Source organism: Phoenix dactylifera, chromosome 17, assembly GCF_009389715.1.
Source record: "Phoenix dactylifera cultivar Barhee BC4 chromosome 17, palm_55x_up_171113_PBpolish2nd_filt_p, whole genome shotgun sequence".
Classification (NCBI taxonomy): Eukaryota; Viridiplantae; Streptophyta; class Magnoliopsida; order Arecales; family Arecaceae; genus Phoenix; species Phoenix dactylifera.
In genome coordinates, this window is record NC_052408.1 from 5,856,742 (window position 1) to 5,994,405 (window position 137,664).

The 137,664-nt window shown below is 37.0% G+C and overlaps 9 protein-coding genes across 16 annotated transcripts; 3 read left to right on the top strand and 6 right to left on the bottom strand.

Annotated features, from left to right (window-relative positions):
* Window positions 1–9,665: 9,665 nt before the first annotated feature.
* LOC103721812 (membrane protein of ER body-like protein) lies at window positions 9,666–31,542 on the top strand. The gene is made up of 9 exons (XM_008812158.3): window positions 9,666–9,864; window positions 13,863–14,012; window positions 14,679–15,251; window positions 18,434–18,580; window positions 21,443–21,592; window positions 25,531–25,704; window positions 26,174–26,425; window positions 28,899–28,960; window positions 30,663–31,542. Exons 1-9 carry the CDS (start codon window positions 9,666–9,668, stop codon window positions 31,134–31,136), a joined length of 2,181 nt encoding a protein of 726 aa, XP_008810380.2. The 3' UTR covers window positions 31,137–31,542.
* A 6,730-nt stretch (window positions 31,543–38,272) lies between these two features.
* Window positions 38,273–40,154, bottom strand: LOC103721800 (salt tolerance receptor-like cytoplasmic kinase 1). Its single transcript, XM_039114807.1, has 2 exons — window positions 39,394–40,154; window positions 38,273–39,304 (listed from the first exon to the last, which is right to left on the bottom strand). The coding sequence occupies exons 1-2, from the start codon at window positions 39,779–39,781 to the stop codon at window positions 38,601–38,603; spliced, it is 1,092 nt and encodes a 363-aa protein (XP_038970735.1). The 5' UTR covers window positions 39,782–40,154; the 3' UTR covers window positions 38,273–38,600.
* An 8,196-nt stretch (window positions 40,155–48,350) lies between these two features.
* Window positions 48,351–59,520, top strand: LOC103721801 (50S ribosomal protein L9). Its single transcript, XM_008812143.3, has 7 exons — window positions 48,351–48,563; window positions 50,107–50,318; window positions 50,425–50,559; window positions 51,881–51,952; window positions 53,526–53,582; window positions 56,864–56,935; window positions 58,841–59,520. Exons 2-7 carry the CDS (start codon window positions 50,175–50,177, stop codon window positions 59,003–59,005), a joined length of 645 nt encoding a protein of 214 aa, XP_008810365.1. The 5' UTR covers window positions 48,351–48,563; window positions 50,107–50,174; the 3' UTR covers window positions 59,006–59,520.
* A 2,057-nt stretch (window positions 59,521–61,577) lies between these two features.
* Window positions 61,578–76,376, top strand: LOC103721803 (dihydrolipoyllysine-residue acetyltransferase component 2 of pyruvate dehydrogenase complex, mitochondrial-like). 2 transcript variants are annotated; one of them, XM_008812146.4, is made up of 20 exons: window positions 61,578–61,737; window positions 61,834–61,885; window positions 63,380–63,473; window positions 65,914–66,047; window positions 66,133–66,230; window positions 66,310–66,350; window positions 69,151–69,206; window positions 69,300–69,374; window positions 69,476–69,568; window positions 70,901–71,140; window positions 71,313–71,385; window positions 72,389–72,465; window positions 72,558–72,643; window positions 72,745–72,820; window positions 74,655–74,722; window positions 74,835–74,901; window positions 74,978–75,073; window positions 75,151–75,253; window positions 75,658–75,753; window positions 75,916–76,376. In XM_008812146.4, exons 2-20 carry the CDS (start codon window positions 61,847–61,849, stop codon window positions 75,984–75,986), a joined length of 1,683 nt encoding a protein of 560 aa, XP_008810368.2. In that variant the 5' UTR covers window positions 61,578–61,737; window positions 61,834–61,846; the 3' UTR covers window positions 75,987–76,376. The 2 variants fall into 2 exon arrangements, with proteins under 2 accessions (XP_008810368.2, XP_008810367.2); XM_008812145.4 differs by having other exon boundaries at window positions 61,579–61,737; window positions 61,819–61,885.
* A 2,553-nt stretch (window positions 76,377–78,929) lies between these two features.
* LOC103721802 lies at window positions 78,930–84,597 on the bottom strand. Its single transcript, XM_008812144.4, has 5 exons — window positions 84,253–84,597; window positions 84,008–84,120; window positions 82,648–82,817; window positions 79,358–79,833; window positions 78,930–79,104 (listed from the first exon to the last, which is right to left on the bottom strand). Exons 1-5 carry the CDS (start codon window positions 84,287–84,289, stop codon window positions 79,094–79,096), a joined length of 807 nt encoding a protein of 268 aa, XP_008810366.2. The 5' UTR covers window positions 84,290–84,597; the 3' UTR covers window positions 78,930–79,093.
* Window positions 84,598–85,729: 1,132 nt separating this feature from the next.
* LOC103721804 (protein ENHANCED DISEASE RESISTANCE 2-like) lies at window positions 85,730–97,188 on the bottom strand. Its single transcript, XM_008812147.4, has 3 exons — window positions 96,980–97,188; window positions 87,565–88,544; window positions 85,730–86,068 (listed from the first exon to the last, which is right to left on the bottom strand). Coding segments are annotated over exons 2-3 (954 nt in total). The 5' UTR covers window positions 88,518–88,544; window positions 96,980–97,188; the 3' UTR covers window positions 85,730–86,067.
* Window positions 97,189–99,957: 2,769 nt separating this feature from the next.
* Window positions 99,958–103,288, bottom strand: LOC103721805 (trihelix transcription factor GTL1-like). 2 transcript variants are annotated; one of them, XM_008812149.4, is made up of 3 exons: window positions 102,505–103,288; window positions 100,516–101,800; window positions 99,958–100,435 (listed from the first exon to the last, which is right to left on the bottom strand). In XM_008812149.4, the coding sequence occupies exons 1-3, from the start codon at window positions 102,888–102,890 to the stop codon at window positions 100,280–100,282; spliced, it is 1,827 nt and encodes a 608-aa protein (XP_008810371.2). In that variant the 5' UTR covers window positions 102,891–103,288; the 3' UTR covers window positions 99,958–100,279. The 2 variants fall into 2 exon arrangements, with proteins under 2 accessions (XP_008810371.2, XP_008810373.2); XM_008812151.4 differs by having other exon boundaries at window positions 99,958–100,429; window positions 102,505–103,287.
* A 2,709-nt stretch (window positions 103,289–105,997) lies between these two features.
* LOC103721806 (transmembrane protein 120 homolog) lies at window positions 105,998–115,917 on the bottom strand. 3 transcript variants are annotated; one of them, XM_026810296.2, is made up of 13 exons: window positions 115,582–115,912; window positions 115,347–115,425; window positions 115,124–115,218; window positions 111,648–111,713; window positions 111,254–111,358; window positions 111,088–111,167; window positions 110,070–110,160; window positions 109,893–110,000; window positions 107,560–107,646; window positions 106,991–107,059; window positions 106,523–106,843; window positions 106,374–106,408; window positions 105,998–106,247 (listed from the first exon to the last, which is right to left on the bottom strand). In XM_026810296.2, the coding sequence occupies exons 1-11, from the start codon at window positions 115,804–115,806 to the stop codon at window positions 106,667–106,669; spliced, it is 1,182 nt and encodes a 393-aa protein (XP_026666097.2). In that variant the 5' UTR covers window positions 115,807–115,912; the 3' UTR covers window positions 105,998–106,247; window positions 106,374–106,408; window positions 106,523–106,666. The 3 variants fall into 3 exon arrangements, with proteins under 3 accessions (XP_026666097.2, XP_038970736.1, XP_038970737.1); XM_039114808.1 differs by lacking the exon at window positions 111,648–111,713 and having other exon boundaries at window positions 115,582–115,911; XM_039114809.1 differs by lacking the exons at window positions 105,998–106,247; window positions 106,374–106,408 and adding an exon at window positions 107,211–107,295 and having other exon boundaries at window positions 106,766–106,843; window positions 115,582–115,917.
* A 5,621-nt stretch (window positions 115,918–121,538) lies between these two features.
* Window positions 121,539–132,073, bottom strand: LOC103724152 (probable methyltransferase PMT17). Of its 4 annotated transcripts, XR_606771.4 has the most exons (7): window positions 126,724–127,064; window positions 124,867–125,543; window positions 124,559–124,769; window positions 123,982–124,279; window positions 123,160–123,627; window positions 121,896–122,394; window positions 121,539–121,724 (listed from the first exon to the last, which is right to left on the bottom strand). XR_606771.4 is itself a non-coding variant. In XM_039114810.1 (6 exons), exons 2-6 carry the CDS (start codon window positions 125,536–125,538, stop codon window positions 122,169–122,171), a joined length of 1,875 nt encoding a protein of 624 aa, XP_038970738.1. In that variant the 5' UTR covers window positions 125,539–125,543; window positions 132,054–132,073; the 3' UTR covers window positions 121,748–122,168. The 4 variants fall into 4 exon arrangements, 3 of the variants coding, with proteins under 3 accessions (XP_038970738.1, XP_008813543.2, XP_008813541.2); XM_039114810.1 differs by lacking the exons at window positions 121,539–121,724; window positions 126,724–127,064 and adding an exon at window positions 132,054–132,073 and having other exon boundaries at window positions 121,748–122,394; XM_008815321.3 differs by lacking the exon at window positions 121,539–121,724 and having other exon boundaries at window positions 121,748–122,394; window positions 126,839–127,097.
* Window positions 132,074–137,664: the final 5,591 nt, after the last annotated feature.

Sequence of the window (137,664 nt, forward strand, 5' to 3'; positions counted from 1 at the left end):
ATTTCATCCATATAAAAAAAAAATAATTTTATATTATATTTCATGCCTAAATTCTAAAATAATTAGCATCATATCCCAACAATCAAAACAATAATCCAAGCAGCTATAATCACCAATATTTGATATGTCTATATATTAAAGAAATATATATGTTTATCTATCATAAAGCAATCATATAGGAAACGATGCAAGCCTCAAAATCGTCAACACATGTTATAAAATATATATTATCCATAAAGATGATTGTGTATAGGATTTCTTACCTCTATCGATGACAGACTCAAAACACTAGATACACAATCCTCTCCTCGATCAACGAACTTAAAAACAAAGTGGTTTGCTCAACACTTTCTTACCCAGACGGTTATCCCACTACAAGATCAAATCTAATCATCATGGTGACTACAACAACCACAATCAATAGTAGAAAATTATGGAACGGTATTAAACTTTAACATAGCAGAGCTTGCCGGAGTTCAACATGCCTTCGAATCTCAGTTTTCTTGCCGGGGTTGGGGAGGAAGAAGACCCCGTCCCTCGACTCACATGCCGGGAGCACCCTAAGTGGCCCAAATAGCCAGCCTAGGCCCACTGTGAAACGGGCCTTGCAATATCCACGCCCTCCCCTGACCCCCTGGGCGAAGTTAATTCTTATATTTAAGTATTGACTATGATTTATTAATTTACCAATTTATATATTGTAATTCTTATCTAAACTAAATAATGCACAGCCGCACAGGGGCATTACTTCAAAAAGCTAGATACAAATTCTATGAATATTGACTTCTTTAAGTAGCGTCGTTGTCTACGAATTACATTTTATGTTGCTAACCCTTGTGGATCACGTCTAGTTGCATCAATAACATCTTCCATCATCAAGATTAAGGCATAATTATATTTAAAAGAGAGAGAGAAAGAGGCTGAATTGGCCATATATATATGATGGCGATTATATAATGACCCATCTTCGTGGAAAGTGTCATTTATTTTTGTCCACTAGCAATGACTTTGAAGAAAAGTCTTGCAGTTTATCGGTATTCCTTGTTCTGCTTGCCCGGTGACCACGGCGACAGATATTGCCAAAGTTTGGCACCTTGGCCATCAAGCAACATACATCAAAGGGTGAACCGAGACTGATCTGAGCACATGTTTGGTACACAAAATTTTTTTATTAAAATATTAAAGAAATGGTGCTTGAATATATAGTATTTAAAAGAATATTTTTACATATTTGTTGATCATAAAAGAATAACATATTCTAAATGACTTATATTTATTTGAAATTCATATTTCTAAAAAAGTTGTATAAAATATCTATTATACTTATAATAAAGAAAAAATCATATCCCATTCTATCTAAAAGAAAAAAAATTCTAATTTTCAGGTAATAAAAATTAGACTTTTTAATATTTCAAATGATTTTTTTATAAAATATAAAAATTTTATTTATATAGAAAAGCTATTTTTTATCTCTCTTATTTAAAAACTCTAATCAAACATAAAGTATATTTTTATTTTTTTATTAACCTTTTTTTTTTGTTTCTTTCTAGAAATAAATCCGATTTTATTCATCCTACGGAGGATAAGTCATTTCTGAGCATTACTTCTCTCAAAGAGATGGAGAGAAATCATGCAACCTCTAATTTTTACATATGCACCATCTAAAACTTGAAGCTTAGACATCAAAGCTTAAAAAAAAGGGACGTAACTATTCGGAAAAAAAAAAAACGATTAATTCACAACTTTAAATCTATAATTTTTTGCATGGATACCCTTCTAAATATAGAATTTTGCATGAATACCCTTCCAAAATTGATATTTGCATGTATACCCTCGTCAAATATTTATTTTACTATCCTACTATTTTTTATTCTTATTTTTGCATATGTACCTATGTCATCTAACACCGTTAAAAAATTAACGGTTTTAAATTAAAATAACTAAAATATCCTTAATGAGTAGGTGTGCAAATAAAATTTTTTATAGGGATATATAAGTAAATAGAAATTCTACCATGCTTTTGGATAAGAATTTGGACAAATCTAATTAGTCATATCATAATTATGAGGTGTTGGGCGACCCATGACTTAATATAAACATGATTTTTTTAAATACCATTAGAACAACCGTTATATTAGGGGTATTTGTATAATAACAGAGTTTTACGAGGGTATACATGCAAATATCAATTTTGAAAGAGTATTCACGCAAAATTCGATATTTAGAAGGGTATCATGCAAAAATTCTTAACTCTATGTCTCCTGTGAAGCCCATCAAAAGCCCAGTATGGATGTATATCTCTAATGTTATGAATTATGTCAACTCTGAATTTGTACTCTGCCTCGCATCTCGAGTACTCTTTATAAATTTTCAAAAGAAGCAATCGACTCCCTTCTCTCTTTTCTCTTTCCCAAAAACCTTAGCCATCCATCCATTTATTTTTTCGACAATCACTCCGACTCCACTTTTTTAACCTTTTTCTATCCTTTTAAATCCACACCCTGTTCTTAAAAGTTATTTTTATTCTTATTTTATCTTTTAGATTGCAAGGATAGTTTTAGTGTTAGATTGCACTGTCCCTTATTTTGCCTCAAACTTTATCCCATCTTTGTTCTCCAAAAAAAGTAAAAAATAAAAAAATAAAGATAAGAAAAAATGTATAGGCCTCTGTGTATGAGGTATTGAGGATCAAATGTGGGGTTTAGTATCACAATGAAAAAGGTGATAGATGGATTGATATAGATAATCAGGCCAAAAACTTAACATTATAGACTTTTAGGTTAAATTGGGTTCAAATTTGCGTATCAAAGCTTTAATCCTAGTTAAACTCAAAATCTTGGTTTTTTTTCCAACAAGTGGTATTAAGGCTCCATTTCTCCTCAATGAGTGAAATCAAAGAGTAGTAGATTGGACATAGGTGGAGTTGAAATCGACTCTTGAATGAAGGGAGAGATTGTTGAATAATAAATTGGACTCGAGGGGAGAGTTGATTTCATAAGGGAGAAAATGTTGGAGGTCACGTGTGGGGTTTCGTCCCATATGAAATAATTACTAGGAGGTAGATGGGTTCATATACACTAGACCTAGAATTAGTGGCTAAAGCTTTTAGGCTGAATTATATTCCAATTTACATCAATACCCTCTAGATTGGACTCAAATTTTCTAATTCCTCCTAATAGTGAGGATCTATGCAGGTATGTGTTTAGTCTCATTTATGTTGGAGAGATCTTAGTTTCTAACGTAGGCCAAGGCTATGTCAACTAAAACTATCATACATGTTGCTCTGGTACACTGCTTTTCATGATCATATCAAAAGAATGTGCCTATTCAGGCAAGCAAATATAATCCATATTTGCTCATCTACATACTAATATCCAAAATACCCACACAAAAAAATATCGTATCTTAAGTCAGTCAATTAATAATGTATATTTTCTAGATAATTTGCTGTGTTGTAGAATCATGAAGTTTGTTATATGATCGATGAGTGAGTAATGGCTTACTATTATTGATCAGCCAACAATGATTTTAATTTAGGTATTCTATCATTTCTTTCAAAATTTTGTAATATGTGGCATAGAAGCCATCCTTTGCTTCCCAGCATTTAAATACTATAAAAACAAAGTGTGCCTTCTTGTGTTTTTCATTAAGTTTTAAGTTCAAATGTATATTAACTCTAAAATCCATTTTTTTTGACAAACATGATTCAAAGCACCAACAACTCATTAAGTCAATGAAATTGATACAAGAGAGGGAGAGGTGAGGAAAATTAACTCTAAAGTCCTAGCTTGCCTCCTCCTCTTACTTTGCTGTCATGTTCTCAAATTCATGGCAACCAGTCTTTTTTAATCTATTATTTCTGCTCTTCTACTATCACTATTCTACGTGCTCCTTTCTATCAATTTCAGTACCTAGATGCTAGATTGGAGAGGAGTACTTTCACTCTCCAGACTCTCTAATGAAAACCTAATTTATTGATAATAGAACGATTGAAACCTTTCAAATCTTAATCAATGTTCTCTCTTTATCCTTATCCAACTTATTAAGTAAATCAAGCGACATGCTATCTACATCCAAGAAACTAATCTCCAATAAACTGGCAATGGAGATTCCTACATGATTTCACACCTTACTCTCCTTGGAAATAGCTAGACATTAGTTTTATAGTGAATAAGGGACAAGATGTTATTAAGAGGTTGAGGGACAAGATTATGTTTTTCTAATATGTTTCATAGTATCTTAAAAAGGCATGCATATGGATGCCCAATATGTTCATAGTTTTGGACAAAAATAACTTTTTATAATAAGAGTTAAGATGGAAATAATATTTTCCCTTTTCCTCTTTATTTGCTTCTTGTTATTCTATCTTCAAACTAGTTCTTTTTTTTTTTGGGTAGCAGTTTACACAACCTTGTAATAAATACAACCAACAGAACCTGAAAATAAGAAATCATGGAACTATGTAGGAATGGATGCATTGGAGTCCCAAATCATAGAGCTTGCATGGTTAGCAACATATGAAACCATCCAATCTATAGCGCTATTGGCCTCTTTATATCTTCAAAGTAATCCACTATTTTATTATTCGTTCCATTCTAAAGGACTTGCATTGGTAGATACTTATAGAACCTCTTCAAGATGGGTCACTCTTCCACTCTTTTTGATTTGTTGGTACAATAGTTTGGAAAAAGAGAATTAACATGCCTTGTATATAGAGTAGGATATGCAAATGTATTGTTAGAAGATCAAGTTTCTACACATCTAAAGATCCATGACTCATTTTGTTGTTTCAAGTCAAATTATCTCATTGTTGCATTTGATTACTTGAGTTTTTTGTGCAAATGTAATTTCTAATATGGTTACTAGTCCACATGAAGGAAGTTGATGAGACTAATAAGGGGATACAAGATTTATGTTGCGCTCTAAGATTACATAATTTATCCAACTTCTCATTTTTTTCATGTCTTTATTTTCAGTATATTCATACCTTTTGTCTGTTGGCATTGCATGCCCATTAAAATGTGAGGTCAAATTTGAATTCAAATTATTGGGTTTGCATCCCCTTTTTTAATGTTTATAATTTATTTAAAATTCTTGCTTTTTTAATTTTATTATTTGAGAATTGAAATTGTAATAATCAATATTCCACGTAGGCTACAAAATGAGAAATGGAAAAAAACTGAAAAAGTAAAGGATGAATAAATCCAACTAAGATATTTAGAAAACCATATAAAAATTTCAAGATGATAAATATGAAAATCTATTTCAGACACACATATAAAATCTAAAGGTGTTTGATTAAGAAAAAAAAGATATGGTCGTCAATTCTAGGAAAATATTTTTATTTTTTTGTAATACAAGAATAGGTTAGTTATTGTAAACATGACTAAGAATTGATTAATTTTATACTCAATAAAAATTATCTCATAATTTGTTTTATCCCTTTTTAAAATCTTAAGTATTGATTACATTTTCTAATTTTCTTTAAGTTATGAATGACAACACAATGTTGGAAATGCATGCATGTCATTTGCCACAATTTTTATGAACAAATTTAGGTAGCTAGAGGTCAAATTTATTGGTTATTAACATGACATGATAAAAAAAAGTTTGGTATTTGGTATGCTTCCCAATTAAGTTTATAATTTATTACAAATTATATTTTGATATATCGAGGCATGACATGCTGTGATGATGCATTAGATAATCAAATACTCCACCTAGCATTAATGGAGCTGCCCAATATTCAGACTAAATTCACAGGGATCACAGGACACAGGAGAGAGGAGCATAATTAAAACTCACCAACCAAATTCAAACCATCTCGGCAGCCAAGGATATTTAAACCAGAGACCAACCAAAATGGCAGCTGATCCCACTGTCCGGCTCTCCGTGAATCCATTAGAAAAAGAGAATCCAAGCCTCCCGTCTCTCATGTCCAATAAAATAGGCACTTCTTTCTCTTGTGTTGCATGTTGCAGGGGATTCTCTGAGATTTTTCTGTCATAATTAGATGTTTATAAGAACTAGGAGGAGCTTCCACCGTGACCAAGGGAGATGGTGGGGAAGTGCACATAGGAGATGAGCTGGTTGATGATGCCCACAATTAATTGATATATACCAAAGTCGAGCCGCTGACTACTGTTTCTCAACTTTGAAGGACATTTTTTTATCTCCATTTCTCTTTTCCTTCTTGCCATGATGAATCCATTCCAGAGCTAGTGGTGTCAAAATATCCTCAAACCATGGCATGAGAGGATGATGGATTAATTTATTCCAGAGCTGAATAAATTAATCCTCATATGCTTCAACTGATTGGGTCGTGCTAACTTGTGCGAATATGGGTTATGGCTCATCGAACCATGGAATACCATCTGCAAGATTAAGAACCACAATACAATTGGGAAGCTTTGGAAGATTTATCATGCTAGGATTCATCATCATGCGCATCCTGTTAATGTAATTAGTTCACTTGCATTCGACTTGTAATAGTGCCTTATTCCAGTTGTTGTTATCGAAAAAGAAACAAAAAAGAAAGGGAGAAAAGGGAAAGCAAACTTAATTCAACTAAGGAACAGTGATTTTGATGATGATCGCAAAAGAAATGTGAAGTATAACTTAGGCATAAGTCATCTTTTTCTTCTTTACTTGAAACTTTTCGTATCTAATGGTTGCAGATAACCGTCATAGTGACTCGTTAAGAAGGCATAATACATGCTTCTTCTTTTTTGAGATAATATGTAGTATATTGATCACCAAAGATATGATTGATGTGGTAAATCTAGAGTTTGTATTATAAAAGTCAAATGTTATATGTTATAGTACCATTGATCAATTCTAATGTTAGTATGTTACTATGCATATTATTAGCATTTGTATGGATGTGTATGAATTAAGTGGAGTGCCAGATGGATAAGATTCCATCAAATAGTAAAATATTATAATTTTCTTCTTTTGCCATTGTTTTAATGAAAGCAAATCTGCTGATGTGCAATGAGAATGGTGGAATCAATGGGGAGCAGTTAATGACCACTGTGGAACTGCTTAGAAGGTGGGGTACATTTAATGGCTGGGTTTGATGGTTGTCATTTACACTGTTCATCAATATTTTAAACAGAATATAAATAATGGTTGGTTGTGACCCCTTGACCCTGCAAATGGAGAAAAACTTGGAGTTACAATGTAGCTTGTCATTAGATAATTTTTTTGAAATGTCGATTATTTAGTTCATGCAATCCCTGCAAGAAGATAAACGGATACTTTTGACTGTATCAACTTATTGATATTTCTCTCTAGGATAATGAAATATTTTTGTATTGTCTTTTTGTTTATTTATCTCTCCATGACCTTATAATGCCCACATCTACGTCTTCCACCCCTGATGCAAAGCTCCAAAACCAAATCCAAAAACCTCACCTCCTGAATGGGAATCGGTTAAAACAATATTGCCTACCAATACTACATATAAAACAAACTCTAGGCAATCAATCTTCATTTACACTCTAGGAAATTCAGCATATGATTATGCATGAGCTAGAATAAAATAAATAGAGTATAAAAAATAGGGATGCAAATAGGTCGGATCGAATTAAGTCATTAGTGACTCAACTCAACTCGATTTTTTATTCGGATCCTAATTTTAGAATGAGACTCAATTCAATAAAAAATCGAATCAGATCGGGCTGAATCCATATATAATTCAGACTCAATTCAAAAAATTCGGACCTGATTCGGATCTGGGTAAGAAGTGCTACAAGATAACTTTCAAATAGCTACAATGCTTAAAAAATTCAAGTACAATCAAAACAAACACGCAAGCAACTGTTGTTGGCAAGACTTTATCTCTCTGCCCAAAGTATAGTGATATCCGCCAACCTTCGGTCCTTGCAACTGTTGCCTCCATGATTAGCCAGTCAGTCACAGCCAAATGGTCCTCTCTAGAAATGAAAATTAATCTTCATTTGTTAGTTCGGATAGGCAAAGTTAATAGGGCTAGAGACAAAATGTTGAACATGCAACTTATTTCCAAAGATATATGCAGCCTCAAAGAAGACAAACACATTAAGAGATGCGGTTAAAATGATAAAATTTCTCTTCTAAAACTAGGAGGTAGATATGTATATCATTGAAGGGAAAAGTCATTGTGCCCCTATTGTGCCCCTACAATCTGAGACGAGAGTCTCAAAATGGATAATACCCTACGACCTATGGGCTGAAGGCCTACAAACCCAAAATAGATAATCTAAATTTGAATCGAGTTAGATCCAGTCATTGGGTAAATGATCTAAAATTGATCCAAAAAATAACTGATCGGACTTGGTCGGATTGGTTCAGGTTGAGATTTAGTAAACTCAAACTGGAATCGAAAAATAGAACATGTCCAATTTGAGACTTTAACCCAGCTATCCTTAAAAACAAGTTGGATCGGATCTAATGGATTAGGTCGGATCGGGGATGAACTCGACCCATGTGCAGCCTTAGGTAAAAAATAGCCATGCAGGATAATGAATTGAAACTTCTCAAAATACAAAAATTTTGACAAGAAATCAATTTCTTAAAAACTATTTATAAAGATTATTTAAACATGGTATCTGATTCTCTTGAATCAATCACGTATAAGTATGCCGAGTGCTTGCAATGACTGTTATACAGCTTTCTTCGAGATCATGGATCATGCATTAGCCTGTTGTGGATTAATTAAGTTGGTCTTAATAAATTATGAGTATTGCTTTGCATATCCCTGGAATACGATCGGTGATTAATGAATACTGCATGGATAGGCTCTGGAGCACGTATGAATAATAACTGGCATTGAAGGATATCATCCACCATCGGTACTTGCATTTAAACTGACTATCGGCATTAAATAATCGGAGCGTCGCCGGTTCCCGGGGCCATATCATACTTTCCAAGGGAAAAAAGCAGAAGCTTTCACCGATAACGTTCGCGTCATTCTTTCCCATGCTTAAGACAAATAATAAATTTGTCCATATATAAATATTTTACACATAATAAATATCATGACCTATGACTCGTAAGCTGTAAATCGGGCAGTCAGCTTCTCACCAGTCTTTTTTAAATTAATGTGAGTGCATCACCACCAAATAAGTACCGAAGCTTCCGCAACAAAACTGTAATGATTGTAAGAACTTGTTTAGTCTCATATTAATTATTCACTAAATAAATTTTAAAAATTTATAAAAAATTAAAAAATTTAAATAATATTTTTTAGCAGCAATTTATTAGAGCTGATCATAAATCGATTGTGATGTTTATAATTAGATTTGAATGCATTTGAATTCTAACCTAACAAATAGTCAGATTTGAACAAAAAAAATATAAGAGAATCCGTGCGAGTATGTATTTAGGCCCACATTGATTATTCGTTAGATAAATCTTGAGTACTTATACATGACTAAAAAAAATTAAATAATATTTTTGGGCTGGTCATTTTGGGTGAGCCTAGTTTTGTTACAAAAATCTTGCACAAAGTTTGATCCATCAACATCAAAGAGCAAAAACCAGAGATATATTTTAGAAAGAAAAAAAAACAAAAGAGATATAGTATAATATTGGGCTCATGAAAAAGGTTGGTTGGACATTTGGATATAAAGGACCCAAGGGTGTGTTTGGGTGGTGACTTGGTTTCTTGTGGGAAGGGAGGGATGGAGAGAGAGAGGAAGTGGGAGGAGGCGGCTTTGGAGGAGGAGGAGGAGGAGGAGGGGAGTGGTGCCCTTGAAATAAGGCAACGGAGGAGGAGGGATACAAACGCAAGGGAGAACGACGGCGACGAGGAAAAGAGAGAGGTGGTGCAAGTTGGCGGACAGGGAGAACGAAGAAGCGTACACTACGACAAAGGACAAGGTAAAGCAGTTCTAGTTTTTTTGGGCCCCTTTCTCCTGAAATTTCTCAGTTCCGATTAAAGGATATGTGAAATGACCATAATACCCATAAATGCGTGGAATTCTTGCGGCGGGCCCGGCGGAAATTTCGTTCGTTACCGTGTCTTTTCCTCCTCCTTCGTACCCAAATTATTCTTTAATTTTTTTTAATTAAAACAAAAGATTTTATTTGGTAAACACTCATCTACATAGACAAAACTACTCCGAAGTGCGAACACTCTGCGAAAAAATTCATTTTTTTCACCATAGTTGAGGTCTAATTTGTTGTGGCGATTGGGTTGTTGTTCTCCTCTTTTCATATATGGATGTGATATTGTCTCATGGCATCATCTTTCCCTTAACTTCTTTGAGTTAGGGATGGATCATTAGGGGGAAATTCCGGACTCTGGAGTTTTAGAATACAAGGGATCTTGGTAGGTGTATGGTGTCATCCATGCCACTATGAGTTTTTGTTGGACATACAATTTCATTTGCTTGGAGCTTTGGTTGCTGCAGCCACGGTTAGGTGCAGGTTTTGGGGCATCCACACACTGCGTCATATTGCCATCAGTTTGGTGGGTGGGAGTTCAATCTTTGCGTTCGAAATACGGTTAATTCGCATTGGTTTTCTGGATGTCAACTTATGGCAGGATGGCAAGTTATTTCTTGGTTTTCTGCTAAGTTTTGGACCAAGTCTGCTTTTTATTTGTTTAATGCATTTACTTGCTGTTTCAACAACAACGACTGGAATGTTTCATCTACAATCGTCACTGATTCTAGCACTTGAGAGCCTTCTAGTTGCACATCTATGTTCATATCATTCTTACTAATATGGGATAAATTTCTGAGTGGGAAGATGTTGCGGGCTTATCAAGGACATTTCTTGGTATTTTTCCTTCCTTTTCTTTTCTCATGTTATTCAGTTATCCGTATGTTTGTCGGGATACTTTGATAACTTATGCTTGATGCAGCAATAAGTAAGAATTCTGCAGCATTTCTGTTGAGGGTAATGAGATTCTATCTCTTAATTGGGATTGAATTAGACTAATGATCTGTTTGGAAAATTTCCTGATTTTCTTTGAATGATCACCCTCTTTACCACACCCCTTAGATTCCCCTGCAGTATGGAATTGCTGATATGTTTTAGTACATCACCCATTAAATCTTTTTTTTTGAAGTTCTTTTTTTTTTATATTTTAATTAAATGTTTGTTAAATCTATTGCTGATATTTCTTTTAATGCTAGTCACTTGGCATGTTTAGTACATCACCTAATTTTGGAAGTTCTTTTTCTTTTCCTTTTGTTTTGGCACAGAAATGGCACACACGTTTGGCATGTCATGGGGCATGCCAGGTGACTAGCATTGGTACTGGCATTGATGCATAAATCTTTGGCCTGTGCACTATGTCTTTTTTCCATTTTGTAAACTGTATTTTTTTTAAAAAAAAAAAACCTCGTCAATTGTCATCAATCTGCCTGGCACTTCTTGATCATGGAAAACTAGGGAATTGAAGAAGCAAGTATGTGTTTGTAACAGAATGTTGTGCAATGATATATGCAGATCTTCTGTTTTTATGGATGAAATCATCTTAGACTGAAAATGATTTTAGAACAGAAGCATCAAACATATATGTGTTTTATTGATGTGGAAACAACAAAACTAGCTGTGGCAGTATCACCAGTCTCTGCATATATATCTTACTGTATACTGTTTACTGTCTATGGTTGATAGAGACGCAACCAATGATAGAGACGCAACCAGCCCATCTAAAGATCCTTTGCATGGAATTGAAGGTCCTATGACTAGGGCCAAGACTAAGAGGATGAAACAAGCTTTGGAAAGCCTGATCATAAAAATCAAAGGAAAAGAAGACCAACGTGAGATAGAGGCTGCACCTAATTGGGTCACTTTCATACAATTGGGTGAAGATGCTTTGAGTCCAACCTGAAGACAACACTTTGGAAAGTCCAAATCACATGACAAGAAGCATTCATGGGAAGGCCAACTTTCCTATTATATTTGGATTTTCGTGCATACTTTTGGGGTGATATTTCAGATGATGTTTTGTATTCCCCAAGTCACATTCAGACTTTCTTGTAGTTCCCAAAGTCACTATAATTACTTTGGAATCTTTTTCCTAAGTTCTGGTTACTTTTCTAGGAGTAGGTGTAACATGCATCTTTTCCAAGCCTTGGTAAATGCAGCCTTGGAAAATGCATGACAAGTAGTGCTATGTAATTTCCTAGGAGTTGCTTCTCTTTGAAGCCATTTCAGCCTTAAAATAGCACCTGATTGTACTTGAGAGGGGGAGAACGCATGAATGAAATTTGAGGGTTTCTCTTATGTGAGAGCTTCACCTTTGTTCTTGGATTAGAACTTGATAGTGTTGGTTCTACCGGCAGGTCGCGGTTAGGGTCACGCTTCTTTTGATAACTTTGGTTCTACCGGCAGGTCGCGGTTAGGGTCAAGTTCCTCATTCTCTACCTGTTTCCAGGACGGTCCGAAGTGTGCTCTTATCATTCTTCTTCTCCATTCCCTCCAACTCCTGTGCCTCTTTTCCTTGCCCTCTCTCCTTTTCTCTTCCTCATTTGCTTCCATGTCTATCTCAACATGCTGTGGCATCAGTTGACTTGAGACACCTCTGCATACTGTAAGCCTGCCTCCGACACCACTCAGCCCCCATCCCTCTCATGGCCAGCTTGCCCGAGTGCAACCTAACCCTAATACCAGCCTCTTCTTTCTCACCTTTATCCACTATAGCCCCAGCCAAAAACGTTAGCACTGTCACCCATGGCCCCAACCAAAATCTGCTGCCTTGCTTTTGCCCATATAAGCCCTGAAAGGATCTTGGCTCTCTGCACTACTACTTACCTTTCAGCATGAATAAGATGTCATTTCTCCACCTAGTTCATCAACTTAGTACCTTTGATTGACTTCTCCAGTTTCTCTCTAATATGGGTCTAAATTGTCTCATATTTACCCTATATAATGACCATCAAAGTGTGAATTTATGTTGCTAATAATCTTTCTTTTCAGAAGTGGAAGAAGCATATTGAGAGTGATTGTCAATTAGTCTGGAAGTTTAATCTCCGAACTCCTACTTCCCAATATTCTGTCTATCAAGCATGTTCCTAATACTTAATTTCTGCCAGGAAATCTTTTCGTAGTTGACTTACTGAGTCAGATGTTTTTATTCTACCATATGCATGCATTTTCTAAGTATAATCCTCACATATTATTCTTTATACATGTATTATGCAGCATTGTCACCTACAAGTGAATCATGTCATGTCATGCCAGCATGTTGCATTGCAACTCAACCTATGGTCTCAAAATTTCTAGCTTCATAAATAAAAACTTTGGATAACTCAACTAAGAGAAACCTCGAGTAATTAGTAACACAACCTTCTATCAAGTGGAAGAAATGCATAAACTGCTGCGTTATTATGCTGGCAAGCATCAGAAATAGGACCCCTTTTAATGAGAGGAAAATCTAAGAGAAAAATTAAGACAAAAGCATGCAATACTACTCCAAGCCAACAACTTGAGAATGGTGTATTTTGAATAACCAGCTTTTGTTCACACTCAAACTTTAAAACTCGGTTTCAGTTTTGGTCTCCCATGTAGAGTTTTGGTGCTTCTGATGATTTCAACAGTTTCACTTCAAGTTTAGGAAGCGCAGATACTTCAAATTACATGTTGTATCAATATATATATTTTGGAATATCCTTACTTAAAAGTTAGATACCTAGCAGTATCTGTATGAGTTAGCAGTGTATTGTGCTAGAAGTCTTATTAATTAAATAGTTTTTCATGTATTTATTTGAACAATTCAGAAAGTTGGCTTCACAAGGGATGATTTACTGTAGGCATCATTTAGCATGAAAACTTTATTTTAAAAAATTAAAGATATGTGGTCCGATTATTGTATTCTGTTGCACAGTGAATATACAGTTACTTTTATATTTCTATGTCTGAAGGGGTGTGGAAGTGTCGGCACTGCACTTGGACCTACCAATCGAATGGTCACAGCAGACTTCATATTCAGAATCATGAAGTCTATTGCCAAGTGATGATTGATATCAAACCATTATTTCAGGTTAAATCACTTTTTGAGTCACCAATTAAAGGTTAGTTATTAGATTTCTGAGGACTGAACGTATTGGACAAAAAAATATGATTAAGCATGTGGCTGTATATACTTGTTTCTACGTGTTTTGACTTTGAAACAATGAAGTGAAGACACAGATATAGGATGCTGATATTACATGATATGGCTACTCCAATATGGCATATCTTAAAAAGTCAGGATATTGCAGCTAGGATTTGACAATAATTAACAGATATTTTTACATAAGTGCAATAAAACATCCACAAAGCATAAAAGTTATCTCATAGCATAGTCGATACTATATCCAATAATATCAACATCCGCAAACTTAATCATCAGTGTAACACAAAATAAAATCAACATCACAGACACTAAAATTAAGCATCCATCATGTCAATCATTAAATGATCAACATGCATGTGGAAGGAGAAAAAAAAAAGGTTTTTCCGCTCATCTTGGAACTATCCGGGAAGTACCCCAACACAAATCCTAGCTGCATTTGACAAATATTGGTATTAGAGACATATCGGACACAAACACATATGTATATTAGTATAAAGAGATTATTCATCAATATTTTTCTTAATATTGTCTTTCTATATCCACATTTAGCTTAAAGAGTAAACTACTTTACCGGTTATTTCAGGTGCAAGTTAACAAATGTAAATATGCTGTGTGGCTGCAGGTGTTGAAGCCACTGCTGAGACAGCTCTGATGAAATTGTACACTGAGGACGAATTTGCTGCGGAGAAGGACATAGCAAATGGAAAAGTAGATTTTAGAACCAAAGAATTTGATGGCCAAGAGGATATTCCTGTTCAAAATGCAAATAATATTTTAAAGGATATGAAGGCGGAAAATGGATCAAAATCACAGCATTATTCTGAAGGATACAATGAAAATAAAATAACACAAAGTCAACAGGAAATTGACAGATACAAAGAGATTAAAATAGTAAAGAAAAGTGAACTAAAAGTATCAGGCATTGATCTTGAGAGAGTATTGGAAGAACAAGATACTCATGATTTGTTCTGTCCTAATTGTCACTCGTGTATAACTAGAAGGGTGATTTTACGTAAAAGGAAAAGGTCAGAAAGGATGGCTAAAGACACTGAATCTGATGCACCAGCAAAGAAAGTTCATGAAATACAGCATGATGTGGACTCCAGACATGTTGCAGCTGAAATGACAGATCCAGGTGATAGGGAACCTGATGTATTCAGATGTTTATCATGCTTCAGCTTTTTCATTCCAACAGGTTTGACCTTGTTATCTTCATCATCACTTATGTGTCATAGCAGGTCTTCTCTGCATCCTCATGCATGCATAGATTAAAGACTCCACATTTCCATAGTTTCTTTAATGGTCTCACTCAAAATGTTGGTTGGGTATTGCACAACATGGGTAGTGTTGGGCAAGGTATTTAGTTGTTTTTTTTTAATCTTTGATTGCATAATTTGAGATCTAGTGGGACGGGACTGTCCTGGTTTGCTCATGGAATGGGACGTGCCGCCTTCCCACCCCATCCCGACATATGGGAGAGTGGATGTCTCAAGACGTGCCAATCGGGATGTTGGGACAATGGCGGGATGATCCTATCCCAGCACTCAGGAGGATGCCCCATTTTGGTGTCCCGCAGGATGTCCCATTGGGATTTGAGACCAAGTTTGATTGTGCTCAGTACTAGTAGTCTTCTCTGCATTATCTTATGTATTTTGGGTGCCTATGTTTTCTTTCTTTCTTTTGAATATGATACATCTTTCCAGGACTATTTTATTCAAACGCTTCTTTTTCTGATGTTATGTTTCTATATCTTTATTCTCAATTACAAGAGTTTTGTCTTTATTTATCTTTTTTAGCAAAACGGTGTAACTTATGTGTTCACTTTGCCTATATAACTGTTTTGATGATACTTCCTACCTGAAATCATGTCAATAAGATTCCTATATAGGAATGAGATCATTTTCTTGCTTCACCTCATATATATATATATATATATATTATTTAATTTAGGTTAAAAATATCAATGATAAAACAATAACTAAGATATTTTTGGACTGATGGAGTCTAGTATATCCAAAATCTTTGAGTAATATAAATGAAATTATCATACTAAATATCAAACAAGCCAGAGAAATGGCTTTAGAATTGGTAAGCAATGTTATTGGCAAACTAATAGTACAAAATATTTTGAGGTTATGGAAGGTTTAACAAGTTGAAACAGTTTATCTTTGACACTTACAATTCTTGAACACAATTCAAACATTATGATCCACATAATTCATCTGCACTCAAAGACTTAACTTCAATTATGCCTCTTTTATATTTCAAAATAAATTTTGTTGAGCTTGAGGAGAAACCTTAAATAGGTTAATGCGCTCAGAAAGGAAATAAGGAACCTGCACAATAAGATGCTTCATGTTCTTGTATTGACATTTGGTATTTAGAATATTTAAAAGTTTTCTGAAAACTGTCTATATGCGCTTGGGTCAGTGTTTCACAAGCAGCAAGTAGCAGAAAGATCAATGGAGTATTGAGCTCCCTACTCCCTAGTACAGTTTGGGTCAGGAATGGCAACTCTATTAGAAGAAGAAGAATACTTGTCGTAAGATCCCTTTATGGGATAAAACTGTAACCATAACTGTCAAGCCTTCTCCCAGCTGTTTTGGTTTGACTTTCTTCACCCTTATTGAGCAAGAATTCCTTTATGGGATAAACTAGGATCAAAAATATAAAAAAAGGAGAGAGGAAGACAAAGAAAAGGAAAATAAAGGGAAAGTTGCTACATTGGATTAATCAGGTCCTTGCAGCAGTATATCTTCAAGAACTCCAACCAATTTCTCCACATATGGGCTATAAATGATTTATATCAAAGCCAAGTTCCCATGTACATGTGGTCACCAGTGGCCAACCAACTAAGAGTATTTTGATTATTTAACCACCTCATACTGGTTTCTCTAACAATTTGAGAAGATAGATGGGCCTCAAATTTCTGTCTGTCACTTTTCTTTCTCTAGTCCTTCTATTCCTCCTATGCCTTTTATGATTTATTTATATCTAGTAACTTTAATTGGATTTCTCCATGGAAAAAATAAACAGAATAAATTGTAAAATAATATTAAAATCATGATAACATTTGATATATTTTGACATGAACTGAAATTTTTTTTGATTATTTTTGTGAAATATTCAAAAATGTCATAAGTTACTTGTAAATTTGCTAAATATTCCAAAAAAGCATGATTTTTATTGAGTGGAGACAGTTCCTTGAAGAATGGTTTGATGAAAGTTCAAGAAGAACTTCATTATAACTTATCATTAGTTTGGAGAAATTCGTCTCTAGGTCATTGTGAGTGAATAGTAAGAGACTCAGTGATGTCCTTAGGCCCTGCTAATGATGTCAAGTGAGGTGGACCCTCCCTGTTATAACCAAAGGAACATCAGTATATAATAATAAATAAAAAAAGAGACAACAAACTAGGCAAATCACAACAAATCTTAAGTGGTTTAGGGAAATTATCTGTCTATGGGGCACGACATTTACTCTTTTCGATTAATTCAGAAAGAGATTCAAAGTATAGGAAGCTATGTGTAATGTGTGATTCAACAAAAAGCCTAAAGGTAGCATGATAAACACCCCAAAACCCTGCTTTCATTCAGTCCCCGGATCTGCTATAGCACTTCTCTTCAAAATCACCAGGCCCTAAAACTTTGTTTGTAAACCCTCCTATCTTGTGCGTATTCACCTCTTCAAACAGCTGCTCTATTTATAATCAGATTTTGGGGTGCCTATCCTCTATAAGCTGTCAAGATGAATTTAACCCAACAATACTTATTACTTCCTAGACTGGAGATCAAAATGTGAGTCAGTGCGCAAAACTAGCAAGTGAAAGGTATAGGGTGTACATGAGAGCAGGAAGGAAGGAGGGATTGGGTTAGTGGAGTGGATCATGACTGAGTGTGGCTGGGCTTCACCTGTAGTGCCTTCACCACATCCAGCGCCTTTCAGGAATGCTGATCACATGAGAATTAATTGCATCACATGAAACAACCATGAAATTTGAATTACTTATAATATAATCTTAAGTAACTTATATCACTGGTTTTACTTACTAGATTATTATATCTATGTACAGCACACGAAGAACTATATGATGACTGAAAACAGCATGCTTATCACCACATGCTATAAAAGAGATGTTTTAAAGGAAGGACCTGCTTTATTCTTTGTATGTTCAAGAATTTCTATAGTTTTTCATTTTTTGCATCTGTTGTGGGAAATATTTTCCTTAGTAAGTTAAAGGGCTTAATCAATTGATATTTCAAGAACTAAAGTTACTCATACTATCAAATTTGATTTTGAAATGCATAGGTAGGTGAGTCCCATTATGAGAATCTTCCCAAGGTAAATATCATGATTGTACTTTATATTGTGAGCAGAGGGTGGTTTTAATATATTTCGGATTTTCGCGAAAGGAGAGGAAAACCAGGGTCTGCAAAGTTCACAACAGATGCCCGAGAAAAGCATGAATTGGATTTCGTCTATTTTTAAGTCAGGGACAAGCAAAAGAAAAGAAAGTGAACTGGGTAAGTTTCTGCTTGACATTTGTAATGCTCACAGTGCAAGGAGCATTCACATGGAGTATCTTATAACAGTCTGTTATTCTGCTGTTAATGCTTGTAATTTAGACGTGCATGATAACAGAATAGCTCCTTTTTTTTGTTAAAAATTCTTTCCTAGTATGGCGTACTGATCAAATGATTATCAATTGAAGGATTTTTTGCCATTAACATGTAAACTAAGATGGATGAGATAAACAATTTGGGTAAGTTTGTTCTCATATACTAGGAGACTTGCATGGTGTACAGTTGTGAATTTGTGGCACTTGTAATGCTAGGCCTGCTCGTTGTGTTTTTTGGATTATCAAGTGGTTTCATTGTTCTGAAATATACTGTTGACTAACTATAAAATGATGTCAATGCCTGCAAGATTAGAGCTCTATGCTGAAATTGCTTTTATCCAATCTACAAAACCTTTTTCTATGATATTTGATAATGTTGTGATATACTAGCACATGGTTAAATGATGTTGATTTTATCTACCTAGTGAGATGGTGGGTGCTTCTCAGCCAAGGATTCAAGTGCTGTCTGTGCGCAGCCGGGCCAGTGCCCCTGTGCCTGTGTGTCACATTTCTCAAGGTATCAACATTGCTGGTTTGCACAGATATATGTGACTTGGTACTTTTTGGTATTGAGCCAAAATATCCCTTTGTTCTTTTTCCTTTTTTTTTTCTTTTTTTTTTTTTGGCATGACACAACATGTCATGATCTGCCAGCCACTGGCTTGCATGCCCACTAGCACTGGGATCCCTGCTAGCACTAGCACTGTCACTTGAGTTCTTGGATGTGAATGAAAATTGATTTGTTATTTGGATGAATAACAATTGGGGAGCTCAGACCTGCCTTAAGATTTCTAATATTTATTTCCTGTTCCCACTTATAGTCTCCATCATCTTGTTATTTGATCTTACATGTTAACTTTATCAGTGTTTGTTTAGTTGCTTTTCAGATGGACATTGATATATTATCTTGCCGTCACTTGACTGTCATGTTGTTAAGAAAGAAAGATGAGCCAAACAAAATGAATAAAACGAGGGTCAGCTTAGTACTTGTTGATAACAGAATATAGTATGACTTTTCTATTAACTAACCACTAGAAATCAAAAGCTTAAGCAGTTTGGAAGGGTCAACAATGTATATTAGCCTTTAACATCCCCCCTTGCATTCGGCCTGGAACCAAGATAAGAACGAGGCAATAATGACTCGACTGGGAACAAATCAAGAGAAGAAAAGACTCAAGAGGGAACAAATCAAGAGAAGAAAAGCCTCAACAAAATAAACAGGTAAAATCCATGAATATGCCTCTAGTACCATGTTAGCTAACCAATAGTTCCTAAAAGCGTAAGCTGTTAAGAAAGGGGTCAACAATGTATATTAGGCCTTAACAGTTAATATATGAAGTCCTGCTCCTTATTAACTATATTGTGATGTGGAAAACCATGCAATACGATACATCAATATTAGTAATCATTTCCTCACTTATGCTTCCATGCCGAAGCTTTAAGACATTAGCTGTGTTGATTGTTCTTAGGATCCCACTTGTCAACTTTCCACCAAAAAGATTTGTATCATTTCAGAGGTTCTCATTTCTTCTAAGAGCAATGGGCAAAATATATTCTCCCACTTTGAGTATTGTGGTTGGGTATCAACTGATGGCTCATATTGCTCAAAAAATTGCTTGACTTCAGCACCTACTCTCTTATTTTACCATAGCATCTCCACTTTACTACCACGACTAAAAAACTGTTAAATGCTAGCCATTTTAGTATTTTAAAAAAAGGACAAAGCACCATGAGAATGACCATTATCTTTCATATCACAAAAATTTATGAACTTGGTTACATCTATAATTACTAGGGGACCTCTCTATATTTAATCAACTATGTTATTGGAGAAAATGTTATTTGCAAGGTCCTATGTAGAATTAATATGTACATACATTGTTTGTAGTCATGTACTACATAGACATGGTTTGCCATAGAAAAGTGTACCACCCCCTATTGGGTGTACCATACTATACTGGTAGTGAACCAATACTTGGTGCAGTGGCGTACCAAGTGTCTATACTACGAACCGACCCATATCGACACTATACCAGAATGGCAATTATACGGGTATCAAAACCATTACAATAAACCATGATAGACATATTTATATGCAAGGAATTGTGGTCTATTGCAATTATATATATGAACATTTCAAATAGCTCCGAAATGGGATAGTACAATTGGTACCACACCATTCCAATAGGATTTTGGTATGCACACGCAGAGTGTCGATACAGGATGTAGTTTCATACCATTTGTCGGTACTTTGTACCATTGCTGTTCTGGAAAAAACAAAAAAAAAAAAGAACTGATACATATCAGGTCTGATAGCGATATTTGAAGCCTTGATGTAGATCATACCATTGCTCTCTTACTATTATATAACTTCACCTTTGCAACTGCTCTAACACTTGCTTCTCAGTTTGAGATTGTAAACTAGGATTGGTCATTATCTTATAAACTCTGTGATTATGACATTTCCACTTGTAGTTTCAGAGACTTGTTTGTAACTGCATAGAAAACTTTATATGAAACAATCCTCTGACATTTCTTGGTTACATTTTTAATGGGTATTTCAGTCTATATCATTCAACAAAATGCCATATATTTTTAAATTTTGTATTCAAAGCATAAAGCATATGAAATTCATCAAATATGTCCTAGTAATGTTCTGATTTTCTGTAATTAGTTAAAATGAAAATGAGGAAGAACCTAGCATGTTGTTATACATAATACCTACTTTACTGATAAAGGATCAGCAATGCTGCTATATTGATGTCAGAAACTCCAAAGCCTGGTGATTCTAATATCATGAGTGGAGAAGGAATGAGTGATTCAGTCCATAAAGAGAATCAAAGCTATCAGACTATGTCTATGTCGGGCTTTATGAAGCCTGCTGAGTGTCAGATCATTGCTCAGAAGAATGATGCAGGTTTGTACGAGATGCTCGAGATAACTATATCAGAATAACATAATATGGCATCTAATAAACTTATTTTCTTTTTTAGTTATAAAGTTATTGCAAATTTAGCATTTCCAATTCCTGTAGTTGCTACATTAAACAAACCTGTATTATTGGCTAAAGCCATAATATGGCATCTAATATACTTATTTGCCTTTTTACTTATAAAGTTATTGCAATTTAGCGTTTCAAATTCCTGTAGTTACTGCATTAAACAAACTTGTATTGTTGGCTAAGGCCATTATATTCTTAACCATACCACTAATCTTTATTTTCAGATGCATAAATATGCAAGTTCGTCTCTAGATTCAAGCTTGTTATCTTTGCTATCTTTTATATCTACAAATCCCGCCAATTGTACAAGTAGTGAATTAGAGCATCAAACATTCATGTATTGAAGGAAATTCTGTGATATTCATACTTATATATGTACTGCAAGAGAAGTATCTTTTTTTTCCTCATCTGTTATATGAAGTCATATTATTACCTTCACTAATAAGAGTTAAATTAAGGTTTTCCATCTTGGTACGGGACCTCATACCGGTACCATCCTATTACAGTATCAGTATGCGATATGGTATGAGACAACAAGGTGTACCAAGTGTCGGTATGGTATGAGACTGCATACCGGTTCGGTACCGGTATAGTATAGTACCGACTGATGTGACAAACCTTGGTTAAATATTTCTTTCAGCATATCAAAGATAATACTGTACTAAAGCTGTCTAGAATAGGATTACCAGGATTGGGGCACAAACTCCAAGATATTTTAGAAAATGGAATTAATATCAGAGTATGAGTGGTTGAAGATATGAAGGAAATTAGGCATGGAATGATTAGTTGCCTAGCTTTCAAAGGAAGTGCATAATTCTTTTCTTACTGTTTAATGGCAAGGGAGCATCCGGAATTGATGGGAGTGATCAACTTTTTCAACTAATTGTGATGGCACAATTGGCCTTTCTTGCAGTTTTGATCAACATGTAGTCTAAACATAAATAAGAAATCTGACCATGAAATTATTTCTAAACATCCTTTGTTTTTATATCCAAAATAATTTTCAAGAGCTTGAAGAGGCATGATGATGCAGACTGGAATAATGATTGGCTCGGAGGCACAATATGTTCTAAATATCCTACAAATTAAACTTATCCAATACCAAGATAAATACCGAGTAACTGGACAATTTAGACTGTTCCATGGATCAAATTTTTAGAAAAAAAACACCGTGTTGATGCAGGAAGCCCATTTGCTTCTAGAAAGACTATTTTTTGACAATTCAATCAAAGGAAAAAATGTGCTCTTTCCATCAATTCCAGCGCAAGAGCTTTTTGAAATCTAAAAGTAATTTTGTTATTTCAGTTCTTATTATGGGTTGTCTTCTACTCTTTCAAATGGGTAAATTGTGCAGCTTATGGTCCTCAAAGAGAGCCATATGAACTAAGCAAAAGGCAGGAAAGAACATGCAACTAAATTTATCAAAGCCAGTATCTTTTCATTGCTGTTGTTAACTAATGAAGGTATGAATCAACTTCCCCAAAATTTTATTTTTATCATGATGGACAAAGTAGATATTCATGTGCACAAAGAAAAGATGGAAAAGAAACCATTTTTAGGGTTTTGGAAAAAGCCTTGGTCATTGGCAAAGTTTAGAGGGATCAATACTGGATTAGATGGTGCATGGATAGGACAGGTGTTACTTGTTAGTATAAGAAGCAGGTTGATGTTCTGCAAAGAAGTTCCTCTTCTAGAAATTTTGATAGTCGAAAATTGTTTGAAACGTTTCATGTGACTTTCGAGAGTTTTGAATGTGTATCATATAAAACCTACTATTCCTTATACCATCCGAAGGAATAAAATTTAATTTGTCTTGTTATTGGAGAAGAAAGAAAAGACTTAAACTACAGCCAAATTATTAAAATGTTTATGGACTAATAAGAAGACTAAAGAAGCGAGACTTCTAAAACTGAAATGGGAAGAAAAAAGATTAACCTTTCTTATAGTGAAAAAAGGTTTTTAATGCAAAAGATGCAACGGAAGCTGTTTTCTGCACAGGAGAGTGCCCCCAGAGCTGATTTTCACGTGCTGCTTTTGTTCTCTTGATTGTGATAAGGTATGAAGAATCTAAAGAGACAAGGAAGATGAATTTTTCAAAGAAAGAAATAAGCAGCATTTTCGGAGTATCACCTAAATTTTATTTTATGTGATATGCACTTTTTGTTCGAATACATAACATAAGAAAAAGCAAAGCCATCTTAGAATTCTATCTTGTTGTTAACTTGTTATATGATCTTGAGGCAGTGTAGAACTTCTTAAAACAATTGTTGTCTTATTGATAGTATAATCTCGCTTGCATCATTTAGCTTACCCATGTTTCTAGCTTTCCCTATTTTTTTTTTTTTTTTTTTTTTTGCCATTTTTCAATATGTTGAGTTATATCTAGTACTTTTTAAAACTGTAATGGCTTTCAAGGCTTGGTGCATTTGTTTGATCATGGTGATTAGCCAATCAAGTCACAGCATGTTTGATTGTAATTTGAAAATTAATCATATAGTTATATGAATATTTAGGAGTTCAATTGCCTGTAGAATCTTCGATAATATGCGAAGAACGAATAGGGAATTTGTAGCTTTGAAGAGCATACATATAGTTGGCAGAAATTTAATGACTTTGCAAAATTGCAAATCATGGTTATAGTTGTTATGAGGAAATATATTGATCTGTCATATCAAATATTGATAGGTTCCTTGTTTGAAGAGCCTTATATTATCCATAAAGAACAATTGATGGATCCATCCTAGAACGACAAGCAAAATCTTGTTGCGACTATATCGGGGAGCGTATGCGTTGGGGGGGGGGGGGGGGGGACAAACCATTGTTACAAGTGTGAGAACCCGTATGGGTGTGTGCTTAATCCCACATCAGTTACGTACTAGATAAATCTTGGATATTTATATAGGGCCAAGGAATCTAAATAATACCTTCTGGCTAGTTTTTTTTGGGCAAGGTCCTAGGTTGTTATAAATGGTATTAAAACATATCCGGTTCATGGCCTTTGTTGGCTGGGGGATACTGCAGTACGGGCCCATGGCAGTTGACCACGGGTTAATCGTGGTGTTTGTGATAGAATTTGACTGAATTTGGACCCTTAGCCTGGCGAGAAAATTAGGGCTTAAACATGGAGAGTATGTGAGGACCCATGTAAGCGTGTCTTTAGTCCCACATCGGTTATACATTGGATAAATCTTGAGTACTTATACAGGGCCAAGGAACCTAAATAATACTTTCTAGCTAGTTTTTGGGTGAGGTTCTGGGTTGTTACAACAAGGAGTGATACAGGTGTTCTATGAGATTCTCGGCAAACTCTAAACAAGCTTATCGATGTTATTTTATGTATTTGTGGATTCGATAATTCTGAAAGTATTGCAACATTCAACTTCTGTATCCCTTATCAGTTCTGACGCCAAACAAAAGAACCTACGCTATGAACTAAACCATTTCACTTATTTTGAATGCATTTCAATTATCCAACTGAAAATCAAGAATAGCATCCTATGAAGTATTGCTACTGAGCTGGTATTCTTTTACTGGGTTTTGAAACTTATAAATGCAATCATGTTTCTTTATATTTTAGCAAACCTATTTTTCTGCATAATTATTGTTGCAGTGGCTTCATTATTAAAGGGCCTTCAAGATGAAAAGATGTCATTATATTAAGTTCAGATATTTAAGCTCTGCCTTCTTAATTTTCCTGGTTAAATATACAAGTAACCTTCCATGTTCATATCATTTCAAAGTATGTCATATAACTGTTCTATGTTTGTCTATTGTCTGCATGTTTTACGAAGCATGCCACTTGGATACTAACTGTACCATTGTGATGAAAATAATGAGTGTTATGTCATTAACAGGAAGTACTCTGCCTGAAGAATCTTATGTTAGCAGTAGCAGACCAATGGAGGATCAATCTCAGAGAGACAAGCAAAGCACTGTGGCTCAACCTGTAGTTGAAGTTACATTACATGGCAATTTTCAGACCAATAATGACGAGAAGCTTAGTAACGCCATACTAAATAATGATAGAGGTCTGTTATCACATTCTCAGAGATAAAATTGTGAACTTAAGCTAGGTGTGGAGGTTTTCATGTTCCTTTCTGCTTCTACTATTTCCTGTAGTTCTCGTCCTTGATATCACCCACTACCCACTAGAATTTGAGCCCAGGATTATTAGATGTGCCTTATTCTGTAAACACTCTTCTTATTGAAGACAAACAATTTAAATTTTATTCAAATTTATCAGATTGGCTAAGCAATTGATAATCAAGTAAAGAACTACACAAATGCTTAAATATAGTAGAAGGGGTCTTGTGAACAGAAGCTCCTTTTAGTGATCCCCAAAATATAATTCGGTAGAAGGGATCTTGTGAACATCTTGGCTACATGATGCTGATTGCTCCCTATTCCTGAAATACACTTGCATGCATCTTTGAACAGAGGAAAGGATGGTACGACTTGTCTGTTATTTTGCTTACATTCTCTCATATGATAATACAGGAGATGATATTTTTCAAGTTGCTGAGAAAGGAATCTCTTTAAGAGATGAAAGTTTTTGTGATTCGGTAGTACCTGCTGTTGTGGTTTTACCACATTCTGAGATTGAGATTCATGAGCCTGAGCAAAGTACTGGAGAAGCTCGAAGAAAAAATGACTGGGATGTGCTGAAAAGCATTGTCTATGGGGGTTTAATTGAATCTATTACAAGCCTTTCTGTTGTGTCATCTGCAGCAGGAACTGATGCTTCAACATGTAAGTACCAATATTCTTATTGCACAAATAGAAAGTTAACCACTTTTAGTTTAATTTTGTATGAGCATTCAGTGTCATCTAAATGCTAAGCAGTAGTGATTATCAGTTACCTTAAATTTGTTGCAGAGTAACATTTATTACATATTTGGAATGCTATATCAATCCTTTTTTCTGACATATGTTTATTGGTTTGTACTTATCATTAAATTATTATTTTTTATCATATAAATTGATTGTGGATTATCAACTAAAATAAGAAAATATAAAGTACTTTCATGATCATGTTGTTTTGTTTCAAAAAAGTTGAAACTAAGGCTAAATGGCATTGACAGGAAGGATTCCGGCGAACAAAAGATAACCTTATCCCAATATATAGAAGTTTGGTCAAGCTTATTTGTTATTCTAAGATTTGAAAGAGCAAATGTTCTTCTTTGCTGCTCATAAACATGCCACTCATACTGCTCAAATACAGTAGTTCAGCACCAACCTTCGTTCTGATGCAAAAATTATTGCAAGAAAGAGCCACTAGTAGATCTTAACACTTAAGGATAGTCTGAAGGTAGGATTTTTCAGCTTGTATAAGCTAGTCATAGAGCTTGCAGAATTAATAGGTTCATGAGTTTAATTTTTGTTCAAAGCTAAGTTGTTGATGCCATAACTTTCCAGGCTTTAGCCTGAAAAGTTTCTTATCAATGCGAAAAGAAGGATGTAAGTTTGATCTCATTTGTTCCAGGAATTATTAGGAGGGAAGTTATCAGTCATTTCCAAATCCAATTTCCACTAATGAATCTACAAAGGAGTTTCCACATTCCGCTTGTTAACATTTGGCATGCAAGTTCAAAAACCCTGCAGTTTCTTTGGCATGTAACCTGTGAAGGGAGTAGTCTTATATAAAGAGAGATGCCCACTGAAGGGGTAGATGATTTGTTCTACTCGTCTCTGAGTTACATCCAGTCAAAGAAAATTCAATCTCTTCTTTTTTATAATCATGGTATAATCTCATGTTATCAATTTGGTTGATGGCTGACAACGTCCAGTTCATTTAGTAAAACATGCTCACTGATTTTCGGACATCCTTCTATGTGGATAATTTTAAAATGCCCTACAATTTTTAAAACAGGATAGTGGAACGGCTGCAACCCTTGACCATACATTTCCAGTGGATAAAATGAGACAACCTCCAAAACAGATTTGATATAAATCAGTAAATCATTTTCATTTCTGGCCCTAAGCAACCCTCAACAGCAAAGTTTTGACATTTTGCAGCAATCCTATCCAGTTCAACCCTGAGGATCCAAACTGCTCACTCTTAGGTCCATTTAACCTGCTCGGGCCAATGGAAATAACATAGACCACTAGAAAGGATCATGTAAAGATTTGTTCGCCCGGGATAAACACTATTATATGTTCCATTTTTCCAAAGCAACTTATTTCCACAGAACAGGGAATCGGTAATTTGTCTATAATTAATTTATCCAAATGTCACATATTGTGATATAAATATGTAATAGCCTTTCTTGTTCATTAAGTTCCAGATTTACAAGCTTCCCAAATTGGCCCGCACATTCGTGCTATTTGAGCTTCTGAATATAGCACCCAATTCTTCCCCACATCATTGTCCCACTGTTGGATCATTTCCTAAGACCCTTCTTCAATGTGGGCTTGACGCCTAATTGCACTTCATGTAACATTTGGTAATAAAATAAGCTTCAAGCCTATTGGAAGAAGTAGAGGATTGGCCTTAGGCATATGCTGAGTTGGAAAAGAAGGCCAGGCTATGAAATAAAACCTAATTCATATAAATAAATGAACTTTATTTCAATAAGAGAAGGATCAACATTTTTTGTTGTAACTAAAGTTGTTTTTCTTTTTCTTATTGCTTTGGAATATAAGCCTGTTTCCCTCCACACCCACCCCCCCCCCCCACCCCCATTATAATACCAAAATGAATTTACCAACTTTTTTTTAAAAAAAGGAATTAATTGAAGTTACCAATCTCTCTGTACCATCTCATTGCTGCTATAAGAAAATTCATTTCACCATAGTGAGTGATTTTCATCTCCTTCTCTCTCTCTCTCTTTCTCTCTCTCTCTCTCTCAATATCTTTGCATAATCAACCACTGTTAAGTGTTATCTAAATATTCCATGCTATCGAAGTTTTAAAATAATAATAGAAAGAAAGACCACTCCCATCGTAAAGTATTTCAGAATGAAGGCCAATTCCCATATCTAAGTATTTTACCTTGATTATAAAGAATTAGGTGTTCACTTTATAAAACTGAATATTTCTACATCAATATATCCAGTCTTATGGTTGTGTGAAGTCTTAGCTATTTAGTGAAAGATCAAGATGATTGGAATATACTCCTTTATAGAAAAATAAGCACATGATTTACCTTATTCCTTTGGCTTGTATTTTTAACTCTACTTTCTATAAAGCTGAAGGTCATATGATCCTTTCATTTTCTTGCAGTGAAAATTTTTGCTTTGGGATTGGCAAACCTGATTGGCGGATTGTTTGTAATTGTCCATGATGTAAGTAGTTTCTCTAGTCATTTCTTTTTTTAATCTTTTGTGTGAAGATTGAATACTTGTGCTTGCAGTAACTCAAATTTTGTTCTTTAAATCTTACTCTTACACGGTGAGATTGATTAAACTAATAGTCAACTTCTATGGATAGTAAAAGCATATAGCAAGAATCATTTTCTATTAAAGAATATTTTTTTCTGTTCAACGTTCTATGATAAAGTTCTTTATCTCCAAGTGATTGCTAGAGACAGTGATCCAGTTATCCAAAGCACTCTCTCAAGTGGAACCCTGTATATCCGTTTAATATTCTTATATCACAATACGAGGTTATATTGCTAATAGGAAATCACTGGTTTATGAAATAGACCAAAAAAGCATGCAGAACCGTATCTACAATGATAAATGAATCTTTAGAGAATTTCTGATAATTGCCGGATATAAATGGAGCATGTATATGGAGAGCATTAGATTAGGATCAATTAGGGATGGGATGGAACTAGTTGAGATGGTATGAACATGGTTGGAAGAGTTGCTTGAGTCTATGTAAGCATATAACAAGAGGAGGAGAAGACCTAGCATAACATGGTTGGAAATCGTGAGAAAATATATATAGAAACTTTAATAACACTAGTGATCTGGTTCATTGTACTGGTATATCGGACAACAACATTCTGTACCTGTATGTATCAGGCCATACCATACTGTGCTAGTACCAAACTTGTATATGGTGTGGGGAGCGTACCGAGTATCGGTACGTCGAACTGACCCCATACTTGGCGTAGCGATAATGTACCAAGATGGTACTAGCACAAGGTCCGATACGGAGATTATGAACCCTACTGGAGAATTTTTTAACAAAAATCATTAATAAAAATGACCATAAAGCTAACCCTAGATAGATAGGACAATGCAATGGTTAGGATTATGTTTATGGAATTGTCATATATGAACATGTAGAAAAACCATAAAAGAAATAATATTACCTTTGATACCCTTCTGAGAGTCCCAACTGCTGACATGCTAGCTTTACCCAATCAGCCAATCTCCATGGAGTTGACTTTATGGATCAACGTATGATTTCTCAATCGCATGAAATCTATTTAAGTAGAGGTTTCTATGGGTTTCTACGTAAACACATGTAAATACTATATCTGTGTATAAAATATATATGCATGTATATATGTATGGATGTATACATCGGCTCTTTTTGCTACTAAAAAAATGTTTTTTGTAAAAATGACATTTTATATTCCAAAGAGAAGAAGTTGACTTCCTGAATAATCCACATCCATGGCATAAAATGATGAAACTTGTTATCCAATAAAAGACAGTTGTAAGCTGACGTGACAAATAAATGAAGTAAAAGTATTTAGGATTAGAATGTCACCAATTAGAAATATATAGAGAATGCATGCAAAATTTGTGCATTAAGTCGATTCACAGAACAAATTGAAATTTCATGAGATTATTGAAAACTGTTGCTTCTTTAGTTCCATTCTCTTCCAGTTCAACCGCTAGAGTTTGAGCCAGCCGATCGCCATGGATAAAGTCTTCTTAAAATATCTGAATATGATTCTCAAATTTAAAAGGCAGTACTTAGATGAACATCTTTCAGTGCTTATGAACTCAGTCTAACATATTTTTCTAACACATTTTCAAACTGAGTGCATGAAAATTTCTCTTTTACATGTTGATTTTTGCCTAGCAGCTTTTTGAACTAAGAAGTGCTCAAGATGAAGCTACTGATCAAAAGGGTGAACCAGCTGGTCGTTACTGGGATGTTCTTGGGAGAAGAGCAAATTTCAAGATGCATGCTGCTGTAGCCATATTATCATACTTATTAGTTGGGATCTTGCCTCCTCTTACATATGGCTTTTCATTCCAAGAAAGCGACAACAAGGAATACAAGCTCATAGCTGTTGCTGCAGCAGGTCTCCTATGCATTTCATTACTGGCCATAGGGAAGGCCCATGTTAAGCCTCAGAAGGCATATATCAAATATCTATTTTTATACCTTGGTCTGGGCGTGTCAGCATCTGGCCTTTCTTATGTAGTTGGGTTGATGATCAGCAGACTCCTGGAGAAGCTTGGTTTGTTTGACAGTAATACATCTGCTTCTGCACCTCCTTCCATTATTTATAGGGATATAAGCTCAACATTTCCGGCATGGTCATCCTACTGAATGAAATCAGAAGCATGTTACCTTATGAAGTCATCTATTTATTGGCGAATCCGATAATAAGTTCACTCCCATCTTTCACTGTGGATGGTAGGAAATGCTGTGGTTTTCACCTGGCATGTATTTTCTGATAGTTTGTGTACCGTGGCTGAACATTTCAGTAATAAGCTGGAACATGAGATAGTCATGTTGATCGAAAATTGTGGAACATGATGACTGCTATTTTTAATGATAACTAAGCATATGAGATCCCAACATATGATGAATCTATCAGTTTTGTCTTGAGGAAACGGACAAAATGAAACTTCTACGTTGCTGTCGTGCCCTGGTTGTTCATGCAATAATTGAAGAGCAATTTTGTATTGTTGAAAGAGTTTGAATGGTATTTCAATATCTTATAATATTTCAATTTTGCATTGTCGGCGTACTTCATGTTGATCCACACAGGTTCGAGTTGTTGCAGGACTAAATCCAATTTTTTCTAATAGTGGCCGGAATCAAGTTATTGTTACTCCTCCCGTTCTGCAATTTTCCTTTTTCTTTGATCATTTAGGATGTCTGGGAGCAGGGTTATTTGGCTTTAATCTCTGATTTGGAAGATCACTGTTGAGCATTTGCTGCTCATGAACAGGAATGTAGCTTAAGAGATTTTCTTTGGCGATGTGTTGTTTACTGAGAAGAGGTTTCTCTAAGAACTGACACTTATAATGGCTTGACCCCAGAAGCCAAAAGGTATTAATTATCTCCTGCTCACCAATCTGTTTCTTTCGCATCAACCTTCTCTTAATTCGATGGTTTCAGTTGAAAGATCCTAGCGAAAAGGTTTGTAAGGCCAAATGGATTGATCAAATTGATACTACTTGCTTGATGTTAGAGTTGTATTTACTTGTGTTAGATCGCTTCCTGTAATGAAAATGATATTGGTGTATCAGGTGGTGGCTCTTTCAGGGGGCAAGTAGGAGTTATATCTTGGCTATTGTAAGGTAAATGCCTTGAACCAAATGTCTAAGAGTCTCTTTTGAATCAGCGAATCAGCTGTGTACATCAAACTTGTCAGGTGCTATCACTACCTAAAACCAATGTTGGACGTCATGCATTCCAGATTTTTAATGCTGAAAAATGCTAGTTTTAGACGCATCAACTTTGAAGAAAGGATTCCAATGAGATGGCTCTGGGAGAATTTCTGAGCACCATAGTGATGCAGTTGGCACGATGAGCGCTTTTTGATTCAAATTGTGTATTTGATCATACCATAGATTGGTCAGGGCATAAGGTTGGTCGCCAACACCGGCTGCTCGGCCAGGCTATCTTATAATGGCTCAATATGGTTTAGCTCGAATCTTTATTTTCTTTTTATTTTTTTACCTTTAATAGCTATTTAAGCTAGAAATGATGGGCTCCCCACAACCATAAAGCTGATTTATCAAGGACCCAGGCTCCTGAAAATTAACTCTCAACTAAGAAGGCTGAGAGGATCAACTCTAGATATAATGATATCTAGGATCATACTTTGGATGTGCCTCCTCTTGATGCCCTTATAATATTGGCAGTCACCATCTCTCCTATGCAGAAAGTTTCTGGACATCATTCTCACTCACTACAGTTCTGAAATTATTGAATATATCTGAAAGACATTGATTCCTTAAGTAGACTATGGCTAAAATGTATGAGAACAAGTGAACAGAAGAGAATGAGATTATAAGACAAGGTAATGATGCATAGTTACTACATAAAAGAGGATGACCTATGATTATTCTCATCGGTCTAACTAGTTGCGAGTATTTTCAACAAAAGAAGAACTGCTCATGAAGAACAGGAGTTGCAAGAAAATTTAAAAAAAAAAAATTAACTGAATTGCACAACTGGCTATTCTTGTCGTTCTCATGACCAGTGAGCTATCATTTTCTAAATATTCTCATATCTTAGGTGTATTTAGGGTTGATTTATGATTTTCCTCCTTTACACCCTTTTTTCTGCTCTATCTTTTGAATCACAATTATACTATGATATACTAGTGGGTAGTGTTTTTTTTGGAAGCATGATACATACAATGACATCTAATCTACCGTCAACTTTATGGTCAGGTCATTCTCGAGATCCAATTATTCACAAGCGATAACAATGACATAAACTAAAAGTGGATAGGTAAGTATTGACTGCATTCATGCACCATGCACGTTCATGAGAATGATTATTTTTACAATTAAAAAAAAAAATCTAACTATTTGCTGCAATTAATTGTAGAACAAGATCGGCGCATACAATTAATTGTATGGATGCAAACAAGGCGCGTGCACACAATAAGAGAAGGCATCTCATACCTACATTAAATCATAGATGTATCAATTACTTCTAGCTATTTGATTTGCTCGAGCCAAATTGGCACACCAATAAGCCAAAATTCAATCTTGTCATTCAGGAAAAGCTAGACTTAAGATTTGAAAATTAGAAAAGACAATCCATTACTCCAACCATAGCATGATCAAATCTAAGATGGACTTGAATTGATATGATCTCATCCAACTTGAGCAGACCAAAGCCAAGTTAATCTTATCTGGACCGTTATTATAACAAGACGACAAGAACAAGGACAAAAAAAAAAAAAAAATTGCTGCCGCTGAAGCTACACTTCACCAAACTCTAGTCTGCTGGCCCCAATATTCTCATCAAAGGAGACAAGACTTTGGGAAGAACGTTGCATGAGAAGTGGTTGTTGGGCCCTGAATTTTGTGACTACAAACTTTTACCCTGCATGTCCTAAATTCTAGCTAGTATTTTTATCTGATGGCTACTGTCATCACAGCATGGTATGGCCCACAAATTGCCAGCTCTATTTGTAGTCAAAAGAAGCATCCATTCTCACATCCAAATGTATTTATGGAGGATGTCCCATATGACTATTTGGAGAGTAGGCAGGCGTACCATCCTTCTTCCAACTCCTAAAGAAAGGGATGGATAGAAGAATAGACACCTTCCACGCTTGCGTGTCCCATTCCAATTCTTTGTCAGGACAAAGTATATGTGTCGGTTAACTACTACCATGCACTCTTTTCTTACCTCTTGCCTTCTCCACTCTCTCGTGTCACTTTTGTTGCACAGCTTTTGGTCCCTTTTGTAATCATTTTGCTCCATTTCTGTTTGTCCTAATGGAATCTCATCACTTTTCTTAGAGATATATGGTCGTAGGACCCTAGAGCACCGACAGTATGCTTGCAATTGTTCAATAGGACTGGGCCTGATGAGCCAATTTCCCCTTGTTCATCATGCTTTCTTTCTTCTTCCTTTCTTCCTGAAAATGAGATGCACTAATAGCTGTGATTGGACAACAATCGGAGCTTGTCATGCTACCTGTTGGTAGTATCTTCATCTCAGCCCCGTATCAATCCACATATCAAAGATCTATGATTCTAAAAATTTTAAATTTTAAATTCTAAATTTTGAATTTTGAATTTCAAATAGCTTATATTTAGTAATCTGCCAATGCTACCTTTCTAGCTCTGGAAATAATGAAGCAATTGTATTGTTCATCCTTGCACAACTAGTTCCTTCCAATCGATGATGGTGCTTAACAGATGAGGACATGTACTGAAGGAAGTCCCACCATTGATCATGGAGCCTAATGGAATTCCAGGAAGTGCATGAAGTACTAGATAGTTCAATTATTTTGGAAGCTAGGGAAGACCTCTAGATACCCATCAGCCGGTCTATCCGTGACTCTCTCCACGATTCTCTCCCTCTGTCGTCTGTCTCTCCTTTTTCCAATATATTTATATTACTCTCCATCTTCTTCCCTCTTGCACTTCTAGATACCCTATATCATCAACAATAGAGAATTTCAGATTATATCATAGGGAACTAGATTCAAGTTGTTAACCCTAGTGTGAAATGCTCATGCTGGATTATTCTTTTTCTTTATGTATGTATCAGCTTGTATGATGATGTATACCATTGTGTACCAATTTAGGTCTATATGCACATCACAGGGTATACCATGAGGACTTCTGTGAGCATGTATTTTGTTCTTCATCGGTTGTAGACTAAATAGATTTTAGATATTTATATAGAGCTAAAGAATCTAAATAATACTTTCTGATTAGATTTTTTGGGCGAGATCCTAAATTATTACAAATGATATTAGAGCAGACCTAATCCATAGTCTACGTGGATTAAGAAATATTATAGCATGAGCCTATATGGGTTTATTGTTGGCTGATCGTGATGTTTGTAATTAAATTAGTTGTACTTGTGATTGGAACAAATAGATTCAGACCTTTAGCCAGGCTGCCATGACTTAAATGGAAGAAATATGTGACGGCCCATGCGAGCGTGTATTTAGTTCTATATTGACTATACACTTGTTAGATTTTAAATACTTATATAAGCTAAGAAATTTAAATAATCTCTTCAGAGTAATTTTTTTGGATAAAATTCTAGATTGATGTACATGCATGTGGGTTTCATTTTGCAGATATTGGGACATAACTATATCCATACAAGAAGTTTGAATGAAACCCCTATGCAAGTGGTATAAGTCCGTGACTTTGGGCATCGCTGATGGGTTTAGAACAAGGCTCCTGCATTGTTTATATTATTTGGAGGAGGATGTCAAATACATACAGTCATACATACGTAAATGCATGCATACATACATATATACATATATACATATATATATATATATATATGTATGTATGTATGTATACGTAAGTATGTATGTATATTCTATAGCTTTATTGGCTTTGCGACAGCGACAAACATTATAGGACTTACCTTTTGCCTACAAACTCTTCTTTTTAGTCCAGATCTTGCCTGATGACTTAGTACGTTACAATATTGGAGCCCCTTTTCTCTTCCTTGAACATCAACTAATCTCTAGCAAAAAAAAAAAAAAAAAAAGGTCAACTAATTGACGAGGCACCACTAAACATGGAGAACGTATTCCTTGCTGGCTCTCGCTGTATCATAGTTGGAATGGAAGGTTGTGCTCCGGCTACTGAATCTACAGAATAAAAAAGTATTTATCATCACATATAGCTGTATACTTTTCATTAATGTGAATGAATAAAAATATGTGCATTGTCAGAAAAAATGTACTGCCAATTTTAAAAGTGTGCGTCATGAAAAATGTTGAAACCTTCTCTATGCATCCTTCCATGCTGCCTCCCTCACATGTCTCTTCTGCATATTGAGAATCATATATAAGATTTAGTCCCATATGAAATAATTAACCAGAAGGCAGATAGTTCGGTATAGCTGACTAGACCCAAAACTTTATGGCTTAAAATTTTAAGTTGAATCTTGTATGTCAAGGACTTCTCTAGTTGGACTTGAACTTCCTATTTCTCCCCAGTAGGTGGTATCAGAGCCAATAGCTAACTAATGGGAAGTAGATGGATTGATATAGATGATTAGCTCTAAAATTGCATTGAATAGAGTTCCAACAAGTATATCATATTGTTTCTCCTGGTTGGACTCAAACTCCATGTTTCTCTCCAATACCTCGCCTGCCCCTTATTTCACACCTTTTTTTTTTTTTTGGTGAAAACGGTAATTTATATAACTCTAACGTGAGTACATCCTGCCAAGTCAACAGAAAGTAAAGAGTGCAAGGGATAGGGAATATCTCCTATAGAAGTCCAGAGGACCTCTCCAAAATGTCGGACCAAAGAAGCAATCCAGTCCACTGCTCGGTTTGCCTTCTGAAAAACATGTGCTATCTAAAGATCACCCATCTTCCAAACCAATCTGCGAGACTTTCTGATGAGAGGGTGGCCTCATTTCACTCCTTCGACCCCGACTCTATTTGCTGCCTTACCATCCCCAATAGCCTGATCACCTTCTTGGTTGCTGATGTCATTGCTACCTTACACATCAATGTTGTCATGGTGCCCACCGGACTTTCTTGCTAGCCAACCTTAGTGTTGGCTTCATCCTCTCCATTATCAAGCTCTTCCACCATTACGTCTTCTTCCCCAACGAAACCTTCCAAAACTCCTCCAAGATCCCATCATTCCTCTGAGATTCAAAGACTTGAGAGGAATTGGGGCCAAATTTGTAGGATTATGAGCTCCAACAGCTCGATGGTAGTAGCACTCGCCTTTGGATTCATGGATGCCATAAGTATCCCGAGATTACAATGAAGGAGAGATAGGGATGGCAATTTATATTTTTTTTTTATGAAATTATACGATGATGTATGTGTTGCGGGGGGGAGGGGGCCTTGAATTTAGTCCCACATTGGCTAGTAGCGAAAAGGTTCTGTACCTTAAATGGGGGATGGCCCGCAACAGTATGCATATACCCAACTACTACTGCTCAACTTTTACTTATACAAGAGAGCAAAAAAGGCAATACCAAATATATATCATTCAGCAAAAAGAAGAAAAGAAAAGAAAAATCTCCTACCTCATTCTGCAAAACCAATGATGGACAATTACTCCCCGCTTACAACTTTCATCATGCTATACTCTCAAAAGAGGAACTCTACTCAAAATCACAAAGGTACCAAGTTTGGAATCCCATTCTAAGAGTTCTTGTAGTTCCGAAGATATATTGGTTCCCGAGACTTATACCACTAGTTTAAAGCATGCAACCAAGGTTTTGAAATCTTGAGATACTACTTATCTAAATAGGTAGCCAAGACCAAGATGAATTAAGATTTCAGTTTATCTAGGCCAAATGTGGTAAATGATAAAATTTAGAAAAAAATAAATATTTTTATCTCGGATAATATTTTCAAACCAAGATATGGATTTCTCGGCCTAATCCATATTAAAATATATTTAAGTATGAATTCCAAAATTTATTAATTAAAAATTATATTTTAAAAATTAAAAAAAAAGTGATTAAAAATATCAACTGATATTAATATATTGTACCGGCTGATAATTAGATTTTGTTGGTTTATCTCAGCCAAAAAGAGGGACCAAAATTTTCACAGGCGTCCAAAAATAGGAAATGAAACCCATACATGCAACTAGAAAGCATCCACACTGGAAAGTCATTATCCTTCTTTCAGCACCAAGCAAGCATCCTTGCAAAACTTGGAAGAGAAAACTCAAAGGTTTCATGGAACTATGTGCACAATTGGTTCCATTTGAAAATATTAGCCCACCATGGACATAAGCAAGCAAGACTTACCTCAAAAAAATGATAAACACAGCAAGAAATCAATTCATCAAGCTTGTTCAGTGAGGACTAGAAAATCCTCCAACAATATTGACTTACAGGACTCAAAAAATATTAGACATGCAATTGGAAAGAAACGAGCGACAGACATTCATCTGAATTCATGGTCCCCCATTCAGCACCAAACAAATAAAAGCCACCCACGTAGGCTACATAACACTGTGAAGCTGCTCCCAACGTTGCAATTTACACCACCAACCCTTCCAAGAACACAAACAAATCGCCCCCATAATTTCCCCACTGCACCCCGTCAACTCTTTCGTAACGAAAAACGAAAGATCAGAATACGGTGAGAGAGGATCTTAAAGCCGCCGCTTTACCGTTTGATCCTGCAACAACGGCTGATGACGACGAGGGCACCTCCTCCCTCATGATCAACCGTATCTCCGCCATCGACGGCCGGAGGCTCGGCTGCTCCCCGACGCAGCGGGCGGCAACCGCCGCCATCGCCGCAGCCTCCCTGGTGTCGTACTCCCCTCCTAGCCTAGGGTCCACCGCCTCCGCCACCCCTCTCCCCTCCTCTCTCAGCCGCGGCCTCATATCCGCCGTTAAAACCCTCCCCTCCTCCGACCCGACGGCAGGGAGCCCCGTGATGAGCTCCAGTAGGAGAACTCCGAAGCTATATACGTCGGTGGATTTGGAGACCATCCCGGTCCGGAGGTAGTGCGGGTCGGCGTAGCCCGGCGACCCGATTATCGGCCCGGCCGACCGGACCGCCGACGAGAACCCGGCCCGGGCCGACCCGAAGTCGCAGAGCTTCGGGTCGAGGCCGCCGTCGAGGAGGACGTTTGCCGTCGTGATGTCGCCGTGGACGATCGGTAGCTCGCCGCACCCGTCGTGGAGGTACTCGACCGCGCCGGCGACCTCGTAGGCGATCCGCATCCGCCGTGCCCACCCCAGGGCGGCGGCGTCGCCGGCGCCGCTGTGGAGCTTCTCGTGGAGACTCCCATTCGGCACGTACTCCAGCACCAGAACCCCTTCCTCTGTTATCAAGAAATGCCCAGATTAGAAATAGAGCCAGCGAGGGATGTTGGGTTTTGATCCGATCACAGTGGGGTGAGGGCTGGGCTACCTCGGTCGTCGCAGAAGCCGAGGAGGCGGACGATGCGGGGGTGGCGGAGGCGGAGGAGGACGTCGAGCTCCTGGAGGAAGGCGCGGTGGAGGCGCTCGCCGCTGCGGTGGACCTTGACGGCGGCCAGGGAGGAGGAGGGAGCGGTGGCGCCGCGGAGGCGGGTGAGGTAGACGGTGCTGAAGCCCCCCTCCCCTATCACCGCCGCGGTGAAGTTCCTGGTGAGCGACTCCACCTCCAGCCACCCGTATTGGCGGACGTAGGCGATCTTGGGGAGCTCGTCGGCGATATGGGAGGCTTTGAGGCCGCGCTCCGGGTATGCGGGGCGGGGGCGGGGGCGACAGCAGGGTAGGGCGCACCGGCCGAGGAATTTAAGGTCGGCGACTGGCATTAGTGCAGCGGAGAGGATGAAAGCGGCGGAGGCGATGCCGAGAGCTAAAGCGAGACTTATTCCTCTCTCGCTCCCGGTCTCGGTCTCCGGCTCTCGGAATAGAATATTAAGTTGCTCCGGCGGAGGAGAGGAATTAATGGATTTTGCTGGGTTTATAATTAGTAGAAGGAATAATAAAACAGAGTTGACCAAGATCTTCTGAGAGATACCAGAGCCCTGACATGCTCTCACAACTGCTGTGATACAACGAGACCGAGGATACAGGGAGAAGGAGAGAGGAAAAGGAGTAGGGGCGAAGAGAGGAAGAGGAGCAGGGGAGTATTTATATGGATAAATATAGAAGTAAACGACTAATAAGTAATAACTAATAAAGAGACACGAGGTTTCTTGGCGAGGGCGCGAGGGTCTTGGCAAAATTTTTAGAGTTTTAACATTGTTGCCTCAAGGGGATGGGGATGGGAGTTTTTGGTACACTACCTTCTCACATATAACCCAAAAAATTAGAAAAAAAAAAAAGCTGGCCAGATAAGTAAAAAATATTGGCCTGGTTTACCTAAAGAAAATCTCCTGGATAATATGTAGAAGGCCATCCAGTCAACGGCTTTGTTGGCCTTCTGGTATACATGGTCCTGAAAAAGTTACAATTCTCTGCTATTCGCGATAAGTCAAGAAGTAGGGACTGCCTATCCAATTCAGAGAGTCGCTTATAAATTTTTTCGATCATGGAGTAACTCTTAAGATGGATGTAATCTGCATTCAGAGCGTGTCTCACGGAGTAGAGTCCATTAACTTGAGAAGGAGCCGAATGGAGGGAATTGGTGACGTGGATGCAGCGGAGGAGAGAGGGCTAGTTTACGTGGAGGCATCAGCATTTGATCTCGATGCTGTCGGTATAGCGTTTTGGAGTTTGTGCAGCTCTGACCGGTCAAAAAGGAGTGGCGAGGGCGAGGGGAAGGGGAGGGGAAGCGAGGGCCATTTTCTCTCACGGTGCAAAACGTGGTGTTTACGATGGCAATCAGGCTGAGAAATGGCTGGCGGAAGGCAGCGTTCAAGATGTCCGGGCCCAGGTTTTGGACCTCACGGAGCCAGTCCGGACAAATGCCATCCATCTCGCGGTCGCTGGCTTTTGCGGTGGGCCATGATGGTAGCTAGCAAAACGATAAAAGTGGATGAGACGGCTCTTCAGGGATGGTGGAAAGTGTGAGGAAGCGTAAAAAGTAATTCTTGATGTCTATCGTATTATATATTTTATTTATATATTTTATATTTTTTTACCCAAAACTTAAAATTTCTATTCCAAAAATTTAAATTAATACAGTCCGTGCCTCGAGATGCATTTGTGGGGGAATTTATGCCAACACAGCCATTTGTTTGTGGGATGGATTATTAGACCTCAAAGAAACTCCTGATTCTACAAAGAAAGAGATTATTTCTTCAACTTGCTCAACTTTATTTTTTTTTTAAAAAATAAAAATAAAAAAATCAATAAAAATATACTCTATGTGTTCTTTTTCTATTAATAAATAATAAAATTAAGTTATAAAGCTTTTATTCAAGCAAATGAGGTCTGTTTTTGCATAAATTATGGTAAAACGAGAACACAAAAAATCTCACAGAAATCAAAATACGAAGATTTAAAATTAAAAAATAGAATACAAATAAGAACAAACAAAGGATAAAACAATTTAGAAACAGTATCCATGAAATAAAAGCTAGAAACAAGTTGCTCATAAAAAAAAAAACGGTGATGAAAAAGAAACAGAGGATTTTAATTAAAATAATAAGTAATTAATATGATAATAAAAAATATTAAAATTGATATAGTTGTAAAGAGCATAATAATTTGAAATGTGAAATTAATTATGTAGAAATATAGATTAAAATATATTAATAAAAATAAAAACTTGAAATGTAATAAAAATATGATGCATAATGAAAATACACAAACGAAGAAAAAGGGTCAAACAAGAAAATATCAAATGATGTAATAATGAAGACAAAAGAAAATTATAAATAAAATAAGGTAAAAAAGAAAAGGAAAAGAAACTTAAATGTAAAATGAAAATACAAACAAATTAAAAAAAATAAAGATAAAACAACACTCTTTAGAATAAAAATATACATCAAAAGATAATAAAATGAGATATATAGGTTCTCACGCCTTCAACCCAAGAAAACGAGCCGGGGGTCGCGGCAACCGCTGCATACTCATAGGTACTCTTCCCATGAGTATTCAAAGCATCTCATCATAATATCATAATCAAATCAGGCAACAAAAATAATTTAAATAATAACGTTCAAATTCTAATTAAATAACAAAATTAAAAAGCCTTGCAAAACTAATAATATTCCAAAGTCTTGCATCAAATCTAAAATAAATCTAGTCTAAATAAAGATGTCAAAATCTTATCTGTAATTGCTCTTCTATGACAAATTTCAGAGTCGAGCTAATTCTTCGAATCTGTAAAAACAGTAAGAAATCGTATAATGAACTAGACAACTCAGTAAGTAATGAACACTTTAGCTAGAAAAATTATATAATAATCTAAGTAATCATTTACAGAAAATAAGCATATTATATTCATCAATTCAAACCAAATTCAGACATATAGTATTATTGAAATATTACGCATGCTAAATTCAATTTTTCTTAAAATCCAAATATCGTTTATAAATCAATTTCTTTCAAATCATCCAATTCAACTCGACAGCCAAGAACTATGACCATATCAAACTGTCACCATATAACCGCCAATGGTAGGGTATCGAAGTGCCAACGTATAATCCCCACTGGCAGGGTATCGAATGCCAACGTACAATCTCCACTAGCAGGGTATCGAAATGCCAATGTACAACCCCATTGGCAAGGTATCGAAATACCAACAGGCAGATTAGCAAATATAGTGTGGCTACGAGTCTAAATCTGTTTCGATTCAAAACTCTTGTTTTCAAAATATGTTCAGTATTCTAAATCCTAAGACGCAATATCAAAATTAATCAAACATATATCAAAACTAATACATTCAACCAAGAATCACACAATATTTTAGAAAAAAGCATATATAATAATAAAATACTATACATCAAATTTATAAATCAAGAATAATTTAATTTAAAAAATATTTATAATTTATTGATAAATTCCTTATCTTGCGATGAATCCAAAGTATCAGTCCAAACAATTTTAAAAATCTTTCTAAGATCCTAGTAGTTAAAAATTATATTTTTATCAAAATTTATCATGATTATTTCAAGAATAGAAATTCTAATATCAATACTCTCATTGGGCTAACTTAACGGAAGTGCCCGACCCCCCGGTTAGTTTAATCAAGGCAAAACTCATCTGATCATATTCTAATTAGGATACAGAAGATTCAATAGAGATCAGAGGTGACCAAATCTAATAGTGTTCGCAAAGGGCTAAGATGGGGGCTGGCATGTTGCCCGTTAAACATGGATCATGGCCCTTCACTAGAATTGTCCAGAATCATGAAGAGAAGTGTCTTACTACATCTATCATCTCTAGGGAGAGAATGAGAAAAAGTTATGTAGAGAGAGAATCAGGAGAGAGGAAAGAGAAAGAGAGAGGGAGGAGAGAGAAAGAAGAGAGGGACTCTCTTCTTCCCCAAAAAGGGACAGTGTCTCTCTCCCTTTCCTCTTTGGTCAGAGGGGTGGTAGCCCATGGTGGCTCATCCCTAGGCGATGGTGGTCACGACGACTCTCAGCCATAGTCATCGCCGGCAACGGTGGCCGATGGCGGCGAAACCTAGAAAAAAAGGGGGACGAAATAGGGCACCCTATTTCAAATGGTTTTCCGGCAATTCGTCGGCCCAAATCTCAGCTAAAATAGCAAGAGAGAAAGAGAAGAAGAAGAACACCTACCTCGATCTGGCAACGTGGTCTGGCAGAAATCAGAGGAAGAAACTCTTGGAATCGGTGACTTGATCTTGTGTGAACTTAAAGGAGGAGGAGGAGGTCTTTAAATAGGCAATCCCAGCTTTATCTGGTCGGTCTTTGGATTGCAATGGGATTCCGATCACCATCGTGATTGAGGAGAAAGAAGACTCTCAGTTAGAGTCTTCTTCCCGATCCACCCTCACATGCGTCACATGTGAAGCCCAAGGCCAAAAATGGCTAGGCCAAATACTCTAGGCTAGTCAAATAGACCGGGCCAGATAAGAGGTATCACATAGGTATTTGTAAAAGAGAAAGGGACATAAGAGAGAGAAAAGAGGGGTGTTGCGGGTATAAATGATGGGGCCGAAGAGAGAGATATAGGGCAAGCGATGTGGAGGGAAGAGAGATGTGTGAGAGATAGGGGACTCGAGAGAGCCACAAGAGAATTCAATTTATTTAGAATTTTAACTATTTTGTCGATCTTTTGTTATTTTAGTTAGAGAAAGTCTAATAGAATTCATTTTTCATAATTTTATTTGTGTTTTAAATTTTAAAAGTATCTAGTTAGCTAGGAATGCAGAAAAATAATGAGTAATTTTTTTTAAAAAAAATAAAGTTATTTTATTTGAGATTTGTGTAGATTAGAGATAAAAAATATATAACAAATAGAGCATTCTTGAATTATATTCAACTTGTTGATTGTACTTTTTTATGGATATTCATGAGTTAAGTTAAAAATACATTTATCATAAAATTTGATAGACGAAATCTAAAATGATGTATTCTTCTCTCATTTAATAGTGTAGTATATATATTTTTCACTAGCTCATCTTCTAGTGTCGGTGAGGTATAGCAAATGATAATGTAGATCAAAATAGGGCCATCGAAATTAAAGCACCTTTCAAATCTCCTATTACCCTACATGTATTAATTCATGCCTCAAATTGGAATCCTATACAGTGGTTTACACTATATTGTGCCATGTGGGAGGATAACACGAGATGGGCATTAGAAAATGTGAGAGGGACCTTCCCCTAGCATCAACCAATGTAATATTTAATAATGAGTAAAGGAAGTCTTAGTCTATTAAAGTGAACAGTTGGATTCCAACCTGTGAACATTAGTGCATGCAATGCCTAATCAATGGAGTCAACAAAAAGGCTACGGACCACTGCTAGTGTCACAATCCATATAAACATTTTACACGTAGCATTCACCCATCCAGGATAGATATATTCCAAGTTGCTGATAGCATCGCACAAAACGAACAATTTGGGACGTTGGGCTTCAAACCTAACATAAGCGATTTTGTCTTAAAAAAAATAATCTTGGTTATGGGCTCCGTAAGCCCAGGTTACCTTTTTTTTTTAAAAAAAAATAATTACCCTTTCGTTGCAAAGGGTAATTAAATGTTCCAAATAAGGTAGGTTTCCTACCCAATCTAGCTAGGAGTCTGCAGCTCGAAAAAAACTTCGTATGTGAATGTCGTATGTGATGCCAATCGAAAGATATTTAAATTCGCGTGCGAGAAGCCAGAAAATGATGAAATGGCTAGGAATGTTACATGTTTTTTGTAATACTATTGTGGCTATAGTGGTCGTGGACCCAATATGTCTGAAGTAGTAATATGGATACTAGGGGTGGCAATCAGACCGGTTGGGTTAGATACATATTGGGTTGGATACGGGTCGAGTCAAAAATTCATCAACCTGAATCTGACATATTTATTAAATATATCAAAATTTTATGTTCGAATCTGATTTATTTATTAAATAGGAAATTCGACCTGACCCAAATAACCTACTTATTGAACATACCAAGTTAGGTTAAACAAGTTAAATGAATTTCAATATATCAAATATATTGGAATGTCTTATAAAGATGGGCTTCCATTGATTAAGAACTGATTTTAATTTGATTTGTTATGCAGTATGGGCTAAGTGGTCTTTTGAATGAATGTTTAAGGAACTCATAATTAGTTTGTGATCATATAGTTATTTTGGGCTTTAATATCTTAGTCATGTGGTGTAACGAGTATTGGTGTAGGCCTAACTTTGTTAATGGGCTATGTAATGGATTGACCTATTGGCATAACTAACTGGGCTAGATCCCCACTCCACTCATGTAGAAAAATTCTAGGGCATCAAAGTCTCTATCCCATTGAAGATAGAGGCATCAAGGAGGAGAAGGAGAGAAAGATCTGCCCCATCTTTGTGCTTTTTCTTCTACAGATATTGCTGCAGCAATTATCAATGGCTCCTTAGATCTCTTAAGGTATGCTTTGATCTTTTTTAGTTTGATTTATAGTTTTTTTTTTGTTCTCATCTTTCGCATGTAGCCTATAAAATTCCAATATTTAGTATCTAAGCTTGAATTTTGTAGTAGATTAGAATCAAAATAATGGATCAAATCGAGAAGAAAACAATTAAAAAAATAAAAAAAGGGGTGAAAGGAAAAAATAAAAAAAAGAAAAAGAAGAAAAAGGGACGATAGCACTCATCTTCCCCACCATTGTGCCCTCCTCCTCCTCCCATCGAGTGGCCAGAGAGGTCACTGCCGACCGCCTGAGATAGGCCGATGGTGAGCTTAACGAGCGGTTGCGCCGCCGCCGCTGGTTCATCTCTCAATCGCCAGGAAACTGGCAGTTAGAGTCACCGAGAGAAGGTGGTGGCCGCCGATTAATGGACGGGTCACCAAATTCGGTGCCCTCCTCCGCCCAATTGTCAGGAAGATGAAGGATAAGTGGGTTTCAGGTTTTGGGTTCCAATCTGAAATATGAAACGATTAGCTACAAAAGGAAGATTTATAGTTTAGCCCCTAAAAATATGGAGCTTTGATAAAGTCCTTTGAAAATTGTACGTTAGTCCCTATTGTGACATTTTATTACATAAAGGTCTCTAAATACTTATTTTGTCCCTAAACTAAAGTTTAATTTCAAAATGGTACTCTAATAATTATGTTGTGGTCCCTATAATATATTTTTATTTCATCAAGGATATTAAATATGTTGGTGCAAATTTTATGTACTCTCATATTTGGACTGAATAATTATATTTTTTATAAAAATTTCTATTTTTAAAGGGTTGTAAGTTTTGAATGAATGGTGACTACTAAAGTGGCGTATTTATTGAGATTTTAATGATCCCTTTGTTGGAGTTTCAAGGGATTGAGTCATATTATTTTTTTGTAAATTGTACGCTATTGGTGCATCAAGGTTAAAGAATGGATTGATAGGCATAGCTGGTTGATCCCTATTTTTGAAAGGTTGTGGGTTTCATTGGACGGTGATCACCAAAGTGGCCTGTCCATTGTGATTTGCGGGTTTCTTCTTTTAATTTTTGAAACAAATTGAGAAGTATTGAGGAATCATTGCACACAATTATCTCCCTAAGGGGACTTTATTACATGTTATAATTCTAAAGTTGATTTTTTTTTTTTACTAGCTAGTATGCATGGTCTAGGAATTCATTCTACCTAAGTAGATGGACCTCCAAAACTAATGATACCTTACCTGTTGATTCCATTATATGGTGGAGAGGGTACCTTATGTAGGTCACTTTCTTTTCAAATAAAGTTTGTGGCATTGCACTAAGGGCTCTTATTGAAGTATTGCTTATAAAATATTTTCAAGTATATTGGTTACTTATATTTATCCATTAATTAACTACATAAAGGTTATCTAGTAGTTGGTAATGTTGCACACTAGAGATATTAGGCAATTTAAGGATTTGGCTTGGGTTTCACCAGGGAGAGCTTCTCGTGTTATATCCACAACGACTAGGTAGTTGGTAATGTTGTACACTAGGGATATTAGGCAATTTAGGGATTTGGCCTGAGTTCCGTAAGGGAGAGTTTCTTGTATTATATCCACAACAACTAGGTAGTTGGTAATGTTGTACACTAGAGATATTAGGCAATTTAGGGATTTGGCCTGGGTTCCATCAGGGAGAGTTTCTCGTGTTATATCCACAACGGTGAGATAGTTGGTAATGTTGTACACTAGAGCTGTTCCAAATAATAACATTCAATATAGCCACATGAGTGCTGATGCCAAAATTCATCTCTTTATATAGGATTGCTCTCGAATGATGCATGTACCGCTCTCTATTGAGGTATCATAAATTTACAGAAAAGCGAATAGCATTGCTGATTGGATGGTAGCCTAAATGGCTAATCATATTAAGACTATACCATAGGATTCTTCAACTAATCTTTCTAGTTAATTTTTGATTTTTTTTTTCTGATTTTCATGTATATATCTATGCTGGTATGTTTAATTTGTCCAATTTATCGAAAAAAATATATAGACTCTTATGAGCAAGGCTACTAGAACCTTATACAGTTGTCCCTTGGAACATAACCTAATTTGGATCCCACAAATTTTTCTTTTTTTTTTTTTTTCCGGAGAAAGGATCCATAGACTCTTTCGTCAAGCATTAATTCTTGGATGGACACTTAAATGGCTTAAAGTTCAGTCAAGGTATCCCAATATCCACTCTCAACTTGATCGCATGGTAAGACAGGCCATGAGTCTAAGTTCAATCCAACTGGACCTGAGACGAGGAGAATGGAACTCAAAACTGGACTATCCGAACCTCTTTTCCCCTTCTTTCTGACTCTCGAGCCAAAGTCGTAACCCAAACCCAATTTATAAAATTGTTTCAGTCTAACGGAGAGGCGTCGCAATGCATGCTAACTCTCTCTTATCAGTTAACAGCAAAAAGGAAATGCCCTAAAAATCTCTGGGAGCGCTTGTTCTCTCCGCCCCCAATCCCCGACGCCTTCCCCCGCCACCCCTCTCGAGACACCTCACTGACGCTGCCGCCGACGACAGCGGCAGCAGCCAAGCCTCCTCCTCCTCCTCCTCTTGTCGGTAGCAGCGGTGGTAACTCCTCTAGCTCTCTCACACACACACACTCTCTCTCTCTCCTGCCAGCCACATCTCTGGCCCCAAAGCCTACACTTCCCCCACCTCCAATCAACGCCTACTGGTTGGGCAGCGACCGTGTTAATATGAAGTTTTTGGAACAATTTAGAAAATTATTATTTGTTACTCATTTAATCAAAGTTTAACTCTTGCAAATGTGATGTAATGTGTATAGTTCTTTCTTATGCGTTTCTTTTTCATCATTGTTTGCTAGGTTTTGTAATACATGATTTGTGGGATATGTATTGCATTTGTTTTGCTTGGGACCTGAGACTATTTATCTGTCGTCTGAGGAAAGGAATTGTTCCTAACTCAACTTTATTTACACTAGTTATAATGCATGTAAAAATACACGTGGTTGTTAAAAAATATAGATTTTATAAAGTTGATATAAATTCTAAATTCCAAAAAAATCTGAAAAAATTAATTTATCGTTTTTTTGTGTGTGTTAAACTGGGTTTTATCTTAATATTAGCGCGCCCGTTTCTATAATATTTTGCAAGTTTTAAGATTTTAAGGTTAATATCTTGTTAGAATTGTTATAGAAAATATCTTAAGTCCATGGATGTTAGAATCTTTTCTTTTATAAAAGTCTTGCATATTTTAGACTTTTTAAAGAAAAATCTAATTAAAATTATTATAGGAACATTTGGAATCTTTGAGAGTCATCTGATTAGGATTAATTTTGAAATTTAAAGATTGGGAAACTGAGTCATATTTATGTAGTTTAATTAATTTAATTGAGGATTAGAGATAAGGATTAGAAATTTTGCCAATGAGTACTATGCATTTTTCTAACATCTATCTATTTTTGTATTTTTCACTTCATTTTAATTTTTAATATGTTTCTAGTTCAATCAATCAACCTGGGTTTGGACTAGTGTGTTAGGTAAGATCGCCCTGGTCCAAATTGGGCTTAGCATTCAATTGCGAACCTAGGTCGAGCAGGGCCACATTGGGTTGGCAACTAGGGTTTAGGTTGGCAACTAGGTGTGCAACTAATCACTTCCAACTAGCCTATGTATTTCATGAGGTCAATCATTTTCATATTTTTAGTACATGCGAATTGTAACAAAAACATTGCATCTGGTCTGCACTGTGGGGTACCAAACAAAACTCTGTGCGATATGGCATGAGAGAATTGCTATGATTTATGGCAACAAACTCATATATACAGTGGGTTGTTGCATGAAGGCACAATTTCTTTATGACATGTGGTGTAATATAATTTTTTCTTATACTGCTTTAAAAGATAATTGAGACTTGCTTAACATGTTAGCACTTGATAAGCTGCTATCTATCAAGCTGATAAAGGCTCTTGGTCATTATATTGAGATATTCAGGAGAGGGTTATTTGCCTATCCCTGCATTGTATGACAAACATGTTAGCACTTCAGCACCTGGCTTGCTGTCCATTACATCATGTGTTAACTCATATGCTTCACGATAGACCTTTTTTATTTTTTTAAATACTTTTATGAGCACCCTGCTTTGGTTCTAGGGCACGGTTCAGGAGCGTAGAAGGTTGGACACTTCCGGGGTTCCATCTCCCCCCAAACTTGAGTGCAAATGGCTCACATGTGTTGTGGTCGAGATGCCCTTCGCCGCCTCCTTCGAGCCCAGACTTCCTCCTCCAATGCTGGCATCACCAATCCCATCCTCTTCGCCGGACAAGGCCTCAGATATCGGAAGCTGGAGGTCATCCTCACCACGGTGAGCAGCCACCTTGATTCGGCCATGGGATCCATCCGCTCCTCCTCCACCTACTGATGATCTCTATCTTTGCCTCTATTTCTCTTGTTGTTTGATTTGCTTTCAGACGGTTGACAAACTGGGGAAAGCTGGGGAGACGGTGAAGGTGGCCCCAGGGTATTTCCGCAACCACCTGATGCCCAAGCTGCTTGCCGTCCCAAACATAGACAAGTATGCCTTTCTTATCAGTGAACAGCGCAAGGTTAAAATCTTCAGCACCCCTTTTTATGCTTGCAGGTTTCATTTTAGCTTTCTTTGATGTGTATTGTTTTATGTCTTCTTTTCTTTTTCCCCTTTGTTTTTCAAAATTAAGGAATTGAATATTGAAGAGTGTTGTGTTATTTGCTGACTGGTCCATTTTGTGGCAACCTTCCGTCATTCAATGGATTTTATGAACCTTGGGAAGAGATTTCTGCAATAATGTGAGGCTTGTTTATAAGGATGAGATTCTTGATGAAATAAAACAAGCACAAGATGGAATGTTGCTGATTGTAGCATTACACAACAAGGCGCATGTTTGATTGCTAAACATTCCTAATAATGATTCAACTGAGTTTTTCATTGATTGGAATTGGTGATAGTTTCGATGTAATGATTTCTTGTTGTTGTCTTATATGGGTAGAAAGATATGAAGAATATATGAATTTTGTAGCAGTGCACCTACGAGAGAGCTCTAGTAACTAAGCATAGTCTGGATTTTTATATTCAATAAAAATTGTGAAACAAGTGTCTGGGCAACATTGTAAGGGAGTATTTGAAGCAGGTATATTACTCTTGGTAGAAGTTTCCTACCACTAGGATCCAGACACATGATGTTCTTGATGTTGTCCAGGTTTGATTGTAATGTTGAATTTGTTGTGTAAACATTATGGTACCTTTAGTTCCAACTTTGACCAGTATATTGTCATTTGATTAAAATTTTGTAATATTTCAGTTGCAAGAGCAACAAGGAAGAGTTTAATTTCAGAATAGTCATGACCTAGAGCTTGTTTTGTCCCTTATGATGTAGTATTGCCTCTAACATGCATATTGTTTGCAATCCATAATCATCGGCACAGGTACCACCGTACCAGTGATGGTTCTTGATGCAGTTTTCTAAAACCTTGAAGCAAACTTTTTCCCCCTTGGGCTTCTGATGCTTTTTACCTTTAATTGCTGGTTAATGCCCATCCCTCACTTAGATCTTTACTTGACTGTCTTTCAGAACCACCTGGGCTCTGTGTTCTTGCACATTTCTGTTTTCTTTTCCAGCTTCATCTCCAATAATGTTGATGAACTGATAATCCAGTCCTTTCAGGGGTGACAGGCCTAGGGTGCTTGCGCAGACTGAGTTCAATTGCAAATTTAATTTTCGCAACTACTTTAACTAAAAGTCTTATTAACTACTTATCACTGAAATCTTGTGAGATTGCTTCTGCATCTTCCAACTTCATCTGCAATAATCAACATGACGTAATAGAAGGATTACAATTTTCCTCATGTTAGCTTTTGAATCTCATGAATATAGTACATTGTTTGAACAGCTTTACCAACGTGAAGAAGCAGAAGCTGTGACAGAAGTTTCAAAGACTAGGGATGATGCAGTGCAAGATCAGGTGGGTGGTTTAAATCAGTGTTAGTTCTGCATTTCCTTAGCCTGTAATTAAATTACTATTTTAGATTATTTTCCAGGTGTTTCTTTCATTTCTTGTAAAACTTGTGCCATGTAACAGTTTATCTTATTTTAATTGTCTTGGCATAGACTTCATGTCTATGCTTTGGTATAGCATGTGCAATTGATGATTTACGTTTGATAATAGTTGTTATTTATTGCTCTGCTGCTACTAATTTTTTTCCTTTTGTTTTCACCATCAATATTTGCATAAGAGGTTTGTCAGATGCTGTTCTTTTCATTTTTTTAATTCCTTTTTCATGAGTTAGATATGAATCATATTTTAAGAACTTAGAAGGATAATAGTTTGATCCTACACATACTATGACTTTTAAAGGGTAAGTTCCATTAAAACGTTTTTGTTATTAGATAATTACTATTAGAATTAGTATCTCTGATATACTTCAAAACTAAACAAATTAATTTATTATTTTTTTTATGGTTATGTTCATGTTATTGTTTATAGGAATCCTCAGATTTGAGGGTTTGAGATATCCGGTAGTAGTAGTAGGAAGCATCTCTGTGGAATATTTTTGACATTTTGAGCGGCAACATGTCTCAGATTCAATCTGATGTGATGTGAACATAGCCTAGAATTTCATTTCAGGTTTGAGGTATGGCCGAAGAATATTGAACAATCTTTGGACATAGAGTTGATCTTATATTGAATTAACTATACAAACTATAGCAAGCAGTTAGGGTCAAGGGCATTTAGTGTTCTCAGTGAAGCTGCATCTGGATGTGCATTGATGAGTTGTCTCACTTAATGCTTTGAAAGTGCTTTTGTTTACCAAATCAACCAGATGATGTGATTGATCTTGTTGAAAATCCTATTATGATGATAATATAGAGGTATCTCTAAAGAGACGGCACCTCATGGTGCGGGCACACCAAAAAATGTTCTATTTGTTGATACAATAAGGTACTGGGGGGGCCTATTACTACTAGTACCTTACCAATACATTACAGTAGAGTTGGTACGGACTAGCATTCACCAACTCTTAAATCCTTGTACAATAGTTATCGAATCATGTGGCCTTTAGAGGAAGTTTAAATATTATCTGATTATCCTTATTTCTAGATCTTTTCTGTGGTTTGGCTATCATTTCAAAAGTGTTAAGTGTTGGCTCCAATTTTTGTTTTAAAAGTATGCCAAGGACTAGTATTGCGGTATCTCAGTTGTGATAGAACTGTATTTATGGCTTCTTATTTTAGTTTGTTGTGTTAGTGATGTGTAACATTTTTTTTTTGCCCTACAAGGCATTTGATTAAAATGACTACATATGCTTATTTCTTCTTGTACGAACTTACCCTACTTTTTTTTGCATCAAGGTACGAAATCATGGTCCCCTGCATCATTGGGATATGATCAATTTTTAGTTGTTTTCTAGTTTTAGAGGGTGCATGAAGTGCCAATTTCACCTTTCATTACAAATGTTGATGCATTTTACCTTTCTTATGCTAGGGTGCTAACCTGTTGATTTTTTTTTTGGCTTATTTCTTTTGAACGGCAAAAGGAGGATAAAATGAAAGAATATCAGACAGCAGCAAAACACCTTGATAATGCTCTCCTGGTATGTATTTTGGTCGTAGTTTGCACTTTTTCCTCTGTATTATGAGTTGCAGCATGTACCATGTGATTTTAATTTCTAGTGACATCCTTGCTATGTAACAATATTCAGCATGGCCCTTTATGTAAATGACCAAGCTGTATCCTTTCAATATGGATCTAGTTTCAAGTATCAACCTTATGGCCCATGAAAGCTTGAGTATGGTTCATGACCAGCTCAACCCAACATCAACTCTCTGTTACAGTATGTTGCTAGCCAAGGATTCACTGGGGAATAAAAAAAGCCTTCAATGAAGCCTATGGGGCCAGGCTGCAGGTAGAAGCATATAATTGTTCCATGAAATTTTGCACCCTAGCAATTACAGTTAACAAGCCAGTGTGAGATTCAGTTTGCTAAACTTCTTATCATATTGTTATTGAGTTTCTCACAATGATCTGCTGTATTTTAAAAAGTAGCTACAGTATGCAGGCAATCAAGGAAGTGCATAGTGCATATGAGTTGCGTAGGCTACATATGCTGGTGCATATGCGCTCTTATTTTTTAACTACTATTTTTTAACTATTTAAAATAAATATAATATATTAAGTACAATAAAAAAACAATAGTAATGATAATATTTTTTTTATGGATGGATAATAGCAATACTGAAACTGACTAACAAATAATAATTAGTGCTTATTATTTAGTATCTAATACACAATATCAATAATTATAACATAATCAGTATTTTGTCACTATTAATACTAGGGGCCCACTTGAAACTCATATCAGCCTAACCATAAGCTTGAACCCGCTTCACCTAGTTCGCCTACATCGGCGGGATGCTAGCTCTAGAATGCTAAGTGGGGGCTCACATATGCTGCCGTACAATACTAAGCAGGCTCATATGTAGTCGTGACGATATACAATACCACATATAGGCAATATGGTGTGGTCAGGGGACCACATACACATGTCAAGTGCATGTGCGGCAATATGCACCACATTTTAAAATATTGATGCTATGCATTTGTTACCATGTTGATGAGGATAATTTTGCTTTTATGGATTTTGCTAGCTTGATGCCACTTTGATGCACTTCCCTCTTGCAATCAAGATTAGAAGTTTAGGATTTAATTTATGATTTGGATTGAATGTACATTGTATGTTTTATTGAATTTCTATAGTAGATTATGTTAGATTCTTATTCCAATTAGTAGAATCCTAGGCAAGGTTCTCCGAACCGTATTGGCGGTCATATTGGTTGGTGATCCGTTCACTATGGTACGGGTTCGTACTATGCCGTTTCGGCATGTATGGCAACATGGAGAGTCAGAGAGGGAGGGGGAGAGGGAGGAAGAGGGAGGGAGAGAGAAGTGGGGGAAGGGAGAGGGAGCTGCCGAAAGAGAGAGGGAGGGGGAGAGGGGGAGGAAGAGAGAGGGAGAGGCTTATGCGGCTGTCGAGGAGTTCTTATTTTAATTGTAGACAAGGAGCGAAGAGAAGTCTTTCTTGAGCTCAGTGCAGAGGATAAGGGGAGGTCTTGCTCGGCGTTTTGCTTGGGGTGGTTCATCCGCCTTGTCCTCCTTCATCGCCAGCACCACCAGCTGCAACTAAAATGTTGCGATACTCACCGCCTTCGCCACTGCCCCGTTCTCCGCTCCCTCCACCATGATCAACCCTTAAAAAGAAACAAAGCCCTTGCAAAAACCCATACCTTAAGAGAGAAACGAGAGAGAGCGAGGGCGGAGAGAGCCTCGAAGGCTCTCAAATCGTTGAACCACCAGGGCATGTGGGGGTTATTAAACCGAACCGAACATGGGCGAGGATTATTAACTTGAACCGAACATCATCCAAAAACAGCAACCAAAAAAAAAAGAATCAAAAGCACCTTGTGAACTGTCTGTCTTGGCGTCGGTTCGGTATGGGCCAAACTGTATGGTTTGGATCAGTTTGGCAATCACTGAACGTAAGCAATATATAGAACAGATTGGATGTGGAACTTTTTCTGAATATTTCTATTCTTAGATCATTATACCCATTATAGAACCCTAATAATCATGACCAAAGGGCTTGTCCACCTCTCCAAATAGTGAAAATCTCAGTTTCTTATCAAGAAGAGAAAGCAATTGGATGGAAACTTAACCTAAGGCTGAGGAGATAAATAAAGAATTTGTTGTAGTTGTTGTTCTGGTCATTGAATGATTCCCCTCATGCTTTAAGTGAGGAGAAATCTGCATCCCTTTATCTTTCTTAATTTTCAGACTAGTTGAATATATCCTATCTTAATTAATGGGATCCTCATTTAAGGTGTGAGCTATATTCCTTCTTCAATATTTTTAAGTGGATGGTCTTCTCAACTTGTTATTGGGTACGTACTAGAGATAAGATCCACAATGTTGGTAATAATGATTCAAGGAACTTCTTAATGAAGTGATGAACCAATTAACATATTGTTGCTGATTTTAATTTTCATCATTTTTATTGAGAATTTTCACTGGATGGAGATGCTATTAGTTGGCCAGACATGTTTGTTCTTATTTAAAGTTTGTGTAATATGAGTTACCATGTCTTCCTACTCTTTATTGTTGCTTTCTGATCAAAATGTGAAATAATGTTAAATTGTACCTTTCTAGCCACTGTGAATCAAAGGATCTTGAAAAATTAATAGAATGTCTTTGTTACTCCATTAAAATCTTAATCCATTTGGCATAATTTTGGGCTCTAGCTAATTGTCTGGTCTGGTTCGTGATGGCAAACAATTAAGTTTTTGTGGAGATCATGCAAAATGATTAAGCCTTCCTAAAATGGGACAGGCATTACATTATTTTTGTCTGGTGCATGTGCTAACATTTGTGTGATCACATGCATAATACACATTCATGTATTTTTTTCTAGATGGCAAGCTTTGATTTAAACTATTTTGTGGAAAATCATAAAAAGAATGTGAGGACAGAATCATCTTTGGGAGATGTGAAGTTGCTAGTTTTAATTCATTTCTATGCTTATCATATGTGAGAATATGTGAGAAAGAGATTGCCATTTATTAGAAGTCCAAATATGTTCCTTAAATTATTTTCACCTAGTTAACTTTAAATGCATGCGCATGTGAAGAGATGCTCCGCCCACTTGGCTGGTTGATTCATCAAACATAATTTTCTCCTTGTTAACTTTAATTGATTCATTTAGAATCCCAGGCGTTAACTGACCTGTCTATGCTAAAAGCTTCAGTTTGACTTTAGCCTTCATTAAACATTATTTTCAATATTGCTAGATATGTTATTTGACTATTGCAAACATAATTATAGGTTTTGAGAAGGTTCATCAAGGTTGACACTGAACTGCGTACACCTGTGACAAAGGAGGAACTTGTGGCTGAGGTAAACCTACTTCCCTTGACACTTTTGGCATTTGCGTTTACACAATTTCTGTTTGCGGGAGAAGCATAAAGTTGTTACCAGGTAACTTGGCTTCACTTTTCCATTAAAGCTGTTTTGATCTTCTTGCCCTTCAGATCCTAGAAGCCGGTGCGAAACTATAAACTTATAGCTGAATGACGTGTGCTGAAATAAAGTTGTTCTTAATTGTTTTTAGTCATATTGAATTTTCATATGCTGTACAAATGCTCAGAGCCTTTTGTATCTTCCTGTATGTCCCATTTCATTCCGTGTGCGACTATGAGATAAGCAAGATAAAAACAAGATGTTGAATTTCAAATTCCTATGCTTGTTAGAATGATGAACATGTCAGTTCATGCTACTCAGATAAGGGCTACTTTTTCAGTTGTGATAAACTCTTTGGTTCAAGCATTTATATTTCTGTCCCTTGTACATGATATGTATTTATGAAAAAGCTGTTGTCAAATTATAGCTAGTTTGTTGTCAAACAATTTTTCAGAAAACCCTGCTCACATTAGATGCATTTTATTAATCTAAAAAAACCCTGATCATGTGAATCATGCAAGATTTGAAAAATAATTGCTAGACCATGAATTGGGTTCTTTCTAGTAATTATTTGATTATATTATTTTTTAGGGTTTTTTGCATGGATATCCTTCTAAATATCAAATTTTGCGTGAATACCCTTCTAAAATTGATATTTGCATGTATACCCTCGTAAAATACTTATTTTGCTATTCTACCCTTTTTTATTTTTATTTTTGCATATATACCCATGCCATCTAACGCCGTTAAAAAATTAACGGTTTCAAATTAAAATGACTAAAATATCCTTAATGGGTAGGCATGCAAATAGAAATTTATATAAGGGTATACAAGCAAATAGTAACTTTACAAGGATATTCATGCAATTTTCTATATTTAGAAGGATATATACACAAAAAAAATCGTAGAAGATGGAAAGAATTTAGATACATTAATTAATGTGATAGCCTTTATAATCCTTTATAACAGTCAACATCAACTAACCAGCTATTTTGTCTTCCAAAGTAGTACTTAAGTCTTGTAGAATTCTTAACCTTCTTAAAATATCCTCCAAATTTTACCTTTAATTTGAATAGTTATTGCTCCATTTAAGAACCTGTACATTGAATAAATAAATATACACGATATAAATTGTAAGAGAGAGTGCTTATCAACCAAACCTATCCTAACAAAATAAAAGAAAAAAAAAATATACAGCCATATTATGTTTCAACAATCAATCAAAAATGGGTGATATTTCGTTTTTCTTACCTTCAAATAAAGTATATGATATGTGGTTAGAAACCAAAAAATAAAATTTTAATATAGGTTCACAGTGAAAAATAGAAATGAAATAAATCTAATCTAATTAATCTCCCACCGGAATGGTTCTGATGACTCGTTCGACAAGGATCATCAAAAAAAAAAATTACTATGCGGGGGGGGGGGGGGGGGGGGGGGGGTGGGAAGCCCGCGGGGAAGCCGGGCGGGAAGCCCGCGGGGGGTGGGGGGGGGTTGTGGTGGAGGTGAAGAAGAGTAAGGATGGTAATGTCATTTCAAATTTTAATTTTATTTTTAATTAATATAAATATGATTTTTTTATCACCGTTAGAACAACTGTTATATTAGGGATATTTATGCAATAACAGGGTTTTACGAGGGTATACATGCAAATATCAATTTTGAAAGGGTATTCATGCAAAATCTGATATTTAGAAGGGTATCCATGCAAAAAACCCTATTTTTTATTTTAAAAATTGATTGTGCCTGAACTCTCTCTCTCTCTCTCTCTCTTGCCTTGCTTTTTTTTTTCCCAAATAAATTTGATCATGCTGCAGTTGTTCTAAAGATTTTCCTTCTCAGGTGGCGAGACAGCTTTGTGTTCATATCCACCCAGATAATCTGCACCTACCGTCACCACTCCAATCATTGGGGGAGTATGAGGTGCCCCTCCGCCTACCAAGAGAGATTCCACGGCCTGAGGGAAGGCTTCAGTGGACTCTAAATGTTAAGATCAGGAGAAAATGAATCAGCAGGAGAGCTGCTTCCATATTGCGATCTCTCAAATTGTCCAACATACAAACCTGCTAAGTAAATTCATTGGTTAAGTGTATTAGCATGCAATTTGATAGCTTCAGCTGTAGGTTGATGTTATCAACCCTCACTCGACTTTCAGCTGCAGTGAAGGTGGGAGTGGTAATCATAGAGAACATCTTAAAAAGTGGGGTTTGATGAGATTGGCAAACAAATATATGGCACCTATATAATGAAGCTGCGGAATTTTCTTCAAATATGTTGCTGCTGTCAAGGGATCTGAAGTTTTATCAATCAGATTGTTTGTTTCATTATGAGTTGATCTTCTTTTTTTTTATGAAAAAGGAAAGAAAAAGAATACAGCAAGGAACTATCCTTTTTCTTTTCACTTATTTTTCTGCCAGAATCAAATTCCTTCTCCAAAAACTGCGGTCATACCATGTAGCAATGCATGCAATAATTGTTTCATCCAAGTTGAGAATCTTGAAATTAATCTACTTTTGTACTCATTGCATAATCTAAAAATTTATTTCAGGATTGCATGGAAGAATTTTATGAATAAATATTAGTGGTTTTTCAAATTTCGGGTCCGAGCAGTAGGTTCAGATGGAGATTCAGGATGAAATTTGGGGAACTGATCAATTTTACATGACAATTTTTTTTTTTTTTTTTGAAGCTTGATGTGCACTGAGACTCTATTTGTTGTTCACTATTAAATTTAAAGCTAGATATGATTGAACAGTATAATGCAGGTATTAAGCTCATGGTGCAGCTATCACTTGGGATGTTAAGCAGGGGTTAGCAAAGACAATAGGGATATACAAGTTCTTTATTGCCAAATGGAGCCATTTTGGCTTTTAAGACGTTTACCTGTTAGTTTTTGTTTCCTTTTTTTTATGCTAAAATTAGTTTTTGTTTCCTCCAATTGCAAATGAATCAAAGCAGTTAAAAAAAATGGAATTACTGAACTAGCTATAGTTTGGAAACATCTTTTGAAAAGAGAATATAAAATACATCGGCACAAATAGGTTAGGTTGAGTCGAATCGGGCTAGTTTGAATCGACTTTTTGAAAATTCAAACTGAATATGAATCGACCAAGATTAAGTTGAATTTAAGAAAAAAATCGATATAAACCAAAGTGAAAAGACCAATTTGTGTTGCGCTTGCGGTTTGACCGATTTTTCGTGCACAATTGTGTTGGAGGGAACAATAATGGCCATGCTACCTAAAGAAGGCACGGGTAGATATATGTCACCATGTTATACCTTCTAAGCCTAATTGTTTGCACACTAAAATGAGATCATTACTCGTCAGCTCACATGTTATATGCTACCTAACAAAAAAGGGATTGTATGTTCAAATTCTGTTGGTATATGTCACCCCGTTATACCTTTAAAGCCTAAGTGTTTGCACGCTGGAATCAGCTCATTACTTGTAAACTCGCATGTAAAATGCTATAATGGCCATTAGAATCTATCTCAAACCTCAAACCAAGTGCTATTGTACTTCTTGCGTGGATGAGCTAGGTAACCAAGTTTGGACCCTTCGGTTGCCTAAAAACTTGAAACATTTTATGGACATCAATGAGATGGATCACTTCAAAGAACAAATTGTGGAGTGGTAGTAGTTGATAAGTCACAATAATCTCATTAATATATCATTAGCTGGGTTCATAAAATACAAAGTCTAAATGTCTTTGACGAATTTAGCTCATGGCATGCTAACGGAAATGAATTAATATATTTACTTTTTCCATGAAATTAGTCCTATGAAATGAACTACCAGACCGTTTTCGTTGATGAAAGAAGTGAATAAATGCCGGTGAAAAGGTTATGAGACATCAACCATGTCTTGGACTTGTGCAATAGAATAATAAAACAATCCACTTAGCATTACTCTTATTATTGGTGAAATAAATATAAGTTATTGAGTATTTTTTTTTGGATTTTTTATAAATATTCTTCCAAAAATTTAAATTTGTATGAATATTTTGTTAAATTTATATTTATTTATGTACTCTCATAAAATACTGTTTTTGTACAAATATCCTAATATAATTGTTCTCCTGACATCGTTAATAGAAATTATATTTATTTTAATTAAAAATAAAATATAATTTTGAAATTATTTTTGTGTCCTCTATCGCAATCACCTTATAAATGGATCTATTTGCACATCCACCTATTAAGGATGCTTTAGTCATTTTAATTTGATACCATTAATTTTTTAACGATGTTAGATGGTGTGGGTACATATGCAAAAATAAGAATAGAAAAATGATAAAAAATAAGTATTTTACGAAAGTATACTTATAAATATTAATTTTGAAAGAATATTTATATAAAATTTAATATTTAGAAGGGAATTTATTTTTTTTATTTTTTTATTTTTTGAAACTAATCAATTAAGAAATCAAAGCCAGCGAGAGAAATTTTTGGGCGTATTATTACCAGTCTTCAGTATACTTTCTTGACCAAGACACGCCTGCCAGCCAAGTGCCCCAGGCTGACCACCGCAGTATCAAATTCGTACCCGGCTCCATTTCACTTCCGTTCTTTTATTTCTTGTAATAAATAAAACCCGCCTCCACCCCCATTCCCAAATCCTGGCCCGTCCGTTGCTGCTTTCTCTCCCACCTTCGCCGCCTTCCTTTCCCGGTTTCCCACCAAACCCCCTCTCTCTTTCTAACGCTCCTTCCAGAGCTCTCGCCTTGCTGCTTCTTCGGGTCAGCTCCCTCTCTCTCGCTCTTTCTCGCTCACTCTCTCTTCCTTCTTGGATAGTCTGACTGGATTTTTTAACCGATTAGATTGGCGATCGGCAGATTGGATCCGATCATGACGATTGCTTCGAGGATTCTGCGCCACTCTCGCAAGGTCTCTTTTTTGATCCGGTTTGAGGCTTCTTTGGGTTGGATTTGGTTGAAATATTCTGATTTTCTGATCATTTTTACAGATTAATCTTTTATTTGAGTAAAACTCTTCCTGCTCCGATTGAAATCTTTGCGTGCCATGAGGCATTTGGATTTTTTTATCGCTCCTTATTTTTGGGATGAGTTCTTTTTACTAGTTTGGAGCAGGAAGATGCTTTAGAATGACTAGATATAAATAAATTTTGAACATTATTAATGTGAGAACTTTTCAACGATAAGGCTGGGATAGGTCGCACCGAGTCCTGTGTTACTGGTTCTGGTTCCTTCACCATCTGTTCTACTATGGTTATGGATCTGAATAGGTGATGTCTCACTGGTGGATTTAAATGTCATTGTTATTTGGGGGTTGTGCTTCGATTTGACTCCTTTGGCTTATAATCTGTTCCCTAGAGGTAATCTTGGTTCCCTATATCGAACACTGTCATGCTCCTCCTTCATGTAGGTGCTAGTAGCATCAGCTTAAACTGCAACCATCAAGATTGGTCTTGCTACATGTAAGGGTGGACATGGGCCGGGTTGGTTCGAGTTCAGGTCGGGTCAAGTAAGAACAACAACATACAAAATCTAGACTCATACCCGACCCGACCCGACCCGACTGACATTGGTTCAAGACCTCTTGTCCCATACCCAACCATGGGTTATTTCATGTCACCCATTGGACTCTAACCTAATCTCTTTTGTAAGAGTCAATCTCTAATAAATCTATGCTAACCTATCAATATTTATAATTCTTATCGGTTAATATCAAAAATGATTTAAACAACTAGCATCAATGAAAAGATCGATTACTAAAAAAATTCTTATCTGAGATTGTGACTCAACCAGACCTAATGGTCAATGCTTTGATCCATATTCAACCCATTTAAAGTTCGGGTCAAAAAATTTGGCTATACCTGACCCTAACTAAAAAATTCTTGACCCAAACTGCACCCAATTAGGACTGGGTTGGGTCAAGTTTTTTGGATCCGGTTAATTTTTGCCGCCCTTAGCTACATGCTAATTGGGCTTATTGAGCTAGTGGCTAGCATGTTTTTGCTAAAAGCTGTTTTCTTTGCTAGGAAGTGGGCATCATTTCTTAGAGGTTTGAATTAGGTTGAGAGCTAGTTGGAAAGCCACATAATAATTCCATGGAGCTTTCTTAACTTAGATTCTGAAGGGAAGCATCTTTAATGATGATTATGATGATGGTGTTATTATTCTGCTGCTGTTACTGCTATTCCATGTTGTTGGAACCTTATTTTCAGTTCACTTACATCTTAGTTAAAATGATTCAATAAATAAATGGTATTTCTTTATGGCATGGACTGCCCTATTAGGACTCCAACATTCATATTAGGATTGCAAGGTTAGCCTATTCGGAAGTTTTCTTGTGATTTATGAAATATTCATTATTTTTCAATCCCTGGTGCTTATGTTTCTATTTTCCTGATATTTGCAGTTAGGGAATGCTCAGTATGCTCTACAAAACGAGCCTGCTGTTCTTGGTCGTTATTTTTCTAAAGATGCTGGTCTGTTTGTTGGAAAAAGAGATGGTATGGGCAATTCCATCAATCATTCCCTCTTTTTTTTGCTTTTGATTCCTCTAGTAGTGCTATGTATTTTGCCCAATCAATTTTGTAGTGTTTTCTTCTATTTAACTATTAAGTGGGCAAATAGGAAAGGGGTTGGGTTCTTTAGTAACTGTGGTGGTTTCGAAGACATCCAAAACAAGTAATCAATAAGTTTTGGTATTTTTGGTTGCATGAGAAGCGAAATAACCATGGTGCTTGACAACAATTCACCACTTAGGTTATCAATTCTATTAGGTTATCAATTCTATTATTACACTCAGAATCATGTTGAATGAGAGGCAGTCTGACCACTAAAAATGACAAATTGGCACCTGTTCATAAGTAAAGCTAAGAACTACTCAAAATCACTTATTCTGTTCTTTGCAGAGATCAACTGTTTTTAGATTATTTAGGTTCAAAATTGTAGGAAATTCTATGATTTTGCTGGAATCCGAGAATATTAGGGGCTCGTTTGGTTTGCGGAAAAAGGAGGAAAAGTGTAGTCAACGGGAAAGTAATGAGATGCCTCTTGTTTAGTTGGAGTTTTCAAAGGAGAGAGATGGGAAAGTTGTATTCCTATGGAAATATGATTCTCATGTTTCATAGAAAAGTCTTTCCCATGAGAAATACGGAAAAGTTACTTTTCCGTAATTCGGGTATCACTTCTTTTTTATTTTTTTTCAAAAAAATCCTTCAGCATTAAAGAGGCATTAAAGACCTAAGTTTTATTAAGGGTATAATAAGAATTACACAACTTTTTGAGAAAAGTAGATGGTCAACCAAACATAAGCACTCTGAAAATCTGCACTTTTCCATTGTCAATCAAACATGCCAAAAGTACTTTTTTAGGCATCCTCTTCCTAGAGATCTGCTTTCCAGGAATCATATTCGTAGGAGGAAAAATGTTTCCCGCGAACCAAACGAGCCCTAGAGAAAAGAAACAGTTCTGGTGCAAACTTTTATATCCACGTAAAAGCTTGAAGATGAGTTGGAGCAGGAGCACAAGGGTGTATTTAAGGCAACGATAATTTTGCGTAGAAAGTTGTATAAAATAATCATTCACAAGTATTGAGAACATTCCATTGGAAGTATCGGAATAGTTGAGCATGAAGCAAGAAGAAATAGCATCTTCATCTTAGCTAGCATGATTTCCTGTACTTGATCAACTTATGTTGATGCCATAATATGTTGACATCCTTATATGTTGGTAAGTGTAGAATGCTTTAAGGACTCCATCCCAGTGATAGCAATGTCATTCCTTTGGAGCAATCATCGCTATATTGATTAGAATTTCAAGCCAAATGCCAGAACCACCTCTTACTCCTTCAGATATCATGGTATGGTGCACAGATTGCTGATTAAAAAAAATATGATGACCGTATGCCTTAGATTTCATGTTTGCTAGAAATATTTCTATTGACCATAAATCCCAAATGGTTGAGATTTCTGGACTATGTAAGACTTCCAGACAAGTTTATTGCAATGGAAGAAGCACCTGATGCAATCGAAAACTTGAAGCTATACCATTAGAAAGCAGGATGATGGCTATATTTGGGACTTTTTTTTCTTTAACTTTTGAGGCAAAAAGACATATTCAAGCATTAAGTATATTAAGGGAGTACCAATAAGCTAGTCATTATTCCTTCATTTCATGTTTTCTCAAGTGGTATGTGTGGGAAATGCAGGATTGAATACTTCACTTATTTTATTTATTTATTTAATAAACTGAGTTAAGGTCCATGACAAAGACTGTAGATTTTGTTCAACTAGCCCTCCTGTATATGCAGGAAAATCAACTGCTATTTTAAAAGTTAGCTCTACAACACTGGAAGAATGAAAAGACCTGTAGTTGAGATGTTCCCCTTATCGTTTTTCCTTTCCTTCAGCTTATCCTCGTGTTTTTTATCCAAACCCAAATCTAAAAAAAGGTCAACTCTGAAAAATGGACTGGTCTTCAGACTCTTCTTTTTGTTCATTAGCTATTCTTTCAGGCAGAATGATAACAGATCTGGTCGGCACTCTTCTTTCAAACCTTTTTGTGCCATCCATTTCACTTGTTCAAGTAAATTGATCATCCGACAGTCATTCTCTAATCCCTAAGATTTTGATTAACATGACTCTAGTACTGATCTGGACAAGAATCCATCAAACTCTGTAGAACAAAACCTACCCTTCTCTACATCCCAAATTTTGTTACCTTTGCCTTTCAGGTCACACTAAGATGTAAGCAAGGATGACATAGACGGTGTTGAAAAAGTGGCCAAATCTCCATTATGTAGAATTAATGATTTATCTTGCATTAAATATGAAGCTTGCATGTATATTATGCAACTCAAATGCAATTATGGCTTTATGATATGCTAACATTATGGTTTAATGATGTCACAACAAACTGAAAAATGTTGATTCATAATATTTTCAGATATATCAAGGAGCCATCAGTGTGGTTTGCATAAAAATAGGGATGGAGATTCAAACATTTTTGTTGGAGGCTTTCCATTTAAAACCAACAGATTTGAAGGCCAAAGCAGCATAAAAGACCTTGATGTCTTCAAGGTGATGATTGTTGGCAAAATTGTTGTTTTCTAGTTTCTCTTTAGTGGCTTGACCTGATCCTAAGTGTTATTCTTGAATTATTTAGATATCTTCTCTAGGGCTAGTCAAGACCAGCATTTCTAGAAGAGCAACCAAAATGAGTATTCCAATGGCTGGCATGGGGTTCAACAGCACTTTGTCATGGTTTGTGAATTTTTTTATGCCATTTTGTTTCCTATTGTTAGCACCATAAAAGATTTCTGATAGCTTTACCATTCCTTAGTATGCAGGCAGCTCCAAGGAGATGTTTCTCAAGCAACTCAGGTATGTTTTTGCTGTTTCTTTTTTTTTCCGGCTTTTAAATCTTCATTTTCATGTTCTAGTTAGACGTTGATTTTCTGGTATTAGTTTATCTTAAACTTGAGCTTTTGGATCTAAAGATGTCCTTGTTGTAGTATGACATTGGGTGGTATATTACGTGTCCAAAAGATTGTTGGTATTCCACATGTTTGAGATATGCTCTAGAAGATTGTAATGGCAGCTGTAGATGATTAGTCAACAAAAAGTTGGGGATGTTATGAGTGCCATATACAAAAAACCAGTATGAAATATATGATTAAAAATTATTTGGTAGGTAACTCCTTTAATTAGCCATTTTCGGTTAATTTCTAATTACTAGATTGTACTCTGTTGCATTAGTTTTCTTTAAAAAGAATTACGTGACCAAAGAAAGTCAATTAGTTAAATAGCATTGATAGCTTGATAAGCTTTGGTGGACTTTTTGTGATTGCTTATTTTTTTAAAAACAATTGAAGTGTCATGTATCGTGCTTGTTGTTTAGGGGTGAGCAAAATATACTTATTGTGTCATTGAGAGATTCGCTACTCCATAAAAATGTTTTTGCAATTGGCACATTAATATAGACTATGTTATTCAATATTTTGAAACATTGACCAACCTAGTTACTTTGTCCTATTTTCTTTGCAAGTTTTCTAACTGTTGCATTATATAGTTTCAAGTAATATGAATTAATATCACACAATTATGTGTTATCTTTTCCTATTTAAAACACAAACAACCAAAACTTCATGATAGTAAGCCCTAGGAAACAACTATATGTTCGCATTAGCCACAATTTTTTGTGGAGGTGTCATAAACATATTGACAATACTGCAAGAAGATTATGGGCCATGGTTACCTTTGATTTCCAAATAATATTTTTTTGTTTTGACCATGTCAAACATGTGGATTGGACTCTTAAATCCAAAAAAGGAAAGGAATGAGTTCTTGTTCATTTCAGATGGAAACAAAATTATCTAGGACAGCTGGGTATGAGTTTAACACTACAACACAGGGTTTGTTCTTTTGTCACGTGTATGACTATAGACTGATGCTCGTTGCTTTTATATGCATTTATGCAGATCAATGCATAGGAATATCAGTTGACATAGATAGTGTAGATTTATGCACCCTTTAGTCATGGTGATAATCTACCAGCATTCTCGGTAATATAAATAGGGTAACACATGGATGGGCAGTTCAGTCCTTGTAAATAGTATGAGTCTGCCATGAACTTGTGGACTAACAAAATCTTCTATTTGCTGTCGGTTGTGATCTGAACTTTTCATTCAAAAGAAGACTGTGGTAAGTTAATTACCTTTAAAACCTAAAGAAAATTAATCTTCACAAACATATTCTGCATATATCTCTATTTCCCTCTCGAACTACCTTATCCCTTCAAATCTCTATCTCCTATTTTAATCCCAACCTTCAATATCTAGTCCTCCACATTATTTCAAAAGTTTTTAATATTTTATATTTTTATTACTCTGTTTTGTAAATTTATATGAATGATCAGAACAAATCCCTTTTAGAAAAGTGAGATTTATATGATATAAATTCTTCTTTCAACTATATTTAAATAAATTTATTTTAGGGCATGGGCATATGCTAGTATCACTTTTAAGTCTACCATTAGCTTGTGGATGAACAAAATATTCTATCTGTAATTAGTTGGTTTTTATCTGAACTTTTCATCAAAAGAAGACCAAACTAAGCTAATTACCTTTTAAATCTAAAGGAAATTAGACTTGATTGGTTGTGAAATGGAGATTGCAAGAATAGCATAAAATCTTCATTCACTTGGTTGTTTCTTCATATTTTTGCTTTTTGGAAGATCGGCGCCCTTAAGGTTTGCTTTGCCAATCCATACTGCCTCGTACTAACTATACCATACCATATTGGTAAGGTATTGGAATGATACCGAGATTAAGCTTGGTTTATGAGCTGAATCAGTTCTTACTGGTGTAAATCAAGCAGAACTGTCCTGTACTGCCAGTACTGACTTGTTCTGCTTGGTTTGGGTGGTACCATGGCTGGGATTAAGAAAAAAGTGTTGGGACTTGGGAGGCTGTACGGGACGTGTATTGTACTGATTGCTCCGTACCAAATCAGTAAGTACTTATCTGTTTTCCGACACCGGTTTTGCAAATCATGATCTCTCCTATCACATTGATATGCTTTGTATAATAATTAGGAACAAATCACACATGTATAAAGTACCTACCATTTATAGTACCCAAGAAAATGGCAGCTTGACCACATAAGGAACATGTGTTATAGACATCAGCAGTCCATCAATAGATAATATCCATGCAAACCCTATATCGAGATCATATGTCTAATGGATAGATCTACAGGTTTCCTCTATACATTTTATTTTTCTTATAATGCTTTATAGCCTACTGGTTCTGCTTGTTGCAAATAGCATAAGAATAATTGAAGGTATTGGATTTTTGGGATTTGATACATATGATTCTTGGATTTTTCATTGCAAGAAGAATCTAAAAAAATCTTTCAACTGTTGGTCCATGTATCAATATGTGTACAACACTAGTGCCCCTTCCTAGTAGAATGATCCAGGTAACCTAGTTCCATCTAAAAGGTTCAATTTTCTGTAATTTTTAAAATATATTTTTTCACTGCACATTTGCACTCATGTATTCCTTTTCTTTGGTTGTATTATGTGGCATGTGCCACAACATACTTTGTGTATTTTAACAATAATAAGTAGTTGATGCACCTAAAAGAACTCGCTAAAATTTTGTTGGATGCATGGTTTCAGATTTACCTCCACATCAAGAAATTGGGATGCCATCACTTTCTCCCACCATGACTGAGGTACGAACAATTGTTATAGATATCAAACACCAAGGCTTCTTTCACAGAGTGTTCATGTTGCAACTCAATGGTTCTTGTTTGTATTGCCTATAGGGAAACATTGCTAGGTGGCTGAAGAAGGAAGGAGATAAAGTTTCTCCTGGTGAAGTGCTCTGTGAAGTTGAAACTGTAGGTTTTAATATTTAAATTATCAGATTGTTTAGCACATAACTTATTGTATACTTCAAGTATATTTGCATAACTGAAGAATTTGACCATGTCTGTATTAGGATAAAGCTACTGTGGAAATGGAGTGCATGGAAGAAGGCTATGTTGCTAAAATAATACGTGGAGATGGGGCCAAAGACATTAAAGTTGGTGAGGTATTTACTGTAATAAATGTGGAAAATACAGTTTTGAGCCAAATCAATGTTCTGATAGATTTTAATTATTCTAGATTCTTTATAATTTCCTAGTTCTTTTTTAAGGGAATTGCATTCTCACTGCTGTGATATTTGTAGTACTATGAATTGGTTCCTCGGTCTATCTATTATCATTTGTTTCTTTAGCATTGCTTACTTGGTATTCAGCGGTGTTAACAGTTTTCGAAGGTAAAATGTAGTCACAACATAATAAAATTTGACAAATGGTCTGTTTTTTATCACACGAAACAAATAATGCTCAGACTGATGTACTTTTTTTGGGCACTGGATTTCATTTTGTTGATAGTGTGTGGGGCTTATCTGTCCGCAACATGGTAAATGAGGTGAACTTACAATTTTTTTTTTTTTTTGTGTATTCTTAACAATTTTTTCCTTTTTTGTATTCTTTATCTTTAAAGATGTGAGCTCCAATTCTTCTTATTATTTAACAGTAAAGCTACTATGAAGACATGTTTTCTTCTTGGTTATGGATTAGGGAACCTTGTTACTTATCCATATAGCCAGTGCATTGACTTAGTTCTTCGTTTATGCCACATTTGAGAAGATCAGTAACATGTTTGAAATTCAAACCTGTACCTTGTATGGCTCTTTCTTTCCAAGTCCTAGGTTCCTATTGATTCAGAGCATATATGCCTGAGATAAGCTAGCCCTTCCAATTTTTCTCTACTTCCTTAACAACATAGAATTAGCATTCTCTATTTTTTAAATCTAACACTTTTATGCATTATATTGCGCTTGTTACACCATTATTGTGATTCTTTATGACTTTTCTTGCAACATTTGTTGCATTTTAGCAGCTTTCTGATAGTTTTAACTTTTCCCTTTTCTTTTCAGTCGTGTCTTTTTCAATTGTAAAACTTTATGACATTCTTGCAGTCAAGCCAACAAAAGTAATATATAGTAGTGGAAAGAAAGCAAACACAATCCCCTCCAAATCTGCTGACCCTGAATTTGATCTTGCCTAGTTATCCCTCTTCTGCCAACATAATCAACATTTCGACCTTTTGTGACCCATAAGTATGCCTTCCATAAAGAAGGCAAATATCATGAATCTGTGTCTTAATAGAGCGGGTCCAACCTAGACTATTTAACAAGTAGCCATTTAACGGCATGATGGTTGAATTAAATTATACACCAATTTTTTCCTTTGTGGGTAGCAATTTGTTGGTTGATGATATCCTTCATGAAATTATTTTCAGAACTGAAAAGTATTTTTCTTTTAAAAAAGTGATTTCTCTTTGAAGCATATTGTACGTAACATCCCTTTAACAGGTGATTGCTATAACTGTGGAAGAAGAGGACGATATAGCAAAATTTAAAGATTATGAAGTTTCAACAGCTGCTCCTGCTGCTGAAGTTAAGGCACCATCTGAGCCCACATTACCTGTGAAGGAGGAACAAGAGCCTGTTAAAGCTCCTGAACCAAAAGTTTCCAAGGCTGAAGAAGTTTCTCATACGGATGATCGTATGTTCTCCAGCCCTCTCGCAAGAAAGTTAGCAGAAGATAACAATGTAAGTCATTTAATTACTAAAGTAGTTTTTGATGTGAGTCTAAGAGTATCACCAGCCAAAACAATTTGGTTGTTGGTTCTCACCTATCATATATGAGCAGTTTATGCGTGAATCCTGTTTCTGAAGCATATAGTCTTTAATTTTTGATAACTTTATTTCTGTATCAAACCAGGTACCTCTTTCAAGCATAAAAGGTACTGGTCCTGATGGGCGCATTTTGAAAGCAGATATTGAAGATTACTTGGGTATGGCCTTTTCTGGATTAACAGGAAATCTAAATCTTGTTTTCTTGCAAGATGAGTGCCTTTTGTGTGTATGCTGGAATCTGCGGATTGAAGAATTTTATTTTATTTGATTTTTCACTTAATGCTCATCTCATAGTGATACAGATGTCTAGATCTTTTTGTCCCAGTGATGCAAGTTAGCTAGGTATTGAAAGAAATCCCTTATTTTAAAGGATCGCCAATAAAGTTTCTTGGACATGTGCAATATGTGCAGTAAATAAAATAAAGAAAAATTAAAGATGAATCTGTTCTTCTGCTTCTGACAATAAGCTTGCATGCTGTCACACTTCCCTCAGGTTTCTAGAAGATGTCACGACACACTGCTTCAGTGTTTTTAAAATTTAAACATGCTGATGTATTATTTTCGAGATACATTCCTTTTAGTTCCTTTTATTTGGAGCATGCATGTCTTGATCATTAGATGGGTGGAAGAACCAGGAGACTAGATCTTGTTGGTGATCAGATCCATTTTCTGCGAGTTCTGTTGTTAACACATGATTTAGCGTGACACACTGCTTCAGTGTTTTCGAAATTTAAACATGCTGATGTATTATTTTTGAGATATACATGCCTTTCAGTTCCATTGTAGCATGCATGTCTTGATCATTAGATGGGTGGAAAAACCAGGAGACTATATCTTGTTGGAGATCAGATCCATTTTCTGCATGTCTCGAAGTTCTGTTGTTAACACATGATTTAGCACACTGTTTTTTTATGTTTATTTTTGTTCAGACTTTAGTGGTGGTTAGTGTCATAGGTCATTAGTTAGACATTTTAAATCTTAATACTAAGTTCTTTTTTCCTTTCTCTGATGAAAAGTTGGATGATTTCTTTTTGTACAAACTCGTATCTTACTACCTGTCAAAGATCAAGCCTCTGAATCATATGGCTGCTTTGTTTTTTTTTTTAGATCTAATATATTTTGACCCTTTTCTGCTTAATGGTGCATGTCTACTTGATAAAGCATCTACTGCTAAGGGTGAAGCAGCTGCAACGCAAGCCTTATCCTATGTGGATATTCCAAATTCTCAGATAAGAAAAGTAAATATAACAGCTCCACAGCCAATATCAACACCTGTTCAAATTATTCTGTTATGAAATGTTTGCTAATGTACGGTGATCCTTGTTTTCAGGTTACTGCTTCTCGCTTGCTGCTCTCTAAGCAAACTATTCCTCATTATTATTTAACAGTAGATACTCGTGTTGACGAACTTATGGAGTGAGTATCCGTCTTTAAAAAATTTCTTGTTGGCTATCATTTTCTTTGAAATAAATGGTGATCCCTAAACTCTATGTTGATGGTAAATTGGAAATACCCAGGTTGCGTGGCCAACTTAATTCTTTGCAAGAAGCCTCTGGTGGAAAACGGATTTCTGTCAATGACCTCGTCATAAAGGTTTGCTTAACCTACCTATGGTGATGCTACTATAATGAGCTTTCTGCTTGTATACTATAGGGCTGATTGCTTTTTGATTTGTACTTGCTAAGTACTTCACATGGATGAAAAGATATGCAGATTATGTAGTGTGCTTAAAAAAGGATTAGTTGCCCTTTCTATAATTGGGACTGTTTTATAAGATCAAGCATTAAAGAAAGCAAAGATAACAACATGGCTGGTTGTTTGTTTTGTCTAATATGAGAAATGCTGGGGTGGGTTCAGGGAAGTAAGGTCTTTACTTCACAGTATTTGGCATGATAGGATTGAATTTTGAGAAGTTGAAAAGTAACATGCTTAACTTTGATCAATTATGACAAGACATTGTCGGCTATGTTAACTATAATATGTGGTTATGTTCAACCATGGTTAAATACAGTGACAAAGATATTGTTCAATTTATGTCAAGTGACTTGGAAACCTTTTTAGTCTAGTTTCTAAAGTGGGAGGCAAATATGTTGCACACAGGAAACTGGAGACTTACATGACTTGTGTGACTCCCAACCAAACCCTAAATATTTCTACCAAACGATGACTTTAATTGCTTTTCTTAGTTTGGCTCTAGAGCATCCTGGATTCCTGGATCTGAATTTTGTTGGATATGAAGCATGTTTCAAATTTTAGGACCACCAGAACAGAATGGGATGCCAAAACGGTGTTTACCTATGGTGGCAACTGTGGCATGTTTCCAAAGGAAATGATTGTCTCCTTTATAATTATTTCAAAAAATATTTCATTGATATATATGCATTTTTAAGAGGTACATTCTTATGCTCTTTGAAAATAACAATTCTATATAGTTATGTTAAATCTGGTAGTCCGTAGTAGCATCATAAACTACCAAGAGTCCTAATACACTTGACAGTATATTTTGTATTGTCGTGTCTTCGATATTTATTTATATTAATCATGTACTCCATATCCAACATCGTTTTATTGGAAAAACAATTGCTTGGATGAGGATGAGGATTATTTTTCCTAATATTTCTTGATTTATAATTTGCTTATATCATCTTCGAAAGTTAATTTTGCTACTTTTGGCCTGTTTTAGACAAATCTAGTCTGGAAGAAAACAAAAGTTCAAAATGTTCTGGTGGGATCAAATATATTTTGGAAAAGGATATTAAAAATTGGTTACACAAATGCTTGGGCGGCAGATCAGGATATTTCCAACAGAGTTGAAGGAGTAACAGATTAGAATACTTATCAGCCATTGCTTTTGTATCTACAAGGGTTTCCATTTGTGTCTTTTCTGAAAGCCTAATCTTTTAGTTTATCGGAGATCGATCTGCAGGACTGAAATCTTCTGCTGGAGGAGCCTTAATTAGATGTTGTTGCCATCTCATAGTCTCACTTGTTTGATGCAAACATGTCCCAATTTAGTGTTGTTTACTCTTGAAGGAGAACAAATTCTCATTTATTTACTTCTTTTCAGCTTCAGTAAGGGATATTCAAGTATGCAAACATGTCCCTCGTTTAAATATAGTTGCTAGTCGTACTTATCAACTTCCTTTTTTTATTTTTATTTTTAGTGGAAAAAGGAGAATGAACTTTTGAAATTCCTGTGCAGTTATTTTGAACGCCATTTTAATAATATCAAGAATAAACAGTAAGCTTGAAGCATGTGCCACCACTTCCAAGCTGTTTCAAAGAAACCTTCAATTTTGTTCTGATTTTACAGCCAATCATATGAACTCCTTTAAATGTTGATTTTTTAAGGTTCAAATGAACAAGGCTTCTTTCTGAAAATTTTCATGTACAAGAAATTTTCAGCTTATTTCATCCTTGGCAACAGGCTGCTGCTTTGGCTCTGCGCAAAGTTCCTCAGTGTAACAGTTCCTGGATGAATGATTTCATCCGTCAGTAAGTTTTCAGGATCTGGATTTTAATATATCTTAGATGTTTTCTCCTCGTATGTAATCAAGAATAAGTGATAATGACAATTATCCTGACAATGCCCAGTCACTGAATGCAGGTATCACAACGTGAATATTAATGTTGCTGTACAAACAGATAATGGATTGTTTGTTCCGGTTATCAGGGTATCTAGTGTGACATTAATTCTTTCTGGATTTCCATTCACTTGTGCAATTGTAACACAAGATAGTGATTTCCCAGGATGCAGACAAAAAGGGGCTATCTACAATTGCAGAAGAGGTGAAGCATTTAGCTCAAAAGGCCAAAGATAACAGTCTGAAGCCAGCAGATTATGAGGTAAGCACCAAACATGTCATGAATGTGTATGAAATAGTTATGATTCTACTATATGAATTGTTGAGCCTATTTTACAGGGAGGCACGTTTGCTGTATCAAACTTGGGAGGTCCTTTTGGAATCAAGCAATTCTGTGCCATTATAAATCCGCCCCAGTCAGGCATCTTGGCTGTTGGATCTGGTAATTAGTTTTGACATAAAAAATATCGCGTTCATTTTGATGACTAGCCTCCGTATACCAGGTCTCAAAACCCTTGATGCCATGTAGTTCGTTAATCACATTCCTCTCCAGAGGCATGGTACCCTGTAAGATTAATTTCTATAAACATTTAAACTCCAGGCTAAGCATGAGCTCATTGATTACACGCACACAGACACACAGACACAAAAGCATGAGCTCATTGCTCTAGAAAGATGGAGAAACTCTTTTTTTTTTTTAATGCTGAATATGTGTTCTACATCTAAGTAACCATACTGGGGTTCAGCTGGTGTTTAGTGTTCCTAGAACGTGCATTTTTGTTGCAGTGTTTACAAGATGTAGTAATATATACTAATGTTGCAATGTTGTTTTGGGCGTTGGAGCAGCTGAGAAGAGAGTAATACCTGGTGCTGGTCCTGATCAATTCGAGTATGGTTCCTTCATGTCAGTCACATTGAGCTGTGACCACCGTGTGATTGATGGTATGTGCCACCTGACATCAGGATATAATAATAGCCTCTACCTTTATCTGTTTATTTATTCATTTTGAGAAATTCTTTAGGAAGAAAGTTCTTGAAGCTTCTATTTTCATAAATTGGTAAATCTAACATTGCCAAATCTGGCTCTTACCGTGCTTATGTTAGGTGCAATTGGTGCGGAATGGTTGAAAGCATTCAAGGGCTACATTGAGAACCCGTACTCCATGTTACTGTGAAGCAAAAACAGAATCAAACATTTTTGTAGAATTTATCAAATAAGGTTCCCCATTTTTTCTGAATCTTTTGTTTTTGCAGTCTTCTCATTTCTTTTTGTGGTTGGTACAAATTAGCCTTGAGGATCTGAAAACCTAGAGTTCAGAGCCGATACTGGCGGACCAAGTTTGTAAAACGTTTTTGGTACCTACCCTCGTTTAAAGGGGAACTGAGGCCAAGTTGGGCGGCAAAACCTGACCGGGCTTCGAGAATTTTCATCTGCTCAATGTTATTAATTTTTCTTGAGATGTATCAGGTTGGTAGCACCTATTGGTGTACCTTTTGAATCTTTCTATGAATATTATCCCCTTGCCAAAATAAAATAAATCTGAAATAGGAATGCACCTTATTTATGAAGGTCGAGTTAGTGAAGTCCGTTGGTGATGGATGTAGTGATTTGGATTTTAAGCTCACCATGATTTCCTTGTGTCCCAGTTTGCTCTGGCTGTCATAATTTGCAACACTTGATGTAAATGAATTTTTATTTGAGCAGGATGGTGGCAATAAAAAGCCTCTCAATTACTAAAATCACGAGCCCTAAATTAAGTGAATACTAAATTGCTGGATTATATAGCATTAAGACAAAACATCATACTCGCCCTCATAATTGCCTAAACTGATTCTTGATAACTTAATTCGGTTCACCAAGGAAGTCATTCAGTAGAATAATTGTGATATTTCATCATCACCACAATTTGGTGTGGAGCCCTGTCATTTGATTGTTATTTATGTCTAGCTGATAAACAGCACTAGATGTCTAGACCTTGAATGGTTATCGCTGTTTTGCACACGCTTGCGACAGGGTGCAGTAAGAGAGTTCACCTTCTAGCATGGGATACTGTCTGTCAGACGACTAATAGTGGGAGGTTAGGGATTCACTTCTTGACCGAGTAACGAGAGATCCTCTCAACCAAGCTAGCAGCCAGTTTTTTTTTTGAGCTGCAGTCTCTGGGGTACCTTGATGAGGGTCAAGTATGGAGATCCGACGGATTTGACAATGTTCTGCACAGGGCGTTGTAGCTTATTCATTTGGAGAGAGATGCGTCCGTGCTCCGGTGGTATTGCCGGAGATCAGATGGAAGATCAGGTACGAGCGGACTATTGACATTGTAGAGGATGGTTGGTTATTTGCAATGCTATTGAGTAGCTAGCCCACCTTGATCGATGTAGGACTTCTAGAGGGGCGCAAAGTCTACGATTTGTTTGCTCCTGGCCGATGAGCATGGGACGAGGGCCTCGTCTGACGGGCTTTCGAGGATGGGCTAGCTGAGCGAGTCCTGTCTTTTCCGATTTCCGTTGGTATGACTGAGGACAGGAGGGTTTGGAGCTTGATGGAAAAGTCAGAGGTGAGGGCCCAGGACTTACTCTGGTGGTTAGGAGGTCTCCAGCTTGGCAGGTTGATAGGAGATGGATCTAGTGGCTTCGCATCCACTCGTGAGTCATCCTATTTGTCTGGAAGGTAACATGGGGGTGCCTACCCACCAGAGGCCTCCTAGCTCGGCGAGGGATGAGCTTTTTTCCAGACTGTGCAGCTGCCTAGGCGAGGAGACTGTTTTCCATGTCTTGATCGATTGCCCAAGAGTTGCTCAGATTTAGGGGGTTGCTACGAGCCCCCCCGACCCTCAGTGATGGTGGACGTCTCCCGAGGACTTTCTGCAGTTTTAGCAGATCTTTGCATGGAGTCCGAGGTAGGAGGAGCAAGGAGTTAGGGCTGCCTACCTAGCCTATCACTATTGGCTAGATCGGAATGCCCGGATCTTCGAGAACATCAGAGTGCATCTGAGACAGGTGGTGGATATGGCGCTTCTCCAGGTAGCGGAGCTCCTCCGCCCCGCCACACCATCGTCTCTTAGGACAGTTGGAAAAATTTGGGGCCCCCCTTTCGCTCTTGTAGCGCCTAGAACTGTGTTGGTCTCATGGAAGCTCCCACCTCTTGGTTTTCTCAAAATGAACTTCGATGGGAGTGTTGGCGAGGGGGGTGGTCCAAGAGGTACGGACTTCGTCATCAGAGACCACGAGGGCAGATTGGTAGCGGCAAGGGGTTGGAGGATCTACAATACGTTCGTAGCTTGCGCCGAGCTTAGAGCTGCATGGAAAAGTGGTACCTATGCGAGGCGGAGGCTGGGGGTGGACCACATCTTCCTTGAGAGTGATTCGGCCACGGTGTCAAGTGGATCCAGAGTTGGAGACATGAGATCGATTCTATACCACTGCTCCAGGACATCCGTAGACTTTTAGCCGAGTGTGGACTATCACGGACTGCGCACATCTTCAGGGAGGCGAATAGCGCCACTGATTGGGTGGCCTCCTTTGCGGCCCACCATTTTGGAAGCTTTGCTTGGGCAGACCCCGCATTGGTACCTGTTTTCTTGCACTGTATTATCTTTTCTGATTCAGTTGGCTGCGCCCACAAGCGTCGCGTGTGAGCTGCCGTTGTACCAAAAGAAAAATCATAAACTAAAGATGAAATAATGAACAAAACACAACACCAGGTATAAAACTTAACAGAAATTGATCATAATGGCAGCCAGGCTACGGGGGTGGATCTTTACTATCCCACATCTTGAAAGTGGCAGTTTGCAACATTACCGTAGCCTGGTGTAGGTTATTAGAGTCCTTTGCCTATCCTCAAGGTTTGTTAAATGCGGTGGTAATGGATCTAAGCCCTCATATATCGACAATGCCGCCTAAGTTGTACTTTGCGAGTGGCAGACCCAAACCCAATGGTGGCCACCGTTCTAGGAGGCCATGAACGCCCTAGAATCCCCAGGAACAAGGTCCAGGTGAAACTAGCCCTGCGACCGTCCACGCCATGCTTTTTGCTACAGAGGTGCTTCTAATTCCACACCTGCAACAATTTAAAGTATCGAGAGCACCCGATCTGAATTCAAATGATGACATGCACATAGGAGATAATGGCTTGGCCATGAGATACTCAAAATGGTTTTGTTTGTATGCTTGACCTTTTGATTGATGAATTTTGCCAAGTAGTACAAGCCAGTTTATGCGAAATAAAATATCCTAGAAACACAAATTAACAGAGTGAAATTGGTCGTTCTTCCATGATGCTTCATCCACAACCTGCACAAACGGAATCAGGTCAAGAAACATCATCGCCAAGGTTGCACAAAATTGAAGTTTCAATTAACACGTTCTTATTAAAAAAGTGCACATAATATAATAAAATACAGCTCAAATATGTTGTACACTGAACTGGAATTAAAAATACGCCAAATTTTTAAATCAGAATATAAAAAGAAAATACAGGAGGAAAACATTAATATATGAAGAAATTTCCAGACAGGCAGTGACAATTAGAATGGTATTCAATCACCAGATCCGGAGAACCTATGGCAATCCTCAGGCTCTTGAAGCCATTCTTCCAATTTAACTTCTCGTTCAGATTTGAACTTATCATATATTTCCTTCATGGATGACATATCATGACTATACAGACTTTCACCAACAGCATCTGCTTCATCAAGTAGATCATCTGAGAGATGGCTTGACAAAGGCAATTCCTCACCTTCTACGTCTGGAAGACTTGAGAGAGCACCGATATTAACTGCTGACAGTGGTGGAATTGATGATGACACTGGTTGCTCGCTCTGGGGGCCTTTTGGCACTGTACCAGGTTGGCCCCACCTGAAACCCACAGCTTTCTGCTTTGCCGAGCTGAAAACAGCTGAAAGATAATTACGGCTGCTTCCTCCACTCTGCCGACCACTGCTGATGTTAGAATTGAAAGGGTACCGTGTGCTTGAGCTAGCTCTGCCTGCCTGAAATCCCCATATAGGGTTTTGGATTAACCTGCTAACAGCTACTTATCAGCTATTGGAAGAAGGTAAATGCTTCAAAATGCCATTACTTTCTACCTAAGCAATCACGAGCTAAATATTAACGTGCAGGAATGCAAGCCAGAATATTTGGTACAAGGAAAGATCTAGCAATTAGCAAATTAGGTTTCAAATATAAGGGGCATGATTTTGTTTGATTACTCTGTAATTTACAGTGCAAGAAGAAAAGCAGATTCATACTGTCAAGCATGAATCTACAACCAAATTGAGGGATTTGGGTTGCAATCAAAACCCTTCCCCCAAAACACCTTAAAACTGAAAATTACATCTTAAATACAAAATAACCCAAAATTCTTTATATACAGCATAGCTGAGTGGATGAGGTAGTTTCATGACTGGTATCATGACAACATGTTGCTCCACCAGTATCATGATTCATGGTTATCTTTACTAGATATACGAGATGAACCTGGTAACGGATAAAAACATCTACAAGCCCACCGGCAATTGATGTGGCACTGAGGTGAGATACTATATAATAAGTTTACCTTACAATAATGTATGAAGTTTCAACGACTTGTCTTTTAGCAGTATTAACTTGAAATTTTATCAATATTTGTCATGCATTTATGTTAACACATGTTTTTAATTGATTGAGGCTACATAAAATTAAAAAGACATTTTAATGCATCAAAAGTAACCTACCTGTCTAGAAGTGATCTTAGAAAATCAAGAAATAATAATAATAATAAAATCTACCATGCCAGTTAAAAATTCACTGTGCCGTAGGTTCGTTGGCCTGACAAGCTCATGCTACCCATTCCCTATGTGCAATAATGTCGCACCACCAGCTCCCAAATCCTTGGTAGGCATCTATTCGGTTTAAAGTAGTGAAAATGCTATAGATTCAAGCCAGCTTCACTTGTAAGCAGACCTTAAGTTCGAATAAGCTGATGTTCTTCACATTTTAATATCATTGCTTAACCCTAAGAAGCTACTTAAAAATCACCATCACTATAATACACCTAAGTACAACTTATTCAACATTGATGGAAGTCACCTTGTAACAACTTATAGCTCTATCATCACAGTACTAATCTTGTGTTTTCTAAATGTAAGAAAACTTCATGTTCTTTTAATCATGGTTTTTATTGAGCCATGAAGTTGGCTGGGATACTAGTATGTCTTAGATTGGTGCACTCATGAAAATGCTTGGCCAGTACAAACTAATATATCTTGTGACATCAGCCAATACTATATAATATAGTAGATAGGATTTTTATTCCCTGTTACTATCATATTATGTTTTCCCTAATCACATAATATTAAAATTGATGCATAAAGCGATAGTCCATCCTCTACTCACTATGCTGATCGATATTTTGATACCTTAGTTGTAATATATCAACCAAGACATCTGTAAATATTATTCATCTTCGTAACTCATTGGCTTTCCATCTAGACAAAAATAAACCAAATCTCAATTCATCATTGTATCAATTGCCAACCATGGTTGCTGATATCCAAGCTTAGAAACCAGAGTTTTAGTAAAATGAAAAGGTATACATGATTGCAAACCTTCTAAAGATTAAAGTGTTCTATTTTCTCCTTTGTTTCCTTATTATTCCTTTTCTCTTCACCATGGTTCGCCATATCAAGGGAAGTTCAGGGTGTAGCGAATCGAATTGGGATGGTTTGCCCCATCTGCTCGGTAAATAGGCCAAACCCAGTTAAAAAGGTCCCTCTGGTTCGAGTAGGTTGTCCGTCATAGCCCTATCATGGATCCCCCCTCCTCTAGCCCCTTCGCTGCCTCCTCCAGCCCCCATCTCTCTCTCTCCCCCATCCCTCTCCCCTAATACAGACCTTTTGAAACCCTTGCCTCTCTCCCGCCTCCACTTGCCACCGCCGACGGCCTCCTCCTCCTTCTAGCCTTTCTTCCGTTCCCCATCCTTCCTCGGCTATAGTTGTCGGCCCTGGGAGACTGACCAGTGCTGGTAGGTCGGTGAATCCATGCCTCCAGGCATCTCCCCAACCTCTTTATGGATCGATCCACACCTCCGAGTGAGTCCTCCCTCTCTCTCTCTCCCCCCTCCTTCCTCTCCTCCCTCTCCTTTTCCTCCAACCCTTCCCTCTCCCTCCCTTGGTTTTGGCACACTGCAATTTGATACGGTACAGATCAGTACCATACCATACCGGTCGACAGCCAGCACATCTGTCGGCAGTGGTTTTGCCATCATTGCTCATATATTCTTATTTGGATGTTAAAACTAATGAGAAATTCACATACTGCTCCAAATGTTTTCTAATCATGGAGAGAAATTCTGATTTAAGAAGGATAATAGATTGAGCCTTAGAGGACACAAATAATCTCTTCATATCGGGTCACATCAGCTAGTAATAGATATCCAGAAACCATTTTAGCTGACAAAACCTAGTACCAGCTTATATTTCCCATAAACCAGCTAGCATTCACAAAGACATACCAAACCCATACTAGATAGTATCAATATAAAATAGTGCTCATCAGCCTAACTAACTCCGAGCTTACAGTGTTCATTATTTAGTATTTATTCTTCGGACAACTAATCATAATGTGGTAAAAAATGCATGTCCAAGGATAGAAGGCAACTGCTTTTGAGGTTGAGGACATTATCGCCTCAAAATGATCAAATCTATCCAACTTGAAGGTTCAGAATTCAGATATTTTGTCAAAAACTGACAGTTCATGTAATCTGCACATATAATCTATCTTTATCATTATAAGAAATAACGATTAAAAACACTAACCAAAATGAGGCTTTTCCAAAAGACAGCTGCAGAGTCATACCCCCTCTTTGGTTGGGATGTTGACATGATGTGTAGAGACTTGTTGATGTCCTTAATCATCTCATCAGCGATAGGAAGCCCGTATTCAGTCATTGACCTCACCACATATATAGAATCCTCGATGTCTTCAGTTTGCAGGGTTACCTCATGAATCTCTTCCACAACTTTGTCCTAAAGAATACCACTGCATTGTCTTATATTTCTAATAGATTTTAGAAAATGTAAATCTAATGCACTCAGCATATGATCATGTAAAGAATTCATTGGTTCATCAACATATACAAGGAACATTCAGAAAGGTAGTTACAGTATGAACTAATGAGCTCGTCAGACATGAACAACAAACAAAAAAATTTCAAGAAATACAATAGGAATTTATCATGTTGACCAAGCAGAAACCAAAATATGTTGTAGCAAGATTTTTTTTAAGAAAAGGAAATAAGAAAAATATTATACTATATTACTATTAACACTAACATATGACATGTGAAATGCACATGATAAGATATATCATTGTGGATGATACATGCAATGCAAGTTATAGCATTTTGGGAAGCCATGGACCATGGAGCTTCATAGATGCACTACTCTGTGAGTTTGGTTAGCATGAGATCCAGATCATTGATAGCCAGAAAAATTGTTTTGGTTAGCACTGCTCCTAAGGTCATTCATGAGTGGAAATTCATCGCTCAAAAAAACGTATTAGTTGTGAGATTACATTTTGCTAGACATCAATTAAAATCCTCAAATGCATTATTTTACATGGAAACAAAAAGTTTAACACAAGTGACAACCAAATTTCCTTCTGCTAAATAGTCATTCCCTCTCCGCAACTAATAGGGTCAGTTTAATTTCAATTGTTGTGGATTTTCAATAACCTTAATTAAAAATCTAAAATGGATAATTATTTTATTGATAATCAGTTTTCGCCCCTGCCAGGACCAATCATGTCTAACAGTTAATCCTTATTCCTTAAATTCATCAATCACTACGCCAAGATACCCAGCAGACCGAGCAAAGTGACTACAAGAATAAAATGCCTAGTCCGCTAACCAGATCAATCATCAATCAAATTAAAAATTTCATGCCATTGGATGATCATTTAATTAGCTCAACAAGTAGTTTAAAATGAGCGTACATCCCCGATCTCTCAAAAGCAAGAACGCATAATTGCACCAAGAAACATCGGTTAGAAACGCTCTAGGTTTTCTGTTTAAGCATTCGATTACAACCAGTCGAATTCAAGGCTTACATCGATACCGACATCATCAGACGAATCAATAAAAGAAGACAATCTTATAAATCACAAGGCAAGGGAATTAGAGCAGGATAAGTAGGAATAGTAGGAGGAGCAGGAGAACCTTGACGTTGAGGAGGTAGGGCATGGAGGTCTGGGCATGCTGCTGGACGAAGAAGAGCCCCACCGAGGGTTCGTTCGCCAAATACTTTATCATCTCATCCACTCCTTCCTTCACTGCCCCCATCGCCAAATAAAAATCAAGAAATCATACAAAAAACAACAAAAAAACAAGAATCAGACTCTAAACTCTAATCTCGTGGATGACAATTCCGTGAGAGAATAGAGATAGGGATGGGAGGTGGATACCGCTCAAGAAGCCGTCGACGGTCGAGAATCCGTGCATCTTTTTGCCGGAGAGCAACAGGAGCTCATCACTGATGACTCGGGCGAAGATGAGGCGTGTGATGGGGCGGTGGGTGGATTAGGTAAGTCGTGAGGAGGAGGAGGAGGGAGGGAGAGGGCGGCAGGGCAGAGGACAGCGTGGAAGGCGACAGAGTTGGAGTTGGGCGTCACTCGGCTAATGATTCGAGGCACGCGATCGGGGCGATGGCGAGGCGGGGAGCGCTCCGTGCGGCAGCGTTCGCATTGGATCCCACCAGCCTGACGGCTACGGGACAAGCACGCCGAGACTCGCCGACATCACGCTCGTGCCGAACGGGCTGGTGGCGTGATCCGGTTGTTATACCACGTGGCAGCAGAATGGTTGTCGGCACAGGGCAAGAGCCCCCATGGGATTGTTGACTGAGACCATCGCGATTCGTGATCAGATATAATTATATCCGTATCTCAAAGTGGCTCCTGGCTCTGTCCCGTTACCCTGTAGTTTTTCTTCTTTCTTTTTTCTTTTTTTTAAAAAGTAAAATGGTGGAAAGCTTTGTTATTTTCTGTAGGAGGGATCAACCAAGAGCAGAATCCTTGAAGTATATTCCATACTTTTACTTGAAACAAATCATTTTCAGCTAAAAATTAGAAATGTTTTTAGTAAGGCGTAGAGTCACAGAAAAAGTTCCACAGCTGATATGGAGATTTCAATTGGAAAGAATTCAAGTACCTGGACAGCAGCGATTGGTGAATTGGAACTTCTAAGCGAGCGCTAGGAGAATTTGGTGTTATATTAGCACTTCAAACTGAAAAGTTACTCCAAATCTGTGACATCTAACAGCCTGCCACCCATGCTCTGCCCAAAAAGATTGAGGGGGCCATCTGAATGGACCGTAGAACTAGACAAACCTAAAGTTGGAGTAACCTGGTTGCTCTTAGATTCATATAATAAATTCAAAGGTTCTTATTAATACATGATATTTTTTTTTAAAAAAAAGATTAGAGTGGAAAATATTGCTTCAATGGATTCTGTATCAACAACAATAATCTGTAATGACAGTGAACAGCCTTCATTTTCACCTAGTATTTGTTTAGTTAGTTGTAATGACAGAATTGCTTTATTTCTGCAAGGATATCGTTTTGATGCAGAGTCCTCAAAACGCTAAATGCCTGGCGCGGTGAGACAGCACCAACAAAAGTCACAGGATTACAGAGCTGTCTGATAGGAGATTGTCATGCTAATGGACAAATATTTAAATAACTCAGATGCTTTATTAGAATAATATCATTACAAGCGGAAATAATTTTTAGAGATATGGTATTCAAGAAGGAGAAGCACTTGCTTCCATAGTAGCTCAATAATTTCCCTTGAAATCTTCATAATATTTTCTGAGCTAATATTTTTCCTTCACTGAATTTAACCACCCTTGTTAAAGACCGATAAAGGGGGAAAAGCCGCCAGTGATGAAGAAAAGCAATCATTGATTTCACCACTTTGTATCTCAATATCCTATGTACATACTAACCAGCTCACATACCTCATGTAATGCACTATAAGAAGACATGGAGCTCACAAAGCAAAATAGCACCTGTCTAAGCTTTTTGATCATAAATTACATGATCTGAAAAAATAAAAGCAATGAATGACTCAAATGATAAAAGCAATGAATGATTCACATGATCAAACGCAAATACTACTTTTAATCATAAATTGCACAATTGGGTCTCTCCCTTCTCTAATTGCATAATAATTTAAGTCACTTCCCATCTCCAGTAAGTTCAGGACCAGCCATAAATGAATCTGCAGAAGAAAAAGAATCATGCCACTGATATTAAAAAAATGGTAGAGGATGTCATAGTCCTTAATTTCAGATTTTTTTCTAATAAACACTTGAAAGTAACCTACATGTGGTAAGAGAACTGTTTAACTTGTATGCATTGATAAAACGTGTCACTAGCAATCTAAGACTCACTACAGATTTTTGCACCAGGTAATGAGGATCTTACTACTTGCGCATGTATCATTGGTAAGTACATTGAGTGTGACAATCAACCCCACCAATTGTGATTTGTGAATACATCAGGTACATGAGATTGGACAGGATTAACAAAGTTATAATATATACCAACTACAGAAATCAATGTGGCTGTCAATTGACTCCTTTTCAGAACTATCAAGACAGTATAGCATTTGATTTTATGAAAATGCAAGCTGAAAGAGAGGCATCCTGCTGCATCAGAATAGAAAAGGAGATGCATGGTTGAAGTTGAAATAACTTCTGGACTAGATAGAGAAGCAGACTACTAAATATGTAAAAAATTCTATTTGTACAAGACATCTAGATATAATTTAACAGGACCAGTCATAATAACAAAAAGATACAACTACAAAAAGAACAAGCACATGTAAATAATTCAGAACATGTATTTAATGGGATAACAGGTTTGGACTCTGTACAGGATTTGATAAGGGGAAATGATGTAATTGAGTGGAAGTGGAGGAAGGAGTCAACAACCCAATGGTGCCTATTTCAATCTAAAAGGAAAATACAGGAGGGACTGCTAGGTAAGCTTTACAATAGGTAAAGTACTTCCAAGCTGCAACATTTTTGAAATTTTCTGACAAAAGGTTTTGCTTTTTTTGAATATACAAAAACGATTAGCTAACTCATCTCTTTCTTTCCTCTTTTGGTGGCGACTATTCTCCTCTGTTATTATATTCCAAATGGCTAGTACACCACTAGGGTTTATTGGCATGAAAAGATGAAGATGCCAGGAACACTGCATCTATCTTCAAACATTTCAGATAAATTATTACTTCCACTCTTCTCCTGCCAATTTATGAACCTGTCAGACTGTTTGAAATTGTTATACGGTATGGCCTTGAAAGAATATTTGCAGAAGTAGAAAGGCATCTGGTGTTGCTTATGTTGGACAAAGAGAAAAAGGAATAGGCATAGTTTCAAGTGTATGAAAGCAACTTAATAGAAAACCAGGCAACAGATGGAATAAGGTCAGAATTGTTACTAGTAATAGTTAAAAATTACAATCATGGAGATCCTCCTTTTCATTTCAAGGATCACATATGTTTTCAATTTTCATTTTAGTAAATGCTATTTGGGTACATGACCTACCAAGAAAACATGAAAAAAAGCACGGATGTTCTAGGGAACTCTGGTAAGTTAGGTCTCTATTAACAATTTAAGAATCATAAAACAACTAATCATCTTATATTTACATTGACATATGCAAAATATATAGGTGGCATGAAATGTAATTTTGTGCCATTACACTTACTATTTATCGATATTTTCACCACCATCTCCTCCATGAGAAGTGCCATTAACATGCTCTGACTGTTCTGGGGTGGAGGTAGAGCCATCCTGATTGCCTGGGTGTAGCAAATGAGAAAAACCCTGCCCAATTGATATCCACCATCTTGTAGGAAGAGATGACTGAAGATTTCCCGAATTTTCCTCAGATGGCTGCTCATACAGGCTAGCTGAAGCTGGATTAAGTTCCGAAAACCTTATAGCTCCAAGAATTTGTTCTGGGAGCTCTGATTCAGTCTGGCTTTCAATAAGAAATGCTAGATCTACTGTTAGTGTCGTGATGTAACCAAATGCCAAGTGGACAATTGCATTGGCAACCATTGAAGCTCCAATATCCACATCTACCTCAATGTAATTCGATCCAAACACATACTTGCAAGAAACAGCTCGCCCCAATATGCAGATAGCCTGCTCACCCACAGCTGTTCTAACTATCCAAGGTCCCTTGACTATGTTGGCAATCAATTTAAGTCTTGAATTACGAAATGTGTCATCACCTTTCAAAAATTGATCCATGAGAGATCCATCTTGTATAGGCTCAAGTGCTACAAAATAGGCAATTGCGCTGTAGTTATCCTTGCTTGGGAGTTGCAAATTGAAAGCCCAAACAAAAGGGTTGTTGCCAATTGCAATTTCATCATCAATAGCCTTCCTAACCCGATGATTCGGATGATTTAACACCTCACCAATTTTTGTGGGACCTTTGATCCAATCAAATCCGAGTGGCTTTAAAAGGTATTCACCACCAGGTACTTTTACCTTGTTTGAGAGATAGTCAGGGCCTCTAACCATAAACTTGTCACCTGGAGGAGTAGCCCAAGCATTTAGACAGTTTTCTGGTTCAAGACACGGAACTGCCCCTTGAGACTTCACCTGCTCTATCCATTTATAGTCACTCTCACCATCAGGACCAGCCATGTGCAGGAAATAAACCTTCAACACTACCTACAAAGATAACCATAAAGAGGAGATTTGTAACATGAAAAGGTGCATATGTATTCATGGATGTCTATATAAAACCTAATACTTATGCATCTTTGCCCACATGCATGTCTATGCAAGATCGAGTCCTGCATGGATTTAACAGTATAAAGTGGCCCTTAGCACTCAAACAAATTATTAGAGTTGGTGCTAGGTTTGAATAAGGAGAATGACGGTTCGCTCATATCTTTGCATTTGTTGCTTAAATGGTAATAATTCAATTGAATTTTCCTCCCCCTCCCTCAGTGGTGGAAGCACTACTATAGATTTTATAAAGTGGTATGAGACATGGGTTCATCAAATCAAACCTATGGACTACAATAATATTTTCTTTGCAGAGAAAGTGTATGAGCAGCAAAACATGGCAGGTTAAAAAGAAAAACTGTTGTCTAGTAAAGCTAAGGTCTGCGGAACCGTTCCGAATCGCCCGATTCGGGGCGTCCCGGCAGCGGACCGGAACAATTCCGCCATTGAAACCGAGACGCCTCTCGCCGTTGCCGGAGAGAAAGAAGGAGAAGAAAAAAGAGAAGAGAGAGAGAGAGAGCGGGGAAGGGAGGGAGAGGGAGAGGAAGGAAGAGAGAGGCCGGGCAACCTCGTTCCGCTCTCGTTTTCTCTCTCCCCCATCTCTTCTACTACGTCTGTTTGGGCTCGGCACGGCACGGCGCCGGCCCATACCGACTCGTCCTGCCAGGCAACCAGTATAGTGTCTGGTACCGGTTCCGCCGACGTTGAGTAAAACTGTCCAAGAATGGTTAATATCTTAAAACATGTAGAAGGTATGTATGAAAAAGAATGTTCCAAAATTTAATTCTCTAAATGCCTGAATCCATTATTTATGTCAAGCAACTAGTACAAATAAGTAAAAGACAAACTCGGTAATTTCTCCATCCCGAGAAACAGGAACAAAAGAAAAAAGTAGGAACAAAGACACCTCTTACAACCATCTGCGCATAGGTGCTCTTCTTGTGAACCTTCATCATGCACTCTGTAACTTGATCCAACGGAATAGACAAATGAAATAAAAACAAAATGCAGTGAGAAAGATGATGATCGTATTTTGTATACCTAATGGTCCTCACACACCTGCCCTATCAAGTGCAAAGACAACCAACAGGAGAACACAGCAAGATTTCTTTGGGCAAAGGTGAAGACTTCAGAAGATTTGCAGACTTCAGCCAGGGCTCTAACCAAATCCAAAAAAATTTGGAGAGAGAAAAAGAGATAAATTTATTGAATATCATTAAAATGAATGCAATGCTTCTGAAGTACTGCATCAGGCTTTTATGGTCTTTATCGAAAACAACAAACAATATATTGACTTTATATTTACGAGATAACAGTTAATGGATGTTTAAGAACAGCCCCATCTTATATATATGCATAAGGTCCTTCAAACTTTTATAAATAACAACTCTATAGGAAGCAGGAAGTTCACCTTTTTATGGTCTTTATCGAAAAGAACAAGGAATATATTGATTTTATGTTTAAGAGATAAGGGTTAATGGATGTTTAAGAACAACCCCATCTTATATATGCATACGGTCCTTCAAACTTTTATAAATAACAAGTCTATAGGAAGCAGGAAGTTCACCTTATAACTCTTGCATCACATTTTAAGGATCATTGAGAATAGTTCAAATGCAATGTGTAACATAAATGGAGCAGGCATAATGGGCTGAAGGAAAGAAAAAGGTAATGAGAAGAACATAAAGGAACTTGAAGACAAACTGCAAGGAAGAATCCACTGCCAAAGAATATAAATAGCCCTTTTTCCGGCAATGAAAAAAATCAAAAATATGAGAGAAATTCCCAAGTGTGATGAACTCAGACCCAATTTTAACTCTCAATCAACTTAAAATGCACTATGACAAGGACTTATTCAAAATATCAGCATTCCTAAATATGTATTACCATTTTCTTATGCCTTGAGAAAAGCTTTTTGTTATCTCAGTGGATCTGAAATTGAGTTGCATCCTGCCAGACAAAACTCTTACCAGCATGGAGTACTTCAACTAATCAGTTGGAGCACAACAATGATTTTTAGCTCTTCAATCAATCATAGCAAGGTCCAAGTAGTTCAACATATCATTACCTAAATGTGTTGGCCAGGCTGCATTTTATTTTTGTGGAGGCTAAGAAAGCAGATATGATTTTTTCCAAATATATTTTTCTGAAAAAAACTTTTCCAAAATATATGTGGCAAATAACCAAGACAACCAGAAAGGAGGCAAACAGCCAACATAGGCACTAATCTAAACATTACTCATAAATAAGTTTTACTCCGTGCAATATGAACGCGTATTAAAGCATAACCTTTATAGTATCATGGTTATCTTATTTTGGCAATTACATCGAATTCTCGTTGCCCAACCATCTCATATAGCTTTAAGCCATTTCCATCAAGACAAAATTCATGTATTATCATAGTATGCCGTACCGATCCGAACCAGGTGGTATGAAATGTACCGTATCGTACCGGCTCGGTATCAGTATCCGGTACGGATGGTGTACCGACATTCGGTACGCCAAAAAACTCCGTACCATACCATACTGACACTGTGCTAGTGTGGCACCGGTACAGAGTTCGGTACCGAGACGGCGAACGTTGTGTATTATAATGGTTAGATTATAATTCTTTTTCATTCACATAATTTCAAATTAATATTGTATTGATATCTGAGTGGCTTTTGAAATTCCATATCCTGAGGTTTCAAATCTCCACGATAGCTTACCATATTAATCCATTTTGCACACTATATCAACCTGTATGGACTCAGCCAGCAAGGTTCGCCGTACCGGTACCGAACCCTGTACCGGTGCTGCACTAGTATAGGCGTACCGAGTGTCGGTACGGTACGGTATGCGGTACGCCAGACGTACCGACATTGGCATATTAATTAATATTGACATAGGCGTATCGACGAGTCCACTGGCATCCGAAGCAGCGCAGCTAAGCTAATACGTTCGGTACCGATCGGTACAGCATACCATGGACTCAGGGGTATCATCTGGTTCAGCAAACCACAAGTAGATACAGGGACATACCATGTCTTGTACAAAACCAGTATTTGAATGGTATGGGGGTGTCCTCGGAGATATGAATCCTTGCCTATAACAAACCTCATCATCTTTCTTCTTCATCCAGACTCTTCTCAAATATAAAGGTATTTTGGAGAGTCAATCTTTCACTGAATGAGCCTTTATTGTGACCAAGTAGGTAGGTTTACCTATTTCTGACTGGCTTTCTAGGTCTCATGGCAGCTTTTTTCTTGATTGATGTTGCTTTGGCCATGAATTACACACCAATACTTAAGGGGTTGGCATCTGATTGGCAGGCAGCTGTAGATTTGCTCAACCCTTCCATGTAAGCTTCTTAGCATTAGCCATGTTCTATAACTGACTATATTAATGAGACTTAATTACTTTCTTGAGAAAATATTAGGCGTCTACGTAATCACTTTATTATGGGAATGAAGAGAAAAACAAGATAATTCAAAGAGTACGTGTTTGAAAGAAAAAAAAACAGCGGAAAAGAACATACTAAGAAAACAGAAACAACATGAGTGTAAATAAGGACATCGAGAGGACAAGAGGAGCTTAAAATAAGATGGGAAAGAGATGGTGTAACTTTCTCTGCACCTTTGCAGTAGCAGCCGCATGCCATTCTTTGTCTTGAAAGATAATAGAATCCAACCATCAGCTTCACTCATATGGCTTTCTATTAAATCTTTAGCCTTATACTTCATAGACATGTCCTCTACAACATTCTTAGATGAGGGAAAGAAGTTGTCATCCACTAAAAGTTTTTTTTTTTTTCTTTCACACTTGTCATATGGCAACCTCATGTGGCACCAGAGTCCGACATGATGGGTAAACATACCATACACAACAAGACAATTGTGTGAAATATCATAATAAGCTTACTAAAAATATTAATGGTGTTTTCTATCATTATAATCCTTCTCAAAGTTTTCTGTGATGTCAAATTCTGGGATTGTGCTTTGATTTGGCTCTTCAGCATTCAACCTGACTCAAAAATTGCATTCTCCCTTCTCTATCTACATTCATAACAAGTCTATTGGCCACTCTGGAGCTTTTCTCACAATCTGCAGAGTCTTAAACTACAAAATCAAAGAGTTAAGTCTCTTAATCTACCAAACAGCCTTGTAGTTTTCATGAAGAGCCCTCTTTTGTCCAAAGGTCAGCACCAAATCAGCCGGTAGATGTCTAATTAGAGTTAGGTGTAAGAAATCCTCAAACTTTGGTAGATCGTATCTTGGCTGTTATACACTAAATGACAAAACATTAGTTGCTCAAGGATCATAATTCGTGATCTTAAAGTTTGCTATAGTCCTTATTCAGTTTTTATGGAAAAATAAGCATCAGATATATTTGAGGCTGCATTTTAAGGCATGAATGACTTGAAAAAGATTGAAAATGAACATTAAGGGAAAGGATGGAGGAAATTAGCAGAAAAGGAGAAGAAAAAGAATAAGGGGCAATAGCAGATGCCTAATAATAAATTCTATTAACAAATCATTAGTAATGCATACAAGTGCATCATCCAAAAATTAAAAACTCTAGCCCAACATTTAACCTTAAAGAGCTTGGGAAGGTAGAAGTAAAAACAATTGAAACCAATGTGTCATTGGTACTCCAAAAAGAGACATTAAAAAAAATCCCCCTAGCAAAAATACAAAATCAATAAACAATAGAAGCATGTATACAAATGCATCATCCAAAAATTAAAAACTCTAGCCTGTCCTTTAACCTCAAACAGCATGGGAAGGTAGAAGCAAAAAGACTTGAAACCAATATGTCATTGGTGCTCCAAAAAGAGACACTAAAAAGAAAGAAATCCCCCTAGCAAAAATATAAGATCAATAATAAATAGAAGCATAGAAATTTCATTGCTATACTCTTGCTAATGCCACAAAGAATGGGATTTTTTTTCCTATCAACTCCTCCTTTTAGCTGGGTAAAGCTTTAGAAGTTACGACAGAACCTTTATTTTAGTACCTGAGTAACTCAACAAAAAAGCCCCTTTTTATATTTCCTAGCTAATCAACCTGGGGAGCATGTATTGTTGTTGAAGGAGCTTAAGCAAAGAATTAACAGTATCAATCTATTATTTGATGGATTAGGCATGAGAGGTGGAAAAGAACAAATAAATAAACAAATGAATCTTTTCATGTGCATGATCATAAATCACAAGATAACCCAAGGTCTAGTAATGATAAATATACAATGACATCACTATCTAAGATTTTAGTGCATATACATTGAGATGCAGATAAGGAACTTATTTCAATTTCTCTCTAGCTTGTAGTTAGTGCATCAAAAATTAATGTATTTCCCTAAATTTAGCTGTGCTGGCCTACCTACGCATCTAGATGATTTTCAAGTTTGAGTGTTTCCTCCAAGTCATATAAGATGTGAGCTTACACTTAGTAAGCCACTTGCAACTCAAGAAGTCATCGTTCCATACCAACTACACATTGAGAAGGAATAGTGTTCTATTATGTCCATTCAAGGTTATGACTTGAAACAAGTCATGCAGTTGACCTAAAACCAACCCATAACCATTCAGGCAATCATTCTTACTCTAAACTAAGCCAGCATATGTTAGCAGATAGGGTCAACTATTGTTGCCCTATTTTCACAGTATGAGCGAAACTAACATCGCGACCTTTAAGATCTCCACATATGGATTAATACAAAATGGTAAGATCAACTTCCCACCTTATAGCACAAATATACCACATAAGCAAGTGTTCAAAAACTTACTGTCAAGCTTAAAAAGAGATTCAACCAAGTTGCCTCGAATGGTATATTGAACTCAAGAACAAGAATAGCACACTGCATAAAAATCTGTGATTTATGATTACATGTCTCCAATTTAAGGTATTCCGAAAACACCACAGTAGCAATGAATTCTATTATTTCTCACTAAAAGAAATACAAGGAAAGTTCAAATTGATTCCTTAGAAAAAAAAATATGGGAGGACCATTAGAAATGGTGGATAAATGGCAGAATGAGAGACCACTCATTAGTTTTCTATTACTATCTTAGTACATAGTACTGATATATATTTCAGTACCTTTTATATTTCCCATATGAAACCTACTTTCTGCCAATTGTTTCATGCTCATGTTTTATGCAGTGCCTCTGCACCTGCTCCCTACCATGAAACTATTTGTGTTCAAACATTTCTCACCAATAAGTGATAAAAACTATATAAAAAACTGATAAAGAATACTAGCACGAACATAATTAAGGTTCATGTATAAAGGTGACTGAAACTTCATAGAGCTAAAAACAGGCAGACAAACATAATTAATAAATACATATCTCTAGCATTTATACGTCCACATTGCCTGATTGAAACATGAATTTTTTTTTGCACCTGAGTCCAAATAACGAGGATGCAGGGATTGCAAGAAAATTTGTGGTTGATTTTATTGGATTCAGAGAAGATCATATTACAAGAAATTACTAAACAATTCGGTACAAGTTGAACATATGGATGGAAAACATATTTTGCAGTTTGACACAGTATTCCAATAAACAATAAATCATTCCCAAAGAAAAGGTTGAACGCTTTTTTTTTTAATTTATGTGCAGCAACAAACAATACAACTGCTATATATATGTATATATGTGTATGTATTATATTAATTGTTTTTGTCTGCTTGTTTTGGCTCTACTAAGTTTCAGTCACCCTTATATTCAGAATCCTTATCCTGAGAGGAGAAAATCCTATTTGTGCTTGTATTCCCTTTGGTTTTTGCTATAGATTATATCACTTGTTGATAATAAATGTTTGAACACATATAGTTTCCATAGTAGGAAGCAAGTGGAGAAGCAATACATAAAACATGACCATGAAATAAAGTAGGTTTCATATGGGATATAGAAAAAGGTTTAAAATACATATGGATATTATGGACTAACACATTATCAGTTGGAACATATTGAGGATGTTGAGGAAAAATATTTTCCAAAGTTTAGCGGTGTTTTTCAGTAAACATCAAATCATCTGAAAGAGAGAAGACTGGGGACATTTTTCATGTGCAGCAATGAATCATACAATGCACTAAATGGATTGCAGAGAGAAAACTCAAATGCACCACCAAACTGAACTAATCCAGTTCCATCAGCAACTGGTTTCTCAACGAGCAAATGAAACGCTTAAAACTGTATCATAAACAATAAGATATTTAACGATTTCTAGCGGGAGGATCTCTAAAACTCACATCACCATAACACCTACAATCACTGGAAAGATAGTAAAAGAAAGAATTTTCTGTCGAAGAAGTCAACGGAATCCATTTTCCACACAATTCCAAGTACTGAAGACTCTCTGATGCTTTAGGAAGCCTGATAGATCATTCTGAGATGTGTCAAACTTCTAGAAGAAGCTTCGTCTTATCTTAACATACCTCCATCTAAGCCAAGGAGCTTGTCTCATCTTTGGCGCAAAGTTGAACCTTAGGAATGCCAAAGCTCATACTTCTATTGAAGATTATGTAAACTACCATAAATATAAATTTATAACCATTAACCTTATTCCAACTACCTGAAATCAGCTGTTCCAATCCATCTTTGCCATTCAGTCGTATTGAATACTTTCTCGATTACTGTGACCATGTTCACTTCATAAGAATTTCCATTGCCTCATAGATCCACATCAAATTCAAGGATACAAATCCAATCAAGACCGATTGTACGAAACCGATGCACAATTCAAAACTATATCCTAAAACTTAACAAACAACCCCTATTTCAAATCCACATATATCTACACCAGTTTCCAAATGACTCCTTTGGAATTATAGGCATCTCCTTTTCTTTTCGGCATTGTAAAAACCATCTAATGGTCCACAAAGGCAAAGAAACCGATGAAACTTGTGCTGTAAAAATTAAATCGCGATCATGTAAAGATAAGATAAAAGATCAATGTCCGATACCCAAAACATCAAAGGCATCCAAATTTCCAATATCCATCCAACACTAATATGATCAAAGTTCGAAAGATGCGATCTTGATGTCTCTTGCGCAAGGTACATTTAATTAAATTCTCTTTACAACGTTTTAATAGCTTTCAGCTCAGAAAAACAAAAAGACAAGCCCCAATTAGAGCAAAACCAAATCAAACCCATATCACCCCCCAATCAATATTATCAAAAACGAGCCAATAGAAAGCTTCCAGCTAAGGGTTATACCACAGGTTAAAAACCACAACCCAAGCCAAATTTCCAGACAAACACAGAGATGTCCCCATTAAAAAGGGGCAAAAACAAGAATACAAACAGAAATTAGAGTGAAAAGGCATCAAAGAAATCAACAATGAGACGAAGAGGGGAAAAAACGGAGATTAATCCAAGATAACCCTAACCTTTTCAGAGAATCGCCGGTCGGGTTTGACGACGGCTTCGAGAAGCACCGGACTTCGAGCGAAAAGGAGCCGGCGAGATCGGGGGAACGATAGACGGCAAGTCAAGACAGATCCTTTGGACACCAACGCCGATTTTAATTGCGTAGACGCCTGCCGAACCCGGAAACGTCAAACGAGGTAGAGGAAACGAATATTCTGATTCCACATGGCAGTTGGTGTGGGATTTCCAATTTTCTGTCACCCGCCGAAAACCCCCAAGAAATTAAACCTAAAAACACTAGCTCGATGGGAGCAAATTACATGCCATCTAAGTAGCATAATTAGATTTCAACAAGGTTTTAATTAACCGTGATATAACTGTAATAACGGTAGTTTTAAAGGTTTGGTGCCTACCCGTTATGTTATAAACTGTAACAGTTGAAAAATACGTAATGGTTGTTATAACATATCGTTAGTTAATTTTGTAATGGTCTTTTATAACATAGATAACGGCTGTTTTGTACCTTACTTTAAACAAAAAGCTATTTTTTCAAAAAATTTAATTTTTCCATCAAATTTGATTTTTTTTTTTTGGTGCAACGGCGGCTCACACACTGCGGGTGTGAATATGGTCAACAAAATCAGAAAATAAAACACTACGTAATGGCTCTAGAACTGACCCACTCCTAATCTAAACAAAACCACCGGAGTGGTGGGCCGCATAGGAAGCCACCTAGTCGGTCGTCCTATTGGCCTCTCTGAACACGTGTGAAGCCTAGTGGGAGTCGCACTCCTCCATCAACCTACGAATCTCAAAAATTAGCAACCGATCCTCAACAGTGCATCCTCGTCCCCGGATCCACTCAACTACTGTGGTCGAGTCGCCCTCAAGAATAATACGATCCGCATCCAATATCCGCCTCGCATAGAAGATGGCTTTCCAAACTGCTCTGAGCTCGGCACACACCATAGACGAGTCAAAAGTCCACCGGCCTTCCGTCGCAACTAATCTGACGTCGTGATCTCAGATAGCAAACCTCACGCCACTGCATCTCCCCTCATCATCCGCACTTGTGTCAAAGTTCATCTTGAGAAAACTAGAAGGTGGGGGCACCCAAGAGACGAGTACGGTCCTGAACGCTGTGTGCGCAGAATGGCCTACCCATTGTAATAGCTATGATAATTATTATTTTAGTCAAAGAAATTGAGATGCCACTTTTGAGGCAAGTCATTACCTTTAGAACCATTATAATGAGCAGGGATCCACTTTAACAGCATAATGTGTTATTTAAAATCTTGTTTAGGTGATATTATTTCATAGCAAGTGTTGGCAACTAAACATATCTTAGTTCTAATAGTTGACATGTATGTCAAGACTATACTCTCATACATACATAAAAAGGATGTTGACCTTTTCTACTCACCGACAACTCGTAAGAACTAAGGTCATCTTAGATGGATTAAACCATGCCTAAGATGGTCTCAAACTCAATTCATGCTTGCAGATACTTGACTCAAGGTTAGTCCAACTCATATTCAATCCAAAATTTATGGTCCAAGCTCATACTACCTCATATTCAAGCCAATGTTTTGTTGTTGGTGTAATAGAAGTTGCAAGTCAATTTAAAAGAAGCTTAAACTCTGGCTGTTAAAGATCTAAATGGGCAGTGTTCTCATGACTGGTTTGTGATTTGGAAGGCTCCTGTTTCCCCGAGAATTAGAATATTTAGGTGGAGAGTTAAATGGCAAAGAATCCCTTTAAACTTTGGAATATTTTGGTGGAGAGTTAGATGGCAAAGAATCCCTTGAAACCTTGTCCGCAGGGAATTCTTAGTCCAAAGAGATGTGGGTGATTTCTGCAATTACCATGAGGAAACTGTGTTTAGCTGGCATTTGTAAATACCTCATGGAATTCTTTGCAGGATCAGAACTCATGTACCTTTTGGCTCATTGCAGTATATGGTGCAGTAACTAAGCAGATGGGATCTGAATGATGATCTGAAAGCTCTGCTGTTATATACTGGCTGGTTCATTTCGAGGAAGTAATTCTACTGTGTAGTCTATTATCAACAAAAGGCCAGATTCTTATCTTCTGAATTCATCACTCTTTGAAAGAAAGAGACTTTCTGTGCAACAACAAGGCACTGGGATGGCATGGATCATCTTCTATAAGATATCCTCTTAGAAGTCAAATATAATTAGAGCATATTATGTTCTGACTACTATTCAGCCGGCAAGTTTTAACTTTACAACTTTAGAATTTTTAGCTTAATCACTTTTTACTCCTCTCTTCATTGTACATAGTCCCCTATGATGTACATTCCTTTTTTCAAAATAAAATTGAAAAAAAATCCAGTAACCAAACTAGCTACAAGTCTTATTTGATGATTAAAATGGCAACCACTAATGGTCAGATACTTATTAGCTGCACTTCTTGAAAATCGCAAACCGTGTCACTAGTTGCATATTGCAAGTAGCAGCATGATAGATGTATGATGACTCGAACCCAAATGATCTAGGAAGGGAAGAGAAGTAATTGAAGGGAGACGAATTAGGACTCCACAATCAAACTAGTACTTAAGTTGCTACTACAATATTATGTTCAAGCAGTGATGCTAAATGTGCTCATCTCATGAATAGGTAAAGTAAAATTAACATCAAAGTCCTTCGATATAAGTAATCAATTCGAAGATGTAAAAGAAGTACAATGAGAAAAATAATTTTGCATGTGACAATCTATGAAAATGATGTCATCTTCATCCCTTTTTCCCTTTTCTTATCCCATGAAGGAGAAAGAAGAGACTTAGCCTTTTAGACAGATGCTTCCTTGCATCATAGAATGTTTGCGTTGTTTCCTTTTGATGCAAAGATTATGGATTTTCTTAGTGCTATGTATTCCTTTATATTCATCCCTTCCGTTGGCTCAGGGCATATATTTATTCCACCAAATCAACAAAACAGCACTAACTAAAATGAACTAAGAAGTATTCCTGTAGAAAAACAAATATATATATTAAACTGCAGTACATATATGCTACTAGCTAGAACAATGAGAAACACTTGCAAGAGAAATAAGAAAATAAAAAGAAACGACAACAACTTTTTTAACCTATATGGATCAAAGAAACAAACGCATATTGTATAGGTCTTTAAGCTAGCTAATTAAGAGGAGTTGACATGGTAAGAGTAAAAGAAACTAGTGAAATAGGTATATATAGGACACATAATCTAGAGTAGAACTATTGTTGCAGCTGCTGATGCCTTTCTTCCTCCATGGACAACACCACTGCTCATGTTCTACTTTTGGAATTATATCCTGCATTACATCCTTCTGTGCTCCTCATCTTCATTCTGACCTCCATTTTTATTGTCATCTTCTTGATCAATGTTCTCATCCTTAGGCTCTTCCAGTTTGTCATGATCATCTCCCGTAGCTTGATGGGATGGGTCTGCTAGCTCCTTGCCAGCATCCTGCACCTTCAAGGCATTAAAACCAGTTACACGAAGGCAAATCTGAAATCATTTGAAGTATAGATGTAAAAATGATCATAAATTACCTTCCCTGATGTCTTGCCGGTGTTGCTACATCCAACATCACCCTCAGAGCTTTCATCATTTCTATTGTTATTATTGGCATGACCACCTTCATTACTAGTTCCTCCTCCTGCTAGCTGGAGCTGTGATGGTGACATAGTTACGAGGGCACTACCACTAACTTGAAGAGTGGGATTAGGATTAGGACTGGACTCTGGTTGTTGCAGTATGCGACTGATTTGACTCAAAGGTTTACTACGATAGAAGGCATCCAGTTGGTGGAAATAAGGGCAAGTTCTTGAATTTTGTGGCCTGTTTTTGTTGCTTTCCTTGACCCTCTTGAAGTACTTGTTGATGTTCTCCCACTTCTCCTTGCATTTCTTGGCGCTTCGGTTATAGCCAAGCCGGCGCATTCCCATAGCTATCTGCTCCCACAGCGGACCCTTGAGACCTTCCTGATAGAATGGCTCAAGGTTAGTTCTTAATTTGATCAGCGCATGCACCTCCATCTTTGGCCACCTTGAGGACATCAACTCCATTGTTGTGTTCCCTGTCAACATTTCCTGGTGCCCTGCAATAGGGATAATGATGAGCTCAGTATCATTGCTTGACTGCTTCTGCTGCTGCTGTTGGGGTGATGATGGTTGCGGAGTTGTGGTGGTGGTGGTGGTGGTAGACAAGGGAGGTATTGGTACTTCTTGGCCTGAGATCTTGCGAAGGAAGGTGATGATGGCTTGTTCCCTTGATGCAATGGAGGCACGTTCTTGGGCCATAAGCTCCTTCTCGCGAGTGAGCCTTACCATCTCCTGTCTCCGCCATGCCTGCTCTCTTACCATCCGATCTCGCTCCCGGTTCTCCAAGGCCTCCAGAAACTGTTGCTCCATCGCATCTTGTCGCTCCACCACCTGCCTCATCAACTCTTCAAAGAAGGTCATCATCGTTTTACTAGTTTTTGATCCTTTCTCTCGTTTCCGCTTCTGACCTTTTCGACTAGCGCCCTCAACCTTGCTATCATCTGATCCAGAGGAAAAAGTAGTGTTGGAGCGGCTAAGGCTAGTATTGGCAATGGCAGTGGCAGGGTTAGATACAGTGTTGATCTCAGTTGGAGCAACAACAGGATCAATGGTGGATGTAGTAGAGGTGGCAGTGATATCGTGAAGGGCTTCAAGTTGGCCAGAAAAACAGTAACTCTTGCCATGTTGCCTGCCAGCCCGCCCTTCTTTGGCTCGCTTGTGGTATTTTTGGATATTTTCAAACTTCTCCTTACATTTCTTAGCACTCCGATTGTAACCTAACTCTGATAGCTTCCTGTCCAACCAATTCCATGATAAACCTTACATAAATTAAACGAAGAATCTAGAAATTGAAGGATAGGAGATTGAAACTGAGATGTAGAAGGAAAGAAAATGCATGCGGATGATTGCACAAATGCATGCTTAAGCATCTACTCTAATTATATAATAGTACATAGTTCAACTAATAAAAACATACTAAATATAAAGGACAGAGTAAAAATGAAAATTATATGTAAAAAAAGAAACTAAGAGAAATTCGGCCGCAAAAAGAAAATAGATTCTACTATTTTTGAAATTCTTGGAATTCTAGAAAATTCAAAGCGAATCATGAAAAATGATCGAGATTGATGCTTCAAACCAGGGGTCCTTTGTGTTGGATTTAGATGCAAGAAATACTTTTTATAAGAACAAGAGATGCTAAATTTATGAGCGGAGAAAAAGGTGAGTGAGCTAAAACTATAAGAAAAGGAGAGTATTGGGAGAGAGGAACTGATTCTAGGAAACGGTAGTAACAAATAATAGTCTAATAAAGCTTCTTATAGAAATCGAACCAAAACATTACAAAACTCTCTACTAGAATAACAAAATAATAGAGATCTCTATAGGAGCAAAAAAGAAAAAAAAATAAATAGAAAGAGATATTCTCTACATTTGTATTTAACAAAAAAAAATAGAGATATTTCATAAACTTTCTAATTATTTTCTTTTATTTCTTACCTAGATACAACCTCCCAAAGAGGGCCCTTGAGGGTGACATCTTGGAATCCAGCATCCATCTCAGATCGGATCTTGAGCAGGCCTAGGGTCTCCTGTTGTGTCCATCGACTTTCGATTTCAGGATCTTTCTTGCTTTCTTCCCTAAGTAGGAGAGCCCTCTCTTTATTTGGAAATATTTTTGCAACCGTTGAATCGGATTCTTCAAAATTCTTGGTAGTAACTGAAGGAGACATCATTTTAATAGGCGAGGCTGCCTTGATCAATTGCTGTTGTAGATGGCTAGTGCTGGATATTCCAACTATTTGAGGTTGTGCTTCATTATTAGGTGAAGAGAACGATACGAGCTCCAGAGAAGGCACCGAATTTGGGGATCGACTTTGATGCATACTCTCAAATTTCTATTACTCAACTTTTCACTCTCAAGTGCTCACTCTATTACTATCAATGGATTCCTTCCTCTTTTGTCTTTCTCAAAAGATGACAAAAGGGCGAGAATTGAAGGAATTGGGCACTACAAAACCATATTAGAAAGGTGGGGGAAGGATGGAAGCTAAGGAAAACATTTGAGAGAGAAGGAGAGGTTAAAAATTAGAGGGATAGAGAAAGAAAATCATACTATAAGAAGCACTTGGATATCACTTATAAAAATTTAGTGGAATAGGGCAAGGAAGAGAAGAAAAATTTGGAAGTGACTATGAGAAAAGGAAGATGGGGGTGGGGGGGAGAGAGAGAGAGGTACATAGAATGACGATGAGATGGTGAGAGAGGGGGGAGAGATGGAAAGTGATAAAACAAAGAGCGATGTGCTGTCTATTTACTATGCTAGTTAAAAATAAACACACAAAGATACACATGGTTGATCCAGTATGTAGCCCTGCATGGGTGACACATGGATATAAAATTTTGAGGATCTTAAAGCACTGGAGCTTCCCTCTATCTCTATCTCCTTCTGTTAGAGAATAAATACTTATTTATTACATGGTTAAAAAATTGAAAAAAGGGGGCTATTATCAGCAACCTTCCTCACTTGTCATCCAAAGCCACAGGTAACTACTCTAGCACTGCCCATAATCTGTTGCAATGGTGATCCAAGGGCACAAAGGTATTTCTATACCTACAAATATTTCTTCTTAGTTGCTTTAAATTTATTAGGGCAAGGACTATATGCTAAATTTCTCAGTGTTCTTACTATTTTCTATTTATAAAAGAAATTATTTATTTTTTCCTTAAACCTTGAAGTGGAATTCTTTGTTTGGTTATTGATTTTAAGTAAAAGACCTTGAAACCTTTAATATTAGAGATGGAGAGATATAATAATTTTAAAAACCAGAAAAATAATATCTTGGATCATGGTGGTAGCCATAGATTATTGATTGTGGTGCTTGCTAATGATTATGGACGACAAGTAAGAATTGCTAGAGATGTGATTTTTCCCTTTTCTCCTATATGCATGCTAGGTCTCTATTTTACCCTGTAATCATCCTTTTCTTTTAAAAAATAAATGAAATCATGTGTAATTGCTAGAAGATGAGTTAATGGTAGATATCTTAAGCACTTTAATGTAGTCTGGTACTTATGCGTCAAGTGCGCATGGCCATTTATTGGGTCCACTGTGCACGACCACTCAAGACAAGTTTTAAAGGATATGAAAGGGAGAGTAGTTCATCCCAAACACATTTACTCATTTAGAGTTCAAAAAATATATCTCAATTAAACATAACCTCGATTCTTATTAAACAAATTGTTATAAGAAAAACCTTTTTGGTTGCAACCTATTATGATCACAATAGGTTGCTACGTGGTGGGGATGGGAGAATTTTTAAATCCTAGTGCCCCTTATTTCTCTATTGTAATTTTAGAATTTGGTTCAATACATTGGGAGAGGGGTGTTGTATTGGACAATATCTAACACCTGCATTACTAAACTTGCTCTTCCTAGAGCTATTGCAATATATGCAATCTAAGCCTTAGTAAATCCCAGCAAAAGATGGTCAAGGTTGCCCAACCCCCAAGTGGGAAGGCTTTGATTTATTTATTTAATTTTTTGTTAAAAGAGTGAAAGACCTCACTACAATCATAATTGGCCAAGAAATCAACAATCTGGTTTGCTTCCTGCATAATATGGACCTGATGGAGCTTCGACCTTGAGAATTGATGAGGATATTTTGGCCAAACCTAGGCTAATATGAAACAAGCAAGCCCAAAAGTGATCCAGGTTAATAATTTAAAAATATATATTATGCACTTCTTATGTAACTCAGACTTCTAAGCAAGATTGGTAAGAACTTCAATGGGCATTGCACATCTGGTGGGACTTAACCGTCGAGACTTGATGTCGGCGAACCTAGGTTAATATAAAACAAGAGAGCCCTAAAATGATCCAAATTAGACTTCTTGTATAGCCCAAATTTCTATGCAAGATTAGGGAGAGAAGGGAGAATCCACTAGCCATCTCTTATCCAATACTCCAATTGCCCACCTTATCCATCCTTTCTTCCTCTCTCACTCCTAGTGGGCCATATTCAGTCTCCTAGAGCAGCACAACTCTCACATATATACATAGCACTAATCCCCTGTAAATTGTACCAATCCTCTCTTATAGGGAGTATAATGGCGTGGCACATTTCAAAATCAAGCGAACTCCAACTTTCCACTAGATACAAATAGCACATTTCTGCAACCAAAACTTAATCTTAAAGCAACTTCTATACAAGCCATCATACAGTAAATACAAATCTCAAAGTCCTTAAGGACATCATGCTCTAAACTTGAGTCTCATAGCCCTACCATATATCACATTCAAGTCTTCGACTTCCAAATATTCTGCACCGCACCTAGCCCCAGCTCAAAGCAGGAACTTAACCGGCAATTCAAGCCAGTCTTGTGAAGCTCGCCCCAAATAATTGGAACAAGTTGGATAGTTATGGTACGTGCGGACATACCTGATGAGAGAGCATTTAAATTTTGAAGTACCTTTCTTTCCTCCTTTAAGATTCGTGCCATGAACAAAACTCCAACGGATTGGAGACACCCCCCAGCGGAGAGGGATGCCAACCAGCTGGGTTTTGACAGTCCAAGTGGTGAGAAATGCCAACCAGTTGAGATAAAGCTGGACGGCTCTCTATAATTATTCTTATGCATCAAAAGAACATAGTTAGACCATCCTCAGGTGACATGCACTTGGAACAGCAAGCTTTTCCCCCTTAAAGTATCTCACTTAAGTCACCTGCTAGTGATAAGCCAACTTCACTGGTCTCAAAATACTAAGGCATTGTTTGATTGGATCAATGCCAACCTCACTGATCTCAAAGTACCGCACCATCGTTCCAATCAACGAGGGTTGATACAAGAGATTGTAGCTTCCTGAAGCAATGGTTTTGAGGCATGTCCTGTAATTTCCATAGGCTCCTTTTAAGTCCTGGTTAGCTTGTGTTCGCACATAGTAGCGACCATGAAATGGTTCCTGGATCTATCATAATAGGCAATGTCAGACTTATCAAAAAAAATGACATAAATAATTCAAATTGTTCCTCGTGCAGAACTCAAATTTAAGTATTACAAACCCATCCAAACATGATTTAAACAGATCATGTATCAGAAAAAAGATCAAACTACTGAAACTACTGAAATCCCAATAATTGCAGATTATGACAAACCAATCTGGTTAATTTCAAGATATCAATCTCAAACACATATGCCCGATCTCTTCCCCTTCTTTCCTCTTCCTTTAGAGGATCCTCAACCTATATTCAAACACAGAACTCACAATGAATGTGATTGGAAGAGCTAAATTTGAGAGTTACCAATTACTGTTTAATTATATGAGTTCCTAAGTATGCCCTTAAATTCCGTTTACTTCTTTCACGTACCCTCAAGTTTTGGTTGAAGCACTAGCAGAACCGAGCTACATGGTTCAACAATGAAACAGTGTTAGAACAAAAAGGGCGCAAACTAGTAAAGGTAAAGAAAAAATAGAATCTATTACCAACAAAAGGTCACTACCAAAACCACCTCTTACCTCATCCTACATGGTTAGATCAACTGGAAATATTGATGACATCTGGATAGAAGCTACAGCGAACAAGATAATGCTTTACACAGACAATTAGCATCAGAGACCACAAACATTCTTCAAAGGAGAGATCCTTGACCAAGATTCCTTCTATGATCTCAAATAAGTTGGTGACGAGTCAGGAGGTGATGCATTAGGATCAAAATCATGCTTGCTCTTAGTTCTCCTCATCTTTGCTTTGAATCTGGATTTTGCCATGAGGATCTGCACAGTGTTTGCAAAGTTACCCACTGCCATCAAAACCAGCAAAGCCCCACAAACTATGACCTGCAAGAGTAGAATAGAACAGATCTTAGACATCTGCATGAATTTAAGATTGCCATTAACGACAAACAAAGACAGCCATTCACTATCTCCAGGAAGAGAAGAAAGGGATACAGCAGAATCAGAGAGGAAAGCCAAAAGATGTCTTGCCTGCCACTCATGGATAACACCAACCAAAGCAGTGCGAAGCAGTAAGATCCCAACATATGCTTCAAAACCCTGAAATGAGGCAGTTTTGACAAAGGCAACTGCCAGTAAGAGTTTCATGTTGCAAAAACTAAAATCATGTTTAGTGTTGCATTGCTGCTTAAAGCTTAAATTGACTCATAATTTAGATGTTTGAACTCTGAATCATGACATAATCTCTCACCCTCATATAAGAGATTAGTTCATCTGGGAGCTTCCTCGCAATATTCTACAGCTTTCATAACTTATGTCTCTGTTTATATCAATTTCTGAGAGCATTGAAACAAAAATAAAAGCTTATATCTGGGAATTAAAGGCCTGATCATCTTCCAGTTATATACAAGTAGCTCCAAATTTCTCATCATCTCTCGATTATATATAAGAAATTCCCACATTCTCCTTTTAATTCTTTTCCTTTCGCTTCAAACAGATCCTAATCAGCAGCTCAATTTACTAGTGCTGGAAGTTTGTCAAGAGCACGGAAACCTCTGCTCACTGTAGCAACATGCAATTATAAGTTGTCAGCTTTGTACCTGCAAGATGAAGAGAATGGGGCATAATAACCACAGTTGACCTTCAACACCAGCAGTTTCTCCCCACACAACATCCATCCTTTTAGCCTGTTAATGAAATATAAAATGATATCAAATAATCATGAACTTGACAATGTATTTTAAGAAAATAAAATTAACAAAAGAGTTAGCTATCTAGCCAGTTACAAAGAACCATATAATAAGAAATAATAAATGACATCTAGCATATGGCCTATCTTGCCAACTTCGAAACAAGATCATCTTGTGCTCTGAATGCCTGACATGGTCATGAAAATTCTGAAGACATGTATAGAAATTACTTGATCAGCTAATTACATGTTATGTCTGTTTTTCTTTTTCTTTTCTTTTCTTTTGATAGGTAGATTTTGCCTGCTGTAGTTTTGTATATTGTAGCCTTTTGTCCCCATTAGTTGATTGACAGCATTGATTATTATTCCAGCATTTAAACTTTATTGTATCTATACTAGCATCCCAAACATTTTCATGATAACTTTGTGCAGAAATTATAGAAGAGATTATCATCTGTCAATCTCCATTTTGGGTCCAACTGCCTAGGAATCCTCTTCTGACAACTCTTTCACCAGAACCAGCCAAAGCACGTCAATCTATCACTGGATTGACACAAAAATGCATCAAAAGCACTCAGCTAATTCATTTCTCTCTAAATGTTAATACAGTAAGACCCTGTTTGGGGGAGCTGTTAGTAGTAGAGCTTTTGAAAGTAGAACTGTTGGAAGTAGAGCTGTCTGAAGCAGAGCTTTTATAAAAAGCTATTTGCTGTTTGGTAACTACATTTCTAAAGTGTTGTGGCACTTTAACATGTGTTTGGTAAACAAATTGAGAAAGTACTTTTGTGTGACAAAATGACCATAAAGGACATTACCAGTATTATATAAAAGAGCATAACAAAATATAATATGTATCAATACATAAATATATGATATAGTATAATATTAATATAATGTAATATAATATTATTATAATATAGTACTATAACATTATGTATTATAGAATAATAATTTAATATAATATTAAATTATTTAACATAACATATCAATATATTATGATATAATGTAATATAATATTATATTTATAGTATAATACAATAATAATTATATAAAATATTATAATTATTAGTGTAAATTAATTTTTCATCCTTCCAAAGAACATTTATCTCTCTAACAAATTTTCTAGCTAGGTGATAAAATTAGTTAAATAATTACTAATATTTTTATTTATTTATTTAGATCAGATTAATTGCTACTCACTCATTATTTTTCTTTTTATTTTATTTATTTATTATTTTATTTCATTGAAATATAGAGGAGTTGCCAGCCATGGGTGGTGGCCGGCATGGTGGCTACCACCGTGGGCAGCCACGAGCTTCCAAATCAAAAAAAAAAGAAGAGGAAGAAGGAACAGAGACGGCGGCGTTGAGAGGAAGAAGATAGAGAGGAAAGAGGGAGAGCATGGGTGAGAAAGGAAGAGGCGGGATGAGAGTTTTAGAGAAAAAAAGTGTGATTTAAATGGGGATATTTTGGTCCAAAAAACAGCTTTCCGACAAATTGGAGCTTTTTCCAAAAGCTGTTTTCAGCTTCCCGCAAAAGCTGAAACAGCTTTCCAAAAATTTTACCAAACACCATTTTTTATCTAAAAGTACTTTTGGAAGGCCAAAAAGTATTTTTTGGCCCTCCAAAAGCTCCCCCAAACAGAGCCCAAGTCTAACAAGAAAAGAGGAAGCCATTAAATACAGTTTTGTTTTCAGGATCTGGGAGGTAAAATGAGCTGGGAACTATTGAAGAAGGTTGAAGGACAATCAGAATCCTCAATCCAGCTTTCTGGTCTTTTCCCAATGAAGCTTTTCAGGCCAACTGAAAGCATGATCTGCTCAAAGACTATCCAAATTTTACTATACTATCATTTGGGTGTCGATTTCATGTATGGACATCAAGCGAGACCCAAGATTCAACTTCTTCAGTTCTTTTATTCATTTTGATGGGTTCACTGTGAATTTTTGGTGAGCTTTCAATAATATTAGGTACAAGTTTTGGCCATGCAAATCCAATTTAATTAATTTTTTTCACGAGTACATTTAGCATACCATGCTTTTAACATCTCTTGGAATATCAACAAGCTCGAGAAACCTTCCCCGAGATTAGTTTGGTCTCTTTATGAGGCAACAAATGCTTGACCTTCATTATCATAACTAAGATGGCTTGGCAAGCCAGCCCATGACATGCAGCAAGTACCGCGCAAAAGCTGGACAGCACATGCATAAAGTACGAAGATTGCAGGAAAAGGTGAGATGTTACCTTTCCCAAAGCAATGCGGGTATACAGTCTTTGACGTTGATATCTGTTTTGTAGAAGCATTGCAACACCTTGCATCATAGCCCATACCAGAAATAATTGTACCCCTTTCTGCAAAAGGCCTTACAGTTTGGGGTCAAGAATTCTTATATGATGATTGAGAAATGAATAAGCAACTACCTGCTTGTTGGCACAATCAGGTTGCCTTTTTATCTCCCATGTGAGACTTACAAGAGCCATCAACATGGCGCAATAGTGATGGAATATCCACCTGCATGAGAATAAACAAGGCTTATTTCAACATCATAATAATGCCCAGGGATGCAGTTAAAACTATAGCTCAAATCAACAGACATTCTTCTAGGCTTTCCAACAATAATCATGACCATCCATCGGTGGCCCAATGCCAACAACATCTCTGCTTTTGACTGTAATTGTAGTTGATGGACCCAAATCACTAATTATAACAGTTAAGGGTCCCCAATTACTCATATCTTTAAATGGTGGAACCTTATGATGGACTCTTAATTTGAATCAAATTTTGATCGACTGTCGGAAATATTCCCATGATGAGATAATCTATATGAGACATCCATTTCACAGAACACAAGTTTCAAGACAGGACTGGTGCAGAATACCAACTATTTCAGTAACCTAGACCTCTAAGCATGCCATAAATGAATGTCATAAATGTCATTAACGTAATACTACTCATGAACTTCTTCTTTGTTTTCATTAATAAAGTGTGATTCTTCAGAATCCTGAATCATTCTAAACATGTTTTCAAAGAGAATATTACTCATCTCCTAGGACTACAAAGGTGGGGAGAAAGCCAACCACGATATCGAGGATGAAAGAAACGGTGCATTGAACCGAATGTTGACCAAATAGATGCATGCAATCCAAAAGGCATAATTAAATAATTCAAATAATTAAAGAGGTGTAACTAGGGAGAAGCAGGATCTTGGTTCCAAACTAAATAAATGGATATGTAGGTTTCATATGTCTCTTACACAGAAACTAATTTGTTGAATAATAGAATAGATTGTATAATACACTCAATGAATAAAGTTTAAGAATTTCAGTGTTTAGAAGGCGTAAGATAATCATTTTCCCAACTAGAACAGCAGAGAGCGTGGCATGCTTCCATAATTGCAAAGTCAATACAAGCAATAGCATGAAAAAGGGCTTTACATACCAAGGACGAATATCACTGCCATTTACTCTCAACACATTTTCTCGCAATGCTAGACTTGTGTAGAGAAATAAAAGCCAAGCCTGAAAACAATAAATTTAATGAAGTTTGATCCAAAATAGTCTTATTGCACAAAAATATGATGTTGCTTCTGGAGAGAATTTTATACCTGATACAACTGAACAGGCAATGCTGGAAAGCATCCATCCCAGATATAAGACCTTAAGAGAAGTAGAGTGCATGGAAAAAGAAGAAATAAAAAGGCCGTTCTGTCCTGTCAACAATAAAATTATACCATTGATCAACATAATGTGGTTATCCATGTAGCATAGATGATAACAATCCAACATACTCATTACTGACAATATAAACTCCATTTTCTTGCCATTAAATTATTGACAATCAATACTAACTATGCCCATTTTCTTCTTAGCAAGACAGTTGTGTTGCATGACACGCAGCAAAAAATTATCCTAGTGCATTTCACCTAGTCTGGCAGTTACAGTAGTTGCTTAGTTTCAGTTCTAAGCACAATTACTCAATCTTCAAATGGCAATTATTACCAGAACTTCGAGCATGATGAAAAAATGTGTAAGCTTGAGGTGACAAATGAGCATCATCTTCCAGCACTGCAAACCAACTAACAATAACTTTGAGATGAGAAATGATGACCCAAGTAGATTAGACACAATGTATTTTAACATGAAATAGACAGTGGGTGCATGTAAAGACAAACAAATTGAATTTAGTTTTAGGGCACCGTCATTGACTTAAATGGATGAAGATCAATAAGAAAAGGGTGATTAAACAGAAACAAAAAACTCTTATCATTCAGTTTGCAGTACATTAATATTGCACTTTTCCTCAATATTTGGACTTATCTTGTTAGCAGAAAGCATGCATAAGATCTAATGGACAATAAAATTGGACCCAACAAAAGCAAAAATAGGAGAGCAAAGCTGGGAGAAGTCATCCTCAATATCATTGGCACTAGCATCCTCCTAGATATTAAGTTCTCCACATCTACATAGACATCTTTACAAGGTTAATTAGCATAAAGATAAATATAAAGAGAAGAAAAGTAGGATAACCATGATAAGCATCTCAATATGCTTATGACTAAGGATTCTTAACCAGCATTCACATGCGTTGTGAGAGAAATAACAAAACCAACTATCACCAAACGTCATGAAAATTAAAAAAAAAAAAGTATAGGCATTTGAGCCGATCAAGGTCAAAGAGGTCTAGGGATCTAATAAATTGTGGCCTACTCAGAAGCCATTATTAACCAACAGGCAAAATTTTATTTTAAAAAACTAATGATTTTATATTACTTAGTACGGAGGGCTTTTTGGGCTGTTATTAAGAATTCATTGTTGCAAACAATGGTGCTATCCCAATTATCCACACCCCCAAATCCATTTTAGAATAATCATATGACAATCCACAAAGAAATGTGTTTAGTCCTACGCCAGCTATGCACTAGATAGATCTTGGATATTTATATATGGTCAAGAAATCCAAATAACACCTTCCTACTAGAATTTTTGGGTATGATCCTAGATTGTTACAAATGGTATTAAAGTGGACCCGGCCTATAGCCTATGTGAACAAGGAGACACTACCAACACCAATCCATTTGGACTGATCACGAGTTGATTGTAGTGTTTGTGATTAGATTTACAATACTTGTGAATAGATTTGAATGAATTTAGACCCTTAGCTTGATTAGACACCAAGGCTTAAATGGAGAGTATGTGAAGACCCATTCGGACATGTTCTTAGTCCAACATCGATTATGGCTAGGTAGGTCTTAGATATTTATACAGAGCCAAAAAACCTAAATAACACCTTCTAGCTAGCCTTTTTGGGTGATGTCCCCGATTGGTGCAAACATCCTCCTAGATATACAATTTTGCCATGTTTGCCTAGGCATCTTTATAAGGTTAATTAGCACATAAGATAAATATAAAGAGACGAAGAATAGGATAACCAAGATAAGCATCTCAATATGCTTACTAAGAATTCTTAACCAGCATACACATGCTTTGTAAGAGAAATAACAAAACCAACTATCACCAAACATCATGAAGACAAAAAAAAATGTATCGGTGATGGAGCTGTTAAGGTCAAAGAGGTCTAGAGATCTAATAAATTATGGTCCACTCAAAAGCCATTATTATCCTAGAGGCCAAGTTTTATTTTAAAAACCTAATGATTTTATACTTTTAGTGTGGAGGGTTATTTGATTTATTATTAAGAATTCATTGTTGCAAACAATGGTGCCATCTAATTGATCCCACACCCAACACCATTTTAGAATAAGCAATTAACTTGATTCTATAGATTATCTTCATTCTACTAAATCTTTAGAAGTCTATTTATAAATTAAACAAAACCCAAAGTAAAGAACTCTTACAGAAATTCCAGCATGTTAACCTTGTAAGTTACTTAAACTTAGTCGATGACTTGAAGAAATAGAAGAAAACAGCAAAACAAAAAAAGAAATGAAAAGTTTGGCCTTAACTTTAATTTGATGTTGCACCAAAACGTGTGTCCTTTAAAGAATATCATGACATTTTGTATCTAAACTGGTGTTTATATTGCTACTCTTAGCACTCTACTTCGTGCTCAAACCAAGAACACCTCCCAATTGTGCAGGAAGTGACAGCCATGCTTCAATAGTGACCTTGATTACCCCTAAATCCAAGGATCATCCTAGAGAGATGTTGATCCAATGGTGACAAATCAATTGTTTTTCCTTTAACTTCGCTTCATTATGTTCCTCTTTCTTCAAAATGGTGAATAAATATCTACTAGGCATTTCCTTCCATCTAAACCATACTTGTCTTCTTACAAAGAAACGATAAATACTTAAATTGATAGAAAAAAAAGACACATTTTCGCAAACCTGAAATCATTGAAATAGTGATTTCCCTCCAAATGGATGACCGTTTTTAAGAGATCTCGATACATTTTCTTCACGCGAGTCTTATGCAAGAAGTGGAAGTGTCAAAGCAATTGAGGAGCTCTATTGTTTATATAAGATACCCTTTTAAAAGATTCAAAGTAATCTCAATAATGGAACGACATTGTCATTTACACATCATGCAGGCGGCCATGCAACAAATAGAAAATGTTGAGACTATAACCACAATAATCCTCAAAATTGGTACCAAATCCACTCGAGGATCTTCCTTCGTCTATTTTCCCATATGCTTCCAAGCATTCCAGTGCCCATATTACTAGCTACAACTACCAAGACATTGTGTAAATAACATTAGATACTCCATTGGAACATTGAAGAGAGATTTACCAAGGGAGACTGGAGAGGATAGAAGCAAGGTCCGCCGTACCGGTACCGGTCGGCGTACCGGTGGCCGGCCGGACCGGTACGGTACCGGTCCGGTCCGGTCCGTACCGGCCGGTACCGGTGGTTTCAAAAACCACAGCGCGCGGCGCTGTGGTTCTAAAAAAAAAAAAAAAAAAATCGTAGGTTCGCACCGGTACGAGGCCCGTACCGGCCGGTACGCACCCCGAACCGGCCGGTACGGGCCCGAACCGGCCGGTACGCACCCGTACCGGCCGGTTCGGATAAAAAACCGGGAAATACCGGTTTTTTATCCGTTCCGGTACCGGTCTAGGACCGGACCGGTACGTACCGGCCCGTACCGGCCGGTACGGGCCGGTACGGCATTCCATGGATAGAAGTCCTAAGAAGCAAGAAGTTCCAAGGGGTTTTCTGTTATGTACCTCCTCACTACCACTATTTTATTGATTCTTTATAGAAGGAACATTTGGTGCCTCCTCTTTACAGTTAAGACAACAAAAATAATTAATTAATAGTTACAGCCTACTAGTTCCAGTTCTGAAAATGCTCGTAAATAGTCAACTATCCACTCTTCATTTGCCAAGAAAACCTAAAGCAAAGCATCAATTCGAAACTCCAAAAATCCAATCAACACCATAAAATATGAAACTAGATGTAAATAACTTAGATTTCCTATAATAGCATGAATGAGTAAGAGGATCATCATACTCTATAGCCGTTGTACTCCTCCTTCACTTTGAGCTGAACCTCTTTCCTCGTCGCCCTAACATTCACCGGGCCAAGAAACATCTTCAAGAACCACCCTGGTCACAAAACATAATCAAACAATAAGCATCAACAAATTCACCGATAAATCCAATAAAAATAGCATCAAAACGAAACATTTTTTCGTAAAAAGGTGGAAGAAAAAGCATCAGCAGCAAGAAATAACCATGATCCTTGCTCGCGAGAAGCGACGCCACATCGCCGTCACTGATGAGGCATCTCGCCCTGTATAATTCTTCATCGATCTGAGCACCAAAGAAATGATAAAAATTAATTTTCTTTTTTTACGAAAAGGAAGGATTTTTACACATAAAGAAGACCAGGGAATCACGCAACAAAACAAAATTGAAAAGATAAGCATCGCCGCATTGGGATCGAGGGAGGAGAGGGGATCCTGGGACCTTGTCAGCGGTCTTGGGATCAAGACCGGCGTGGTTCTTCTTGGAGGCGGCGTCGAAGGAGGAGCGGAGGCGCTTAAGGTCGGACTCGAGGGCGAGGGCGCGCTGCCGGAGGGCCTGCTCCTCCTTCCAGGTCTTGGAGAGGAGCGCGGCGGCGGCGTCCTGCAGCTCCCTCGCCTCCTCTGCCAGCCGCGCCGCTTCCTCTGCCAGCGGCGCCGCCTCCCCCATCCCTCTCTCTCTCTACTTTCTCTCTCCACCCTCTCCTCTCTTCTCTTATCGCTTGTGGAAGGGTCCGGTGGCGGTGGTGTGACGCGCGCGCGCGCGCGCTCTTTCTCTCTCTCTACTCTTATCTTCTTTATGCTGGCGTAAACACCCTTTGACGGGGGATTGCCTGTTTCGTGCTCACAGCGTTCTCTACCACGTGGCACGAGGGGTTGGCGGGATTCGTGAGAACTAGTGCGACGCATCGGGCATGGTTTTCATGTAATTCTAGTAGCAACAAATGATACCGCCATCCCATGTCGATTAGTATAAAAATTTGCCATAGGAGGAAAATGGAGAAAGAAGCAGCTAGGCTAGTAAACTTCTGATATGCATGATACATGGATTTTGGGATGGGTCATGTAGATCATGGTAATGAAATGCTGAGTTGCCAAACTCGTATTGGATTGCACAGAGATTTTTCATGATATACCAACAGTTGCTAGAAAAGCATTTTCCGACTTTGTTTTACAGCTATATCTTATAAGTAAGGCTGTAAATGATCTGAGCTGCTTATGAGCAACTTGAGATTGGTTTGCTACTAGCTTGTCATTTGAGCTCGTGAGCTCGAGTTAATTAGGGTACGAGTCGAGCTCATAAATCAGTCGGGCTTGAACAAAGCTGGTTTATGGCTCGGCTCAAGAAAAATTTGGCCTAGAGCCTATAAAGTTGAGCTTAAACAACTTGTATCCAGCATGGTCATGCTCAAGCAAAGATCAAGTATCGGCAAGATATTTGGTTCGGCTTGGCAAGTTTGTACCCCTATTTTTTTTTTTTGGGTTAAAAAAAGGAAATACTTTATAGAGGTAAAGAAACTAGTACAAACATCTTGATTTAGAGATATCTACAGTGGTATAAGCAACCAATGTAGAAGCACTGCTAGAAGGAAAAAACAACCATAACCTGACGCTGATCAAACCCTATGAGCAATGGAGATAAGGTAAACACAGTAGATAAAGAAATAACAGTAGCACTGCTTAGAAGGAAACCAACACCATATGCCCCCATGCCAGCCACCATGTATCCAAGTAAGATGCCTCCAGAAAGAAAGATTCTAGCAAAGTCCCATACTTCGATGAAGTAGGAAAGAGAGCTGAATGGACTTATGGAACATGGATGATTACCCATTAATAAGTCTGTGGCTCCTAGTGACAATAACAACAGTTGATGAACAGTACTGGGCTGAAGAAAATCTAGAGATGTAGAGCCCCCTAACACCAATCAACGCAACCTGAAAAATATAGAAACAGAAGGATCCCATCCTATCAGAAATTTAAGCAACAACATATCATTACCCGACCACCACCTGTTGTGGCAAAACCCCATACTAATCCAAGAGGATGGTGTCAATATGAGCATCTGTTTCAATACAGTCACAGCCTTCATTACCATATCCAAGATAGTTGACTGTAACAAATCCTGCATGTAAGACCCAGATGGATAACAACAATAGGATCGAAAGAAAAACTACATTGTCCTGGGCTGTTCATTACAGTGTCCAAGAGAAAGAAATGTAACAAAACCTGCATATAAGACCCAAAAACTGGCACAACAACCCACCAGTTTGAAAAGAAAGAATTGACATAAGGAACTCCAATGGCATCAGGAACATATAATTCTGACAGTGCACCTGAGAGCACTCCACTCCGAACAAATATAGATTTCTTGATTCCTCTTGCCCAATATGACTTGAAACCAGTTGAAATCTAAAGATTGATGAAAACATTGCTATAAAGTCACTGATTTAAGCAACCAAGATCGTAGCTGTTAACATGAAGAAACCCAAAACGATACTCATAATAAATAACTTGAAAACTTAGGCCCCAGCTGGTACTATAGAGAATGACAACATAAGTGATGCAAATTAGATGAGCTGACATAAAAGAAGGGAACTTAAAAAGGATGTAGTAAAGCATTCTTTCTCAGCAAAAATAAACAAAACCTATATCCCAGATGCAGACTAACACAGACATTCTTTCTTCAGCGAAGAACAGGCTGGTACCCGTGGAAACGTATCCCTGTCGAAACACAGACAAAGCCTGAACCAAGTCCTCTGGTGTACAACACTTTTGCTGGAAAATACGCAAATTCCGAGCAGTCCAAATAAGAGAAGCCATATATGCCGTCACTGCTTTAACCTCCTTCCCTTGCATAGTGTTATCAAGGAAATGCAACAAACTCGACAAGGTGTGCTTAAAATCAATGACTACCACAGCCAGTCGAGCTCAACAATGACAGTCCACACAGCCTAGACTAAATCACAATCAAAAGATCCACAAGGCAATATTCCCCTGCGAAATAACTACTCTTTGCATTGAAGGCTAAGCCACTGAAGTTTCCAACAAAAATATTTAATTTGTATAGGTGCAAGTAGTTTCCAAATCCATGCGAAATTATTGGCTTCGAAAGAAAAATCTCTTTTCTCTACGTCAATTTTTTTTTTCTGACTTTATTGTCCATACTCATGTCAGAGTCGCCGTTGTATCAAAAATAATAAAAAAAAAAATCCTATTATGAATAAGGTTAGCTAGATCCTTAACATAAATAGATTGAGATCTAGAGAACGCCCAACTGAGCCAAGCAGACCACTGTCCATGCGCCAGAGGCAGAGATAAAATCAAGGTCATCGTGTCAGCATTAAAAACCCAAGGTAATTGTATAGAATCCTAGCTATTATTTGCGGTAATAAAATCAGCCACCCGAAATTGACCAAGATCAAATGAAGCATCTGTAAATCAAAGCCGATGACTCAAGGGAAGATTAGCGATCGAAGGATTGGTCCAAACATTAATTGATTGATCATTTCCTACCAGCCACATAAATTGATACTGGATTTGATTTCCCCGGACACAAATTTTGTAATGTTATTATTTTAATCTTATCTTCAAAATTATTATCCGAAAAAATGAAATTAAAAAAATATTATTTCAATATTTTTAAAAATAAAAAACTAATTTTTTTTACCATAGCGAACCCCGCTCCGCAAGATACATAACACCACCACGGCCATTATTATTACCACTTCCACTATATTGTTATTGCTTCCGCTACCATTATTGTCTCCTTCATCATACCATTGCCACCATCTTTGTTTCCTCTGCTATATTGTCGACGCCCTTACCACCACCACCACCACCACTATTCGTGTTGCCTTTCGAGCTATTAGTTCCACCACAATCTTTACAGCTTTTGCCATCACTACCACTATATATCACTATGTTTATATTTTAAAAATTAATTGAGTATATCAATACATTTTTAAAAATTTAGAAAAGTAGAAGCATAATTTTTTATTTTTATTTTTGAAAATAAAAAAAAAATGAAAGTGATTGCACGACATCACCTTAACCTCTTCCAAAAATATGAATTATTTTTTAGCAAAACCATGGCAAGCTATCTCATATTTTGTTGATAAATGTGGAAAATATTATTTAAGATGAAAGATAAAAGAAGAAAAAGGAGAAGAAAAAAGAAAAGAAAATGATAGGAGATCAATTTCAGCGGAAAAATCGAAGCCCGGACCAACGAAGAACTACGTAAATCAAACGGTTTCTCCACACCTCCTATCTTCTCGGGCCCACCAAATTCAAAATTTTGAATTTTCCACTCTCCAGAAATGCAGCATGTCGCACGGACGTCCCCCAGACAATCATCACACTCCACTGCCAGAGGAGAAAGGCCGCCACTCTGCGGCCAATTTAATCCTTGGCTTTTTATATACTAGTCTTCTTCCTTGCCTTGATCACCGTTTTGAGTTGACTTCAGGAATCAGGGTAGTAAGAGAAATGAGTTGGTCCTATTCCAATTTCCAATCATTTAGTAAGACGAGTTCTATATCTATTCCAATTGCAGAAAAAATAAAAATATTTTAATTCTTCAAAATCTGATTCCTATTTTTTTTTTATATTCAAAATTCATTTTAATTTTGATCATGATTTTATTTTTTAATATTTAAATTTTATTTTGATTTCGATCACAGGCCAAATACATCATTGGATATTACTATTTTGATTTCTATTTCAATTTATTTCCATTCCAGTTCCAATTCATTTTGGTTTGCATTCTGATCGCGAACCAGGCGTTCTCTAAATCTCTTCACTAGTTTGTCCCATGTCTCGTCCATTGCCTACAGTGTTGCCACCACACTGCTTCTGAGATAGAATCTTACCAAAATCACTGTTCATGTCGCAAACAAAGCAAAAAGTTTCTAAGATTTGAGGCCGCAGTCATTCATTGAGCCGATAAAACAGAAAAGTGTGTTAGAGAAAGATAATGGATATTAAATTGTGAGAGAAATTTTATATCTGCTTTCTGTTTCATTCTATTGCCCTCACAGATACTCCATGGGATAGCAACATCCCCTTTTTTTTTTATTTTCTTATTTTTGGTAAATAATAAGAGAGGGGGAGGGGCAGAACCCCACCCGCATAGCAGCTCCCACTGGATCCCGTTTCCACCAGAGAATGTTCGATGCAAGTCGCAAGTTTCTGCGTACCCTCTCCCACTGGGCCATCCATGTGTGAATACATCACGCCACCTCGGAAGGAAAGTATATCCGCACAAAACCATCCGAGCATGAAACATGCGGTCATCTGATTTAATCGACTCCCGCACGTTTCAAATTTGGACAACTCAGATGGAGTGCAAGCCTCCTTACCACCAGGTTACCACCCTGGTGGTGGTAATAGCAACATCCTTCCCGAAGGATACTAGCAAAAGTACCAAAAGAAAAGGCCTAAATGTCTGATGATTACTTTTAACTCCCCTCCAAATTTTATAATTACTTTTAATACAATTTCTTTTTGCATGTAGGTTGAAAGATAACCGAGTTTATCTTGAGCTTCAACTCTCCTTCTTCCCTCCCAATTTCTAGCAAGGAAAAATCAAACTGAGAATGAAAATAAGTTGCTTGCGTTGAAACAGTAGGCCACTGACTTGCCTTGTCGGTCAAAAAAGAGACACTGTGAAATGTACCAAAGATTTGAATTCAAATACAGCATTCATTCATATTTGGAAGGCAGCAGTATCTTGGGAGGCAGTTCTTCTACCTTGTAGCCCATTGCTTGCAGATCGATAAAGAAAATGCTAAAGATTACCTACCAAATCACCATTTGAAATCGATAATTGGATAATTGGTTAAACAGAAAGCAAGGCTTGAAACACCACCGAAAAGCCAATCAGTGTTCATTAAGGATCGAAGAATTACTGACAACATTCTTAATCCCCAACTATCACACCAGCCCGACAAACCGAGCAACAATTGAGTCGATATCAGTAGCAGCATTCATATATTAATGGCTAGCAGCTTGAAGTAGACAACAGCATGCCACAGTAGGAGATGTACAACCCTATAAAATCTTCTCATTCTTCCATTCTACAACCTATGATTCTTCGTCCAACATCACCTTGATGACTTCATGCTTTTTATTTGGTCAGATTTGGCCTTCCTTCCTTCCTACCCATTTCAACGCTAAATCTTTTCAAACAAAACAACCGAGAAGTGGTTCATTCATTCTGACAGTAGACCCTCATTAAATGGCCTTCAAAAATAAAAACTAGGAATAAACAGAGTAGCAAACATGAATTTCAACCATTTTAAATGTGACTCATGTATATGCATCTTATGCATGTCAGGTGTATGGACGATACCGTCTGTCATCGCGGCTCTCGGTAAGCCTTGAAACAGAAATAACACAAAATGTTATAAGCAGTAAGATAACTCTATAACATTAATATGTCACAACACATATGCGAAACCGCTATCAAAACTTTTTGTAGTAACTTCCTGTAAAGCTTTCTTCCCCTCCCTTCTCACAAAAAAAGGCCAGTCCCTAGATCATGATTTAGTCTTACATGTGGCGCATCATTCCAACATATATCATCATCTAGGCAGTGATACAAAAAGAGCTTCAGCAACATAGAGACACTCAAATGATAAGGGAAGACAACAGAAAAGAATAAAAAGGTTTGAACTAGGGTCTATGTTGATTAAGTTATAAATTAAACAAGACCACTCATTATGAGATAAAGAGCAATATTGTAACAGGCAAACTGACCTTCAAATGATTAGCTCAACAGGTCTGAGTCTAACTTCAACAACAGCATATCTCACTCCACAAAGATTTCACTGTGGAAAGGCACCTTAACCTTGTCTTTCGATATCACCAACCAGCCAACTCTTGCCATGTATTACCCACAAAACCCTTCTTCTATGTACAGGGTTCCAAAGAATTCCATACATCAACATCATCTAAGACTGCTGATAGGTTTGCTCTCAAATATTAGCGCAACCCTGGACTTACCAGAGCAGCAGAAGCAAAGAGAATTATTTACTTCTGGTTGGCAGGCCCGCCAGTCCAGTAAGTCTTGACAGCCACCAGGATCTTCTCAGGGTTGAAGGGTCCGCTCTCATGATCCATGATCTGACTCTTCCATCTCATTCCATTTGTTATGGCCTGGACCTTCACCAGGACATCCACTGTATCCCTAAAGATCACTGTTCCTTCTGGCCTCAGTATCCTATCCATCTCCAAAAGAATGTATGTAATGTCACACCTGCAACCATCGCCATTAATTAAGATCACAAATACCTTAAGAAACTTATGCTTGTCAGTAGATTAAAGTTGGTGTTATGATCATGAGGAATCACATCCAATCCACCCCATAGCACCAATTTGGTACATCATATTAATCATATATGACAACATATCATAACATTTTTCCTCAAAAAAGAAAACATATAACTCAAATGAAATAATCTCTGAGATGTCAAACGATTTGGTTCGTCCGTGTCTAATAATAATATATATATATATATATATATATATATATATAATATGTTAGAACATTCCGAGTAGCTTTTAGAAGAAAATCAAATAATATTCAGAACGTTCAAGTTTGATCACTTCCACTGTTGGACAACGAGCACATCACTCAAAAATTTTGAATTATATAACAGTCAGGAAACGTAAGAGATGAAAACACCTTTGAAGTAAGCGAACTGAGTGAAATTTCCCAAGAACATTCCGAGTAGCTTTGAATATATAATATGCCAGAACATTCCAAGTAGCTTTTACAAGAAAATAATTTCAGAACATTTAAGTTTAATCTCAAACATCATCGTATAACAAGCACATCACTTCAAGGAACTTTGAATATCTAACAGTTTGGAAAGGTAAGCGATGAAAACACCTGTGAAGTAAGTGAACTGAGTGAAATTTGACAAGATCTCCCTACTCAGCTGTAGATAATGCAACTAGATTGTAGTTTTTTGGTAACGCATTATGAATAAGATAAGCATTAAAGGAGCCCTTCCATTACCTATCCTGATAAATGCTGAACACACCATCGGCATGGATGAGGTCATAAGTCCTTGGATATGTCGAGAAAGCTTCACACCAGTCCTGGTAGGTACCAATAAAACCTCGCTCATAGATAACACCAAGTGTGTCCTGCTGTGTGTCAGCAGGTACCACATTCATCACCCACACAGGGTACTTCACCAGAGCTGCTGCAAACCCCCCCAAGTTGGCATTCATGTCCATAACATTTCGATATCGCCCCTCGGTCAGAGGTGGAATGATCTTCTTGTAGCGTGCCAACCGCTCCTTCCACATATTGTTGTCTTCCTGGAATTTCTCAGCAGTGATGCCCGGGATGGATCCCCTGCTTATTCTTGGTGGAATAGCAAATGCCCTTTCTGGCCATTTCTCCAACATCCCACCCGCGACTTCTTCCGAGCTACTCACCTCTGGTAATGGGGTGATGCAAGTCTCCATTTTCTTATACCTACGTATCATAATCGGTCAGTCATAGCCGTTTGTTGTATAGAAAATAAAGCAAGAAATGAAAGCAAAACAATATCACTTCCGCTACACACTTCTCATCATGTCTCTGTCAGTGGAGCTCAATTCTTTTTGCCCAAACGTATGCATCAACATGGGTGCCTAAAATGTGGTATTCTTGTAGAAAGATGGTTATGGGCCACCTAATCATTGGCATCAATCACTAACATATGCAACTATTTGGAATGCATGCCCGCTGCTAAATAAATTTTTAAGTCCACTGCCAAAAAATTCACAAAACTAGTGGCAGTCCATAAGGTAGAGCAAAAACATACACTGAGAGAAATATATCTCTTACCAGGCAGCGTCTGGATTGTCATTCCTGCATATATGTGGTGTTTTATAGACCTTCCGGTTTTGAATGCATTGTATGTGGTTGATGGGTTTTTGCCAAATTGCAAGATCACCTTTCTCAATCACTTTCTTCCAGCAAAGACGCTTTGCTAAGTCCTCAATTGCATCTTGTTCATGTTTCAGATCCTCTTGGGTCCTCTCCCATCCTCGATAGTGTTTCTTCCAATTTATTGGAGGGCCTGAGAGGATCCAATAGCCTCCCGGTCTCAAAACTCTATCCACTTCAATTAGATACAGGCCATCTGATGAAAAAAAATCAACAAGGTTCAACCGATATAAAGTGTAAAGCTTTCGTGGCGGAACACTAGTAATTATACTTGATAAACTTCTGAATGTATGAATAATTTGACTTAAACTAATATTTATGACATATTCGAAGAAAATAAAAGGATCCATGATTTCCTTCTGGAATATAAAGGATGCAAGCCAAAAGGCAAACAATGGCATAATCTCTAGCAAGGAAATTCAGATATGCATGAGTTGTGTCTGTTATTGACAGGGATAACGTCATGAAAACCTACCATATTTTTCCCAAGGGATCAAACATCGAGAGCAATGAGCCATGTCGAAAGCTCTAGCAGGATATGGAATTCGTTCTGTTGCCATCACACCTATCATTGCTGGGACTCCCCGTTCCAATGCAAACTGCACCTGTGCCTCGTGCGAATCTCTCGGAGCAAATGACATGGCCAGAATGTTCCTATTCAGAAGATAAGCCCCCCAGCTCGCAACCTCCAATCACCAAACAAAATTAAAAGATCTCAGATATTCACACACTCTTAGAATCAAACTGCTCAAAACACAAAAGAGAGAGGTAATGTTGCCTTACTCCACATCCAGTATCAATTGCAGTTCTAATGTTTCCATTGGTTAATGGGATGAGAGCATTAATATCATCGATGTAAGAATCGGCACCCCTTGGGAACATTGTGCCACCACCAGGGAACCTAAATCGGCTGCCTTCAACTTGGATCCAGTTTTGAACAGCTTTTTCGATGCTGAGCTCTCTATGAGGAATGTTATCATACCAAGCATAGTCTCTACTCTGCGGCCATTTGAATGGGTTCTTGTACTTTGGTGGCGCAGGGATTAAGCATCGGAGAAACTCTTCTTTCTGAGGGCAGTGCCGCTCGCGATACTTCAGCATCGCCTTAACAAACTTCCGCGCTCTCCTTGGGTCTTGACAAGGGGTGAACTCACTGTATTTCAAGTCACAAGAGGGGAATTTCTCGGTGGAAAGTGAGGATTCATTGAAGCCTACTTGGTGGTGAGCTTGGAAATCAAGGCTGGAACCTGAGGAGGATGATTGGGTGGTGGGGCCATTGCATTTTGACACAATGGAGGAAATGGGATTGGATGTGGATGGGGTGATGGTGTTCTGCCAAGCACCAAGCATGTAAAACAGAACGCAGAGACCACTCAAGCCCAAGATCCAAGTAAGGCGCTCCCTTCTGGATCCCAACTGATGCATCTTGGGAGATCCATTGTACTCTTTTCCCATTAGACCTGAAGAAATTTTTAAAGAGGTGTCTTACAACTTCAAAAAAAAAAAAAAAAACAGAGCAAAAATTTAGAGCTAAAGATCAACCATAGAATATAAAAGGTCTTCCTTTGACACCCCAAGAGAAGCATTTAACAAACAAGGTGGTTTCATATATTTCAAAGTAGTTCTTGAAGGAGTAAAACTTAAGCTAAAGATCAACCATAGAACAGAAATGTTACTCCTGTGACACCAAAAACTGAAATGCACTTTTTTCAGTTCCACTCACCTTTTCTGAGAGGTAGAAGATGAATCAAGACTGCTTAAACTTGGTTAATGGGTTTTTCCAGGGAAGAAACGCAATTCTTAAGCTCTATACATATAAAGGATCACATATGCATGCATCAATTTCAAACAGTACTGGTTTCAGTGTTGTTAGTAGTAGATTTTCTTAATAAAGCTTATGAATACAAGACATGTACTTTGAGGAAGTAGTAGTGAATGTTACACCTTCTAAAGATAGGTTGCTCATGACTTTAAAAGCATTAAGCTGATTAAAAGGTCAGTAATAGTGACAAGTAGAAGAGTGTAAGGGGATGTAGATAGTTGAGGTTTAGACTATAACCAAAAGAGGCATCTGGAAGGCAGTATTGCTTCCTATAGTAACAGCCAGCCAGAAGAGGTCTAATACTAATGGGTTTTGCAGCAACAAGGAGATATCAAATGGATCAATTTAATAAAAGTAGGGAGAAGGGTCAGATCTGACATAGGAAAAAAATCTGAACTGGACCTGAGTGATAGATCATACAAATGGAAAGAAAAATAAGTACATAAACCGGATATTATGATCTATATGATGAGGAACACAGAAAGCAGAGGCCTAAAAAGAGAAACATTCAAAGCTGAAGCCATTGATTGCGTTTTTTCTTCCATGACAGAGATTAAAAGACATATACTCAAGAAGAAATAATAGAGCAAAAGCAAAAAGAGAAGAACCACACCAACCACTGCCACCACCCTGAACTACCACTCAAGACATCCAGATCAAAAAGGGCAAAGACAAAAGCTAGACTCCACCACCACCTCCCACCTATATATATATTAAACCCCAGTTCAAAGTTATCCAAAACTAAGGAGCCATCAAAGGATCCATCACAACCACAGAAGGTACAGAAAAGGGAGAGAAAGAAGAGCACTGAAGCTCACCAAACCACCCAATAATCAGACTACTCTCAGAGCTCCTGAGGAACAGCAGTCCCTCCACATGGACTTCCCATAAACAATAAAGAGAGAGTTTCATGAAGTTCCCATAAGGCCGTACCTGAGTATCGAGTAAAGGAGCCTGCCCACCCCCTTCTAGTGCAATATCTTAGCAGAGCACTCTCCTCACCTCTCTGTCTCTCTCTGAAGCCAGTCTTTTCGGCACAGCGGAGCAGGAGGAGGCGTCACGTAAAGCCTCCGCTTTGTGTTGTGTGATCCGGGGAAGGGGAGATCTCTCTCCCTCTATTTTTCTAGTCTCTCTCTCTTCTTCTTCTTTTTTTTTTTTCCTTCCAGAGTTTGATCTCAATCAGTGGTTTTGGAGACTGCGAGGAGATTGACCTGCCTTAAAAGCGCGTGAATTGGTGGGCCTCCATCTAAATTTTCCCCATGAAAAATACTTAGTTCAACCCGTCCACCGACACCCAAAAGAAAACCCAACTTAGTGCCCTCACTGATTTATGTAGGGCCCAGACCTAGTTTCATTGTTAAGTAACAGAGTGTGAGGTCGGGTTTAGTGGTTTATCATTTATGATTTTTAAATTAGCATTAGTTTTTGACTACAATAGTAGACTAACGTTTGAGAGTGGGAACCGAGGGGACGAATCTCGAGTTCTTTCTGGCTACCATAAGTGGAAGCAGTGGTAAAAGATTTCGTTCTTTGTTAATTATAATATTATACCTAAAAGTGTTATAGAATTGCGCGCGGACAGCATAAAGAGTCATGGGAGAGAAAAAGGCCGAGTAGCTTCTGGGAAAAGGACATATATTGAAACGGGAAACGATGCGGAAAAACCATAATAAATCAAGCTCGTTTCCCTTGAAATTATTTTCATATTTTATATATATATAAATTGAGGCAAAAAAAAGCCGCTGCGTTTTTATTGAAAATTAATTATATTTATAACACAGATAAAAGGCAAAAATGAGTTACATTGTAAAAAAAAAAAAGCAACATATGCGAAAAAAAAGTTAAATGATATCAAACCAAGTGTCTGATAATAAATACATAAAATATTGATGCCTATAATAAAAAATTATGAAAGAAACATTTATTATTTGAAAGTTTTAATTAATTTTACAAAAAAATTTAGAACAATACTTTTCTTCTATATTACTTATCACAGAAAAGTAAGCTACTGTATTCTATTTTATATTTAAATAAATTTTTCAAAAAAATATTAAAATTCAGAACGGCAGCAAGCATCAAATTTCAAGTAAGAGTCTGACTTGAGAGAGGAATCATGGTTACTGGGAGTGAAAAATAAATGGAATATGTTTAACAAGACCGAAGGGAATAAGGAAGGAATACGTTTCCCATAAAAAAAAGGGTAAAGAATTTAATGGACGGACACAACTGGGGCCCTGACACGGTATCACGTGGTCGTGGGAGGTGTCACTGTGTCAGTCTCCGTCTCTGTGAGCCCAATGGACACGGATCTAAATCAACATCGAATGGAGAGATTTAACCAATCAGATGCCGTCCGATAAAATTCCTATGGTCCCGATTGGCGAGCATTCAAAAACACTAGAGGCTTGGAATACCAGTTTGCCCAAACACAAACCATGCTGACTTGTCCCCGAAAAAAAAACACACACGCGTTCGAAACTTGTGACAGCAAACGCCGTTTGAACTTTGAACTGGGTGTTTTGGAAAGCCAAGTATAAATGAAGTATTTCTTAGCTGAGATTAGAAAACAAAAAGTTCTCTCTTAATGGTTCTTTACGATCCATTGAAGGTAGATTATCACTTGTGCATGATCCCGTCAACTTTATGCACCCATTTTAAAGCATTTTGAATTGTCGGCTGTGTATCTAAATTTTATCCTAGTCTCAAGCAATTTAAATTTGATTTTTACTTGTTTATCAGCTATTCAACTCGACTGAAAATTCGGTACCTGATTATTTATCTTAATCATGATTTAATTTTAATTAAAAAAGAAAGTATCGATTTCTTTATGGCTCAATACCAAGGACTTAAGCTTGACTTATATCTTCGTCAATATTTTAACCGAGATTTCTTTCGTACTAATTCTAAATATTTTTTTAAAATAAAAAAAAAAATATGTATGCATGTATAAAACAAGCATGCTTTGGTGAGAAACAAAGTATACCTAAGGTTCAAAATCAAACAAGGGCTCCAAATTGAATATGATTAGAGTGCGACTTATGCTATACATGTGGTCATTGAAACACCACATGCATGTAGGTGAGAGGCTTCAAGAATGAACCTCCTTCGCGAGTACAGAGAAAATAGTAGAATAGATAGATTTCCGAAAGGGTGGACCTGCACTTATGTGCTCTTAGTCAGACAAGGAGTCAAAATTAATGTTTCTTCCTTTGCCCTTGGCATATTAGATGAAGAAGAAGGAATAAAAAGAATGATGGAGAGAAGGTAGTGAGCCTTGTTTTGAAAAGGATGGGTCAAGAAAAAGAAGGAACAAGGCGGGCAAGTGGGCAAGGTGGATGTGGGGCATGTTGCCAATATATATGGTCAGAAATAAAAAATAGCTCGGCATTGAGCAGAAAGATAATCAGCGAAGCTTGGGAAAGCAGCATGATTGGATAGAGATGATAAGGCTGAGAACAAAATGGTGCAAAAGAAAAGAGATTGGAGGGACAAGGATAAAAATCTATTTTAAAAATAAAAGTAAAAATTTTTCATCTTTATTTTTTTCAGAAATAATAAAAATTATACAAAATAGAAACAAAGATAAAATAATTAAATATATTTTCCGTATTAAATCTTAGCTTTTTGTTTTTAAAAGAAAAGGTACCCAACAGAGCCGAGGCATTCATGAAAAAAGACATCCTTTATCTAAATACAAGTGGACATACGGGCTGTAGCATAAAGAAAGGAAAGACGTTGTGTGAAAAAGATGACATTTAAATGTGGGGTTTGGGCGTCTACAGGTGCCTTCTGTTTGTGGTCCAAACCTTCGGTCCTCATCTACTTCTTGTGGTGTGATAGGAGAACCAGAAACTTCCAGACAACGACTTAAGTTTTTGGTTTTTTATTCTCATAAGCATGAACAAACCCTATATATCATTTCGAGGTAGCAATTAGGTTGAATCAATCGAATCAGATATAAGATTGATCAAAAATTCATCAATCTAAATTCAATTTATTTACCAAACAGATCAAAAATTCAAACCTAAATATAATTATTTTATTGAATAAATAATTTAGTTCGATCTATAATGAATTGAATCGAGTTAAATAGATTAAATATTTAAGCATTGCCGCCTCTAATATTGGTTTAACAAAAAATGAAGTTTGGGTTGGGTGCAATCATGATCGAACCACTTGATGGTCCATTGAATTACGTAGAGCAGAATGAGATTAGTGTGTAGTAATTACTGGAAAAATGCATGTTAGTTCATTTGCTCCGCCAATCGTGAATCCTTTTCTTTGAAACCCCTGTGCTAATTCCAGGATGGAACTAATTGTTGCCATCCAATCCGCCTTCTCCAGGCTGGCAACGAGGTAGCCTCGATGGAATAATAGTTATATTATATTATACATATTATTATATTATATTGTTAGGCATATATTGAATATTACATTAATGCTATGAGAAGTTTAAATTGGGCTTCTTCTTTTTTCTCTCTAAGGGTAGAGGGAATAAGGAAGGGTATTTAAACAAAGTTATTCGAGGTTTCAGCTTGTATCGCGATATATTAGGTATAAATTATTCCCAATATAAGTGTAACCATGAGAATTTGTGGATATATATATGGGCTAGATTTAGCTACCCGACATGCTGTTGCAATCTATTTCTACTATGAGTTCAATATTGACTAAAGTTTCTAAGAATATTTTCATAATTTTAGGGATCACATAACAATTTGCATCACCAATAATATTTTTTTTATTAGCCTGATATTGTATCAGCCTATATTATTTTTATTTATTAGAATTATTTTGTTAGAAAAATTTTAGGAATCATATAACAACTCGTATCATCTATAATATTTTTTTTATTAGCCTATATTATTTTTTTTATATGGAATCTATATATGTGTATATAACTTCTGACATGTACCGACTGTGATAGAATAAAAAAATAATTTTTTTCTCTTTTTTTATTATTTTTTTTGCAAATATTTTAACATAGATAAAAAGCTGCTAGTTAATATGAGCTCTCTCTCCCCCCCTCTATTTTAACACGTGTGCATATATATATATATATATATATATATATATATATATATATATATATATATATATATATATATATATATATATATATATGTGTGTGTGTGTGTATGTACATAAGTACGTATGTATGTATGCGTATATGTATATATGCTGATGATCATTCTCTATTTATTAAAGTTCTAACTGTTTAATATAAGTTCTCAAGAAAAGTTGTTGACTCGACATCGAAGTTTGGATTGTTGCCTATATTTTTAAAACCAAACTGGATGGTAAACCGACATCCTATCGGTTCCCAGATTGACCAGGCGGACCGATTTGATCGGCCAGTCCAATTGGTGATGTCAGCAAACATTATTATGATGTCATAACTATAATTTTATTTAAAAATTCTAAAAAATAAGAAAATATATATCGCTCATTCAGTTAGTAATTCTCACTCATCCAATTTCTGGCAAGATAAATCAGCATAATATTATTTCTCTAGTTATAAGTGTTGAAATTTAACACCTAAAAATTGCTGTTGTGCTTTAAAATAATAGACTGAAATAAAACTTTTAAAAATCAATTGGTTGAATGTTCGCATGGATTGAAGCGTGATTCTTTTTAACAAATATGACCGCTGGAAGGTTTAATTTGAATGACTCCTTTAAATATCTAAAAAAACAAAAAATAGAAATGAAGAAAGATATAGTATTTACCTTGGAAGAAGAATTCTCTTGGAAGAGAGAACACCAGTGTGTGAGGAACCGGATAGTGTTTTATTATACTAGAATGTTCCGAAGCTGTGTGATGTTTTGTATCCGACGTGGGATTAAAAATAAAAAATAAAAATTTAGAAACAACTAACAAATAGAAGATGAGGTTGATTTTATTTTTAAAATGTAAAAACCTTTATAAATTAAATCTCCAACAATAAATGGGAACTTTTGTCTCTTAGCCACTAAGAAAGATCTAACCGCAGATATACGAATATACGATGCCCCCTTAAAAAACGAAGAGGCATCGGACGCGAAGCGTGGAAGCATGGAGGGACGGTAGGGTCCCAAAGCCAAGCATGGAGAGGAAAACGAACAAGAGAGGTGTAAGTGAAGGGAAAGGTGGAAGAAACGAACAAGACCTGGTGGTGCCAGGGCGAGCCTTGAAGATGAGAGCAGCAGCAACGAAGAGCTCACCAACCTGCTGAAGAAGTGAAATGTTACACCCATCAAGGCTCCGACATCTATATATTTTAATTTGATCAAACTACAATAAATTTTAATAAATAATTCTTTATAAGGATTATTTTTTTTAGAAGCGTGTACATATGGATTATGGATACCAAGGACTGCAGCCTACAGGAGGAGAGGAAACAGTCACGAAAAGCAGCCGAAAAAGCGGCTACTGGCATCAAATATTAGCAATAATAAAGGCAAATGGAGAAGGAATAATTAAATTAAAATGAAGATTCTCAATTTTCATTAATTCAAGCTACTGTTAAGCTGTTACAGTAAGCAGCTATAGCTTAAAAGCAAGAACAAATTCTCCAATACACACACACACACACAAAAAGAGGAGCAATAGATAGATACAAAGAAATCAGTAAATCACCATTATTCCTAGGTTCAATGTTGGACATTAAACTTTGTTTTGATATTATTTAGTTGGCTTTAGTTTGTTTCATAGGTCTTACCTCGAAAGCTTGAGTTGGCTCCCAACATTCCGCACTTGATCAGCTTGCTCTCTGGTTCAGAGTGATCGAATGGGGGGATTGTAGATGAAGATGGAAAAGAGTAAATAGTCTTAGTTTAATGGATAGTTTGCAATGAACTCGGCGGAGGGAGCGGCACCGGCGAGGAGATGGCGATGGTGGCGGCGGCGGCGGAAGAAGCGTTGTGGGAGCACTTGTGGCCGCCAAGGGCCTGGCCGGAGACGATGACGCGGAAGCAGAACGGGCACTCCCCTTAATATATATATATATATATATAGATAGATCGGACTGGATCGGTTCTTTGACCAAAGTTTGACCATTTTTAAAAGATTCTTTGAACTGGGTGCGGTTAAACCGATCAAACCGGCTGGGCTGTTTCCGAAAACAATGGTGACCGGAAGCATGGATTCCAAACTCTTTTTATCTAGGAGGGAAATTTTTTTTATTAAAATATATTTTTTTAAAAAACTGTTGCTTGCATATGTGATATTTGAAAAAGTAGTTTTTAAAAATTAGAAGCACATTTCAGTAGTTGAGCATTTATTTTTTGAAAAAAATTATATAAAATATCTATTATATTCTTAAAAAATATTATTTTAATTTTAAAAAAACTAATTTTTAGTCTTTAGAAATTAGACTTTCTATATTCTATATGAATTTATCTTTTTTTATAAAATTATTTTTATTTAAAAAACTCTAACTAAATATAAAATATTTTTTTAGTTGACCCATTTTCCCTCTCTTTCTTTCGTGAACGTAACGAATCCTTAATGCATTCTAACTATTATTTATTTTCTAAAAAGTTCTAATTTTTTTTTTTTTGGGAAAACGTAGTGAGAATGCGAATTTAATTCATCCATCCAATGCGGCTGAGTTGGCATCATCGGTTTTTGAATTTGAATTCGTTCTAGAGTGCTCTAGAGTGTTCCGTGGCACCATGGTGCAACGGAACATCAGAGGCACGGGCACCAGAGGCGCGAGGTTGATAGCGGCGGATGGACAGAAAATATTTAACATATTTATTATTGCCGTTAAGCTTAGCGCAATATGGAAGGAGCCACATATGCAAGATGAATGCTGAGTGGATTCGAGATTCAGGCTCTAGTGATAAATTTAGTCCATTCCTATGTGATATTCGCAAGCTCTTAACTGCAGGTGGACTTTCGGAAACTATACATGTCTACAGAGAGGTGAATAGTGTGGCTGATTAGGTGGTCTCATTCGTAGCTCGTCATGTTGGAGGTTTTATTTAAGTTGACGCCGCTGAGGTGCTCCACGTCTGGTGTTATTTATTTAATAAGAATATTTTAAGAAGGTTTAATGTCTTAGATCCCATGCATGTCAAGGATTCCTATTTGAAACGCTGATGTACAGGGAGTTAACATTTTGGGACCATAACTTCCGTTTCAGGTTGCCCGTCTTCGTTTTTTTTAAAAAAAAAGATAAAAAAAACTCACCCATCTCAGCCTTTGTCTCCTTTTGGCTTTTAGGAGGAAACCACACCCTCCTCGATAATGGCCGACGTAGACAACAGATTAGTTCCACCGTAGCAACTGGGCGCCCGCTTTGTCAGAAAAATGTTTGATACGAACAGACAAGTTTTATTCATATCCTCTCTACTCAAAAGTGAGTACGTCACACTTGGCACCACTAAAGCTACAAACGAACCAATAAATGCTTCTAGACCCCATGTTCAAGTAGTGTTACCGTATTTTAATTGACGAACTTAGAACCATACAGTTAGAAGACAACGTCTAGATCCACTGAGCTACCACCTCGGTGGCGACAAACCCTTGTTTACTCCATGGTGTTTATAACTATTGCATGCAGGGGATGAGGCCAGGATATTTTACTTTGGAATTGTTAAAAAAAAAAAGAGAGATGCCTAGATGGATACTTAGGATTGTGTAAATCAAAAAAGATTAGTTTTATTTTTAATATTACAATTGAAACTCTTGGAGATAGGACTCCAATCCCTTAAATGATGGTGGAGCCCAGCTGCTGCTCTTTTTATATTGTGTAAGAATGTTGGATGGTTATCCACCTTCTCATAACTTTGTGCTTCTCATAACTTTGTGCAATGGTACTCTTGGCCAGCTAAATAGAGTACAAAGTTATTTATTATTTTGTCGGTACTCACTACCTAGTTCGTACCATCTCATTTAAAGAGAGGACATGGAAATAAAGAAATAGTAAAAAATACTATTCAGTGATAAAAGTGGTTGGAGAAAATAGAGACCGGAGAGATGTTTAAGGTTATTTCACTATTTTTATGAAATAATTTTAATCTGGTTGTATAACTTTGTTACTGAGTAATAGTGTTCATGCCTTCTTGAGCGTTACCTGGTTGGTTAGTTGAATATTTTTATGTTATCTATTCTCTAATCAGTATACAAATATAAATTTATTGTCTTCCTCCAACTTTTGGCGACGGAGGTATAGCCAAATAGCCAATGCCTCCATAGTCTATGCCTATGCCCCGTTTCATATAATTTGCACAACGAGCACCGAGCAGGAGTACCCGGTGGTTTTCCTATGCTTGCGACCAAACTTGGCGGTACTATTTCCGCCTCACTTACAAATTTTTTTACGGTTGAACCCTTCTTTCATTTAAAACAGAGGTTTGGCTACAGCCTCCACCACCCCGCACCAGCATCGGCCTTCACCGGCCCTCTATTAGTCTTCGCCATCCTCCGCCGGCCTTCCTCTCTTCTTCGCTATTTTTCTCTCTTTTTTTTTCTCCCATAATCTCCTATGTCGGTATAGGCTTGGCATAATATGACATAGCTTCGTATCGACTTGTGTCACTGGGCAACCTGTACAGTGTCTGATACCGGTACAGTAGATTCTGTTTGCCACCATCCCAAGTGGCAGTGGAAGGGATGTACATAATTTTAAATACATAGAAGATGGGATGGGTATGGCTATTTTTGGATGGGGTGTGAGTCCCCATGTAGTCAAATATATTATCCTCCTCTACCTCATTAATTAAGTGGATGGTATTAAATTTGCAGTGCATAAATAGATATTCATTTCTATTAAGAGTGACTAGTTTTTGTACGTGACATGGTCATGGTTTATTCAAGAAGAATGGTTATTTGTTATATGGTTGTGATCACATTGATCAAAAGAAATATGTTTTAAATTATTTTTTTTAAAGGGTGAGCGCATGAGGAGCAGAATCTTTGCTTTTCTTTGCTCTCTTTTATAATTATATATATTAAGTGTTTGTATCAAAAAAGGTTTGTCTGTTTACAGCCGAAAGAGCCGGGGGCAAAAGACTTTACGTGGACTACTTTATAAAGTTCTCTTCTAAGAGCATTTAATTATGCTTGATGTAATATTTTGGAGTCATTTTTACTTGAGCGATGCCCCACAAATGAAACTACTCTACAAGAGTGTCAATCTTGTAGAGTTAATAGTTGCCGAGCTATAATGCAGGGATGGAGATTGTATCTTTTGTACGAAGAAAGGATTCAATTTTTTTAGCACAAATTTATCGTTGGATCATCCACTACTCATTTTGGGATCTGAACTAGCTTATGAATGAAGCACCTTGAAAGTCATATTGTGGATGATCGAAGTGTGATTTTGCATGAAAAAGACTCTTTCTTTTTTGCGCGAAAGATACACATTTAATTATTAATTATATATCATGTAAACTTTTTATAGTAAATAAAATTATATTTTGTATGCATTAACTGAGCAATTGATTCTAAAAATATACTAGTAGAGAATAGATGGACAATGTATATGGGAGATAACTAGTTAAATATTTTTATCGTCCAAACTCATGATCTCCGCTAATCTAAGCTTCATGTAAATTATTAAAAAAATCAATTGATACTATATAATAAACTTTACAATATAAAATAAAAATATTGAGTGACATATAAATCTTTAAAAAAAAAAGCACAGCTGGCAACTTTCAATTGCTCTGGCTAATGGCCAGCTTTCAATGCTTGTGTACAATATGCCAGTGAATGGACCAAGCAAAACGCCACATGCGTTTGTGGAGAGAGAGAGAGAGAGAGTAAGAATTTCTGAACCGCAGGATGGATGTCGCTGGTTGGGATGCTGAAAGTCTCGCACCCAATACGCCGTTTCTGCTCGGTCTCAGGCCATAGATCACAGGAGGCAGCATGTAAGCCATGGAATTCACTTTTATTCCACATTTATTCCACATTTATTCACTTTTATTCCACTAGAGATGAACCATCCTGTCTCTATCCATTCTTGGATCCATCTTTGGGGCCAAATGAGGTAGTTGAGTCTGCGTGCAAGTCCGGCTCGACTCAGATGCGACTTCTTCTCAATATTTCACTAAGGGTCACTCAGATCATGGTGGATAGCTTGTCACTCTCAAGCAAGATTTTTTTGTCGGATTTGGTCTATCCAGCTGGATCCTATTGAGTTAGCTGGATTCAATCTGGCCAGATATGATTTGGAACCATCTCATGATTCAAGATTCTACTTTTGGGGACAGGTTAGCTAGAAGTCGGGTGGGCCAGCCGATTTCATTCATGGACAAAAGAAACACAACTAATTAGCAGTATTAAAGTTCTTCTAGCATATGAACTGTCTATAGAATCTAGCATGTTTAGCATGCGAATTGAACAACATTTGTATTTCTCCAAGAAAATAATTGAACTTATACTTGATGCAACTGCCATGGATATAATTTTGGAGGGGCTTCATCGCAGGAAGTAGTGCATGAAAGCTATATTAGAAAAGATCAACAAATATGTGGCTCCTGCTCCTGGCACCATCTCTAGGCCATCAGGAATATCTTCGCACTGTTGTTTTTATAGCGTCTATTCTACTCAGTTGCACCACTATTTTGTCCTCAGTGAATCCATCATCATTTTGAAGTCATTAGGAAATATCTTGGCACTATTATTTTTATAGCGTCTATTCTACTCGGTTGCTGGTTTTTTTTTGGGGTCCGCTGATGCTTTACATCTAATAGTAGGGTGGGACAACTCTAGAATCATCAAAAGTCATGAAAGTAGATAAGCACCTAGCCATCTTAACTACCCTT

Coding starts and splice junctions, on each gene's coding strand:
- LOC103721801 (XM_008812143.3), top strand. CDS start 50,175: ATGGCTCACATGTGTTGTGGTCGAGATGCCCTTCGCCGCCTCCTTCGA. Junction 51,953..53,525: donor ATGATGCAGTGCAAGATCAG/GTGGGTGGTTTA, acceptor GAACGGCAAAAG/GAGGATAAAATGAAAGAATA. Junction 56,936..58,840: donor AGGAGGAACTTGTGGCTGAG/GTAAACCTACTT, acceptor TTTCCTTCTCAG/GTGGCGAGACAGCTTTGTGT.
- LOC103721804 (XM_008812147.4), bottom strand. CDS start 88,517: ATGGCTGGTCCTGATGGTGAGAGTGACTATAAATGGATAGAGCAGGTG.
- LOC103721802 (XM_008812144.4), bottom strand. CDS start 84,289: ATGCACGGATTCTCGACCGTCGACGGCTTCTTGAGCG. Junction 84,121..84,252: donor CGTCGACGGCTTCTTGAGCG/GTATCCACCTCC, acceptor CGATGGGGGCAG/TGAAGGAAGGAGTGGATGAG. Junction 82,818..84,007: donor CCTACCTCCTCAACGTCAAG/GTTCTCCTGCTC, acceptor GGTATTCTTTAG/GACAAAGTTGTGGAAGAGAT.
- LOC103721805 (XM_008812149.4), bottom strand. CDS start 102,890: ATGCATCAAAGTCGATCCCCAAATTCGGTGCCTTCTCTGGAGCTCGTA. Junction 101,801..102,504: donor CTTTGGGAGGTTGTATCTAG/GTAAGAAATAAA, acceptor TTGGTTGGACAG/GAAGCTATCAGAGTTAGGTT. Junction 100,436..100,515: donor CCGGCAAGACATCAGGGAAG/GTAATTTATGAT, acceptor AATGCCTTGAAG/GTGCAGGATGCTGGCAAGGA.
- LOC103721800 (XM_039114807.1), bottom strand. CDS start 39,781: ATGCCAGTCGCCGACCTTAAATTCCTCGGCCGGTGCGCCCTACCCTGC. Junction 39,305..39,393: donor CGGCTTCTGCGACGACCGAG/GTAGCCCAGCCC, acceptor TCTTGATAACAG/AGGAAGGGGTTCTGGTGCTG.
- LOC103721812 (XM_008812158.3), top strand. CDS start 9,666: ATGGAGAGAGAGAGGAAGTGGGAGGAGGCGGCTTTGGAGGAGGAGGAG. Junction 14,013..14,678: donor TTTTGAGTCACCAATTAAAG/GTTAGTTATTAG, acceptor GTGTGGCTGCAG/GTGTTGAAGCCACTGCTGAG. Junction 25,705..26,173: donor CATACTAAATAATGATAGAG/GTCTGTTATCAC, acceptor ATGATAATACAG/GAGATGATATTTTTCAAGTT.
- LOC103721806 (XM_026810296.2), bottom strand. CDS start 115,806: ATGGGGGAGGCGGCGCCGCTGGCAGAGGAAGCGGCGCGGCTGGCAGAG. Junction 111,359..111,647: donor TCATCATGCTCGAAGTTCTG/GTAATAATTGCC, acceptor TATTGTTGACAG/GACAGAACGGCCTTTTTATT. Junction 106,844..106,990: donor GTGTTATCCATGAGTGGCAG/GCAAGACATCTT, acceptor CTACTCTTGCAG/GTCATAGTTTGTGGGGCTTT.
- LOC103724152 (XM_008815319.4), bottom strand. CDS start 126,817: ATGAAACTCTCTCTTTATTGTTTATGGGAAGTCCATGTGGAGGGACTG. Junction 124,770..124,866: donor CAATTGATACTGGATGTGGA/GTAAGGCAACAT, acceptor TGGTGATTGGAG/GTTGCGAGCTGGGGGGCTTA. Junction 124,280..124,558: donor GATCCCTTGGGAAAAATATG/GTAGGTTTTCAT, acceptor TTTTTTCATCAG/ATGGCCTGTATCTAATTGAA.
- LOC103721803 (XM_008812146.4), top strand. CDS start 61,847: ATGACGATTGCTTCGAGGATTCTGCGCCACTCTCGCAAG. Junction 69,207..69,299: donor TTTCTCCCACCATGACTGAG/GTACGAACAATT, acceptor TATTGCCTATAG/GGAAACATTGCTAGGTGGCT. Junction 69,375..69,475: donor TGCTCTGTGAAGTTGAAACT/GTAGGTTTTAAT, acceptor TGTCTGTATTAG/GATAAAGCTACTGTGGAAAT.